At 41.4% G+C, this 124773-nt stretch overlaps 3 protein-coding genes across 3 annotated transcripts; all 3 read left to right on the forward strand.

The window, feature by feature from the left end:
- Positions 1–4663: 4663 nt before the first annotated feature.
- Positions 4664–64123, forward strand: LOC139159197 (vomeronasal type-2 receptor 26-like). The gene is made up of 5 exons (XM_070736549.1): positions 4664–5438; positions 7309–7328; positions 8039–8251; positions 61911–62037; positions 63219–64123. The coding sequence occupies exons 1-5, from the start codon at positions 4664–4666 to the stop codon at positions 64121–64123; spliced, it is 2040 nt and encodes a 679-aa protein (XP_070592650.1).
- An 8575-nt stretch (positions 64124–72698) lies between these two features.
- On the forward strand, positions 72699–82122 carry LOC139159198 (vomeronasal type-2 receptor 26-like). The gene is made up of 8 exons (XM_070736550.1): positions 72699–72796; positions 73438–73729; positions 74183–74971; positions 75682–75894; positions 77797–77923; positions 79025–79917; positions 80731–80750; positions 81975–82122. Exons 1-8 carry the CDS (start codon positions 72699–72701, stop codon positions 82120–82122), a joined length of 2580 nt encoding a protein of 859 aa, XP_070592651.1.
- Positions 82123–84813: 2691 nt separating this feature from the next.
- Positions 84814–96524, forward strand: LOC139159200 (vomeronasal type-2 receptor 26-like). Its single transcript, XM_070736551.1, has 7 exons — positions 84814–84888; positions 85879–86195; positions 86994–87285; positions 87769–88557; positions 89265–89477; positions 93351–93477; positions 95620–96524. The coding sequence occupies exons 1-7, from the start codon at positions 84814–84816 to the stop codon at positions 96522–96524; spliced, it is 2718 nt and encodes a 905-aa protein (XP_070592652.1).
- Positions 96525–124773: the final 28249 nt, after the last annotated feature.

Here is a 124773-nt window from a genome sequence, read left to right on the forward strand (position 1 = left end):
ACGCCCCTTTTTGCTTCCTGTCCAAGCAGCCCCTCCCCTTTCTTCCTTCATAGGACCCTTTCGCTGCTTGTCCAAGAACCCCCTCCCCTTTCTTCCTTCATACATCCCCTTTTGCTGCCTGTCCAAGCACCCCACTAGCCTTACTTTATCCACCTACCCCTTTTGTTGCCTGTCCAAGCACCCCATTCGCCTTGCTTCCTCTGTATATCCCCTTTGCTGCATCTCCAAGCACTGCACTAGCCTTGCTTTATCCACCTGACACCCTGGGGCGGCTGCGGAGAGCTCCTTGGATGTGCCGTTTTCTAGCAGAAGGGATGGGAGGTGGGGACCCCATACGGCAAAGCCTGGCTCCAGTTCCCTTACAATCATCAGAGCCTGCAAACTCAAAAGCACTTGTTTTGGCCACTGCTCGCAGCAGCAGCAGCCGAGAGAGAAGCCATGGTTCGTAAGTTGAAAATGGTTCATGAGTAGAAGCAAAAAACCCTTGAACACACTGTTCATATCTCAAAAAGTTCATACGTAGAGGCGTTCGTAAGTAGAGGTACCACTGTACAGAAAAGAGAAAAAAAGAAGAAAAAAACATATATACATATTTATTTATTTATTTATTTATTATTTGTTTTGTCAAGTATGTATTGGTGGTATACAAAGATATAATAATATTTATATACATGATACTAGTAAAGGAGAAACGTTAGGACAGGGGACGAAAGGCACTCTCGTGCACTTATGCATGCCCCTTACTGTAAAAGCAAATAATGTGTGCAATTGGGGAAACCACAGGGAGGGTGGAGGCCCTGTTTCCTCCCAGGAGATTCCTAGAGAGGCCCCACAGAGGCTTCTTTCTGCCTTTTCCAGCCCTGTTTCCTCCCAGGAGATTCCTAGAGAGGGCCCATGGAGGCTTCGCCTTGCCTTTTCCGGTTACAGTTTTGGAGGCTCGGGTTTGTAAGTGGAAAATGGTTCTTGAGAAGAGGCAAAAAAATCTTGAACACCCGGTTCTTATCTAGAAAAATTCGTAAGTAGAGGCGTTCTTAGGTAGAGGTACCATTGTATATGGAGATCTACTGAAAAAGTAAATCATAAACAAGTCCTATTCTTAACATTAGGCAGGGTTCAAGGTTACAGATTTCTTTCTTAGCAAGAGAAGACAGGCAGCACTAGAATTAATCGCCATCAACTTAAGGTGGCACCAAACTGTTTAGTTTTGGGTGACCTTCCCCAGGTGTTTCTGGAGACAAGAGAGTGCATTGAAAGACAACACTCAATTTCTTTCTTCAGCATCACTGCCTAGACATGTCCAGAAAGCAAGGATCACAAGCCCTCTAAGAGTATAACTATGATTTTTCATGATGGTTTTCTCCAGCTTCTCCTTCACACATGGAGGCCCAGAAGTAGTTCAGGATCCCCAAAGGAGATGTTGCTTCTTACAGTAATTACTAAAATCCTGGTCTGTGAGGTATCTCCTGATATTTCTCCAGTGATTACCTTTGGTGCAAACATCAGGCTGAAGCAACTTGAAAGGGATCTCATCTTGCATCAGAAAAAGATAAATGTCTCAGGTCACACTCCGTGTTGCACAAATTTTTGGGACATTCAGGGACTGTGATTCTTGAATGTACCTTTCCTTTCTCCCCTTTCCAGGTAAAGTTCTGTTTATCTCCCTCTCAGTCAAGAAGATCACTCTCATTTCCATCTTGTGAGATTGCTTTGATTTCTTCAAACTCACTTGTTCTTCTTTAGAATTAGGAAGAGAATTGATTCAATCCCATGAATTATGGACCTCCTCCTTCTGTTTCTGCTTCTGCTGATGTCCCAGCCAGTCTCTGGGAAGCTGAGAACGAAGTGCCTGCAGAGTTTTCAGAAACATGAGGGAAGAAAACTATGGAGCTATTACAGGCCAGGAGACCACCTCATTAGTATATTCTCTTTTGCCACAGTAATATCTGATACAATGTTGTCTTTCAACACATCTCCTGATACTCAATCTCCCTCGTAAGTCATTCAGTGGAATTGAGTTGCATTCTCTCCATTGCCAGTCATAACACTCTTCTTTTCTTTCACTTACTGCTATATTGTAGGACCCGTTTTAATTTGTTGAATCATTTGGATTACCATGGCTTCTCTCTTAAATCTTATTTTTTGAGACCCAAATCTAAATCTAACCTCCCCCCCCAGGTCTTGTAGAACCCTGAATTAATCACAACTAGCTTATTGAAAAAAATGTATTTACCTCTATCTAATCCATCTCCCTATTTTTATAACCATTCATTGATATTCAATGCCTGATTTTAGTAAGAATACATTATGGTTTTGTTTTTAGAATTGCTTTTCTGGGTCACTTATGGTAAGTCCTCTTTGCTGATGATTCTATTTTAATGGTTGAATTATTTTGAATCTTGATCATCGCACAAATTAAGTTGAGCACTATTACAAAGAATGATATATTTGTAAATATTAAATCTTCCCAACCTTCATAATAATTAAACAGTGGTATTTTTTACAGTATTACATTTACTAATCCAGAAAGAATCCTATGCTTCCTTTTTGCCATTGAAGAAGTCAACAAGAATTTTCAACTTTTGTACAATCTCACACTTGGCTACAACATCCATGACAATTATTTGAACACCTGTGCCACTTCAGATGCCTTGCTGGACATACTCTCAACCGGAGAAGCCAATGTTCCCAGCTACAGCTGTGGCAAGAAGGACAACCTGATGGCTGTTCTTGATGGATCTCTTGATGACATTTCCATTCAGGTGTCAACATTAGTAGGCACCTACAAAGTCCCACAGGTTTGATTGTGTGTTTCTCTATCTGGTAAAGTGAGCAGGTTGTTGGTGGGTAGGTAATAGATTCAATCATATCTTTTCTTTGGAATTCAAGAACTGCTTTTCACCATGGCCATTGTTGACTCAAGTAAGACATGGATAAACTGGACACAATGTTAAATATGGAACATTTAAGCAAATGTTCAAAATGAACTGATTTGCAATTGCAGTGCTCTAGAGATAGAAGACACAACACGTTAATTTTATTAGAAAAGAGAAAGACCAGTATCTTAGGTCCCAGATGAGACAAATGCTTATAATAAAACATCCTAATATTCTGGATATTTTATTCTCTATTTTGATACATCTTAAGGCAGTGTTTCCCAACCTTTTTTGAGCCGCGGCACATTATTCATATTTTCAAAATCCTGGGGAACACTGAAGGGGGGGGGGGGTAAAGAAAAGTTTGGACAAAAAACCCCCTCTACTTCCATTTTGCTCTATTTCTCCCTCCCTCTTTCTCTCTCTTCCTTCCTTCCCTTCTTTCTCTCTCTCCATCCCTCGCTCTTTCTTTCTTCCTCTCTTTTTTGTTCTCTTTCTCTCTCCCTCCTTCCCTCCCTCTATGTCTTTCTCTCTCCCTTGCTCTCTCTGCCTCTCTTGCTATCTCTCTTTCATTCTTTCTCTTTTTCTCCCTCTCTTTCTCTGTCTCTCTTGCTATCTCTTTCTCTCTCTCTCTCTCTGTCTCTTTCTCTCTCTCTTGCTATCTCTCTTTCTCTTTCTCTGTCTCTCTTTCTCTCTCTCTCTGTCTCTCTTGCTATGTCTCTCTTTCTTTCTCTCTCTCTCTCTGCCTCTCTTGCTATGTCTCTCTCTCTCTCTTTCTCTGTCTCTCTTGCTATGTCTCTCTTTCTCTCTCTCTCTCTCTCTGTCTCTTGCTATGTCTCTCTCTGTCTCTTACTATCTCTTTCTCTCTCTTACTATCTCTTTCTTTCTTTCTTTCTTTCTTTCTTTCTCTCTCTCTCTCTCTCTTTCTCTCTCTCTCTTTCTTGCTATGTCTCTCTTTCTTTCTCTCTCTCTCTCTGTCTCTCTCTCTCTTTCTACCACGCTGACAACAGCAGCATCAGGCAGGAGCCAAGGCAAGGGTGGCGGCAAAGCGGCTGACTGCGAGCGGGAGTCCTGACGGTGGCAGCTGGATGTGCTGCTGGATGCCGTATATGCTGGCGCTGCGCTGGGCATGGGCGTGGGGCTGGCACCTCCGGCCCAGCCAGTGAGCCAGTGCCAGCCCCGCAGCACCAGCATGTACGTCTCCAGCAGCACGTCCAACTGCCACCGTCGGTGCCTCCACCCTGGAGCTTCCACTCACAGCCGCCATCTCCCCGCGACTGCCTGGGGCTGCTGCAGCCGGCACCCTCCCGCTCCCACCGCCAGTGCCCTCCCGCCGGGCCCCAAAGGACACTTGCCGCCGACATCAGGGAAGCTCCAGCTGGGCGAGGCGCTGCTGGTGCCGGTGCCTCCGACCTGGAGCTCCCACTCGCAGCTGTCCCCTGGCTACTGCCCGATGCCGCGGCGCGAAGAATGAAGCTCTCCTTTTTCCCGCCTTCCTTCTTTGGGGCCCAGCAGGAGAGCGCCGAAAACAGCGGCATCAGGCAGTAGCTGGGGGACAGCTGCGAGTGGGAGCTCCAGGTCTGAAGCACCGTTACCGGCATCGCCCCGCCCAGCTGGAGCTTCCCTAGGAGCTTCGCGGCACACCTGACGGTTGGGAAACGCTGTCTTAAGGGTTAAGAACCATAAACTATTTTAACATATTTGTCAGAACCACACTGGATGTGTTAAAACCTTACATTTGGACCTCATCTGATCTAAATATAACACACTGTTCTTTATTGTTTCTTCAGATGAGTTATAGAATTGTTTCAGAGGCTCTGAGTGATAAAAGTCAAATTCCCTTTTTCCATCAGTTGCTTCCTCAAAATGGGTTCCAATATTCAGGAATTGTTTACATCCTTCTCCATTTCAGATGGACTTTGATTGGTCTCTTTTCAACAGACACAGAGGAGGGAGCAAATTTCATGAGAACTTTCACTCCTATGCTTGTCCGAAATGGAATTTGTGTTGTTATCTCCCAACAATTCTCAATGGCTAGAGCTACAGAACCTCTCAGAAATGCCATCTCTAGGTGGAAACAAGTCAATGTCTTTGTTCACTTCATAGAATTCTTTTCCCTTATGGATAGTGTTCGCCACGTCCATTTAACCATTGAAGGTTTGCCAGGACCCATTGAAGGGAAAGTCTGGATCACCACAACAGTTGAGAAAGTGACAATGGAAAGGCATACACTCCACAAATATATGCATAGTATTTGGGTCTTTTCTTTTCAGGAAAGAAAATGGACAGATGATGATGCCTTTCAACGCAAACTTTATAGGGATTCCAAATTTGAAGACCAGCCTTTTCGCTGTTCTTTTTCAAAGCATTTCCTTTCTGTCAAGGGCCGGAGACGATGCACCCAGATAGCACCACTGGACATGCAAGAGAAAAAGAACAGAATTCTGATAAAGAATGACTACCCTGTTTATAGTGTTGTTAAGACTCTGGCCCATGCCTTGAATATTGCATATTCCTCAATATCTAGGCGGAGAGTAACAGAGAAGAAAGAGAGATTGGGGGCTCTAGAGCAGAGGTCCCCAACCTTTTTAGCACCAGGGACCGGCTTTAAGTTAGACGAGTTTTCTACGGCCCGGTGGGGGGGGGGGGCTTTGGTCATATGGGGGTGGGGTTATGGAGGGGTGGAGCTTAGTGACGCAGCCCTCCACACTTCTCCACAGGGCGGGGAGAATGAGGAGGCTCCTTTGGCGGCTGGGGGCTGCCTGGCTTTGTGATTTTGACTGGGGGGGGGACTTAGGAAGGTCCTACTTCTCCCCCCCCCAGCCAAAAACTCAAAGCCTATCTGCTGGATACGGGCGATGAGCGGGACGAGCGGCGCCGAAGCCGGTGGCTGTGGCAGCTGCTGCAAGAGGCTCTCCGCTCTCGGGAGAGTTTAACAACAGAGGCTCTTTGGCTGCCCGGAGCGCGCGCGGGCGCACACACGCACACACAAAAACATAACCCCGTAGATGGGAAAAGGCTGGATTCTTTCTCCCCATCTCTTCCATTCAAGGGAGGCTTCAATAGACTCAGCCACCAAACAATAATAATAATAAAATCAGCGAGCTCCAACCATAACCCCCCTTCTTTATTTTTCAAGCTCGAGCGGTTCTTTTCTGCTCGCTCCAGAAACTTGGCGATCGCGCCCCACCGCCGCCGCCTCCTCCGTTTCCCCCAACGGCAAGCAATCTAAACGCGGGAAGGGCATTCCGGCGCTTCCCTTCAGCCTCAGAAGCCCCCTCGATGCTGGAGGGATGGTTATGAGGGGAGCGAGCGAGGAGAAGAAGACGTCCCACTCATCGCTCCTGAGGGAACGGGCGAGGGCGTCGGAGACCCAAAGCCCATCCTGTGTGGAGGGAGACGGAGCCAAGCGGGGCCACCCGGAGACCTTTTCCCGTCTTCTTCTCCTCGCTCTCTCCCCTCATAACCAGCCGCCCCGCTCGCGGGGGGATGCCCGTTCGTAGCTACCAGCCCGCCAAGCGTCGAGGGGGCTTCTGAGGCTGAAGGGAAGAGCCGGAATGCCCTTCCCGCGTTTAGATTGGGGGAAACGGAGGAGGCGGCGGTTGTTTTCTCCTCGCTCCAGAAACTAGGCGATCGCGCCCCACCGCCGCCGCCGCCTCCTCCGTTTCCCCCAACGGCAAGCAATCTAAATGCGGGAAGGGCATTCCGGCTCTTCCCTTCAGCCTCAGAAGCCCCCTCGACGCTTGGCGGGCTGGTAGCTACCCACGGGCATCCCCCCGCGAGCGGGGCGGCTGGTTATGAGGGGAGCGAGCGAGCGAGGAGAAGAAGACGGGAAAAGGTCTCCGGGTGGCCCCGCTTGGCTCCGTCTCCCTCCACACAGGATGGGCTTTGGGTCTCCGACGCCCTCGCCCGTTCCCTCAGGAGCGATGAGTGGGACGTCTTCTTCTCCTCGCTCGCTCCCCTCATAACCATCCCTCCAGTGTCGAGGGGGCTTCTGAGGCTGAAGGGAAGCGCCGGAATGCCCTTCCCGGGTTTAGATTGCTTGCCGTTGGGGGAAACGGAGGAGGCGGCGGTTCTTTTCTCCTCGCTCCAGAAACTAGGCGATCGCGCCCCACCGCCGCCGCCGCCTCCTCCGTTTCCCCCAACGGCAAGCAATCTAAACGCGGGAAGGGCATTCCGGTTCTTCCCTTCAGCCTCAGAAGCCCCCTCGACGCTTGGCGGGCTGGCGTAGCTACGAACGGGCATCCCCCCGCGAGCGGGGCTGCTGGTTATGAGGGGAGCGAGCGAGGAGAAGAAGACGGGAAAAGGTCTCCGGGTGGCCCCGCTTGGCTCCGTCTCCCTCCACGCAGGATGGGCTTTGGGTCTCCGACGCCGCGGACCGGCTGGAAAACCCCAACGGCCCGGTCCCGGTCCGCGGACCGGCGGTTGGGGACCTCTGCTCTAGAGCCATGGCAGGTATGGGTTCCTGACATCGATCCATCAAAACCAGTTCTTCTTTAGAAAAAAATCCAATGCCCATGTAGGGGAACCATTTCAACTTACTTGTTCTGTGAAACATTAACAGGTTTGGCCAATCTGAGGCCAGAGTTAGTTCACCAGATTATGTTCCAAAGAGCAGGGATTATCACAATTATATTTTGACGTTACACACTTCTATTATAATTTTTAAAAATGTATACATTGTCAATAAATTCCTGTACTTATGGGTTTGTAATTAGGATGATAGAATTTTATATTCCTACATATCAGCTAAATCTGGGAGCATTTAATACAACCCCTCCTCACTGCAGGAGTCCAATTAAAGCTTTTCAGATTGATGGCTGCTCAGTCTTTGCATTTAGCTATGGTGGCACAGTGGTTACAATATAAGTATTGCTGCCAGGAGTTTGATCCTGACCAGCTCAAGGTTGACTCAGCCTTCGATCCTTCCAAGGCTGATAAAATGGGGAGACAGATTGTTGGGGGCAATATGCTGATTCTTTAAACCATTTAGAGAGGTCTGTAAAAGCACTGTGAAGTAGTATAAAGTCTAAGTGCTAATAGTATTTAGGCAAATAGTGAAGGGAGGACTGAACATCTTTGTTTCACTGGCTGAGCTTTAAAATTGCTCCCTCTTTTAGGATGTTTCAAATTGCTTTCAAAATTCCTGGATGTTTCAATTCTAGTTCCATCCCTTTCTGGAGAAGAATGAGTTTTACAATTTTTCCTGGGAAAAACTATACTTGGACCAAAGTGGAAATGTAGCAGCAGATCTGAATATCATAAGCTGGTTGCTTTTCCCCAACAAAGATCCCATCAAAGAGCAAATAGGGAGTCTTGAAAGACAAAAGCTTATTATCAACCAAGATGTTCTTTCACAGCTAAAACTGCTCAACAAGGTGATTGAAAATATTGAAAACTTTTCTATCTGTATTGTTGGTGTTAGTGTGCCCTGAAAGAGCAGGATCAGATATTTTTAAAGAGCCCATATCTGACCAGGGTTATTTTTGCCTCCTTTTCAACTGCCTGGGATAGGCCTCCCACTCAGACATGGGTTCCTACCCATTCAGTCCAGTTCTATAGAACCAGTAGTAACTGGGCAGCTTGGATCTCTGGAATCGGCAGCAACCCAGGCCTGCCACGTGCCTGAGCCTGTTCTCCCAACAGCGTCATAAATGCTGTAATTTTGTTTTTCATTTCTGCTCATTCACAGAAGCTTTTTTAAAGTACTTATTTTATTCATTTATTTTATTTATTTGACAAAACATGTACAAGATAGTAGGCATTGGTATAAACAAAAACAGAAGCAAAGTAGGTGCAGGTAAATTTGGACAATAGGACAGTAAGCCCCGGATGGTAGGCACAATGATGCACTTATGCATGCCCCTTACAGACCTCTTAGCAATGGGGTGAGGTTGACTGTAAACAGTCTAAGGTTAAAGTTTTTGTAGTGCATTCCAGGCATTGGTCACTCTGCTGCTGAAGTCAAATTTTCAGCAGTCGAGTTTGGAGCGGTTTACATTGAGTTTATTTTATTTTATTTTATTTTATTATTTTATTTTATTTTATTTTATTATTTTATTTTATTTTATTTTATTTTATTTTATTTTATTTAATTTAATTTAATTTTAATTTTAATTTTAATTTTAATTTTAATTTTAATTTTAATTTTAATTTTAATTTTAATTTTAATTTTTATTTTTATTTTTATTTTTATTTTTATTTTTATTTTTATTTATTTATTTATTTATTTATTTTGTCCAATACATAATACACATTGAAGAGAATAGATATGTAATAATATAAATAAAGAAAAGAATAGAAGATATAAAAGTATAGGTGAACATATTTGAAAGGAAGAAAAGATAAGGAGAGACAATTGGACAGGAGACGGAAGGCACAATGGTGCACTTGTGCACGCCCCTTACTGACCTCTAAGGAACCTGCAGAGGTCAATCGTGGATAGTCTAAGGGAAAAATGTTGGGGGTTAGGGGTTGACACTACTGAGTCAGGTAATGAGTTCCACGCTTCGACAACTGGGTTGCTGAAGTCATATTTTTTACAGTCAAGTTTGGAACGGTTAATATTAAGTTTGAATCTGTTGCGTGCTCTTGTGTTGTTGCGATTGAAGCTGAAGTAGTCATTGACAGGTAGAACATTGCAGCATATGATCTTGTAGGCAATACTTAGATCATGTTTTAGGCGACATAGTTCTAAACTTTCTAGACCTAGTTTGAATCTATTGTATATTTGTGTATTGTTGCAGTTGAAGCTGAAGTAATCTTTGACTGGTAGGACATTGTGGCAGATGATTTTATGAACTACATTTAGATCAGTTTGAAGGCAATGAAGTTCTAGTCGATCTAAATCCAAAATTCCAGGTTCGATGGAATAAGGTATTGTGTTGCGAGAAGAGAAGTAGAGGCCCCTTATTTTGAAATATTTCTGGACTTTCTCAATTGTATTAATGTCCAATATGCAGTGTAGGTTCCAGACAGGTGAGCTGTATTCGAGAATTGGTCTAGCAAATGCTTTGTATGCTCAGGTTAGCAGTGTAATTTTGCCATTGAAGCAGCTACACAGGATTAGAGTAACTTGAACGAATTTGCAGTAATACAATCCGGAACACTACCACCCCTGCTCCTACTGCTAAGAATGTGTTCAATCAAAATGGCACCAAAATGACTGGTCATATATGACATAATGCCTTAAAGTAGAAAATTGAAGCAGTGCAAATGACTTTGATCCCCCCCAAAAACACTTTCTATAATGAGATGAAGAGTGTCAATTTGTAATGAAATGCTATTTCGGCTTGTCTTTGGCTTGTAAGCCCCTTGAATTCAATTGCTTATCTTGATTGTCAACTGCCAAGTCTTCCACTCAAACAGAGAATTCTCTAAATTTAAGTCATAAATATATGTGGGTCTGTCCTTCCATGTCATCTAATTGTAGTTCTAATTTTGGGAGGTAGTGGATGGCAGGTTTTTTTAAAAAAATCTATGGTTCTTGGGGGCTCAAAGAGTTGGATAAAAGTAATGAATAACAACAAAACTGTAATTCTTCAATAGAAAGGATTGTGTCTTGAATACCTAACTGGCAGTGAAGGGCTACCAATTGTTTTACTACCACACTGTGGGTGTGGCTTATACAGGACGCCCTGCATTTTCTTTCAACATCTAAAAAAATGTACTCTCCAAAAAGACCTTGATACTCTCCAAAAAGACCTTGACGCTGTTTCTGAGTGGTCTAACACATGGCAACTCCAAATCTCAACTAGCAAATGCTCTGTCCTACACATTGGGAAGAAGAATCTGAACTCCAAATACGAACTGAATAATCAAATTATCACAGATAAACCCCATTCGGTTAAAGACCTTGGTATACTAATAACAAAAGATTTAAGTGCCAAAGCACACTGCAACAATATAGCCAAGAAGGCTTCAAGAGTTGTAAACCTAATCCTACGTAGCTTCTGCTCTGGCAATCTCACACTATTTACCAGAGCTTACAAAACTTTTGCCAGACCCATCCTCGAATACAGCTCATCTGTTTGGAACCCATATCGCATCTCAGAGATTAACACCCTTGAAAATGTCCAAAGACATTCCAAAGTGAAGAGCCCTTCACTCCTCCACTCGAAATAGAATACCCTATGAGACTAGACTTTCAATCCTGGGCCTAGAAAATTTAGAACTAAGACGACTTAAACAAGATCTAAGTATTGCCCACAAGATCATATGCTGCAACGTCCTGCCTGTCGGTGACTACTTCAGCTTCAACCACAACAACACAAGAGCACACAACAGATTTAAACTTAATATTAACCGCTCCAAACTTGACTGTAAAAAATATGACTTCAGTAACCGAGTTATCGAAGTGTGGAACTCATTACCGGACTCCATAGTGTCATCCCCAAACCCCCAACACTTTACCCTTAGATTATCTACGGTTGACCTATCCAGATTCCTAAGAGGTCAGTAAGGGGGGAGTACAAGAGCACTAGAGTGCCTTCTGTCCCCTGTCCTATTGCTCTCCTATATCTCCTATACCTTTCTTCTATTCCTATATCTCTTCTTCTATTCTTTCATTGATATGTTCTATTACTATATCTTCTTTTCTATTATTTCTTAGATATATTTTACTATGAGTATCTCCTCTATAACCTTCATCATGCATTTTACTATGTGTATATAGATATATACCCACTAAAACCCTCATTGTGTATTGGATTAAATAAAATAAATAAATAAATAAATAAATAAATAAATCTTTCAGTGCAAATTGGGTGCTTTGGGGTGGAGCTCCATTTTTGCTATCCCACTGCATTCCACCCTGTCCGGGCAGCAGTCCACCGCTGCTAACTGGGCTTTAGAAAGATCTCTTTGTCACACAGGGCTCAACTTCATGTACCAGCAAAAGATGCCTCGTTAAGTGACATATTCTCATGGTTTCATCTCTCTATAATTCTAGAAACAAGACAGTAATCTTTAGTCTTATTTCACCTTTATGGCAGCTGTATGAATTGAAAATATAAATGTACAGATATAACTAAATAATACCTCATTTAAGATTGTCAGTCATAGTTTGCGAGGAATTTTTTCTTTATATCTTAACTGGAACAAGGATTTGGTTTGTTTTCAAAGGGGAGTGGCTTTACAATATTTTTGGTTTTCCTGATCTGTAATTCAGAAGTTTGTTTCTTAAGCACAGTTTCATTTTATTTTAATCAATCTAATAAACAAAAACTTGGCAGATAATTTGGAATTAATTTTGTTTTTCTCCTTAGTCTCTGCTTCAGTCCAAATGTGTGAACAATTGTCACCCTGGATTTGTAAAACGGGCACGGAAAGAAGAACCAATCTGCTGCTATGATTGTATTCCTTGTCCAGAGGGGACCATCTCCACACAGGGAGGTGAGTGACATCAGAGGAAAAGGCATTGGATTCAACCAGAACATTTGATCAAAGTGGAAGTTAAAAGACATATCTGAACTTGACTATTTTATTCTTTATTGCTATTTTAAACATATCCAATTTATTCTATATTAGGAGGAATAAAATCTTGAAGAATAAGGCAGGAAGAGATGGAAGAGAGTAGTGGATTGGGCAAGATGAATTCTGCTAAAGGAAGTATCTTTTCTACTTGTCAGCTTGAAAATTTCCTTCCTTGTTTACCATCTAAATTCATTGAAACTTGAGGATTGGTTTTAGATGAAAGGGTTTTGCTCATCCAAACCAATTTTATCTTACAGGCCAAAAGTTATACTAGTCAGTCAGTCAGTCAGTCAGTCAGTCAGTCAGTCAGTCAGTCAGTCAGAAAGAGTAGTAGATGCTTGGAACAAACTTCCAGCAGATGTGGGTGGTAAATCCACAGTAACTGAATTTAAACATGCCTGGGATAAACATGTATCCATCCTAAGATAAAATACAGGAAATCGTATAAGGGCAGACTAGATGGCCATGAAGTCTTTTTCTGCCATCAATCTTCTATGTTTCTATGCAGAAATGTGAATAATGTGACGTACAAAGACAAAAAATGGTTGTGGGGTGGGAGCCAGTGGGTGGGTGAGTCTTCGGAGAGGGGCGGCATACAAATCTAATAAATAAATAAAAATAAAATAAAAATAAGACACATCAAAATGTTCAGTCGCTTTTAGGGGGGAAAAGTGTGTCTTATACTCTGAAAAATATGGTATATCTTTTCATGTGAAAAAACCAAAGAAATGAACATTTGGTTACAATTTAAAGTAGTGAATATACAACTTGAATAACAGTGTATTTGTGCTGTTATCAGAAAATAATGTAACACAAACCCATTAAAGTCAAAAGTGCTAATATTAAACTGGATTGTAAGCTGCCTACATTTGGTTTAAGATGGGCAACCAGAAAAAAACCCTGTCTATGTCCATATCTACATTTCAGTTTACCAATTATTATGGCTTTCTTGTCCCTCAGCATCAGTTGTCATCCAAAGAAGGTCTTTGTTCAAATGTGAAAGGAGAGAATATAAAAATAATATTACTTACTGTTTTTTTCAGATACTGAAAAATGCACCAAATGCCCAGATGACAAATATCCAACTGATGACAGAATCAATGTACAGTGGAACCCCGACATAAGAGCTGCTCTACTTAAGAGCAACTCGAGATAAGAGCTGGGAGGGGAGAGATATTTTTTTTCTACTTACAAGCCCAAATTCGAGATACAAGCGCCAAGGAGCTGTCTCCTGAAGCCAAACGCTAACTTCCGCGTTCGGCTTCAGGAGACAGCTGCGAAGCGGCGCACATGTTTTAAAAGGTTGCAGCCGGCCTGGGGGGCTCGGGGGGGGGCTTGCAGCTTTCTTTCTTGCTCTTTTTCTTTCTCTCTTTTACCTTCCCTTCCTCTATTTCTTCTTTTCTTTCTCCTTCCCACCTTCTTCCCTCCCTCCCTCCCTTCACTCATTCCTCTCTTACTCTCCCCTTTCATAAGTTTCCTTGCTTCCTTCCTCTGTTCCTGTCCCTTCCCCCTTTCTTTCTTTCTTTCTTTCTTTCTTTCTTGCTCTTTTTCTTTCTCTCTTTTACCTTCCCTTCCTCTATTTCTTCTTTTCTTTCTCCTTCCCACCTTCTTCCCTCCCTCCCTCCCTTCACTCATTCCTCTCTTACTCTCCCCTTTCATAAGTTTCCTTGCTTCCTTCCTCTGTTCCTGTCCCTTCCCTCTTTCCTTCCTTCCTTCCCACCCTCCGTCCATTCATTCACCCATTCCTCTCTTGATCGCTTAAAGCCGGTCCCTGATGCAAAAAGGGTTGGGGACCTCTGTCCTACAGGATTGGGTGGCAGAGAAGTTGAACATATGTAAATTTAAAAGTTTAAGAAAGTTTACAAGTTAAGTGAAAGAAACTTCATTATTCATTTATATGTACATGTACATTTCTTCATTAAAAACATGTCTTTCTGCATAATTTAGACTAACTTTGTGAGTTTTTTGAGGGCTGGAACCAATTAAAATTATTTACATTAATTACTATGGGGAAAAGTCGTTCGAGATAAGAGCTGCTCGACTTAAGAGCCCAGGTCCGGAACGAATTAAACTCGTATCTCGAGGTACCACTGTATTCTCAAAAGACTAACCTTCCTGTCCTATGAAGAACATCTGGGTATCATCCTGGTCTCCTTTGCTGTACTCTTGTTTCTAACCACAGGCTTGGTTTTAGCCATATTCCTTAAATACCTAGAAACCCCCATTGTCAAAGCTAACAACCGTGACCTATCTTACATCCTCCTGGTTTCCCTCTTGCACTGCTTCTTGTCCTCCTTTTTCTTCATTGGCCAACCAAGGAAAGCCACCTGCCTTCTCCGACAAACAATGTTCAGCATAATCTTCTCAGTAGCTGTGTCTTGTGTGTTAGCCAAAACAGTCATGGTGGTGCTGGCCTTCCTGGCCACGAAACCAGGGAACAGGGTGAGGAGATTGTTGGGGAAGCGCTTGGCCAACTCTATCATCCTTTCTGGTTCTGCTGGAAAAATTGTAATTTGTGCAATGTGGCTTGGAGTTTCTCCTCAATTTCCTGACTCTGATGTGCATTCTCAGCCTGGAGAGATCATCCTTCAATGCAATGAAGGCTCTGTCACCATGTTTTATGTTGTTCTCAGCTACATGGGTTTCCTTGCTGCCAGTTGCTTCACAGTGGCTTTCCTAGCCAGGAACCTGCCTGGGGCTTTCAATGAAGCCAAGCTGATCACCTTCAGCATGCTGGTCTTCTGCAGTGTCTGGATCTCTTTCCTGCCCACCTACTTGAGCACCAAGGGGAAATATATGGTGGCCGTGCAGATTTTCTCCATCTTGGCTTCTGGTGCTGGCCTTCTGGGCTGCATCTTCTTCTCCAAATGCTACATTATCATCTTGAGACCAGATTTAAATACTAAGGAACATTTAAAGATAAAAGTTGGTATTTGATCATGACGTGGTTTCTCGAGCTCATAATGCTTAATTATTTATTACAGTTATTATTGAGTTTGTCTGCTTGTTTTTGTCATGCTGGAAATTGCCAGCCACAGAGACATTCAGTAATTAAAGAGTTAACATGTGTGCCTTTGTTTTTAATCACTCCCATGTTTACGTCACATCCCATATATCACTTCCGCCTGCTTACGAAAGCACTTCTCTCTTTACTGTTCTTCTCTCGACGCCATGACCTAGCTTCTTAGATTTTATGTCTCTTTCATGGCACTGTTTATTTTCTGTTTTAAAATAAAGAAATGCTTGTTTTGACTTACACTGCTTGAGTCTCATAACTCTGTCGGCCTCCACCTTTATAGAAACATAGAAACATAGAAACATAGAAGTCTGACGGCAGAAAAAGACCTCATGGTCCATCTAGTCTGCCCTTATACTATTTTCTGTATTTTATCTTAGGATGGATATATGTTTATCCCAGGCATGTTTAAATTCAGTTACTGTGGATTTATCTACCACATCTGCTGGAAGTTTGTTCCAAGGATCTACTACTCTTTCAGTAAAATAATATTTTCTCATGTTCCTTTTGATCTTTCCCCCAACTAACTTCAGATTGTGTCCCCTTGTTCTTGTGTTCACTTTCCTATTAAAAACACTTCCCTCCTGGACCTTATTTAACCCTTTAATATATTTAAATGTTTCGATCATGTCCCCCCTTTTCCTTCTGTCCTCCAGACTATACAAATTGAGTTCATTAAGTCTTTCCTGATACGTTTTATGCTTAAGACCTTCCACCATTCTTGTAGCCCGTCTTTGGACCCGTTCAATTTTGTCAATATCTTTTTGTAGGTGAGGTCTCCAGAACTGAACACAGTATTCCAAATGTGGTCTCACCAGCATTCTATATAGTGGGATCATAATCTCCCTCTTCCTGCTTGTTATACCTCTAGCTATGCAGCCAAGCATCCTACTTGCTTTCCCTACCGCCTGACTGCACTGTTCACCCATTTTGAGACTGCCTTTATCAGTAAAGGCAACATGGTAGCAGAGGATGGTTTTATTTTAATTAATCAGGGTGTGGAATGCCAGCAAAAAAAGCGGAGATCTTTCCCTCTGAATCTATCTCCCTGCTTCTGAAGTAAGCAAGCATGCCGACACCTGCAGAAGGACTTCCTGACCCCCCCCATGGGCAACATTCCTGCTGAGGGAATTCCAACACTCACCCACATTCCACAAGAAGAGATAAGCGGTGAGTCAAATCTAATTATTTTAACGGAGCTACAGAAAGAAGCAATAAATTACTCTGAATCAGGAAGGCTCCCCGAAAGTCTAGGCGCAAAGCCAAAAGTGATACCTCTTAATGAGGACCAGATGTTTTCAAAACGCTCTGAGCCAATTAAACAGCAAAGCCAGCTTTTGTTAGAAAATATTGATGTGCCGACAGCAGAATCTTTAGCCAGAGATTTACAGAGAGACATTAAAATAACGCAAGAATATCTCTCCTGCTTTTATGCAAACAGAAAGTCAATTCCTCTTACAAAGGGTGAAAATAACCTGATAGATTTCTACTGTGCTCAAATAACTAAGAAAGAACAGAAACTAGATGAAATAAGAAGTATGCAATTGATGTATTGTCAAGGAGAGATGCATAAGCTAACAGAGTCAAGAAAAATGGAGTCTGTGCCGAAACAAGTTAACTTTTTGAAAAGTGTTGATGTCATGCATTCCTTGCCATCCAAAGAACAAGGTGCAGCCCCACCCAGTGGCCAAATTGAGAATTTACCTAAGACAATTTCTTCATATTTACCAAGTTAGTCATCTCCAAGCCAGATGAAAAATGCGCCACCTGGTGGCCATATTAAGCAACTGCACCAAAGTGTCTTTTCAATGCCAGAAGGCATGCCTTTGAAACCAAAGCAGAGCAACATGTGTGTGTGTGTGTGTGTCTCACTTCATTGGAAGAAGAAGGGGTGTGAAGTTTCTTCACCGCTGCTAGCTAAGCACTTAATGACTGCTTAAGGGAACTTGTACAGACTACCCAGTTGTTTTGGGACGAGTGCTCTTTGCAATACAAAAAGAGTGCTTTAGTTTATTTTGAATTTTGTGATAAAGAACATTGTTTTGAATTTTCAAACGTGTGTGTGTCTGAAATTTATACCCTTGAATTTTCGGAAGGCTCCTATCAGAGAGCCCGGCAGAACAGATTATGGAACATTTGGCCACTCTATTTGGTCACAAATGGATTTGTTGCTCGCCTATTTGGGTGACATTTCGCTGATTTTTCAGGAACATTTTCTTGACATTTCCCGTCATAGATTATTTCCCGCACCATTGGATGTGATAAAGACAGTTCTCTAGGCAGATTCTGGAGATGGTGGGCTCTCCCTGCAACTCCGTAGTGAAGTCTGGATAAGTGACATTTCAGGAACATTCTCCTGACATTTACCATCATAGATTATTTTCCCTCTCATATGGCACAACCCTAAAAGCTTTCCATTCTGGGAACCAGAATATTGTGTGGTTTCTTTAGATAAGAGATGTATCTTTATATCATTTCTATGTATATAACTCCTTAGTCTGGATATATGTTGCCAGTCTAATGCTGGTTCTTTAGTTTTGTCTCCTGGCCCTACCGCCAGTTCATTCAATTTTTATTACAAATTAATTGCTATGGCTTAACTTTACAGCGTAGTTATTATCTCTCACGCCTCTTTATTTAGGAAAGGCACCATTAATTTAAGAGTTTGGAATATATCTTCAGTCTGTTAAATATGAGATGAGCCAGGATAAGAATCACTTAGGGAAAGACTAAGAGAGAGGAAGAGGAAGTAGAAATGTGAAGGGAGAGGAGAAGGAGTGGAAAGAGGTAGAAGGGAGAGAGAAGGAGTAAGAAAGTAGAAGGAGGAGATGGAGATAGAAGGAGGGGAGTGTAATGGAATGAAGGAAAACAGACTCATGAAATAGGTGTGAAACATGATATTGGCTTTTGATTGATCAAATAAAAACATATAAATATGTATGTTATTGACATTTTAATGTATGTGTTGATATAAAAATGGAAATGGAGTGTAACAGAAAGAAGACAAACAGACTGATGAATAGGAGTAGAAAGTAGGTGCAAAATAAAATATTGATTTTTGACTGAATTAAAATGTATAAATATGTGTGTTATTGAGATGTATCATATGCGTGTATTGATATACAAATATAATTGGGGAGAAAAATTTTAAAAATTGCAAAAAAGAAGAAGATAAAGGCCATCTGTTTTAATCTCTTTTTTTATTCCCTGGATCAGGTCTTTATGGAGATTGCTGAACCTTTGCAAGTTCATTTTTGCATTGGGTCATTCCTTTGATCCTTTGAAAGGGTGTTAAGACACCAAAGGTCCCATAAAATCCATATCTGCAGAAATAACTAGTGTAGGTCATACAGAGTGTTGCCACTGAGGTTCATCTGCATGTTCTTAACATCCAGCTCTACTGCTCTCATTTACATTAAATAATAAGTCATAAAGAGACAATGGTAGCATGTTCAAAGATATTAAAATTTGATATATATCCCACTTTAGGCAATGTACTCTTTCTCTCTTTTGTTTGGGAATCTTTTCTCCTCCGCATTTGCTTCATGTTGATATAGGTGTCTTATTGCTTAACCTATCCATTCTAGCTGTATGAAAATTTTAATTATTAATTAATATATTTTGCTGTTTGATGATTATGTTGGATTATAACTTGATTAGTCTTAAACTCTTCATATTTCTATTTCGTTTTTAAAATAACCTTAATTGTCAAATTGAGGCAAAGGAAGCACAGAAGTACAATAATAACTGCAATGAAAAATGAAATATTATGAGCCTTAAACAGTTTTACTGTTATTTCCCTACTTTTATCGCTAGATGTTCTTTTGTATTTAGATTTGGCCTCAGGATGATAATGTAGCATTTGGGGAAGAAGATGCAGCCCAAAAGCCCAGCACTGGAGCCCAAGATAGAGAAGATCTGCACAACTGCCATGGACTTTCCCTTGGTGCTCAGGTAGGTGGGCAGAAAGGAGACCCAGATGCTGCAGAAGACCAGCATGCTGAAGGTGATCAGTTTGGCTTCATTGAAGGCCCCAGGCAGATTCCTAGCTAAGAAGGCTACAATAAAGCAAATGACAGCTAGGAAACACATATAGCCAAGGACAACATAAAACATGGTGACAGAGCCTTCGTTGCATTGAAGGATGATCTCTCCAGGCTGGGACTGATGGTCAGAATCAGGGAATGGGGGAGAAATTCCCAGCCACATGGCACAGATGACAAATTGTCCAGCAGAACCAGAAAGGATGATGGAGTTAGCCAAGCTCTTCCCCAACCATCTTCTCATCTTGTTTCCTGGTTTTGAGGCCAGGAATGCCAATACCACTGTGATTGTTTTGGCCAATACAGAAGACACAGCTATTGAGAAGACAATGCTGAACACTGTTTGTCGGAGAAGGCAAGTGGCTTTCCTTGGTTGACCAATGAAGAATAAAACAGATAAAAAGCAAAACAGGAGGGAGACCAGGAGGATGTAGGAGAGGTCCCGGTTGTTGGCTTTGACAATGGGAGTTTCTCGGTATTTAAGGAAAATGGCTAAAACAAAGCCTGTAATTAGGAACAAGAGAAGAGCAAAGGAGACAAGGATAATGCTCAGATGTTCTTCATAGGAAAGGAAGGATATTCTTTTGGGGATACACTGGACTCTGTTCTCATTTGGATATTGATCATCTGGGCACTTGATGCACTTTTCAGTATCTGAAAAAATAGAATTTATTTTATATTCTCTCCTTTCACATTGCAAGAAAGAATGATAGCTTATATCGAGAGATAGGAAAGCCCTAATAAATAGTTTAAAAATACCTCTACACACACACACATACACACATGCAAAAACCAGTCACACATTAATCATGAAATCTTGAAATTTGCTATGTACTGTATGTTCCTCTTGGCTTCTAAGTGCTCACTAAGGAAGGATTTTTCAAAATGACCATCGCAGCATGAATGTTTCTTATATTAATATTAAGAAGCTCTGATGCTAAGGAGTTCTACTCCCCCCTCCCCACCTGAATATAAAGGATATATTTTGTATGGACAAGGAAAAGCCATTTGCCTGAAACCATGTTTCAACATACAACATACTTGTGGACTTCAACTCCTAGAATTCATGAGCCAATCATGCTAGCTCAGGAATTTTGGGAGTTGAAGTCCACATGTCATAGAAGAGCCAACTTTGCCTACCCCTGCTCTAGATTAATCTAGTACTCTTTCCTATGGCATCACTTACCTTCTTGACTGGAGATAGTCCCATCTGGACAAGGAACACAGTCATAGCAGCAAATTGGCTCTTCTTCCCGAGCCTGCTTGAAAAATCCAGGATGACAGTTTTGTACACATTTGGACTGAGGCAGAGGCTAAGCAGAAAAGCAACAAACACAGAGGAAATATGTTAGAATCTCCAAAAAATGGTGCTTAAAAGTAACACTAGCTAGGTAGGCTACTGGATTCCCTGAGAAATATGAAATCTCTAGCAAGTTCTGAAAGGTTTCAGGAGGTACAATTACCAAGAGATTTCTCACCATTTGATGATGATTGCTCTGTCCATTAAGTATATTCAATTCATATTCAATTTTAGAATATTTTTTCTAAGATACAGTGGTACCTCGTGATACGAACCCCTCATGATACGAACACTTCGAGATACGAACCCGGGGTTCAGAAAATTTTTGCCTCTTCTTACGAAGTTTTTTCACCTTACGAACCCACCACAGATCACAAAATGGCGCTCTGCTGGGCGCCGCCGCCCGGCTGTCACCTTTTAAAACAGCCGGGGGGCTTCTCGGCGTTCTCCCGAACCCGAACCTGGAAGTTCGGGTTCAAGTTCCGGAGGCTGCCGAGAAGTGCCCGGCTGTTTCAGAAGGTTACAGCTGGGCGCTGCCGCTCGGCGGAGCGCCATTTTTGCGATCGGCAGCGGCGTTTTCGGCCGATCTGGAGGCTGGAAAGGAGGTGGGGAATCCCAATAGGGAATTCCATGGGCGGAGCTTTGACATCACAAAAAGTTCGGGTTTGGGTTTGGGAGAATGCCGAGAAGCCTCCCGGCTGTTTTAAAAGGTGACAGTCGGGCGCCGCCGCCCAGTGGAGCGCCATTTTGGGATTCCCCACCCCCTTGCATGCATTAATCGCTTTTACATTGTTTCCAATGGGAAACATTGTTTCGTGTTACGAACTTTTCGCCTTACGAACCTCCTTCCGGAACCAATTAGGTTTGTAAGACGAGGCATTACTGTATATATTAATGTTTTATTCAATTAAATTTATTAAACTTGAATAAATTATGATGAAGAAAGAAATTTCTGACCAGTAGCATATAGATTAATGGAAATGTTTCTTCATGACTACCGTATTTTTCAGAGTATAAGACACAAGTTTTTCCTCCTTAAAAGAGGCAGATAATTTAAGTGCATCTTATACTCTGAATGTAGCTTTTTTTCAGCCCTAACTAGCTGCTAACAATCTTCCCAATTCTTACCTTGCAGGCTGTTTCATTGTTTCTCTCTGTGAAGAATGTTTTCCAATCCCTAAGTCTTTGCAGAGTTTTTTTATTGCTCTAACTTGCTCTGAGTAAGTTTCTTTCCAGCCCTAACCAGATGCTAACGTTCCCAGCTCTTACCCGCTTGCAAGCTCTTTCATTGTTACTCTCTATGAAGAATGTTTTTCAAACCATAAGACTTTCCAGGGGTTTTTTCATTGCTGTAACTTGCTCTGAGTAAGTTTCTTTCCAGCCCTAACCAGGTGCTAATGATGTTCCCAGCTCTTACTGGCTTACAAGCTCTTTCCTTGTTACTCTCTGTGAATAATGTTTTCCCAGCCCTAAGTCTTTGCATTTTTTTCCCATTGGTCTAACTTGCTCCAAATGTTTCTTTCCAGGTGCTAATAATGTTCCCAACTCTTACTGGCTTGCAAACTCTTTCATTATTACTCTCTCTGAATAAATATTTTTTTTAAAAAAGTCCTAACTAAGGGATAAAATAATGTGCTGGCTAAGGACGCTTGCCAGATGAATACCTGATAAGCAGATTCTTTTCCCTATTTTCTTCCCCCAAAACTAAGGTGCGTCTTAGACTCCTGTGAGTCTTATACTCTGAAAAATATGGTACATAGCATATAGAAATGTTTCTTCATGACTACATAAAATATTGGACAACTGCTCCCTTTTTAAAGTAGTCCAAAACTGTCTTAACAATGGAGATAAAAATGACAATGTCCTTACAACTAAGCACTGTCAACCTTAAAGGATGTGATCTTTATTATTATATTTATTTATTCGATTTATATGGTTGCCATACTGGTGCAGAATTGGTAGCAGCCATGATTCTGCACCCACTTCACTACACACACCCCTCCCCCTACACACAGTGGACCCACAGCAAGTTTTCATCTTCAGCTGGCCTAAAACTGGCACTTCTCCCCCAGCAATGGTCCATTCCTCCCCTGCCACAATTTCCTGGGTGATTGCTGTGTGTGGTCATCAGTTATGGAGCACTTCCAGTCAAGGGCCCTTTGAAGTAGCAAAGAGGGAAAAGAGAGACAGGAAGTGGGATGATTCCTTTTCTCAGCCTGGTCCTCTGGGGCAAGAGAGCAGGTTGGGTAGAGCAGTGATTTTCAACCTTTTTTGAGCCGCGGCACATTTTTTACATTTACAAAATCCTGGGGCACACCACCAACCAAAATGACACAAATATAATAAATAAATAAATAAATAAATAAATAAATACATACATACATACATACATACATACATACATACATACATAAATAACCCCCTCATATATACAATCCCATGTAACATCCCCTTATAAATACAGTCAATCATCAATCATCCCTCCTGAAATTTATACCACTGTCTCATTTCTGGGTACTTCTCCTGTCTTTCCCCCTTTTCTCTCTCATGTTTCTCATTTCTCTCTCTTCCTCCCTTTTCCCCTCATTCCTTCTCCCTCTCACTTCTCCTCTTTTTCCATCCCTGTCTCTCTCCCCGCCTTATGTGTGTGTGTGTATACACACTCGAACCATTTCCAAAACCAGTTGAGGGCTGGTTTTTTTTTCTCTTTTATTCTTTTCAAAAACAGGTGTGGGCTGGGGGGGGTTTCTCATTATTTGGATGCTTTTTACCATATGCTTCAAGAATCACCTCTCTCTCTCTTTTGTTTCTCTCTCCTCTCATTCTCTGCCTCAATCATTTTCTCATTTCTCCTTTTTTCTCCCCTTTTTGTTCTCATTTCTCTCGCTCTCCTTTCCTCTCCCTATCTGTCTTGCTTTCTCGCTCTCTTGCTATCTCTTTTTCTCTCTTGCTTTCCTTCTCTCTCTCTCTCATTCTCTCTCTTATTTTCTTTCTCTCTCTATTGCTCTCTCTCTCGTTCTCTCTCTTATTTTCACTCTCTCTCTCTCAAGCTTTCTCTCTCTTGTTCTTTTAAAATTTTTTAAAAAGTGTGGGTGCACACTATTACGCATGCGCGAGTTCTGACATCCATAATTCGCTACCCCTCCTCTCTCTCTTTCTCTCTCCTCCTTCCTCTCTCATCTCTCTTTCCTTTCTCTCCCTCCCTCTTTCTATCCTTTCTATCACTCACTTTCTTTCCCACCCTCCTTCATTTCATCTTTCTCTCATTCCCTCTTTCTATCCTTTCTATCTCTCACTCTTTCTCTCCCTCCCTTTCTGTCTCTTTCCTTTCTCTCATTCCCTCTTTCTCTCTATCCTTTCTATCTCTCACTCTTTCCTTCTCTCCCTCCCTTTCTCTCTCTTTCCTTTCTCTCATTCCCTCTTTCTCTCTATTCTTTCTACCTCTCACTCCTTCCTTCTCTCCCTCTCTTTCTCTCTCTTTCCTTTCTCTCATTCCCTCTTTCTCTCTATCCTTTCTATCTCTCACTCTTTCCTTCTCTCCCTCCCTTTCTCTCTCTTTCCTTTCTCCCATTCCCTTTCTCTCTATCCTTTCTATCTCTCACTTTTTCTTTCTCTCCCTCCCTTTCTGTCTCTTTCCTTTCTCTCATTCCCTCTTTGTCTCCTGGGGCTGACTGCGCCTGCCCTGCACCCCCCACCGCGGAGGGAAAGCATTTGGCATCGGCACCGCCAACCCCACCTCCAGAAGCAGCAAAAGCCTAAGCGGCGGGGCGCGCCGTTTGCCTTTTGGCATCGGCGCCTTCCCCTCCATGAGCAGCAAAAGCCTCAACGACGGAGCCGAAAGGCAAACGGCGTGCCCCGTCGCTGAGGCTTTTGCTGCTCATAGAGGGGTGGCGCTGATGCCACTCCCCCCCCAAGGAAAGAGGTGCAGGAAAGCAGCGTGTTTAAAAGGCGCGCTGCTTTCACGGAAAGCAAACCCGGCTTTACTGGCCGGCACAGGGCTTTCCCGCCGCTCCCCCCCAAAAACACAATGGAGGATGACAAGCAGGACGAAGCGGGGTGGAGCAACGCGAGGCTCAAGCAGGCAGCTTCCGCGTGTTTCTTTCGGCAGAAGAGGAGGAGAGGGAGCGGATCAGGTGGGCGGGGGCAGCGCCTTCTACTGCTGGCACCTCCCCGCCCCCCCGCGGGCTGGCAGGGGGATGGGGACTGCGCGCCCATGGAAAAGGGCACGCGGGGGGGTATTTTGGGGTGCGCGGGCGCTCACGCGCGCAGCCTACAGGGAACGGTGGTGCCAATAGTGGCGGCGGCGGGCAATAGCCGGGGGGGGCGGCTTCTGCAAGTGGGAGCTCCAGGGCTGAAGCCTCAGCCCTGGAGCTCCCACTTGCAGGAGCCGCCTCGCGGCACACCTGACCATATCTCGCAGCACACTAGTGTGCCGCGGCACACCGGTTGAAAAACACTGGGGTAGAGGAAGGCATGCATCAATGCCTTCTCTGATTGCTAGGAATGCCCCTACTGGGTGAGAATTCCTTCTTGCTATCCCAACCAACACTTCTCACCTGTCCATTCTTACTGTATGGGACATATGTATAAAAATAAAAGAAAGAAAAAGAATAAATTAAGAGAAGGGGAAGAAAGGGAAAACTCACAAGGAATGGAGTTTTTGAGAGATTAAAAGAGGATCACTACAGAATAATTACTCAAAATCTCATTTTAAATGTAAGTGAAAGACGCCTTGGACAATAGTACTCCAAATCTCCCAAGCAGTCTAAGAAAACTCTACAGGTTTTACTTCCCTCATTCAAATCTCAGTGAAATTACCCTTCTTGGTGATTAGGTTAAGCTGACTTGAAACGGGTCCTAAAGCTTTGGAAAACACAGAAAAGGCATCAGTATTTTGCCCACCTTATTGTGCAATTTTAATTGTGAAATTACATCTTGGTTGATAAAAAGTCTCTGCCTTTCAAAACTTCCCAGTTGCCTTATGATGTACTTGTTCCTCTGGAGAAACGTCAAGCTATGGATATTCACATCTGCTACTATCTCTCCATTTCGGTTGAAATATATTTTCATCTCAGAAAGATTGCAAAATTTATTTTTCTGCAGAAAAGGATGAAGCTAGAATGGAAAAATCCAGGAATTTAAATGCCGAAACTTCCACTTCTCCTATATGGTCTTTTCTATTTATAAATAAATAAATAAATAAATAAATGAATGAATGAATGAATGAATGAATGAATAAATAAATAAATAAATAAATAAATAGTCTTTTCACATTTGAATCTGTCTAACTCGGCTGTTGAACTTGAATCTGTCTAAAATATTTTTTGTTGAAGAACAAGTGTTACCACTATATTCCAAAGGGAAAAGGAAAGGTTCAAAAATTTGTCAATCATTTCGTCACAAATTTGAATAAACATACTGTATATTGGAAAATAGAATATAATTAAATGGAACATTCTACCACAGTATACAAATAAATTGGGAAAAAAAACCAACATTGTTGTGGTTAGCTCTGGCCCAGCTCCTGCCCCAAGGACTGTGGATGTGGGGGAGACATCCACATGCTGCAGGCCTGTTTTGCCACCGGTGGAATCTGATGATGAAGGCTCCTCTGACCAAGAAGACATGAGTGACAGGGAGGAGGAGAGTGGCAGACAGCTCAGAAGGAGATCAATTATCTAGCTCCTCCTTGGATTCAGAACAAGAGTTAATGATACAGCCACGCATGCGGAGAGTGATGCATAGGCAACAACAACTGAGAGATTATTATAAAAGAAAATGAGGCCACCTGTGGTTGGGTGGGGCTGTGGTAATTAGTGAGGCTGCTATAAATAGCAGCCTGTGGGTTTGGCCATTGTGGAGGATTATCTGATCCTTGTGTTTCGTGCCTGCTTTGCTGACTTTGACCTTTTGTGTGCTGATTTTCCCCCGCTTTGAAACTAAACCAGAGCAAAGTGTGTTTCACTTTGTGGAAGAAGAAGGACTGTGAATTGCCTCACAGCTGCAAGCTAAGTATCATAGAACTGATAAAGGACTTGTACAAATTACCAGTTTGTTTGGAGACCAGTGCTCTTTGCTATACCAAGAAAGGGCTTAGTTTAAGTGAATTTTCATTATAAAGAACATTGTTTTGAATTTTCAAATGTGTGTGTGTCTGAAATTTATACCTGTGGATTTTTGGGAGGAGTCTACCAGAGAGCCCGACAGAACAAACACTTCTTAAATTCTTTGAAAATAACTATGTAAATACCAGAACGCAAATCAAAGACTCCATACCTGCCATGGCTGAAGCCTTGGAGCCCCCAAATTCTCTTCATTCTCCTTCCGTCTCCTCCTGGATATGGAGGAATATGCCTCATTCAAGACATAGGCCATAGTCTTAATAACACTGTAAGCACGGGGGTCAACTCCAAATCTATGACTGTTCTTTTTGTCTTTACTCTCCAGTGGTGCTTTCTGTGTGCATCTTTTTCGGCCTTTGATCGAAAAGACATGCTTTGAAAAAGAACAGTGAAAACACTTAGGTAGGGGTTTCATTAAAATTGATGATTGAAAAGTATTGTCATGCCCTCTTTCCTGAATATTAAAGTTCCAAATACTATGGACGTATTGGTAAACTCTATGACTTTTCATTGGTATTTCTCCAAAGAGTGTGATGATCCAGACTTTCCCTTCAATGGCTCCTGGCAAAAGGTCAAGTGCAAAATGGACAGCTTGAAATCCATCCAACATGGTACTATAGTCTGTGAAGAAAACGAAGACATTGACTTGTCTCCACTTAGAGATGGCATCCTTGAAGGGTGTTGTAGGTGTAGTCATTGAGAATTGTTGTGATATAACAACACAAATTCCATTTCTCACAAGCACAGGAGTAAAATTTCTCATGAACTCCTCTCCCTTCTCTGTGTCTGAAGCAAACAGACAAATAAAGGTCCATCTGAAATGGAGGAGCAGTTGGACAATTGCTGGGTATTGGACCCCATTTTGGGGTGCCATCCGGTAGAAAAAGGGAAATTTTCTTTTATCATTCAGAGCCTCTGAAACAAAACTACAAGTGATCTGAAAAAGCAGTGAAGAATGATGTGTTATAACTGGGGTCAGGTTAAGTCCAAAATATTAGTTTTCGATAAATGCAATATTGCCCAGATGAACATAATAGAATACTTCATTGTGGATTAGTTGTGAGACCATATCTGTTGTGTTTGGGCCTGGGCCAGCCGTTTCTCCCACAGATGGGAGAGATGCGGCACAAAGTGAATGCGAAAGCCTGGCTGATAGCCAGGAAGATGTGGCAGACAGCCAGAAAGATGTGGCAGACAGCCAGGAAGACGTGGCAGACAGCCAGGAGGACGAGGCCACTGGGACGCAGAATTCAGCAGACAGCCCAGGGGATTTGGCATGCAGTCCCTCAGACAGTCTTTCGTCCCTGGGTTCTTCTGCAGATCAATATATTGATCTGCGTAGCCGAAGAGCTATGCAAAGAAGGGATCGCTTTAAGGAGCATTACAAGTCATTATAGGAGCACCTGGGCTGGGTGTGGTTCCTTAATGAGGGCTAAAGGGATAAAAGGGAACAAAGGCCAAGGCAAACTGTGGCTATTTATCTGTGTTATTTTGTGGTTCCTGCTCTGAAGTTTCTGTTCCGTGCCGTTGGAGTTTTCAACCCAGCTTTTTCAGACAAGTGGGAGGTGAAAACTCTGGGACTTGCTGTTTGCTCCAAAGATTCAAAAGGACCCTTGAAACGTCTTTGCTCATTCCAGGTTGTCTTTGTTTGCTTTTTCCTGTGTTTTTGTATGCGGCTGAAGTAAGCCTTGCACTCTCATTGTTTTTGGACACTAAGAACTGTTTTTGAGTAACCTTTTTTTGTTTATCTAATACAAGTTTGCTGATTAGCAGAGCACATGTGTGTTTGATTTCTTTTCCTTGGATTGTTACGCATTGCCTGAGCCCAGTCAGGCAGAACAATATCAAGATACAGAATATAAAATACACAATATTAATATTATACAAAATTGGAGTATATGAAACATTAACTAAACAAGAATAATGAAAAATGCAATTATATTTCTGTATCACCCCTACAATTTACTACCATCAGATCTACATGTGCAGATCTCAAAAGACATATTCTGCATAATCTATTGCAACAGAATGACATAGATTTCATACACACACACATTAATTATGACTGCACAGGAAAAATGTTTTAATATAAAGATTCTAAAAGATTATTCATCTAATGCTTAATCCAAGATCTGGATCTCTCTCTTTCTTATACACTCGACATTCACACAATAGGATTCTATCTCTAGGAGTTCTACAAGTGCAAACATGTTCTTTATAAGGGACTTCCTTAAATCTTTCACATTTAACCACTGTGCCCAGTTGTTCGAATCTTGCTCCAGAAAATACTGTCCTATGGTTTTTAGTCATTTCCACATTGAAATATTTGGCAATTTGGAAGTATATTTGTAGCAACTCAACTATTTCAATGTGCCAAAACTTACTGATGATACTTGATCTTTTTCTCCTTTGGTATCCCTTGTTTTGTGGAGCAGCCCTTTCCAATAATCATCCATGGCTGTTTGATTATTTTCCAAACAGACTTTTTAAAATTCCTTATTTTGGATATACTATGGGAACTACTATTGCCATATTCCAAACAAATGGGTTATGACAAGTATTATTTATTTGTGTAAACGAAGTTGTCTTTACAGAGCTTTACATGTGATGTTATTTTTGAATAGTTCAGCCAGTACAGTGTACTTTCTAGAGCAGTGATGGTGAACCGTTTTTCCCTCGGGTGCCAAAAGAGCATGGGTGCGCACTATTGCACATGTGCGAGTGCGAGTGCCCATACCCATAATTCAATGCCTGGAGAGGGTGAAAACAGATCCTCTCCCCACCAGAGGTCCTCTGGAGACTGGAAATGGCCTGTTTCCCAACTTCTGGTGTGCCCAGTAGGCTTGTGTTTCACCGTCCCCAGGCTCCAAAGGCTTTCCTGCAGCGGTGGGAGGGTAAAAATGCCCTCCCCCATCCCCCGGAGACTCCCTGGAAGCCAAAACTGCCCTCCCAGAGCTTCTGTATGAACCAAAAATCAGTTGACTAGCAGACACATGCATATTGGAGCTTAGCTAGGGCAACAGTTCACGTGCCAGCAGATATAGCTCCGCATGCCACCTGTGGCACCCATGCCAGGGGATGGGACTTTTTGCCTCCACCAGTTGGATGAAGCTCTTTCCTCCGAAGCAGCTGATAGGCCGCTGCATTCTCTCCCTTGCCCAAAGGCCCCTAGCTCTTTGCCCCAGCCCTTTCGTCACAAAAATCCACATTCAGCCACAGCCTTTTGGCCACCTGGGACACTTCGCCACCATCCAATCAGAATGTTCCTACAAAATGCTACTTTTGGAAGGAAAGAATGGGACAATTTGCTCTTTCATACACACACACACACACCAGTTGAATGATAGAGATGGAAGGGGTCTCAGTGGCTATCTAATCTGACCCCCATTCCCACCCCAGAGAGAAATGCAAAGGGAGTTTGAGAGAGGACCATATAGCAGTGTGTTCCCCCGGCCAATTTAGCAGGTCAGAATTTGTCAAATGTGTATGGGTGGAAGGATGGGGTGGAACTGGATGACCACCAAGGTCCCTTCCAACTCTTGTTAAATGAGGGTGGGGGTGGCTCCCTACCCCCACTTCTGGGGCAAAGGGGGTTGGACTAGATGGTCACTGAGGTCTCTTCCCTCTCTATCATTCTGTTTCATTCTCCTGCTTGAGCTGGGGGTCAGACTAGATGGCCTCTGAGGTCCCTTCCCTCTCTATCATTCTGTAAGTCTCCGGAATGAGAAGGGGGATCGGACTAGATGGCCTCTGAGGTCCCTTCCCTTTCTATCATTCTGTAAGTCTCCCGAATGAGAAGGGGGGTCAGACTAGATAGCCACTGAGGCCCCTTCCATCTCTATCATTCAACTGGTGTGTGTGTGTGTGTATGAAAGAGCAAACTGTCCCATTCTTTCCTTCCAAAAGTAGCATTTGGTAAGAACCATTCTGATTGGATGGTGGCGAAGTGTCCCATGTGGCCAAAAGGCTGTGGCTGAATGTGGATTTTTGTGATGAAAGGGCTGGGGCAAAGAGCTAGGGGCCTTTGGGCGAGGGAGAGAAGGCAGCGGCCGATCAGCTGCTGCGGAAGAAAGAGCTTCATCCAACTGGCAGAGGCAAATGTCCTAAACCCCCATTGTCATAGGTTCGCCATCACTGTTCTAAGGTCTTATTTCTCTTCAAGTCTTGATGAGTTTTTTTCATGAACAGATTACAGTTAAAATAATTAACATGTTGGCTAATATAAAAATAATTTTTATGATAAAGTGGTTAATTAATGCTAATGAGCCCTCTCTTACCAAATATAGGTAAGATAATCCATTGAGATACTTTTCACAAATCTGGGATTTGTTCACCATTGAAAACATCATTACTTTAGCTAGGATAATATATAAACTATATTAGAATCTCATCTCTTTTGTACAAGACCCTTGGATTAGGTATAGATTCTTTCCTTACCTTCACAACTATGCAGCAAAACAATGGAGATGGTGTCATGAGATGATAGGGCTGCTTCAATCCTTACCCCTTCACTACTGTGGATCCCTATCCTAGTTCTGACACTTGCATGGCCTTGGTGAAATGCAGTTTTTGAATTTCATTGAAAAGATAACAGTTGGATGTACTGCTCAACCCCTGCCATCCCACTCCTTTTACTTATAGAACCCCCCCCCCCCACACACATACACATATACACATACAAACCTGGGGGATTTTGTAGGTGCCTACTAAAGTTGACATCTGCATGATGGAATCTCTTTTGGTTCCATCAAGAATACCAAATAGATTGTCCTTCCTTCCACAGCTGTAGTTGGGAACATTGGCTTCTCCAACAGAGAGCATGTCCAGCAAAGCATTTGAGGTGCAAAGGGTGCTCAAATAGTTGTCATGGATGCTGTAACCAAGTGTGAAATTGTGGAGCAACCAGGAACTCTTGTTGATGATTTGAATGACGAAAATGTACGGTAGCATTCCTAGCAGATTAGTATATCTAGTACTGTACAAATATGTTTATGTTATCCTTATCAACAACAGAAACAACAAAATAAGCCAATATTGATAAAAAAGATATAAGCTGTAGCTGGGAATATTGGCTTCTCCTACAGAGAGCATGTCCAGCTTATACATTAACAATATACATTGTTAATGTATAAGCAAAGTAATCCTTGTTTACCAAGGTTATGTACACACAGAAACATTTAGATTGAGATTAGTTGTGAATAACTCCTCAGCCACCCACTGATATACTAACTTGAATTAAATTTTGCTTTGAGAAATAACATATTCAGATAAACAGTCTAAAGTCATACAGATAATAAATCAGAATAGCAATCCAAATATTATCTACAAAGTCTTTCTTACCAGTTGTCTTTGTCATAATCAGTGAACAAAGAGGTACCTTTGAAGAATATTTGGAGACTATAAATAGTGCAAAATGCAGCTGCGCGAGTTATTGTGGGTCTTCCAAGATCTGCCCACATCTCACAATCACTCAGCGAACTGCATTGGTTGCCAATTTAGAATAGAATAGAATTTTATTGGCCAAGTGTGATTGGACACACAAGGAATTTGTCTTGGTGCATATGCTCTCAGCGTACATAAAATAAAATATACATTTGTCAAGAATCATGTGGTACGACACTTAATGATTGTCATAGGGGTCAAATAAGCAATGAAGAAGCAATATTAATAAAAATCTTAGGATATAAGCAACAAGTTACAGTCATACAGTCAACATGGGAGGAAATGGGTGAAAGGAATGATGAGAAAAACTAGTAGAATAGAAGTGCAGATTTAGTAGAAAGTCTGACAGTGTTGAGGGAATTATTTGTTTAGTAGAGTGATGGCATTTGGAAAAAAACTGATCTCCAGACGCAATTCAAAGTGTTGATTATGACTTACAAATATTATGATCCACATGGCTTAGGACCAGATTACCTACAGGACCATCTTCTGCCTCATTTATCCCAGCGACCAGTCAGGTCCCACAGTCGGTCGTCTCCGGGTCCTGTCAGCCAGGCAATGTTGTCTGGCAAGGACTAGGGGAAGAGCCTTCCCTGTGGTGGCTCTGGCCCTTTTGAACTCCAGAGATTTGTAGAGGACAGGGGTCACACTGTTAGAAGAGGAGATAGAGGAGGGAGTCACATGTTTTCCAGGGTAACAGACGGCCAGACCAGAAGCAACGGATGGAAGCTGACCAAGGAGAGATTTAACCTGGAAATATGGAAGAGCATTCTGACAGTGAGAGTGATCAACTAGTGGAATGACCTGCCTGTGGAGGTTGTGAACGCCCAACACTGGAGACCTTCAAGAAGAGATTGGGCTGCTATATGTCTGGGATGGTGTAGGGTCTCCTGCACCAGCAGGAGGTGCCTGTGCATTTTGTTTTTGTTGCCTAAATATAGAACCTTACGTTTTTCACCATTGGTGAAAGTTTGGTGTCATCTGCAAATTTGATGAGTTCCCCATTTATCCCCTCATCCAAGTCATTGATGAAGATGTGGAAGAGTACTGGGCCTAAAACAGAGCCTTGGGGTACTCCACTGCATGCATCCCTCCATGTAGATGCGATTCCATTGAGCACTACACGTCAAGTGCAGTTGTTTAGACAGTTTTGGATCCATCTGCTGGTGTTTCTGTGCATCCCACATTTTTCTACTTTATCTAGTAGTAGGCTATGGTCTACTTTTTCAAATGTCATGGAAGTTCAAGTAAACCACATTGACAGCATTCCTCTGGTCCACTAATTTTGTCACTTTGTCAAAGAATGCAATAAGATTAGTCTGTCATGATCTGTTTTTGACAAACCCATGTTGGCTTTTGGTTATATCTTGTTTGCTACTAGGTGTTCATTGATTCATTGCTTGATTATCTTTTCCAAAATCTTCCCTAGTATTGAGGTCAGGCTGATAGGTGTGTAGTTTCCTGGATCTTTCCCCCCTTTTTTGAAGATGGGAACTACATCAGCACTTTTCCAGTACTCTAGCAGTTCCCAGGTGGTCCAAGATCTTTAAAAGATATAGTTAAGTGGTTCTGAGATCTTGTCTGCCAGTTGCTTCAGAACCTTAGGATGTAATCCAGCTGTTTCTGGTGATTTGAATTCGTCTAGGATAGAAAGGTGTTCCCTTATCATTTTCTTCTCTATTTTAATTTGTATTCCTAATATGTTTTTTTGTGAGGGTGTTTTTGATAGGTTTCCCTTTGTGTAAAGACAGATACAAAAATCTTGTTAAGTACCTCTGCTTTCTCCCTGTTGCTTGTCACCTTCTTGCCACTTTCTCTCTGCAATGGAATAATTGTTACCCTGACTTTTTCTTGTTTTCAATATGTTGGAAAAAGCTTTTTTTGTTACTTTTTATTTTTGTCACAAGTCTTTGTTCATTGTGAGCCTTAACTTTCTGCCCTTCATCTTTATGGGCTCGAGCTATTTGCTGGTATTGTACCTTAATTATTTCCCCTTCTTTCCCCTTTTTATACTTGTCTTTTAATTTGTCAGAGAGTTCTTTATGCAGACATGCTGGCTTCCTTGGTGACCTATTATTTTCCTTCTTCATTGGTATTATGCTAGTCTGGACTTTCGTGATCTCACTTTTAAAAATTTCCCATACTTCTTAAGTTCTTTTCCCCTAGAGGATTCTCATCCATGGAATGTTGTCATATCTTCCCTCAATTATTAGAATTTCTAATTCATTCTGTTTTGTTCCTCATACTCTGTGCATTGGTGTATAGACATTTAAATCCATTTTGGTTGACTCTGTGTTTACTGTCTACATAACCTGTTTTGTGCCTGACTGCCACTACTGCCACCTGTTTGATTAGTGCACATGGTATGACAGGAAGGATCACAAACTCTGGCAGACCAAATGCAAGGCGATAGTCAGGAAAGCCAAGAGAGATTTTGAGGAGCATATAGCAAAGAATATTAAAAATAATAACAAAACCTTTTTAAATACATCAGAAGCAGGAACCCAACCAGAAAAACAGTTGGGCCATTTGATTACAATGGTCAGAGAAGACAAGAAGATTGCTGAGAGGCTAAATGACTTCTTTGCCTCCATTTTCACTGAGGAGGATAGAGAGCATTTGCCTGCCACTGAATTAGTTTTCCCAGGGAGGGAATTAGAAGAATTAAACCAGATAGAGATAAACAAGGAAGATGTTCTTGCATGCCTCTCTAAACTAAATGTCAACAAATCACCGGGTCCAGATGGCATCCACCCTAGAGTTCTGAAGGAACTCAAGTGTGAAATTGCTGAACTTTTAGCTAAAATATATAATCTTTCTCTAAGATCAGGCACTGTACCTGAGGATTGGAGGGAGGCAAATGTAACCCTGATCTTCAAGAAAGGATCCAGAGGTGATCCAGGAAACTATAGACCAGTCAGTTTAACCTCAGTTCCAGGTAAAGTGATAGAAACCATTATTAAAGATAAAATTACTGGGCACATTGAAAAACAGGTATTGCTGAAAGAAAATCAACATGGTTTCTGCAAAGGCAAATCATGTCTTACTAACTTGTTAGAATTCTTTGAGGGTGTAAATAAACACGTAGATAAAGGGGACCCAGTTGATATTGTATATCTTGACTTTCAAAAGGCTTTTGACAAAGTCCCTCACCAAAGGCTCATAAAAAAGCTCTTCAGCCATGGAATTAGAGGACAGGTCTTGTCCTGGATTGGTAACTGACTAAACTGTAGGAAGCAAAGGGTGGCAATAAATGGACAATTCTCTGGATGGAAAGAAGTGAGAAGTGGTTGAAATGAATCCAGACGCTAGTGATCTTAGAACGGTACTTTAATTCAGCTCAGAGAAAGAGAAGTGACAGCTCAGCAAGGCAAGTGACTTTAGCGAGTACCGATCTGCTTTGCCTGGGAGAAACCGCTTCTTTTATACATTTGCGGTTCCCGCCAAAGCAAGGAGCAGCCGCGTCTGAGCCAATCAGGAGCGACTTCCTGACTCCGGCTCAGACAGCGCTTTAAACAGGAAGAAACTATTTACAGTTGAAACAAGGTAGCCATTACGGACACAACACCCCTCCCTCCTTAGTTTGGATGCATCCATTAGGAAAGCCATGTGACAAAATCGTCCAATCTGCTTGGTCTTCGCGAGGATCGCTCGGACCTGCGCAGTTCAGTTATGTCCTCAGCCTTGACGGTGGAAGTTGGCTCGCTGCTGCTCTCCCGGTGCGGCTGTGGCCTTACTTGTGCGTCGGCCTGCTGGTTGCTGATTTCGGAGGAGGATGATGGCTCGGCGTCGCTGGAGGCCTCCCCTCGTCCCGATAAGTCCAATTGCGTATTAATTAGTTCGGGTAGCGTGTTGTCGTCTGTAGAGTTGGGAGAGGCCGTGTTAGCGGTTTGCTGTAAAGTATTTTCCGCACGTTTACGTATGTGGTCAATGTGCCGCTTCCACATTCGACCATCTTCCATTTTTACAACATATGTTTTTGGAGCAGTTTGCTTAACAATAATTCCTTTTTTCCATTTCACACCCCCATCAAAATTCTTAACAAATACATTTTGTCCCAAATACATTTCTCTTTCAGGTTTTACAAACATTTGGTTATTTTCACAGAACCTGGGGTGTAATCTATCTAGTGGTGACCTTAATTTCCTACCCATTAGCAACTCAGCAGGGCTTATGTGCGTGTGCGAGTTTGGGGTGATGTGTTGGGTTAACAGGAATTGGTCCAGATTTTGTTGTACATCCCCAGGGCCTGACCTACGTAAGGCTTCCTTAGCCACCCGTACGTAACGTTCTGCCAATCCATTAGCCCAGGGTGAGTAAACTGAAATGAGTGCATGTCTGACTCCTAGGCTGTCTAAAAACAATTCAAACTGTCTGGCTGTTAGTTGTGGGCCATTGTCAGATACTAGGATATCCGGGCAACCATGGGTAGCAAACAGTCTGCTCAATACCTTGATGGTGGCACACGTGGTTATGTTGCTCATTGCAATGATTTCTACCCACTTAGAAAATGCATCAACTACTATTAAGAAGTATTGTGACCCCACTGGCCCTGCAAAATCGATATGAATTCTGGACCATGGTCCTGCAGGTTGCTCCCACTCTGCTGGAGTTGTCTTGGGGGGGTTAGGCCGTGACTCTTGGCACGGGTCACATTTGGCTACCCAGTTCTCAATGTCTGCATCTAAACCTGGCCACCATAAATGTCCCCTGGCTAGGCCTTTCATCCTGACAATCCCAGGATGGCCTACATGTAACATTTTGAGTACTTTTACCCTTAGGGTTTTAGGGATGATCACTCTATCCCCCCACAACAAACAACCCTTTACATATGACAATTCTAAACGTTTAGTCTTAAAATCACACAATTCAGGTTTCAACGAGTCATTTTGCCAACCTTTAAGTACACAATTTACTACTTGTTTTAGGAGGGGGTCTTGCTGTGTGTGTGTAGCCACCTCCTTTGCCGTGACTAGCGGTTTGTCATCTAGTTCTATCATTAATACATCTGCAGATGGGGCAGGGTCTACTACTAATTCTGCCATAGGGCACCTACTGAGACCATCCGCGTGGTTGATGGTTTTACCCCCTTTATGGATGAGTTCGTATTGGTATCCTGAGAGGAAAAGGGCCCACCTTATTAGTCTTGGGGACATAAATGGGGGAGTAGGCTTGTCAGGGGCTAAAAGTCCCAGTAAGGGTTTGTGGTCTGTGACCAGTTCAAAACTCCTCCCAAAAAGGTAGTTATGAAATTTCTTTACCCCTGCCACTAAAGCTAGAGCCTCCTTATCTAGCTGGCTATAGTTCCTTTTGGTATCTGTCATTGTTTTGGAGAAGAAAGCAATTGGAGCCTCTGTATTGTTTGGCAAGATATGAGCCAACACCCGTCCCACGCCGTACGGGGAGGCGTCGCACGTAAGCCTGATGGGTAATGAGGTGCTATACTGGACTACCACACTCTTAGAAGTCAACAGCTGATTTATTTGAGTAAAGGCTTCGTGTTCAGTTTTCCCCCATGTCCAAAGGGCTTCTTTCTGGAGCAAACGGTGTAGAGGCTCTGCTACTGTTGCCTTCTGTTTTAAGAAAACGGAATAGAAGTTAAGAAGGCCTAGGAAAGCTTGCAATTCTGTCTTATTTTGTGGCTCTGGGGCTTCTCTGATGGCTCTCAGTTTCTCGGTTGTGGGGTGGATACCTTCTCCATCAATCTTATACCCTAGGAATTCAACACTGTTTGTCCCCCACACACATTTGTCTGGTTTAATTCTTAGTCCTTTGTCCTGCAACCTCTTAAGTACTTCCCTTATTCTTTTGTTTAGCTGTTCCTGGTTTTCCCCTGCAATTAAGATATCATCAAAATAGGGAATGGCCCCTTTAATGCCTGCTAATAGGCGTTCCATTATACTTTGAAATATGCCTGGGGCTATGCTCACTCCAAACTGCAGTCTGGTACATTTAAAGGCACCCCTGTGGGTTACAATTGTTTGCGCTTTTGCTGTTTGTTCATCGACTGTTAGCTGCTGGTAAGCCTGGGCGAGGTCAATCTTTGCAAACCTTTTTCCTTCCCCCAGGGAGTGCAGGAGTTGTTGTACAACTGGAATGGGGTAAGGGTGATGTTGGAGAGCCTTATTTAAAGTAGATTTGTAGTCAGCGCAGACTCTTAATGAGCCATCTGGCTTTAAAGGCGTGACTATGGGTGTCTCCCAGGGACCCTGCTCCACTGGAACCAAAATGCCCTGACTTATGAGCTTGTCTAGCTGCAGATCCAGTTTGGGAAGGAGCGGAAGGGGCACCCTGCGGGGTTTGAGTCGAATAGGCGGAATCTTTGGGTCAATAGAGAATGAGATGGGGGGCCCTTTGTAAGTCCCTAGAGTGGGGCTAAACACTTCGGGGAACTCTTGTAGGAAATCAGGCATGCTATTCGAGTTAATAGTACAGACTCCAGAAATTTCAATTCCTAAAGGTTCCATCCATGCCAAACCCAGGAGAGAATGCTTAGCCCCTGTAACCACAATCATAGGGAGGGTACATTTAACATCCTTAAACACAATGGGTACATTCAATTTGCCCAACACAGAGATTACCCCCCCTTGAAAATCTCTAATCACCAATGAGGTTTGCAATAAGTCATCTTTAGATAGATTAGGCATGTATAATTTGAGCTTTTCCCATGGCATGAGGGTGTATTTAGACCCCGTGTCCAGTTCCATGGAGCATGGTTTGTTGTTAAGCAGTAATGAAATTACAATTTTGCCCCCATTTCTTGTTGCCGTGTTATTCACGGAAAATTTAGTGTTACCTTTTGAGTAGTCGCGGTTAGCGGCTGAGTAGTTCCTTCGGTTTGAAAAGCGGGCAGGTCGGTTTTCTCGCGGTTGGGGCGCCTGGTGTTGGCCTCGTTGATTGCACGGTGTGGAGAAGGTTTCTTCTGGCGTCGATGCTCTGCAGGCTTCGGCGATGTGGCCTCGTCGGTTGCAGCGGCGGCAAATGGCATCCCGGAAAGGGCATAGTTGGCGCTGGTGGTTTCCCCGGCAGCCGGCGCAAGGGGCTGTGTGGTGAGGAGCTCTGTGCTGTCTCGGCTGGTCTTGCAGCAGGAGGCAGTTGTCCTCGTTCTGGGCTGACGGGCTGAGGTCGTCTGATCCCTCGACGCGGTGAAAAGCGGAGTCGATCTTGGCGATGACTTCTCGCCGTTCGTTTTCCTTCAGCTCTTTGGCCGCGGCGTCGGCGACCTCTGCGGTTTGAGCTAATTTGATCACGGTTTGTAGCGTTGGTTCGTCTTCGGTGAGGAGTTTGTTCCTCACTGAGGCGTTTTTCATGCCGAAAACTAGGGCATCGGTGAGGCGAGCTTCCGGGTTGTCAAACTTGCATTTGGCAAGCACCGTTCGAAGCCGCGTTGCGAATTGGTTGATCGATTCCGTCTCTGTCTGGGCCATCCTCGAGAATTGGTGCCGGAAAACCATAGCTGGCTTCGTGGGCTTGAAATGGCCCGCAAGCTTGGTTTGTAGGGCGTCCCAAGCGACGGTTCTTGCTGGCTGTGGTTCGGTGAGCGTCTGGGCGAGGTTTCGGATTTCTGGGCCACAGTAGTTTAGAAAAATGGCCCTTCTTCGGTCGGCGTCGGCATCCTCTATGCCCGCAGCTTCGAGGAAGATTTCGAAGCTGGCCATGTAGTCGTCCCATGATGTCTTTTCGGGATCGAAGAATTCGGGAGCCCGGCCGATTTGTATGTTGCTCATGGTGCAAGCGTGGTTTCTTTCTTCCGTCGTCGCCAGTGAAATGAATCCAGACGCTAGTGATCTTAGAACGGTACTTTAATTCAGCTCAGAGAAAGAGAAGTGACAGCTCAGCAAGGCAAGTGACTTTAGCGAGTACCGATCTGCTTTGCCTGGGAGAAACCACTTCTTTTATACATTTGCGGTTCCCGCCAAAGCAAGGAGCAGCCGCGTCTGAGCCAATCAGGAGCGACTTCCTGACTCCGGCTCAGACAGCGCTTTAAACAGGAAGAAACTATTTACAGTTGAAACAAGGTAGCCATTACGGACACAACAATGGTGTACCCCAAGGTTCAGTTTTGGGACCTTTACTTTTTAATTTATTCATTAATGATCTGAATGTAGAAGTAAATAGTGAGGTAGCAAAGTTTGAGGATGACACAAAATTGTTCCAGGTAGTGAAAAGCAAAACTGATTGTCGGGAGCTCCAGAAAGATCTCTCAAAATTGGGTGAATGGGCAAATGCATTTTAACCTAAACAAGTGCAAAGTTATGCACATCGGGGCAAAGTACCCCAATTATACCTACCAACTGATGGGGACCAAACTTTCTGAGACAACCCAAGAAAGGGATCTTGGGGTTTTGGTGGACAGCTCAATGAAGATGTCAATCCAGTGTGCAGCAGCAGTAAAAAAAGCAAATTTCATGCTTGGCATGATTAGGAAGGGAATCGAAAATAAGTTGGTAAGTATTGTATTGCCTCTTTACAAATCGATGGTGAGACCACACTTGGAGTACTGTGTACAGTTCTGGTCACCGCACCTCAAGAAGGATATAATGGAACTGGAAAAGATGCAAAAAAGGGCAACAAGAATGATCAAGGGAATGGAGCATCTCCCTTATGAAACCAGGTTGCAATGCCTTGATCTCTTCAGCCTTGAAAGACGGCATTTAAGGGGTGACTTGATTGAAGTGTATAAAATCATGTATGGGATAGAAAAGGTGGATAGAGAAAAATTATTTGTCTCTATCACACAATATTAGGACAAGGGGGCACTCCCTAAAGCTCATAGCTAAGAAAGTGAGGACAAATCAAGGGAAATATTTCCTCATCCAGAGGATTATTGGTTTATGGAATTCACTTCCAGAAGAGGCCGTGACAGCTGTCAGCCTTGATATCTTTAAGGCAGGATTAGACAGATTAATGGATGCCAAGTGTATCGGTGGTTATTGAAATGGATGTCCATGTGCCGCCTCTGTTGCTTGAGGCAGGCAGGATTCCCTTGAGTACCATTTGGTATCCTCCCTTTCAGGGGAAAGGGAGGGTCTTGCCTTCTCTTTCTGCTCAAAATCCCCATGGACAATTGGTGGGCCACTGTGATGCAGAATTCTGGACTTGATGGGCTTTGGCCTGATTCAGCATGGCTCTTCTTATGTTCTTATGACACTCTGTATTAAATGCTTGGCTTTGCTTGACAACTGAGCTGATAAACTTACTCACACAATGTCTATGTTGTGTGCACTGTGAAATCTATTAATTTTAGATTGCTGGGGACAAAGGATTTATATCAATTAATTCTCTATGCCCACTGTTCAGTTTAAATATTTATTTACTTATTTATTAATTAGATTTGTATGCCGCCTCTCTCCGAAGACTCGGAGTGGCTCACAACAAGAAACAGTACAAATTCAATACTTAAAAACAATTTTAAACTCTTAATATAAAAACAATCATACATCTCATACAGACCATACATAAAGCGGAAACGGCCCAGGGGAATCAATTTCCCCTTGCCTGATGATATAGTTGGGTTTTGAGGAGTTTGCGAAAGGCAAGGAGGGTGGGGGCAGTCCTAATCTCTGGAGGGAGTTGATTCCAGAGGGTCAGGGCCGCCACAGAGAAGGCTCTTCCCCTGGGTCCCGCCAGATGACATTGTTTCGTTGACAGGACCTGGAGAGGGCCGACTCTGTGGGACCTAACCAGTCACTGGGATTCGTGCGGCCGAAGGCGGTCCCGGAGATATTCTGGTCTGATGCCATGAAGGGCTTTATAGGTCAGATCATTTATCCAGGAAATCTGAGAATTTAATACCAAGCAGCTCAGTCCCTTTCTTTCATGGATGCAAACCATCTCTTTTGTATAGTTTTTCATTGGAACAGCTGCAGACATCTTGACTAATAAATCCAAAGCCTTCCCTTTTACACCACTCTTTTAGCCACACATTAAACTCTGATATACATTGGCCTTCCCCTTTTTGTTCCTTATATACTGGTAATACCTCTGAGAAGATAAGCCTACAACCTATACTACTAAGTTCATTCCCTAAGCTCTGGAAGTCATTCTGCACAGAAAGCACATCTTTTTGGGACAGATCATTTGTGTCAAGATGTATAATAGCATCAGCATCACAGTCCTTACTGACATTCTTGATTTTTTTAAGAATACACATCTTGTCACTGCTGGCAGTAGCACCTGGCAGACACCTGACCTCTTTCAAAACCTCATTATCCTTTCCTAAATTTACATCCTTCACAATTGAATCACTGATCAGAAGGTGGCTTCTCTTATTTATTTATTTATTTATTTATTTATTTATTTATTTATTTATTATTTATTTTGTTAAATACATAATACACATTGAAGAGAATAGATATGTAATAATATAAGTAAAGAAAAGAATAGAAGAAAAGATATAAAAGTATAGGTGAACATATTTGAAAGGAAGAAAAGATAAATGAGATAAGGAGAGGCAATTGGACAGGAACGGAAGGCACACTGGTGCACTTATGCACGCCCCTTACTGACCTCTAAGGAACCTGGAGAGGTCAATCATGGATAGTCTAAGGGAAAATGTTGGGGGTTTGGGGTTTGACACTACTGAGTCAGGTAATGAGTTCCACGCTTTGACAACTCCCCTGCTTATTTGAGTTATCATTACCACAATTACCTTGACCTGCCACTTTAATGTCCTTATTAAGATCAGCAAGGGCACTATATCTGTTATGATGGGACACAGCAAAAGCTTTGTGGTTGTGGTTCACAGATCTCACCCTGCCAGATCCAACAGTTGTCCATAGTAGCTGTCGCCTGCAGGATCTTTGTGGTAAAGGGGGCTGTTAATGCAGCATCTCTAATGAGTGGAATGGCTAAATATTTCCCCTGACTTCTGCTTGCAGAGTACAGATTAGAGATTCTAGATAGGTAATATGTTCATGTAGACTAGTAATTTGTTTGCAAAGAGGACAGTATTCAAATTTGAAAAGAGGACTTCGAAACACAGCTGTAAAACAAGTATTACACTGAACTAAGCCAGTCATTTTGAAATAAAATAGAATCACAGTCTCAAACCCTGAATGTATTATTACTATTTTTGGTTTATAGGTATATGATATGAAAGGGCTGCTACCTTTCTGGTCCTTCTCTCATTCAGATTCACAATCCAAGCCAGCAGCTCCTCCCCCAGAATCTGTGAAATTCAAACTGCAATGAAAATGGCTTTTCCCCATCTTTCTGGTCCTTCTCTCTCAGATTCACAGTCCAAGCCAGTAGTCCTCCCCCAGCCTCTGATCTGCAACCAGGCTTAGTCACCCATGCATCATTATTTGTACTAAAGATGATTTTCCTATTTCCTATGTCCGGATTCATGGTCATTCAATAAACTATTGATTACTTTATTAGTACCATAAAAGCAAGAACATGGATGTATGTGAGCCAGCAAACCCATTTAAAACATGTCATCATTCCTACAAGAAGCATGCAATTAATATGAGCAGGGAGAGGCAACTACAATCTTTTCAATAACTACACAAAATGAAAACCAATAGTTAAAGGATGAACTCAATACAGGAAGACAATGAGAATATCATCTGAATTCAGTGTCTCTCTCTCTCAAATTCTTTTTGAGAATTCTGACCCAACCTTATATTTGAGACTTGTTCAAAATCTGACCCAACCTTGCCTTTGAGTCTTGCACAAAATCAGGCAAAAGAGGAGAGCCCTATAAATCAAAACAGCCCAAGAACTTACATATATTCTACAATTTAGAAATAAGTGGACATTATTAGTGGACAGTAAATAAGACAAAAATGGGAAGCAAAGCATTATAAATGCAAATGAAGGAAATGCATCTTCAACACACTGAATAACTTACGGAGAAGACATATACTGTACCCCATTAAACTGTAACAGCTCAAGAGAAGGTTTTGTTGCAGTTTCAACTATAGTGATGATATGGTCTCCTGGACCGTAATAGTTCCATGGATTTCCTTTGTCCGGCTTCTTCAAAATTGGGGGGCATTTGGTTCTTGGAATCCCAAAATTTCTCTGGGTCAGCATAACCATCAGAAGCAGAAACTGGAAATCCATTCCCCCTTGGGCTGAATTAGCCACTTCTCTATTTCTAAACAAGAAGAGTTTAGAAGAATGCAAAGCACTTTCAGAAGATGGAAACGCAACTGACTTTTCTGTATCCAGACAGAGACAAACTGAGTTTCACATGGAAAGGGGAGTAAGGCACATTCAACAGCACAGTCTTTGCCGGACCTATATCTTGTGCACAACATTCAGCATTATGTCAGGATGAAGTAAGATCCATCCTATGTTGCTTCAGTCTGGGATTCCCCCCCCCCCCATAAAAGGTTAAGAATTAGGAGAAGAGGTCCCAAAGACTGGTGATAATTACAATGAGAAGCAACATCTCCTCTGGGTATCTTTGAGTTCATCTGAGTTTTCATGTTCAGAGGAAGAGATGGAGAATAGCATGTTAGTGAAACAACAACAACAACAACACAGCTATGCCCCTGGAGGGACTGGCAGTTTCTACTAGTACATGTTAGGAAATGGATGTTGGATGGAGGATGAGAGTTCAACGCAAACTTGGGAAACTTTTTTGATCAAGATTATAATGATCAAGATACGTGCATTGAAATGACTGAATGAAAGAGAATAAGTGAATGGTAAAAATATATACCTGTCCATATCTCAGGGCAGGCATGACAAGAAACCACAGATAGGACATTATAGGCTTGCTACATTCGCTTCTTTCTAAATGCACTTGGTGAAAAAACATTAGAGCAACTTCTGATTTTTTAAAAAGTATTTTAAAATATTATCACATATAAAATACAGTGGTACCTCTACTTAAAAACTTAATTCATTCTGTGACCAGGTTCATAAAAAGAAGCAATTTTTCCCATAGGGATCAATGTAAAAGTGAATAATGCATGCAAACCCATTAGGAAAATCCAAAAATTTAGAAGCGAGGTGAATAGAGGGCGGGGAGGAGCAGCAAAAGGGAACGTATGGAGGAAGAAAGGGGAGAGGGTGCTTGGACAAGCAGCTAAAGGGGACATATGAAGGAAGAATGGGGAGGAGGTGCTTGGACAAGCAACAAAAGGGGATGTATGAAGGAGGAAAGAGGAGGGGGTGCTTGGACAAGCAGTGAAAGGTGACGTATGGAAGAAGCAAGGCATCCACTTGCCCCCTTTCGCTGCCTGTCCAAGCACCCACTAGCCTTTCTTCCTTCATATGTCCCTTTTCGCTGACTGTCTAAGCACCCCTCTCGCCTTTCTTCCTTCAGAGCAGCTTCTGCTCTGGCAATCTCACGCTACTCACCAGAGCCTACAAAACTTTTGCTAGACCCATCCTTGAATACAGTTCATCTGTCTGGAACCCATACCACATCTCGGACATCAACACCCTTGAAAATGTCCAAAGATACTTCACCAGAAGAGCCCTTCACTCCTCCACTCGAAATAGAATACCCTATGAGACTAGACTTTCAATCCTGGGCCTAGAAAGTTTAGAACTAAGACGCCTTAAACAAGATCTAAGTATTGCCCACAAGATCATATGCTGCAACATCCTGCCTGTCGGTGACTACTTCAGCTTCAACCACAACAACACAAGAGCACACAACAGATTTAAACTTAATATTAACCGCTCCAAACTTGACTGTAAAAAATATGACTTCAGTAACCGAGTTGTCGAAATGTGGAACTCATTACCGGACTCCATAGTGTCATCCCCAAACCCCCAACACTTTACCCTTAGATTATCTACGGTTGACCTATCCAGATTCCTAAGAGGTCAGTAAGGGGCGAGTACAAGAGCACTAGAGTTCCTTCCGTCCCTTGTCCTATTGCTGTCCTATATCTCCTATACCTTTCTTCTATTCCTATATCTCTTCTTCTATTCTTTCATTGATATGTTCTATTACTATATCTTCTTTTCTATTATTTCACTCCTCCACTCGAAACAGAATACCCTACGAAAGCAGACTATCAATCCTAGGTCTAGAAAGCTTAGAACTACGTTGCCTAAAACACGATCTAAGTATTGCCCACAAGATCATATGCTGCAACGTTCTACCTGTCAATGACTACTTCAGCTTCAATCGCAACAACACAAGAGCATGCAACAGATTCAAACTTAATATTAACCGCTCCAAACTTGACTGTAAAAAATATGACTTCAGCAACCGAGTTGTCGAAGCGTGGAACTCATTACCGGACTCCATAGTGTCAACACCTAACCCCCAACATTTTTCCCTTAAGACTATCCACGATTGACCTCTCCAGGTTCCTTAGAGGTCAGTAAGGGGCGTGCATAAGTGCACCAGTGTGCCTTCGGTCCCCTGTCCAATTGTCTCTCCCTATCTCATTTATTTTTTCTTCCTTTCGAATATGTTCACCTATAGTTTTATATCTTTTCTTCTATTCTTTTCTTTACTTATATCATTACATATCTTTCTTTTCAATGTGTATTATGTATTGGACAAAATAAATAAATACATACATACATACATACATACATACATACATACATACACACACACACCCCTTTTTGCTTCCTGTCCAAGCAGCCCCTCCCCTTTCTTCCTTCATAGGACCATTTTGCTGCTTGTCCAAGAACCCCTCCCCTTTCTTCCTTCATAGGACCATTTTGCTGCTTGTCCAAGAACCTCTCCCCTTTCTTCCTTAGAAACATAGAAACATAGAAGTCTGACGGCAGAAAAAGACCTCATGGTCCATCTAGTCTGCCCTTATACTATTTTCTGTATTTTATCTTAGGATGGATATATGTTTATCCCAGGCATGTTTAAATTCAGTTACTGTGGATTTATCTACCACGTCTGCTGGAAGTTTGTTCCAAGGATCTACTACTCTTTTAGTAAAATAATATTTTCTCATGTTGCTTTTGATCTTTCCCCCAGCTAACTTCAGATTGTGTCCCCTTGTTCTTGTGTTCACTTTCCTATTAAAAACACTTCCCTCCTGAACCTTATTTAACCCTTTAATATATTTAAATGTTTCGATCATGTCCCCCCTTTTCCTTCTGTCCTCCAGACTATACAGATTGAGTTCATTAAGTCTTTCCTGATACGTTTTATGCTTAAGACCTTCCACCATTCTTGTAGCCCGTCTTTGGACCCGTTCAATTTTGTCAATATCTTTTTGTAGGTGAGGTCTCCAGAACTGAACACAGTATTCCAAATGTGGTCTCACCAGCATTCTATATAGCGGGATCATAATCTCCCTCTTCCTGCTTGTTATACCTCTAGCTATGCAGCCAAGCATCCTACTTGCTTTCCCTACCGCCTGACTGCACTGTTCACCCATTTTGAGACTGTCAGAAATCATTACCCCTAAATCCTTTTCTTTTGAAGTATTTGCTAACACAGAACTGCCAATACAATACTCAGACTGAGGATTCCTTTTCCCCAAGTGCATTATTTTACATTTGGAAACATTAAACTGCAGTTTCCATTGCTTTGACCATTTATCTAGTAAAGCTAAATCATTTACCATATTACAGACCCCTCCAGGAATATCAACCCTATTGCACACTTTAGAGTCATCGGCAAATAGGCAAACTTTCCCTACCAAACCTTCCCCTATATCACTCACAAACATATTAAAAAGAATAGGACCCAGAACAGACCCTTGGGGCACACCGCTTGTAACCTGACTCTGCTCAGAATACTCGCCATTAACAATAACTCTCTGATGTCTATGCTTCAGCCAGCTGCAAATCCATTGAACTATCCAGGGATTAAGTCCAATCTTCACTAATTTATCTATCAGCTCTTTATGTGGAACCATATCAAAGGCTTTGCTGAAGTCCAGGTAGGCAATATCCACGGCACCACCTTCATCCAACACCTTTGTGACATAGTCAAAGAAATCAATGAGATTAGTCTGACATGATTTGCCTTCAGTAAAGCCATGCTGATTTGGGTCCAATAAGTTATTGTTTTTTAGGTGCTGATTTATCCTCTTTTTGAGTAGAGTCTCCATCATTTTAACTACAACTGATGTCAAGCTAACTGGCCTGTAGTTACCAGCTTCTTCTCTACTGCCCTTCTTGTGAATAGGCACAACACTGGCCATTCTCCAATCCTCAGGAACTTCTCCTGTTAACAAGGATTTGTTAAACAAATCAGTCAGGGGGGTAGTAATGACAGATCTGAGTTCTTTAAGAACTCTGGGGTGGATGCCATCTGGACCCATTGCCTTATTTATCTTTAATCGTTCAAGTTCTTCTAAGACATCGGCTTCTAAGATCACTGGAGCTGAATCCGTACAGCTGGAAGCAATGCTATATCCCTCTATAGTATTATTTTGTACGGTGTCTTTTGAGAAAACTGAACAGAAGTAGCTATTGAAATGGTCAGCGATCTCCTTATTCCCATTAATGCATGTATTATTCCCGGTACTAAGTTTCGTGATGCCGCTGTTTTTCTTCTTCTTATCACTAATATATCTGAAGAAGGTTTTATCCCCCCTTCTTTACAGATTTGGCAATTTCTTCCTCTTTTGAGGCTTTAGCAGCATATATTATCTGTTTCGCCTCCTTCTGTCTCATTTTATACACCTCCCTATCAGCTATACTTCCAGACTCTTTATACCTCCTATAGGCAGCCTTTTTTTCATTGACTATAGCCCTTACATCGTTGCTAAACCATAGCGGTTTCTTCTTCCTTTTACCTTTAGTTATTTGTCTTACATACAGTCCAGTGGCTTTTAAGATGGGCTTTTTTAATACAGTCCACTGGGTGCTCGCTCCTGCCATTTTATCCCTCCCCTTTAATTCATTTTCTAAATATTCCCCCATTGCATTAAAATTTGTTTTTCTGAAATCCAATACTTTGGTTGCATTATAGGATTGCTCACAATTAGTTTTTACATCAAACCACAAACATAGATGGTCACTGCATCCTAAATTTTCTCCCACCTTGACATCTGAAACCCAATTCCCATTCGTAAAAACTAAATCTAGAATATTCTCCCCTCTAGTTGGTGTCTTAACCAGCTGTGCCAGAGCTGCTCCTGTAAAGGCCTCTACTATATTCTTACTTTTGCATGTAAGGGCACTGAGGATATTCCAGTCAACATCAGGCATGTTGAAATCACCCATAACCACAATATCTCCCTTTACTGCCATTTGGGTAATTTCATCCACCATCTTGTTGTCATATTCCTCGGATTGCCCTGGAGGTCTATAGATCACCCCAATTCTAATGACAGAACCTTCTTTATTTTGCATGCAAATCCAGAGAGTCTCTAGATCTTGACATGTATTGTGAATTAGTGTTGTTTTTAGACTTTCTTTAATATAAATGGCTACTCCACCTCCCCTTCTCTCTATTCTATCCTTCCTATACAGTGTATATCCTGGTATGGATATTTCCCATTCATTAGAATCCTTAAACCATGTCTCAGTTATGGCAACCAGGTCCAAATTATCTCTATATATTATGGCCATTAATTCACAGAGCTTGTTGCTCAAGCTTCGAGCATTCGTGCACATTACCCGAAGAACATTATTTTCATTATTAGTTTGCCCCTTATTATCAACAACTACATCTATTTCATTTGCAGCTCCCTTTTCATAAGCTTCCAAAAACTGCTTTATCCTCATTGGTCGGGGACAGAAATCACCCACATCAGTTACATCTCTGTCCCCTTTACCTCTGTCCCCTTTCCTTCATAGGACCATTTTGCTGCTTGTCCAAGGACCCCTCCCCTTTCTTCCTTCATAGGACCATTTTGCTGCTTGTCTAAGAACCCCTCCCCTTTCTTCCTTCATAGGACCATTTCGCTGCTTTTCCAAGAACCCCTCCCCTTTCTTCCTTCATAGGACCATTTCGCTGCTTGTCCAAGAACCCCTCCCCTTTCTTCCTTCATAGGACCATTTCGCTGCTTGTCCAAGAACCCCTCCCCTTTCTTCCTTCATAGGACCATTTCGCTGCTTGTCCAAGAACCCCTCCCCTTTCTTCCTTCATAGGACCATTTCACTGCTTGTCCAAGAACCCCTCCCCTTTCTTCCTTCATACATACCCTTTTGCTGCCTGTCCAACCACCCCACTAGCCTTGCTTTATCCACCTGCCCCATTTTTCTTCACAAATCTAATATTAAAAGAAAACTAAAAACCCTATCATAATTAAAAAACCAAACAGCACATACATACCAAACATAAATTATAATAAGCCTGGGGGAAAGGTGTCTCAAATCCCCCATGCCTGGCGGTATAGGTGGGTCTTAAGTAGTTTACGGAAGACAAGGAGGGTGGGAGCAGTTCTAATCTCTGGGGGGAGTTGATTCCAGAGAGCCGGGACCGCCACAGAGAAGGCTCATCCCCTGGGGCCCGCCAGATGACATTGTTTAGTCGACAGGACCTGGAGAAGGCCAACTCTGTGGGACCTTATCGGTCGCTGGGGTTCATGCGGTAGCAGGCGGTTCCGGAGGTATTCTGGTCCAATGCCATGTAGGGCTTTAAAGGTCATGACCAACACTTTGAATTGTGACCGGAAACTGATCAGCAGCCAATGCAGGCCACGGAGTGTTGTTGATACGTGGGCGAATCTGGGAAGCCCCACGATGGCTCTCGCGGCTGCGTTCTGCACGTTCTGGAGTTTCCGAACACTTTTCAAAGGTAGCCCCATGTAGAGAGCATTGCAGTAATTGAACCTTGAGGTGATAAGGGCATGAGTGACTGTGAGCAATGACTCCCTGTCCAAATAGGGCCGCACCTGGGCAAAAGCCCTCCTCGCCACAGCCGAAAGATGATGTTCCAATGTCAGCTGTGGATCAAGGAGGACGCCCAAGTTGCGCACCCTCTCTGAGGTGGTCAATAGTTCCCCCCCCAGGGTAATGGACGGACAGATGGAATTGTCCTTCGGAGGCAATACCCACAGCCACTCCGTCTTGTCTGGATTGAGTTTGAGTTTGTTGACACCCATCCAGTCCCCAACAGCCTCCAGGCACCGGCACATCACTTCCACTGCATCGTTGACTGGACATGGGGTGGAGATGTACAACTGGGTATCATCGGCATATTGATGATACCTCACCGCATGCCCTTGGATCAGGGCCGCCGATAGACGGGTATTACTGGGAGGGGCGTACCGGGCCCGGGAAAATTGAATAATGGCGGGGGCCCGGCGCTTCTCCTGCTGAGCCCAGTCCTCTCCCGGTGGCTTTCGGCTCCTCCCGTCCTCCAGTCCCAGAGTAAAGCGTGCGGCAAAGGTAGGAGCCCCTTCAAGGTGGCGGTTGCAACTTGCGCTTGTGTTAAATTTTGTTTCTTTCCTAAGCAGCCTTCTGTGTAAAAAAATCCATTTGGGAACAAGTCGTTCCCAAATGGATTTTTTTACACAGAAGGCTGCTTAGGAAAGAAACAAAATTTAACACAAGCGCAAGTTGTAGGCTTCGCACGCGTGCGCCAGCGTCCCACAAAAGGCCCCCCGCGCACCCTTTTCCAAGGGCGCGCCCGAAGCCGCGCCCGCGCCCCCCCGCGCCTCTAGCCCCCTCGCGCCGCCGTGGCTACTCGCCGCTGCCCTCGCCCGCCCGTCTGCTCCGCCTCTCTTCCCTGCAGGCATTCTCACAGCGGGGGCTACCGCGCTCTCTCCATCTCCCTGCTAGCCTGCCGGAGCATTCAAAGTAAGAGCAAAGGTTTTTCTTACTTTGAGTTTTCCGGGTTGGGCTGGCAGCAGGGGATGGGGAGAGCGCGCGTCAGCCCGCGCGCCCGACATTCCAGGCGCCGTCCCGGTGCGACGCCCCAGAGACCCCTGACCCCGGTTTCCTGGATTCCTGGTGACGGCGACCGAGCCCTGACCAGCGGGCTCCCGACCGAGCCCTGCCGCGGGAAAGGGAAGGGAGGGGACAGCATCGAGAGCATTTTGAACGCGGCACCCGCCCTGGTGCAGCTGAACGCTTGGATCCCTCCTTCTTCTTCTGCCGTCGCCGCCGCGGCCTTCAGCCCGGCTCTGCTTTCCCGCCCGAGCACCTCGTGGCTTCATGGATGACCTTGCTGGCCCCCACAGCAGTCAGGGTCCCTCAGCGCTGTTGGCGGGTCACTCAGAGTTGACCCACGGCCGGTCTCCTGCCTTTTAAGATCCGCGCTCTGTTTCTTCTCTCAGCAGACTTGCAGACGGCGGTTTCATGGACACGTTGGATCTTTAATTTTACCTCAGATTGTTTGGTTTTAGCACGTCCCCCGCCCCCCCAAAAAAACCCCACCTGAAGAAGTGGCACCTTAATAAATTATGACAGTCACTTCCCCGGTTTCCCTCTTTATATCTGTACAGTATTTGTATCTGAGTGCCCTCCTGGGGTGAAGCACAGCATCATACATGAGGAAAATTGCATCCCTTTTTCAGGCCAGGATTGAGCGAAGTTTACACGATGTGAGGGAAGAGAGGGCCGGGAGGACACAGAAGGGAAGGAAGGAAGGAAAAATAGGGAGGGAAGGGAGGGAAGGGAAGGAAAGATGGAGGGGAAGGAAGGGGAAGAGGGAGGAGAAGGAAACAGGAAGAAGAGATAGGTTGGTTGGAATGAAGGAAGAAGGGAAAGAAGGAGAAAGGGGAAGGGAAGGAAGGAAAGGAAAAGAGGGAGGGGGAAAGGAAGGAAGGAGAGGTAGGTTGATTGTAATTGAAAATTACAATTGAAAGTAATTGAAAATTACAATTGAAAGTAATTGAAAATTACTTTCGCCAGCCTCCGGAGAACGAGAGAGAGTGAGAGCAATGACAGAACAAGATAGAGATAGAGAGAGAGAGAAATAGGGGGGAGAAAGAGATAGCAAGAGAAAGAGAACGAGAGAGAGAAAGAGTGTGAGAGAGAAAGCAAGAGAGAGAGAGAAAGAAAACAAGAGGGAAAGTGAGAAAAAGAGTGAGAGAAAGAGGGGGAGAGATAGAGAAAGAGAGAAAGAAAAGAGAGAGATGAGAGAGGAAGGAAAGCAAGATAGAGAAAGAGAGAGAGAAGGAGAGAGAGAAAGAGAGAGAGAGGAAGAAAGCAAGATAGAGAGAGAGAGAGAGAGATGAGAGAGGAAGGAAGAGAGTCAGAGAGAGGAAGAAAGCAAGATAGAGAAAGAAAGAAAGAGATGAGAGAGGAAGGGAGTGAGAAAGAGAAAGAAAGAAAGAGATGAGAGAGGAAGAAAGAGAGAGAGAGAAGAGTGGAAGGAAGAGAGAGAGAAATGATAGAAAAAAGGGGAGAAAAAAAGAGAAATGAGAAAATGATTGAGGCAGAGAATGACAGAAAAGAGAGAGAAACAGAGAGAGAAGTGATTCTTGATTTAAAGCATATGGTAAAAGCACTTAAATAATAACAGAGAAAAAAACCCAGCCCTCACCTGTTTTTATTAATAGTTTTGCTGGTTGTTTTAGTTTTAATAGTAATGGATTTTGGTTTTTTAAAATTATTATTGACAAAATTGAACGGGTCCAAAGACGGGCTACAAGAATGGTGGAAGGTCTTAAGCCTAAAATGTATCAGGAAAGACTTCATGAACTCAATCTGTATAGTCTGGAGGACAGAAGGAAAAGGGGGGACATGATCTAAACATTTAAATATGTTAAAGGGTTAAATAAGGTCCAGGAGAGAAGTGTTTTTAATAGGAAAGTGAACACAAGAACAAGGGGACACAATCTGAAGTTAGTTGGGGGAAAGATCAAAAGCAACCTGAGAAAACATTATTTCACTGAAAGAGTAGTAGATGCTTGGAACAAACTTCCAGCAGACGTGGTTGGTAAATCCACAGTAACTGAATTTAAACATGCCTGGGATAAACATATATCCATCCTAAGATAAAATACAGGAAATAGTATAAGGGCAGACTAGATGGACCATGAGGTCTTTTTCTGCCATCAGTCTTCTATGTTTCTATGTTTCTATTAATTTCTTTTAATAAAAAAGAAGGGATTTATTTATTTATTTATTTATTATTTATTTCTATGCCGCCCAGTCCCAAGTTTTTCCTTATTTCCAGATTGCATTTCTTCTTGGTGAGGTTCCGCCCATTGCTTCTTGTACTACCTTCAGATGGCATGGAGAATAAATAGATGCCATCTGCTCTGTGGCAGCCCTTTAAGGATTGGGAAACTACTATTATATTCCTCCTCAGTGTTCTATTTGTTGAGCTAAACATACTCGTTCTCTTAGCCCTTGTTCATAGGATTTAGCCTCTAGGCCAGGGGTGTCAAACTCAATTTCATTGAGGGCCACATCAGGGCTGTGTTTGACCTCAGAGGGCCGGGGGAGGGCTTGCCCAGGGTGTGTAGCCATGGTGGGCATGGCACGGGATTTGGGGGGCAGTAGTTTTAAAATGGCCAGGGGGGGGCCCCAGACACTTAGGCTGTATGGGGCCCCAAAATTCCTGATGGCGGCTCTGCCTTGGATGATCTCACCCAAGCCTGGCTCCAGTTCCTTGGCAATCATCAGAGCCTGCAAACTTAAAAGCGCTTGTTTTGGCCACTGCTCACAGCCGAGAGAAAAGCCATGGTTCGTAAGTTGAAAATGGTTCATGAGTAGAAGCAAAAAAACCCTTGAACACACTGTTCGTATCTTGAAAAGTTCATACGTAGAGGTACCACTGTACAGAAAAGAGAAAAAGTAAGTAGAGGTACCACTGTACAGAAAAGAGAAAAAGTAAGTAGAGGTACCACTGTACAGAAAAAAGAAAAAGAAAAAAAGAAGAAAAAACATATATACATATTTGTTTATTTATTATTTATTTGTTTTGTCAAGTACGTATTGGTGGTATACAAAGATATAATAATATTTATATACATGATACTAGAAAAAGAGAAACGTTAGGACAGGGGACGAAAGGCACTCTCGTGCACTTATGCATGCCCCTTACTGTAAAAGCAAATAATGTGTGCAATTGGGGAAACCACAGTGAGGGTGGAGGCCCTGTTTCCTCCCAGGAGATTCCTAGAGAGGGCCCATGGATGCTTCTCCTTGCCTTTTCCGGTTACAGTTTCGGAGGCTCGGGTATGTAAGTGGAAAATGGTTCTTGAGAAAAGGCAAAAAAATCTTGAACACCTGGTTCTTATCTAGAAAAGTTCGTAAGTAGAGGCGTTCTTTGATAGAGGTACCATTGTATATGGAGATCTACTGAAAAAGTAAATCATAAACAAGTCCTATTTTTAACATTAGGCAGGGTTCAAGGTTACAGATTTCTTTCTTAGCAAGAGAAGACAGGCAGAACTACAATTAATCGCCATCAACTTAAGGTGGCACCAAACTGTTTAGTTTTGGGTGACCTTCCCTAGGTGTTTCAGGAGACAAGAGAGTGCATTGAAAGAGAACACTCAATTTCTTTCTTCAGTATCACTGCCTAGACACGTCCAGAAAGCAAGGATCACAAGCCCTCTAAGAGTATACCTATAATTTTTCACGATGGTTTTCTCCAGCTTCTCCTTCACACATGGAGGCCCAGAAGTAGTTCAGGATCCCCAGAGGAGATGTTGCTTCTTAGAGTAATTATTAAAATCCTGGTCTGTGAGGTATCTCCTGATATTTCTCCAGTGATTACCTGTGATGTAAACATCAGACTGAAGCAACTTGAAAGGGATCTCATCTTGCATCAGAAAAGGATAAATGTCTCAGGTCGCACTCTGCATTGCACAAATTTTTGGGACATTCAGGGAATGGGCTTCTTGAATCTATCTTTCCTTTCTCCCCTTTCCAGGTGAAGTTCTGTTTATCTCCCTCTCAGTCAAGAAAGTCATTCTCATTTCCATCTTGTGAGAGTGCTTTGATTTCTTCAAACTCACTTGTTCTTCCTTAGAATTAGGAAGAGAATTGATTCAGTCCCATGCATTATGGACCTCCTCCTTCTCTTTCTGCTTCTGCTGATGTCCCAGCCAGTCTCTGGGAAGCTGAGAACGAAGTGCCTGCAGAGTTTTCAGAAACATGAGGGAAGAAAACGATGGAGCTATTACAAGCCAGGAGGCCACCTCATTAGTATATTCGCTTTTGCCACAGTAATATCTGATGCAATGTTGTCTTTCAACACATCTCCTGATACTCAATCTCCCTTGTAAGTCATTCAGTGTGATGGAATTGCATTCTCTCCATTTCCAATCATAACACTCTTCTTTTCTTTCACTTACTGCTATATTGTAGGACCTGTTTTAATTTGTTGAATTATTTGGATTACCATGGCCACTCTCTTAAATCTTATTTTTTGAGACCCAAATCTAAATCTAACCCCAGCCCCCAAGTCTTGTAGAACCATGAATTAATCACAACTAGTTTATTGAAAAAAATTGTATTTACCTCTATCCAATCCATCTCCCTATTTTTATAACCATTCATTGATATTCAATGCCTGATTTTAGTAAGAATATATTATGGTTTTGTTTTTAGAATTGCTTTTCTGGGTCACTTAAGGTAAATCCTCTTTGCTGATGATTCTATTTTAATGGTTGAATTATTTTGAATCTTGATCATCGCACAAATTAAGTTGAGCACTATTACAAAGAATGATATATTTGTGAATATTAAATCTTCCCAACTTTCATAATAATTAAACAGTGGTATTTTTTACAGTATTGCGTTTACTAATCCAGAAAGAATTCTATGCTTCATTTTTGCCATTCAAGAAGTCAACAAGAATTTTCAACTTTTGTGCAATCTCACACTTGGCTACAACATCCATGACAATTATTTGAACACCTGTGCCACTTCAGATGCCTTGCTAGACATGCTCTCAACTGGAGAAGCCAATGTTCCCAACTACAGCTGTGGCAAGAAGGACAACCTGATGGCTGTTCTTGATGGATCTCTTGATGACATTTCCATTCAGGTGTCAACATTAGTAGGCACCTACAAAGTCCCACAGGTTTGATTGTGTGTTTCTCTGTATGGTAAAGTGAGCAGGTTGTTGGTAGGTGGGTAATAGATTCAATCATATCTTTTCTTTGGAATTCAAGAACTGCTTTTCACCATGGCCATTGTTGACTCAAGTAAGACATGAATAAATTGGACACAATGTTAGATATGGAACATTTAAGCAAATCTTCAAAACGAACTGATTTGCAATTGCAGTGCTCTAGAGATAGAAGACACAATACGTTAATTTTATTAAAAAAGAGAAAGACACCTGTCCCATATTAGACAAATGCTTATAATAAAACATCCTAATATTCTGGATATCATATTCTTTATCTTGATAAAGCTTAAGGGTTAAGAACCATAAACTATTCTAATATATTTGTGAGAACCACACTGGATGTGTTAAAACCTTACATTTGGACTTCATCTGATCTAAATATAATACACTGTTCTTTATTGTTTCTTCAGATGAGTTATAGAATTGTTTCAGAGGCTCTGAGTGAGCCAGCAAAGGCTTTTCTTATTTTGAATACGTATTCCGAGTGGGCTAGCAGGGAGATAGGGAGCGCGCGCAAAACCGCCCGTGCGCCCCCGACATTGAATATCACCTTCCGCCGGCCCCGCCTCTCATGCAAACCCCCTTGCTGAGAGCCCGGGGCGAAAGTCCTCTCGGCAAATGTGAGGCGGGCAGGGCGTGCGCGCGTCACCGCTGAGAAGAACGGAGAGAGAACGAGAGTGAGTGAAAGCAACAGACAGCAAGATAGAGAGAAAGTGAGAAAGAGAGAGTGAGAGAAAGGGGGGGAGAGAAAGAGATAGCAAGAGAGAGAGAACAAGAGAGAGAAAGAGCGTGAGAAACAAAACAAGAGAGAAAGAGTGAGAGAGAGAGAAAGCAAAAGAGACAGAAAGAAAACAAGAGAGAGAAAGTGAGAAGAAGAGAGAGAAAGAGGGGGAGAGAGAGAGAAAGAGAGAGGGGGAGAGAGAGAAAGAGAGGGAGAAAGAGAGGGAAAGGGGGGAGAGATAGCAAGAGAGGGAGAGAGAAAGCGAGAGGGAAAGGGGGAGAGAGGGGGGAGAGAAAGAGGAGATAAAGGAAGAGGAGAGAGAGAAAGGAAGAGAAAGAAAGAAAGAGGGATAGAAAGAGAGAGAGAGTGAGAGATGCTCAGTGAGCCTTTCTTTGAAGTTGCCTTTCTTTCTTTCTTTCTTTCTCTTTCTTTCTTTCTTTCTTGCTCTTTTTCTTTCTCTCTTTTACCTTTCCTTCCTCTATTTCTTTCCTTTCTCCTTCCTACCTTCTTCCCTCCCTCCCTCCAGTCCTTCCTCTCTTACTCTCCCCTTTCATAAGTTTCCTTGCTTCCTTCCTCTGTTCCTGTCCCTTCCCTCTTTCCTTCTTTCTTCCTTCCTTCCTTCCTTTCCTCCCTTCCTTTCCTCCCTCCATTTCTTGCTTTCCTTTTCCTTCCTCCCTTCTTTCCTCCCTCATTCCCTTCTTTCACTCCTTCCTCTCTTACTCTCCCCTTTCACACCTTTCTTTGCTTCTTTGCACCCTTCTTCTGTTCCTGTACCTTCCCTCTTTCCTTCCTTCCTTCCCACCCTCCGTCCATTCATTCACCCATTCCTCTCTTGATCGCCCCTTTTACGGCGCCGCTACAGCTAGCTCCCCCCCCCCCACCGGGCCATGGAAAACTGGTCTAGCTGAAAGCCGGTCCCTGGTGCAAAAAAGGTTGGGGACCTCTGGTCTAAGGTTAAAGTTTTTGTAGTGCATTCCAGGCATTGGTCACTCTGCTGCTGAAGTCAAATTTTCAGCAGTCGAGTTTGGAGCAGTTTACATTGAGTTTGAATCTATTGCATATTTGTGTATTGTTGCAGTTGAAGCTGAAGTAATCATTGACCGGTAGGACATTGTGGCAGATGATTTTATGAACTACATTTAGATCAGATTGAAGGCAATGAAGTTCTAGGCGATCTAAACCCAAAATTCCAAGTTCGATGGAATAAGGTATTGTGTTGCGAGTAGAGAAGTAGAGGACCCTTATTTTGAAACATTTCTGGACTTTCTCAATTGTATTAATGTCCAATATGCAGTGCAGGTTCCAGACAGATGAGCTGTGTTTGAGAATTGGTCTAGCAAATTTATTTTATTTATTTGTTCTTTGTCCAATACACAATACATATGGAAGAGAATAGAAATTGAGTAATATATATAAAGATAGTATGTAAAATAGAAGAGAAAATATATGAGAGGAAGAAAATATATATGATATATGAAATAAAGGAAAGACAATTGGACAGGGGACGTTAGGCACACCGGTGCACTTATGTACGTCCCTTACTGGCCTCTTAGGAAGTTGGAGAGGTCAATCGTGGATAGTCTAAGGGAGAAATGTTGGGGATTGGGGGTTGACACTATTGAGTCCGGTAATGAGTTCCACGCTTCAACAACTCGATTGCTAAAGTCATATTTGTTACAGTCAAGTTTGGAGCGGTTAATATTAAGTTTGAATCTCTTGCATGCTCTTGTGTTGTTGCGGTTGAAGCTGAAGTAGTCGTTGACTGGAAGGACGTATTTTTTGTATGCTCAATTTAGCAGTGTAATTTTGCCATTGAAGCAGCTATGCAAGATTAGAGTAACTTGAACGAATTTGCAGTAATACAATCTGGAACACTACCACCCCTGCTCCTACTGCTAAGAAGGTGTTCAATTAAAATGGCACCAAAATGACTGGTCATACATGACATAATGCCTCAAACTAGAAAATTGAAGTAGTGCAAATGACTTTGATCCCCCCCAAAAACACTTTCTATAATGAGATGAAGTGTGTCAATTTGTAATGAAATGCTACTTAGGCTTGTCTTTGGTTGTAAACCCCTTGAATTCAATTGCTTATCTTGATTGTCAACTGCCAGGTCTTCCACTAAAACAGAGAATTCTCCAAATTTAAGTCACAAATATATGTGGGTTTGTCTTTCCATGTCATCTAATGATAGTTCTAATTTTGGGAGGTAGTGGAGGGGAGTGGATTTTTTGGGGGGGAAATCTATGGTTCTTGGGGGCTCAAAGAGTTGGACAAAAGTAATGATTAACAACAAAACTGTATTTCTTCAATAGAAAGGACTTTGTCTTGAATACCTAACTGGCAGTGAAGGGCTACCAATTTTTTTTACTACCACACTGTGGGGGTGGCTTATATAGGACGCCCTGCATTTTCTTTCAACATCTAAAAAAATGTACTATCCAAAAACACCTTGATACTCTCCAAAAAGACCTTGACGCTGTTTCTGAGTGGTCTAACACATGGCAACTCCAAATCTCAACTAGCAAATGCTCTGTCCTACACATTGGGAAGAAGAATCTGAACTCCAAATACGAACTGAATAATCAAATTATCACAGATAATCCCCACTCGGTTAAAGACCTTGGTATACTAATAACAAAAGATTTAAGTGCCAAAGCACACTGCAACAATATAGCCAAGAAGGCTTCAAGAGTTGTAAACCTAATCCTACGTAGCTTCTGCTCTGGCAATCTCACACTACTTACCAGAGCTTACAAAACTTTTGCCAGACCCATCCTCGAATACAGCTCATCTGTTTGGAACCCATATCACATCTCAGACATTAACACCCTTGAAAATATCCAAAGATAGTTCACCAGAAGAGCCCTTCACTCCTCCACTCGAAATAGAATACCCTATGAGACTAGACTTTCAATCCTGGGCCTAGAAAGTTTAGAACTAAGACGCCTTAAACAAGATCTAAGTATTGCCCACAAGATCATATGCTGCAACATCCTGCCTGTCGGTGACTACTTCAGCTTCAACCACAACAACACAAGAGCACACAACAGATTTAAACTTAATATTAACCACTCCAAACTTGACTGTAAAAAAATATGACTTCAGTAACCGAGTTGTCGAAATGTGGAACTCATTACCGGACTCCATAGTGTCATCCCCAAACCCCCAACACTTTACCCTTAGATTATCTACGGTTGACCTATCCAGATTCCTAAGAGGTCAGTAAGGGGCGAGTACAAGAGCACTAGAGTTCCTTCCGTCCCTTGTCCTATTGCTGTCCTATATCTCCTATACCTTTCTTCTATTCCTATATCTCTTCTTCTATTCTTTCATTGATATGTTCTATTACTATATCTTCTTTTCTATTATTTCTTAGATATATTTTACTATAACTATCTCCTCTATAAACTTCATGATGTATTTTACTATGTGTATATAGATATATACCCACTAAAACCCTCATTGTGTATTGGACAAAATAAATAAATAAATAAATAAATAAATAAATAAATCTTTCAGTACAAATTGGGTGCTTTGGAGTGGAGCTCCATTTTTGCTATTCCACTGCATTCCACCCTGTCCGGGCAGCAGCCCACCGCTGCTAACTGGGCTTTACAAATATCTATTTCTCACAGAGGGCTCAACTTCATGTACCATCTAAAGATGCCTTGTTAAGTGACATATTCTCATGGTTTCATCTCTCTATAATTCTAGAAACAAGACAGTAATCTTTAGTCTTATTTCACCTTTATGGCAGCTGTATGAATTGAAAATATAAATGTACAGTTATAACTAAATAATACTTCATTTAAGATTGTCAATCATAGTTTGTGAGGAATTTTTTCTTTATATCTTAACTGTAACAAGGGTTTGGTTTGTTTTCAAAGGGGAGTGGCTTTACAATATTTTTGGTTTTCCTGATCTGTAATTCAGAAGTTTGTTTCTTAAGCACACTTTCATTTTATTTTAATCAATCTAATAAACAAAAACTTGGCAGATAATTTGGAATGAATTTTGTTTTTCTCCTTAGTCTCTGCCTCAGTCCAAATGTGTGAACAATTGTCACCCTGGATTTGTAAAACGGGCATGGAAAGAAGAACCAATCTGCTGCTATGATTGCATTCCTTGTCCAGAGGGGACCATCTCCACACAGGAAGGTGAGTGACATCAAGGGAAAAGGCATTGGATTCAACCAGAACATTTGATCAAAGTGGAAGTTAAAAGACATATCTGAACTTGACTATTTTATTCTTTATTGCTATTTTAAACATATCCAATTTATTCTATATTAGGAGGAATAAAATCTTGAAGAATAAGGCAGGAAGAGATGGAAGAAAGTAGTGGATTGGGCAAGATGAATTCTGCTAAAGGAAGTATCTTTTCTACTTGTCAGCTTGAAAATTTCCTTCCTTGTTTACCATCTAAATTCATTGAAATTTGAGAATTGGTTTCAGATGAAAGGGTTTTGCTCATCCAAACCAATTTTATCTTACAGGCCAAAAGTTACACTACTCAGTTAGTCAGTCAGTCAATCAGTCAGTCAGAAAGAGTAGTAGATGCTTGGAACAAACTTCCAGCAGATGTGGATTGTAAATCCACAGTAACTGAATTTAAACATGCCTGGAATAAACATGTATCCCTCCTAAGATAAAATACAGGAAATCGTATAAGGGCAGTCTAGATGGACCATGAGGTCTTTTTCTGCCATCAATCTTCTATGTTTCTATGCAGAGGCCAATAATGTGACGTACAAAGGCAAAAAATGGTTGAGGGGTGAGAGCCAGTGGGTGGGTGAGTCTTCGAAGAGGGGCGGCATACAAATCTAATAAATAAATAAATAAATAAATAAAATAAATAAATAAATAAATAAAATAAAATAAATAAATAAATAAATAAAAATAAAATAAATAAATAAATAAATAAAAATAAGACACATCAAAATGTTCAGTCTCTTTTAGGTGGAAAAAGTGTCTCTTATAGTCTGGAAAATTTGGTATATCTTTTCATGTGACAATACCAAAGAAATGAACATTTGTTTACAATTTAAAGCAGTGAATATACAACTTGAATAACAGTGTATTTGTGCTGTTATCAGAAAATAATGCAACACACACCCATTAAAGTCAAAAGTGCTAATATTAAACTGGATTGTAAGCTGCCTACATTTGGTTTAAGATGGGCAACCAGAAAAAAACCCTGTCTATGTCCATATCTATATTTCAGTTTACCAATTATTATGGCTTTCTTGTCCCTCAGCATCAGCTGTCATCCAAAGAAGGTCTTTGTTTGAATGTGAAAGGAGAGAATATAAAAATAATATTACTTACTGTTTTTTCAGATACTGAAAAATGCACCAAATGCCCAGATGATAAATATCCAACTGATGACAGAATCCAATGTATTCCCAAAAGACTAACCTTCCTGTCCTATGAAGAAAATCTGGGTATCATCCTGGTCTCCTTTGCTGTACTCTTGTTTCTAACCACAGGCTTGGTTTTAGCCATATTCCTTAAATACCTAGAAACTCCCATTGTCAAAGCTAACAACCGTGACCTATCTTACATCCTCCTGGTTTCCCTCTTGCACTGCTTCTTGTCCTCCTTTTTCTTCATTGGTCAACCAAGGAAAGCCACCTGCCTTCTCCGACAAACAATGTTCAGCACAATCTTCTCAGTAGCTGTGTCTTGTGTGTTAGCCAAAACAATCATGGTAGTGCTGGCCTTCCTGGCCACAAAACCAGGGAACAGGGTGAGGAGATTGTTGGGGAAGCGCTTGGCCAACTCCATCATCCTTTCTGGTTCTGCTGGAAAAATTGTAATTTGTGCAATCTGGCTTGGAGTTTCTCCTCCATTTCCTGACTCTGATTTGCATTCTCAGCCAGGAGAGATCATCCTTCAATGCAATGAAGGCTCTGTCACCATGTTTTATGTTGTTCTCAGCTACATGGGTTTCCTTGCTGCCATTTGCTTCACAGTGGCTTTCCTAGCCAGGAACCTGCCTGGGGCTTTCAATGAAGCCAAGCTGATCACCTTCAGCATGCTGGTCTTCTGCAGTGTCTGGATATCTTTCCTGCCCACCTACTTGAGCACCAAGGGGAAATATATGGTGGCCGTGCAGATTTTCTCCATCTTGGCTTCTGGTGCTGGCCTTCTGGGCTGCATCTTCTTCCCCAAATGCTACATTATCATCCTGAGACCAGATTTAAATACTAAGGAACATTTAAAGACAAAAGTTGGTATTTGATCATGACGTGGTTTCTTGAGCTCATAATGCTTAATTATTTATTACAGTTATTAGTCAGCTTGCCTGCTTGTTTTGACAATTATGTTTATTTTAAATTCAAAGAAATAAACATTCAAAGAATGTAAGACTAACTTATGATAAACAACAAAATATAAAATAAATTAATTAATAATTGAAATCGTCATAAAACTGGGGAAGGACAAGATAAGAAATAAGATTATATTATAATAGAGGTCTGACTGACTGACTTTCTGAGTAAGTAAATAAAGAAACACATGTTTGAAAAAAGTTTACCAATCAGTTGGTGGGATTCTGTTCAGTGTACTTAAAAAAAAGCAAAACAACATCCAATTTTGTAAAATCTTTATTTTTGAGATTTTTTATAATATATAGCAAAGAGATGAGTTTAGAGGGGGTTTTTTTTTTTGGAAAACACTATAAATGTTTTGTGAAACTGATTTAAAGACTATAAAGTTAATTCCAAAGAATCTCTACTGTGGGAAAAATCTGTCTTGTTTTTTTTATAATCAGTTGAAAAACAAAACCTTGAAGGTTGATTGCCAGAGTACAAGATGACCACTTCAAAGGAATCATGTGATTTATGGGCCGTTAAAGTGGTTGAACTTTTAAAAACTTTCTTATCGAGAAATTATTAGTGAAGGCAGACAAATCCTTTAGGAGAAATGCAAGATAAAAGTAATTTAACATATATGCAATATCTACATATCTACAATGGTGTGTTGCTTCCGGTTTGGCCTGGTTCTGCAAATCGGTAACAGTGTCGGCAAGAGGCACCACCCACCTGCCTGGGACACTTCTGCATATGTGCAAAATGTTGCATGAGCACGAACCAGTAGCAATGGGTTTTAGAAACTACTACTGATACAGGTAATAATGAAAATAATGTTATTCGGGTAATGTGCACGAATGCTCGAAGCTTGAGCAACAAGCTCTGTGAGTTAATGGCCATAATATCTAGAGATAATTTGGATCTGGTTGCCATAACTGAGACATGGTTTAAGGATTCCAATGAATGGGAAATATCCATACCAGGATATACACTGTATAGGAAGGATAGAATAGAGAGAAGGGGAGGTGGAGTAGCCATTTATGTTAAAGAAAGTCTAAAAACAATACTAATTCAAAATACATGTAAAGATCTGGAGACCCTCTGGATTTGCATGCAAAATAAAGACGGTTCTGTCATTAGAATTGGGGTGATCTATAGGCCTCCAGGGCAATCTGAGGAACATGACAACAAGATGGTGGATGAGATTACCCTAATGGCAGTAAAGGGAGATATTGTGGTTATGGGTGATTTCAACATGCCTGATGTTGACTGGAATATCCCCAGTGCCCTTACATGCAAAAGTAAGAATATAGTAGAGGCCTTTACAGGAGCAGCTATGGCACAGCTAGTTAAGACACCAACTAGAGGGGAGAATATTCTAGATTTAGTTTTTACAAATGGGAATCGGGTTTCAGAGGTCAAGGTGGGAGAAAATTTAGGTTGCAGCGACCATCTATGTTTGTGGTTTGATGTAAAAACTGATTGTGAGCAATCCTATACTGCAACGAAAGTATTGGATTTCAGAAAAACAAATTTTAATGCAATGGGGGAATATTTAAATAATGAATTAAAGGGGAGGGATAAAATGGCAGGAGCGAGCACCCAGTGGACTGTATTAAAAAAGGCCATCTTAAAAGCCACAAGACTTTATGTAAAGCAAGTAACTAAAGGTAAAAGGAAGAAGAAACCGCTATGGTTTAGCAATGATGTAAGGGCTATAGTCAATGAAAAAAAGGCTGCCTATAGGAGGTATAAAGAGTCTGGAAGTATAGCTGATAGAGAGGTGTATAAAATGAGACAGAAGGAGGCGAAACAGATAATATATGCTGCTAAAGCCTCAAAAGAGGAAGAAATAGCAAAATCTGTAAAGAAGGGGGATAAAACCTTCTTCAGATATATTAGTGATAGGAAGAAGAAAAACTGCAGCATCACAAAGCTTAGTACCGGGAATAATACATGCATTGATGGGAATAAGGAGATCACTGACCATTTCAATAGCTACTTCTGTTCAGTTTTCTCAAAAGACACCTTACAAAATAATACTATAGAGGGATATAGCATTGCTTCCAGCTGTACGGATTCAGCTCCAGTGATATTAGAAGCCGATGTCTTAGAAGAACTTGAACGATTAAAGATAAATAAGGCAATGGGTCCAGATGGCATCCATCCCAGAGTTCTTAAAGAACTCAGATCTGTCATTGCTACCCCCCTGACTGATTTGTTTAACCAATCCCTGTTAACAGGAGATGTTCCTGAGGATTGGAGAATGGCCAGTGTTGTGCCTATCCACAAGAAGGGCAGTAGAGAAGAAGCTGGAAACTACAGGCCAGTTAGCTTGACATCAGTTGTAGTTAAAATGATGGAGACTCTACTCAAAAAGAGGATAAATCAGCATCTAAAAAACAATAACTTATTGGACCCAAATCAGCATGGCTTTACTGAAGGCAAATCGTGTCAGACTAATCTCATTGAGTTCTTTGACTATGTCACAAAGGTGTTGGATCAAGGTGGTGCCGTGGATATTGCCTATCTGGACTTCAGCAAAGCCTTTGATACGGTTCCACATAAAGAGCTGATAGATAAATTAGTGAAGATTGGACTTAGTCCCTGGATAGTTCAGTGGATTTCAAGCTGGCTGAAGCATAGACATCAGAGAGTTATTGTTAATGGCGAGTATTCTGAGCAGAGTCAGGTTACAAGCGGTGTGCCACAAGGGTCTGTTCTGGGTCCTATTCTTTTTAATATGTTTGTGAGTGACATAGGGGAAGGTTTGGTAGGGAAGGTTTGCCTATTTGCCGATGACTCTAAAGTGTGCAATAGGGTTGATATTCCTGGAGGGGTCTGTAATATGGTAAATGATTTAGCGTTACTAGATAAATGGTCAAAACAATGGAAACTGCAGTTTAATGTTTCCAAATGTAAAATAATGCACTTGGGGAAAAGGAATAGTAAATCTGAGTATTGCATTGGCAGTTCTGTGTTAGCAAAAACTTCAGAAGAGAAGGATTTAGGGGTAGTGATTTCTGACAGTCTCAAAATGGGTGAGCAGTGTGGTCGGGCGGTAGGAAAGGCAAGTAGGATGCTTGGCTGCATAGCTAGAGGTATAACAAGCAGGAAGAGGGAGATTGTGATCCCCTTATATAGAGCGCTGGTGAGACCACATTTGGAGTACTGTGTTCAGTTCTGGAGACCTCACCTACAAAAAGATATTGACAAAATTGAACGGGTCCAAAGACGGGCTACAAGAATGGTGGAAGGTCTTAAGTATAAAACGTATCAGGAAAGACTTAATGAACTCAATCTGTATAGTCTGGAAGACAGAAGGAAAAGGGGGGACATGATCGAAACATTTAAATATGTTAAAGGGTTAAATAGGGTTCAGGAGGGAAGTGTTTTTAACAGGAAAGTGAACACAAGAACAAGGGGACACAATCTGAAGTTAGTTGGGGGAAAGATCAAAGGCAACATGAGAAAGTATTATTTTACTGAAAGAGTAGTAGATCCTTGGAACAAACTTCCAGCAGACGTGGTTGGTAAATCCACAGTAACCGAATTTAAACATGCCTGGGATAAACATATATCCATTGTAAGATAAAATACAGGAAATAGTAAAAGGGCAGACTAGATGGACCATGGGGTCTTTTTCTGCCGTCAGTCTTCTATGTTTCTATGTTTCTATGTTTCTATATCTGTAGCTGCAGAAGTGACCACAAAGACTATCTAGGCCTCTTTGCCCAATAGATGGAAAAGAAAATAAATTCAAAGAATGAGAAGGTCATTAAAGGAAGATAATAATGAGTTTCTCTTTTATAAAAGTATTTAATGTACTAACGAGCTTTATAAACAATAGACATAAGCTATAGTACTCTTTACTTTTATGAACTAAGCCGGGATGTATTCAGTAAAACAAAATAGGATTACTTTTTATTTTACTTATTTTTAGAGTGGAAATCGACCTTGCAGGTCATTTCATCCAATCCCCTCCTCAATCCTACTCCACCCCAGCCAAATGGCAGTCCAATTTCTTTTTGAATGTGTCAAGTGATGGGGCATTCACAACCTCCACTGGCAGGCGGTTCCACTGGTTGATCTCTCTCACTATCAGAAAGTTCTTCCTTATTTCCAGTTTGAATTTCTCCTTGATCAGTTTCCATCTGTTGCTCCTGGTCTGGCCCTCTGCTCTGGCCCTGGAAAATAATGTGACCCCTGTTCTCTGTGGCAACCCCTCAAATGTCAGGATTAGGCCTGACCAGATATAAAATCCCAATGCAGGAGGAAGGACTGTAATCAATGTGATGGCTATTCTACATAGAGAATGCTGAATCATTATGAGTAAACTAAATATGCTGCAAATATATAAACATATATGTAAATATATAAACATGTAAGAAATGTTTGCATTGGTCTCTGTTGGTTGCTGTGGTTGAAGTGGTTGTAATTTAGTGGTTGACAAGTTGTAGTGTGACTTATCTATAGTAAGATAGAGTATAAGTACTAGTGTAAATAGAAAAGTAATCTTTGCTACGAAGAAGTAAATATTTTTTTTTCAAGAACTCCTGCTACAGTGTATTCCTTTGAAGACTTCAGCTTCTTATACATGTATATTGTTCTGTGGCTGGCTGGCTGGGTTGGGTTAGCTTCCAAAAGTGCAGCTCTGTCATCAAATACCAGTATACTGCTATCATGTCCACCCTGGTCCTCTTTTTTTCTAGACTATCCATGCCCAGTTCCAACAACCTCTCTCTTTCTTGGTTTCCAGTTCCCTTATCAATCTGGTTGCTCTTTTCTGTGCTTTTTCTAGAGTTTCAATGTCCTTTTTGTAGTGATATGACCAGAATTAAATGCAGTACTCTAGGTGTGGTCTGACTAGGGCATTGGTATTAGTACATCCTTAGTATTGGTGTGAATCTTCCTGTTGATGCAGCTGAAGATTGTGTTGGCTTTTTTAGCCACCACTGCACATTGCTGGCTCATATTTACAGTAGTCGGTTAAACACCAAGACTCTGAGATCTCTGCAAGCAAGACCTCATTTGGCAAGAGAATTTCAGAGTCTCCAAGGCACAATTCCAGACACAGTCAAGCAGGAAGCACGAAAATCAAACAAACAGCTAGGAAATCAACGCATTGTTCTCAGCAACGCTTCTCCCTGCCTGCTGCGATAAATAGCTTTCTGGTGCAGCCCATCAAGATGGGCAGGGCCATCTCCCAAGTAATCTGGCAGATCTCCGTTTCTCTTTTTTTTCTTCTCCCATCTGTGCTCTTGGATTCAGAAAAGAAGGCAGTTCCTTCTCCTCTTTGTTGGCCATCAGTCCTTGCAAACTTCCATTAGACCCTGGGGAGTTGTCGAAGGAAGACATCACACAAACTGCTGTTTATTTAATAAACAAAGACACTTCAAAGTATAAAGGTCCTAGGGTCTTACAAGAATAGAACAGAACAGAACAAAATAGAATAGAATAGAATAGAAATCTTTATTGGCCAAGTGTGATTGCACATACAAGGAATTTGTCTTTGGTGCATATGCTCTCAGTGTACATAAAAGAAAAAGATACATTTGTCAAGAATCATGAGGTACAACACTTAATGATTGTCATAGGGATCAAATAAGCAATCACGAAACACTCAATATTAATACAAATCTCAAGGATACACGCAACAAGTTACAACAAGTTACTGAAGTTGAGTGTAAAGGGGAAAAATTATCCCCATGACTATTCCATATTTACCCTATGCTACAGTTGGCCAATTATCACTTTCCAGACCCTTTGTCTCAAATATCACAGTAAAATTGATATTTCTAGGGGAAGTGAAATTTTATTTTCACATGAGAAATTTTATAATCACATCAGATTTGGGATTTGGGATTAGTATAGATTTAGATTTAATTAGATTTGTATGCCTCCCCTCTCCGAGGGAGATCTAATAGAAAAGTAAATCATAAAGAGGTCCTATTCTTAACAATAGAACAACATTAACGTTGTACTCAGAGCAACTTACCAAATATTTGATGGGCGATGGCAGGCAAGTGCTGATGAGCGGGAGAAGCTGTGCCTGGGAGGGGTGGGATGGGCAGGGTGAGCCAGGAACTTGATCAGCCAGTTTGCCTATTGGAAAAAAATAGGAAATTTTTGGGGAAAATTAATACAGTGATCCCCCGGTTATTGCATCCCCGACCATTGCGAACAGGGTAATTTGCGATTTTTGAACCCGGAAGTCAAAACACCATCTGCGCATGCGTGCCCTTTTTTTCTATGGGCACGCATGCGTAGATGGCGCCCGGCAGATCAGCTGCTGGGCAGCTTCCCTGGGTCTTCCCCCTCTTGCTGGCGGGAGGGCGAGTGGCGGGCATCAGCAAAGAGTTTCCCCACCGCCCACGCAAACTCCTTGCTGCCGCCCGCCCTTCGCCCGCCCACGCCGTTCATTCTCGCCGCTTTCCACCTGAGTCCTGAAGCGAATTCGCTTCAGGATTCAGGTGGAAAGCGGCGAGAGCGAGCGCTAGCGAACGGCTTGTCCGCTGCTCGCTCGCGCGTCCCGCGCCCACGCCGTTTATTCTCGCCGCTTTCCACCTGAGCCCTGAAGCGAATTCGCTTCAGGATTCAGGTGGAAAGCGGCGAGAGCGAGCGCTAGCGAACGGCTTGTCCGCTGCTCGCTCGCGCGTCCCGCGCCCACGCCGTTCATTCTCGCCGCTTTCCACCTGAGCCCTGAAGCGAATTCGCTTCAGGATTCAGGTGGAAAGCGGCGAGAGCGAGCGCTAGCGAACGGCTTGTCCGCTGCTCGCTCGCGCGTCCCGCGCCCACGCCGTTCATTCTCGTCGCTTTCCACCTGAGCCCTGAAGCGAATTCGCTTCAGGATTCAGGTGGAAAGTGGCGAGAGCGAGTGCTAGCGAACGGCTTGTCCGCTGCTCGCTCGCGCGTCCCGCGCCCATGCCGTTCATTCTCGCCGCTTTCCACCTGAGTCCTGAAGCGAATTCGCTTCAGGACTCAGGTGGAAAGCGGAGAGAGCGAACCGCCTGCCTGCCCGCTAGCGAGGAGCCGAAGATTGGGGGCGGCGCGGCTGTTTTAAAACGTCACCGCCGGCATGGGGGGCTTCCTAGCAGCCCCCCAAACCCGGGTTGGGGGTCCCGGGGGTGCTGGCAAGCCCCCCATGCCGGCGGCGACGTTTAAAACAGCCACGCCGCCCCCAATCTTCGGCTCCTCGATATCGCTGCGGAAGTAAAAACACCATCTGCACATGCGCAGATGGTGTTTTTACTTCCGCAGCGCTACTTCGCGAAAACCCGCTCGTTGCGGGGGGTCCTGGAACGGAACCCTCGCAACGAGCGGGGGATCACTGTAAACAGTTTGGCCAAACTGGTGTTTACCAGATGAATTCCACCTCTGATTAATACAGTGGTACCTCTGCTTATGAACTTAATTCATTCCATGACCAGGTTCTTAACTAGAAAAGTTTGTAAAAAGAAGCAATTTTCCCCATAGGAATCAATGTAAAAGCAAATAATGTGTGCAATTGGGGAAACCACAGGGAGGGTGGAGGCCCTGTTTCCTCCCAGGAGATTCCTAGAGAGGCCCCACAGAGACTTCTTTCTACCTTTTCCAGCCCTGTTTCCTCCCAGGAGATTCCTAGAGAGGGCCCATGGAAGCTTCTCCTTGCCTTTTCTGGTTACAGTTTCAGAGGCACGGGTTTGTAAGTGGAAAATGGTTCTTGAGAAGAGGCAAAAAATCTTGAACACCTGGTTCTTATCAAGAAAAGTTCATAAGTAGAGGCGTTCTTAGGTAGAGGTCCCATTGTATATGGAGATCTACTGAAAAAGTAAATCATAAACAAGTCCTATTTTTAACATTAGGCAGGGTTCAAGGTTACAGATTTCTTTCTTAGCAAGAGAAGACAGGCAGCACTAGAATTAATCTCCATTAACTTAAGGTGGCACCAAAATGTTTAGTTTTGGGTGACCTTCCCCAGGTGTTTCTGGAGACAAGAGAGTGCATTGAAAGAGAACACTCAATTTCTTTCTTCAGTATCACTGCCTAGATATGTCCAGAAAGCAAGGATCACAAGCCCTCTAAGAGTATACCTATGATTTTTCACAATGGTTTTCTCCAGCTTCTCCTTCACACATGGAGGCCCAGAGGTAGTTCAGGATTCCCAGAGGAGATGTTGCTTCTTACAGTAATTATTAAAATCCTGGTCTGTGAGGTATCTCCTGATATTTCTCCAGTGACTACCTTTGATGTAAACATCAGACTGAAGCAACTTGAAAGGGATCTCATCTTGCATCAGAAAAGGATAAATGTCTCACATCACACTCCGTGTTGCACAAATTTTTGGGACATTCAGGGAATGGGCTTCTTGAATGCACCTTTCCTTTCTCCCCTTTCCAGGTGAAGTTCTGTTTATCTCCCTCTCGGTCTAGAAAGTCACTCTCATTTCCATCTTGTAAGAGTGCTTTGATTTCTTCAAACTCACTTGTTCTTCCTTAGAATTAGGAAGAGAATTGATTCAGTCCCATGAATTATGGACCTCCTCCTTCTGTTTCTGCTTCTGCTGATGTCCCAGCCAGTCTCTGGGAAGCTGAGAACGAAGTGCCTGCAGAGTTTTCAGAAATGTGAGGGAAGAAAACTATGGAGCTATTACAAGCCAGGAGACCACCTCATTAGTATATTCTCTGTGGCCACAGTAATATCTGATGCAATGTTGTCTTTCAACACATCTCCTGATACTCAATCTCCCTCGTAAGTCATTCAGTGGGATGGAGTTGCATTCTCTCAATTTCCAGTCTTCTTTTCTTTCACTTACTGCTATATTGTAGGACCTGTTTTAATTTGTTGAATCATTTGGATTACCCTGGCTTCTCTCTTAAATCTTATTTTTTGAGACCCAAATCTAAATCTAACCCCCCACCTTCCAAGTCTTGTAGAACCCTGAATTAATCACAACTAGTTTATTGAAAAAATGTATTTACCTCTATCCAATCCATTTCCCTATTTTTATAACCATTCATTGATATTAAATGTCTGATTCTAGTAAGAATAGATTATGGTTTTGTTTTTAGAATTGCTTTTCTGGGTCACTTATGGTAAGTCCTCTTTGCTGATGATTCTATTTTAATCGTTGAATTATTTTGAATCTTGATCATTGCACAAATTAAATTGAGCACTATTACAAAGAATGATATATTTCTGAATATTAAATATTCACCCCACCTTCCCAACCTTCATAATAATTAAACAGTGGTATTTTTTACAGTATTACAGTTACTAATCCAGAAAGAATACTATGCTTTGTTTTTGCCATTGAAGAAGTCAACAAGAATTTTCAACTTTTGTACAATCTCACACTTGGCTACAACATCCATGACAATTATTTGAACACCTGTGCCACTTCAGATGCCTTGCTGGACATGCTCTCAACTGGAGAAGCCAATGTTCCCAACTACAGCTGTGGCAAGAAGGACAACCTGATGGCTGTTCTTGATGGATCTTTTGATGACATTTCCATTCAGGTGTCAACATTAGTAGGCACCTACAAAGTCCCACAGGTTTGATTATGTGTTTCTCTATCTCGTAAAGTGAGCAGATTGTTGGTGGGTGGGTAATAAATTCAGTCATATATTCTCTTTGGAATTCAAGAACAGCTTTTGGCCATGGCCATTGTTGACTCAAGTAAGACATGAATAAACTGGACACAAAGTAAATATGGAACATTTAAGCAAATCTTCAAAATGAACTGATTTGCAATTGCAGTGCTCTAGAGATAGAAGACACAATACGTTAATTTTATTAGAAAAGAGAAAGACACCTGTCCCATATTAGACAAATGCTTATAATAAAACATCCTAATATTCTGGATATCGTATTCTTTATCTTAATACAGCTTAAGAACCATAAACTATTCTAATATACTTGTGAGAACCACGCTGGATGTGTTAAAACCTTACATTTGGACTTCATCTGATCTAAATATAATACACTGTTCTTTATTGTTTCTTCAGATGAGTTATAAAATTGTTTCAGAGGCTCTGAGTGATAAAAGTCAAATTCCCTTTTTCCATCAGATGCTTCCTCAAAATGGGTTCCAATACTCAGGAATTGTTTATATCCTTCTCCATTTCAGATGGACTTTGATTGGTCTCTTTTCAACAGACACAGAGGAGGGAGAGAATTTCATGAGAACTTTCACTCCTATGCTTGTCCGAAATGGAATTTGTGTTGTTATCTCACAACAATTCTCAATGGCTAGAGCTACAGAACCTCTCAGAAATGCCATTTCTAAGTGGAAACAAGTCAATGTCTTTGTTCACTTCATAGAATTTTTTGCCCTTATGGATAGTGTTCGCCACGTCCATTTAACAATTGAAGGTTTGCCAGGACCCATTGAAGGGAAAGTCTGGATCACCACAACAGTTGAGAAACTGATAATGGAAAGGCATACACTTCACAAATATATGCATAGTTTTTGGGTCTTTTCTTTTCAGGAAAGGAAATGGACAGATGATGATGCCTTTCAATCCAAACTTTTTAGAGATTTCAAATTTGAAGACCAGTCTTTTTGCTGTTCTTTTTCAAAGCATTTCCTTTCTGTCAAGGGCCGGAGACGATGCACCCAGATAGCACAACTGGACATGCAAGAGAAAAAGAACAGAATTCTGATAAAGAATGACCACCGTGTTTATAGTGTTGTTAAGACTCTGGCCCATGCCTTGAATGTTGCATATTCCTCAATATCTAGGAGGAGAAAAGCAGAGAAGAAAGAGAGATTGGGGGCTCTAGAGCCATGGCAGGTATGGGTTCCTGACATTGATCCATCAAAACCAGTTCTTCTTTAAAAAAAAATCCAATGCCCATGTAGGGGATCCATTTCAACTTACTTGTTCTGTGAAACATTAACAGATTTGGCCAAGCTGAGGCCAGAGTTATTTCACAAGATTATGTTCCAAAGATCAGGGATTATTACAATTATATTTTGACGTTAAACACTTCTATTATAATTTTTAAAAATGTATACATTGTAAATAAATTCCTGTACTTATGGGTTTGTAATTAGGATGATAGAATTTTCTATTCCTACATCTCAGCTAAATCTGGGAGCATTTAGTATAACCTTTCCTCACTGCAGGAGTCCAATTAAAGCTTTTCAGATTGATGGCTGCTCAGTGTTGGCATTTAGCTGTGGTGGCACAGTGGTTATAATGTAAGTATTGCTGCCAGGAGTTCTATCCTGACGAGCTCAAGGTAGACTCAGCCTTCCATCCTACCAAGGCTGATAAAATGGGGAGACAGATTGTTGGGGGCAGTATGCTCACTCTATAAACCATTTAGACAGGGCTGTAAAAGCACTGTGAAGTAGTATAAAGTCTCAGTGCTAATAGTATTTAGGCAAATAGTGAAGGGAGGGCTGAACATCTTTGTTTCACTGGCTGAGCTTTAAAATTGCTCCCTCTTTTAGGATGTTTCAAATTGCTTTCAAAATTCCTGGATGTTTCAATTCTAGTTCCATCCCTTTCTGGAGAAGAATGAGTTTTACAATTTTTCCTGGGAAAAACTATACTTGGACCAAAGTGGAAATGTAGCAGCAGATCTGAATATCATAAGCTGGTTGCTTTTCCTCAAGAAGGATCCCATCAAAGAACAACTAGGGAGTCTCGAAAGACAAAAGCTTATTATCAGTCAAGATGCTCTTTCACGGCTAAAATTGCTCAACAAGGTGCTTGAAAATATTGAAAACTTTTCTATCTGTATTGTTGGTGTTAGTGTCCCTGGAAAGAGCAGGATCAGATATTTTTAAAGAGCCCATATCTGACCAGGGTTATTTTTGCCTCCTTTTCAACTGCCTGGGATAGGCCTCCCACTCAGACATGGGTTCCTACCTATTCAGTCCAGTTCTATAGAACCAGTAGTAACTAGGCGATCTAAACCCAAAATTCCAAGTCCGATGGAATAAGATATTGTGTTGCGAGTAGAGAAGTAGAGGATCCTTATTTTGAAATATTTCTGGACTTTCTCAATTGTATTAATGTCCAATATGCAGTGTAGGTTCCAGACAGGTGTATTCGAGAATTGGTCTAGCAAATGCTTTATATGCTCAGGTTAGCAGTGTAATTTTGCCATTGAAGCAGCTACGCAAGATTAAAGTAACTTGAACGAATTTGCAGTAATACAATCTGGAACACCAGCACCCCTGCTCCTACTGCTAAGAAAGTGTTCAATCAAAATGGCACCACAATGACTGGTCATATATGGCATAATGCCTTAAACTAGAAAATTGAAGCCATGCAAATGACTTTGACCCCCCCAAAAAACACTTTCTATAATGAGATGAAGAGTGTCAATTTATAATGAAATGCTACTTAGGCTTGTTTTTGGCTTGTAAACCCCTTGAATTCAATTGCTTATCTTGATTGTCAACTGCCAAGTCTTCCACTAAAACAGAGAATTCCTCTAATTTAAGTCATAAATATATGTGGGTCTGTCTTTCCATGTCATCTAATTGTAGTTCTAATTTTGGGAGGTAGTGGAGGGGAGTGGTTTTTTTGGGGGGAAATCTATGGTTCTTGGGGGCTCAAATAGTTGGACAAAAGTAATGATTAACAACAAAACCCCACCCTCCTTGCCTTTCGTAAGCTTCTTAAAACCCACCTCTGTCGTCAGGCATGGGGGAATTGAGATCTTCCCTTCCTCCTAGGCTTATAAAATGTATGCATGGTATGTCTGTATGTATGATTGGTTCTTTAAACTGGGTTTTTTAAAATTACTTTTAATGTTAGATTTGGTTATATTGTCTTTTCACTGTTGTTAGCCGCCCCGAGTCTGCGGAGAGGGGCAGCATACAAAACTAATAAATAAGTAAGTAATTAAGTAAGTAAGTAAGTAAGTAAGTAAGTAAGTAAGTAAGTAAGTAAGTCAGTCAGTCAGTCAGTCAGTCAGTCAATCAATCAATCAATCAATCAATCAATCAATCAATCAATCTGTAATTCTTCAATAGAAAGGACTTTGTCTTGAATACCTAACTGGCAGTGAAGGGCTACCAATTTTTTTACTACCACACTTTGGGTGCAGCTTATATAGGACGCCCTGCATTTTCTTTCAACATCTTTCAGTGCAAATTGGGTGCTCTGGGTGGAGCTCCATTTTTGCTATCCCACTGCATTCCACCCACCCAGGCAGCAGCCCACCCCTGCTAACTGGGCTTTAGAAATATCCCTTTCTCACACAGAGCTCAACTTCATGTACCAGCAAAAGACGCCTTGTTAAGTGACATATTCTCATGATTTAGTCTCTCTATAATTCTAGAAACAAGACAGTAATCTTTGGTCTTATTTCACCTTTATGGCAGCTTTATGAATTGAAAATATAAATGTACAGATATAACTAAATAATACTTCATTTAAGATTGTCAGTCATAGTTTGTGAGGAATTTTTTCTTTATATCTTACCTGGAACAAGGATTTGGTTTGTTTTCAAAGGGGAATAGCTTTGCAATATTTTATGTTTTCCTGATCCGTAATTCAAAAGTTTCTTTCTTAAGCACAGTTTCATTTTATTTTAATCAATCTAATAAACAAAAACTTGGCAGATAATTTGGAATTAATTTTGTTTTTCTCCTTAGACTCTGCCTCAGTCCAAATGTGTGAGCAATTGTCACCCTGGATTTGTAAAACGGGCACGGAAAGAAGAACCAATCTGCTGCTATGATTGCATTCCTTGTCCAGAGGGGACCATCTCCACACAGGAAGGTGAGTGACATCAGAGGAAAAGGCATTGGATTCAACAAGAACATTTGATCAAAGTGGAAGTTAAAAGACATATCTGAACTTGACTATTTTATTCTTTATTGCTATTTTAAACATATCCAATTTATTCTATATTAGGAAGAATAAAATCTTGAAGAATAAGGCAGGAAGAGATGGAAGAAAGTAGTGGATTGGGTAAGATGAATTCTGCTAAAGGAAGTATCTTTTCTACTTGTCAGCTTGAAAATTTCCTTCCTTGTTTATCATCTAAATTCATTGAAACTTGAGGTTTGGTTTCAGATGAAAGGGTTTTGCTCATCCAAACCAATTTTATCTTACAGGCCAAAAGTTATACTAGTCAGTCAGTCAGTCAGTCAGTCAGTCAGTCAGTCAGAAAGAATAGTAGATGCTTGGAACAAACTTCCAGCAGATGTGGATGGTAAATCCACAGTAACTGAATTTAAACATGCCTGGGATAAACATGTATCCATCCTAAGATAAAATACAGGAAATCGTATAAGGGCAGACTAGATGGACCACGAGGTCTTCAATGTTTCTATGCAGAGGCCAATAATGTGACGTACAAAGGCAAAAAATGGTTGAGGGGTGGGAGCCAGTGGGTGGGTGAGTCTTCGGAGAGGGGCGGCATACAAATCTAATAAATAAATAAATAAATAAATAAATAAATAAATAAATACACATAAAAATGTTCAGTCTCTTTTTTGGGGGAAAAGTTTGTCTCATACTCTGAAAAATATGGTATATCTTTTCATGTGACAGTACCAAAGAAATTAACATTTGTTTACAATTTAAAGTAGTGAATATACAACTTGAATAACAGTGTATTTGTGCTGTTATCAGAAAATAATGTAACACACACCCATTAAAGTCAAAAGTGCTAATATTAAACTGGATTGTAAGCTGCCTACATTTGGTTTAAGATGGGCAACCAGAAAAACCCCCTGTCTATGTCCATATCTATATTTCAGTTTACCAATTAATATGGCTTTCTTGTCCCTCAGCATCAGCTGTCATCCAAAGAAGGTCTGCGTTGGAATGTGAAAGGAGAGAATATAAAAATAATATTACTTACTGTTTTTTCAGATACTGAAAAATGCACCAAATGCCCAGATGATAAATATCCAACTGATGACAGAATCCAATGCATTCCCAAAAGACTAACCTTCCTGTCCTATGAAGAACATCTGGGTGTCATCCTGGTCTCCTTTGCTGTACTCTTGTTTCTAACCACAGGCTTGGTTTTAGCCATATTCCTTAAATACCTAGAAACTCCCATTGTCAAAGCTAATAACCGTGACCTGTCCTACATCCTCCTGGTTTCCCTCTTGCACTGCTTCTTGTCCTCCTTTTTCTTCATTGGTCAACCAAGGAAAGCCAGCTGCCTTCTCCGACAAACAATATTCAGCATAATCTTCTCAGTTGCTGTGTCTTGTGTGTTAGCCAAAACAATCATGGTAGTGCTGGCCTTCCTGGCCACGAAACCAGGGAACAGGGTGAGGAGATTGTTGGGGAAGCGCTTGGCCAACTCCATCATCCTTTCTGGTTCTGCTGGAAAAATTGTAATTTGTGCAATCTGGCTTGGAGTTTCTCCTCCATTTCCTGACTCTGATTTGCATTCTCAGCCTGGAGACATCATCCTTCAATGCAATGAAGGCTCTGTCACCATGTTTTATGTTGTTCTCAGCTACATGGGTTTCCTTGCTGCCATTTGCTTCACAGTGGCTTTCCTAGCCAGGAACCTGCCTGGGGCTTTCAATGAAGCCAAGCTGATCACCTTCAGCATGCTGGTCTTCTGCAGTGTCTGGATCTCTTTCCTGCCCACCTACTTGAGCACCAAGGGGAAATATATGGTGGCCGTGCAGATTTTCTCCATCTTGGCTTCTGGTGCTGGCCTTCTGGGCTGCATCTTCTTCCCCAAATGCTACATTATCATCCTGAGACCAGATTTAAATACTAAGGAGCATTTAAAGATAAAAGTTGGTATTTGATCATGATGTGGTTTCTCGAGCTCATAATGCTTAATTATTTATTACAGTTATTAGTGAGGTTGCCTGCTTGTTTTGACAATTAAGCTTGTTTTAAATTCAAAGAAATAAACATACAAAGAATGTAAGACTAACTTATGATAAACAACAAAATATAAAATAAATAAATTAATAATTGAAATCGTCATAAAACTGGGGAAGGACAAGATAAGAAATAAGATTATATTATAATAGACTGACTGACTTTCTGAATAAGTAAATAAAGAAACACATGTTTGAAAAAAGTTTACCAATCAGTTGGTGGGATTCTCTTCAGTGTACTTTAAAAAAAGCAAAACTGTCACGCTGAGAATTGCCAGCGAACAGAGACATTCTGTAGTTAAAGAGTTAATGTGTGTTTCTCCGTCTGATCACCCCCCCTCATACCTCACTCCCACAATTCATATCTTTTCCTACATGTCACATCTGCCTGCTTACGTAAGCAGGCACATTCCAATGTATCTTCCATTCTGTGTTCAGCCATGTTACGGCTGCTAGATAAAAGTGCCAGCTGGCACCAATTTACTTTACTTTCTGTTTGCTAAATAAAGTTTGTTTTTACTTACATTCCTGCCTGCCGAGTCTACCTAATTTAAAAATCCGTCCCTCAACATGGTAGCAGAGGATGGTTTTGTTTATCCTAATTAACCGGCTGAAAAGCCTGCAAATAACGCACAGACAATTTCTCTGCCTTTGAAGCAAAAATGCAGAACTCAGCAGATGCACAAGAATTTCCTTTTCAAAGAATCTTATCTCTGATTCCAGATAAACAAGAGCTCCAAAATGTGAGTAACAATGACTCTTCTACAAAAATTTATTGCTTGCCAGAATTAAAATACAGTCAGACTGATGTTCCTAACTTCTCTGCAAAGCAAAAAGTATTTCTCTGTGCAAAACAATGTTCTCTAAAGAATCATGCAAGCAATATTAGTCCAGTAGTAATGCAGAAAGAAAAATGTTATAATAAACAATATGTGTCCCTGGACAACTCTGAAATGAAAGTAAATGTTTTGAATCCTTATCACCAAGAAAATATGCCAAATATCTTTGGAGCTCTGCCAAAGCTCAAAAATAATGAGAATCAGGTGTTGATAAAGCTTTCCGAGTCAACTTCACAAGAATGTCAGTCCTTCTTACAATGTATTGATATGCAAACTCTAAACTCCCTAGCTGGTGATTTAAGACTTGAAATTAACGCTACGCAAAAATGTTTATTAAAAATGAAGCTAGACAAGAATGCATGTGATCTAATACAGCATAAGAAGGATCTTATAGGATTTCATTGTACCGTATTAATGAGAAAAGAGATCATACTTGACCAGATAACAAGCATGCAGTTAAAGTATTGCCAAGGAAAAATATGTAGTTTACCAGAACAAAAGAATAAAATGGCATTTGTACGAAGACAGTCTGATGATGTAACGCATTCCTTAGCACTCAAGGAACTAGGTGCAGCACCACCCAGTGGCCAAACTGGAAAAATACCTAGCTCAACTTGTCTTCAGAAATTTGGCTCAGTTCCAAGCCAGATCCAAAATGCGCCACCTGGTGGTCAAATTAAGCAACTGCACCAAAATGTTGTTTTATTGCCAGAAAGCTCAGAAACGCCATCCAGTGACCATTTTAAGCAATGCAGGTCACCAGAAAATTTAGATGGCCAGAAAAATGTTGATTTGCGCGAGAAGGATTTCTTTTTAGATTTCCAAATGAACAAAGAAGCTTCAGCAGAACAATTCTATTCTTCAGCCAAAGAAAGGTTTGTACCTCAACAGACATTTTCACAACAAGTACCCCAACCAAGTCAAGGGGTGCAATTCTCACAGGTACAACCACTTCAAGTTCAGAAAAAAAATGTTGATTTACGCCAAGAGGATTTCTTTTTAGATTTCCAAATGAACAAAGAAGCTTCAGCAGAACAATTCTATTCTGCAGCCAAAGAAAGGTTTTTACCTCAACAGACATTTTCGCAACAAGTACCCCAACCAAGACAAGGGGTGCAATTCTCACAGGTACAACCGCCACAAGTTCCTGCTACGCCCGTGCAACCGGTGCAAATTCTACTTCAGTCGGCTCAGCCATTATTGGCACCACGTCCTCAACTACAGCAACAGATGCCGACTGCAACTAAAGAGCAATTTTCCACCTTACCGCCATTAAAAGAAGAAGAAGGCATTAATTTGGAACGCAGGGGTTCCAGTAACTCCAAATCAGCTCAACGAGATTCCGAAGGCAAATCACACTCTACAATCAATACCGTGCTTCTAAAAAATGTTCCTGATTCAAATTGTGAGTACAGCACAAAACATTTATGGACTGTAGATAGCGGAGCTGCTTTTCACATTACTCACCAAAGAGAACTTTTGAATTACATGAGTCTGACATAAAGGAGGTGTATGGATTCTCGAAATACCAATGCCGAGTCGAAGGAGAAGGAACTATCTACATAGATGAACTGGACCAGATGATTCCATGCGTTCTCTACATTCCAGAATCCGAAAGCAACATACTCAGCCTTCACCGCCTAAACCAAGACTTAGGCTACAAAGCTATGCTCCTGAACTATGATATCCATATTATTAGAAATGGAACTGTTGTTGCACATGCCACTCCGATTGGTGGTGTCTTCTATCTGAAGCCAAATTTTCATTCACTGGTAGATGTAGGTATGAGCGTTCCAAATCATAAAAGCGCAGGCCCAGAGAGAAAACCTGCTGCTATTATAAAATCAGAGGCTCATAAAGCCAATGAATCTCAAGGTGTTCCGCATAATGTTGCAAATGCTAAACCTGTACTAACAAATAAACCTTTTCATTCCAGGTGCATCCACCGTTGGCATCGTCGCTTGGGCCATGCTTCATATGATGTTTTATCCAAGATGCCCGAATGCGTGAATGGTTTCAAAGTCGATAGTAATTGTCCTATTTATCTCGACTGTTTTGTTTGCAACAAATCTAAATCAAAGGCTTCCCCCATTGCTAAGCATGCCCTGCGTTTGTCTTCACGCATTTTCGATTTGGTTCATACCGACATTGTCGGTCCATTTCGGCCTACTAGGGGTAATAATAAGTATTTCTTAACAATTGTTGATAGTTTTTCTAGATATGGTTTTGTGTATCTAATGAAACAGAAATCAGAAACGTTTCAGATCTTTACAGACTTTGCTGCACAGGTCTTCAATCAATTCAGTGTCCGTATCAGAAGAATCCAAAGTGATCATGGCGGTGAGTTCATGTCTCAGCGATTCCAGAACTGGATGAGACGCAAAGGAATACGGCACCAAGCTTCAGCCCCTTACACTCCAGCTCACAACGGGATTGTTGAAAGACGCCAAGGTGTTCTACAGACTACGTATCGCTGTCTCCTAGAAGACGCTGATCTCGACAATGCTTACTGGGGCGAAGCACTAAGGTCTGCAAACTACCTTGTTAATCGTACTTGGAGCAGTGTTTTAAAACAAACTCCATACTACATGTTTTATGGGAAGAAGCCTGACATTCAAAACCTCCACATTTTTGGCTCGTATGCCATGGTTAACATTCCACTGGCCCAGAGAAAGAAGGGCAGTCCAGTGGCAGAAAGACTGAGATTTATAGGTTTTGATGAAAGTTCCAAGTACTACAAATTTACTGACTCTAACTACAGAGGTGTTATTTCCAATTCAGCTAAATTTGAGGAAGATACAAATTGGTACAGAATACACAGTAATGATACTTCAGTTTATTTTCCTAAAGATGTTCAAGGTACAGCACAACCTGATTCTCAGATAGCTGTTCCAGTTGTTCCAGTTGTTCCAGATGTTCCAGTTGTTCCAGATGTTCCAGATGTACAGTCTTCACCAGTCACAGATGATGTTACTAGCGATGCAAATGAAGACGGAGATGACCAAAATGAATGGACCACGGTTCTAAGCGGTTCCAAGAGAACCACAAAAGGAGTTCCTCCTCAGAGATATCAAGCGCAAGTAGCTCAAAAACTGTTTCCTGTTATTTGCAATAATGTTTTACTTCCTCCTGATAATTTTCATCAAATAAGACATTTACCTGAACCTGAACAAGAAAAATGGTATGATGCCATGCAAGCTGAACTTGACAGTTTAAAGAAACTTAAGGTGTACAAACACGTTGACCCTCCAGAAGACAAGAGAGTTATTGGTACACGATGGGTCTACAGAATTAAACGAAAGCCAAACGGTGAGGAACTATACAAAGCAATATTAGTAGCACAAGGCTACGCTCAGACTTTTCCTGATGATTACACTGATACTTATTCACCGGATTGAAACAATATGGTTTAATGTGGCACAGATGTCTCATTGACAAGCTAAATTCAATGGGCTTTATTAAGTCCGACTCTGATCAATGCGTGTTTACAAAAGGGCAAGGTAATGTTTATGAAATTGTTCTTCTTTATGTTGATGATATTGTTTACTTTGGTCCAAATCAATGTATGAGTGAGATTTTTGCAAAAGGTTTAGAAAAATATTTCAAACTGAAAAGCTTAGGACACATTCATGATTACTTAGGAGTTCAGATTCAGAAAACTCAGAAGGGGTTTAGCCTCTCACAAGCAAACAAGATTGATCAACTTTTGCAACAATGCAACATGGCTGATGCATGCCCATGTCGGTCTCCAATGCAGACAGACTTTTACAAGTTGACATACCAAAACAGTCCCTTGTTTAAGGACCAAACACTTTATCGCTTAGTCATTGGGTCACTGTTATACATGAGCAGTTGGACAAGACCCGACATTTCACTTAGTGTGAATTTGTTGTCACGACACGTAGGCAACGCAACTACATTTCATTGGACATGCATAAAGAGATTGCTCAGATACATGAAGCACACGATGAACATGAAGTTGTTCTTGGAACCAGAACACAACAAGTATCCTGAATTGATTTGCTATGCAGATTCTGATTGGGCGAGTGATATTGAAACTTGTCAAAGTACTTCTGGTTTTATAATCTTTTTGAATGGTTGTCCAATTTATTGGAAAGTTAGAAAGCAAAAATTTATTTCTTGTTCTTCCACTGAGTCCGAATATGCTTGTGTTTCTGACTGTTGTAATGATTTAACCAATTTTTCTGCTCTCATTAATAGTATCTGGGCTGATCCAATGAAACCAATTGTTATTATGGAGGATAATACTTCAGTTAAATTCATTGCTGAAGCTGAATATGTGGGAGCCCATTCACGGCACATCGACTTAAGATATAAGAATGCAAGAGAATATGTGCAACAAGGATTTGTGAAACTACAATATGTGCCTACAAATGAACAGCTCGCTGATGTGCTGAATAAACCACTGCCAGTCGCCCAACACGAATACCTCTCAGAGAAAATGTGCCTTATGTGAACCAATGTCCCTGATGACTACCAAAGAAGGGGTGTCACGCTGAAAATTGCCAGCCACAGAGACATTCAGTAGTTAAAGAGTTAATGTGTGCCTTCTCTCTGATCACTCCCACAAATGCACATCATATCCTATTTAATCATATCCGCCTGCTTATGTAGCATGCACATTCCTTTCTAATTTGCCATGTTTCTAAGCTTTTTATAGAGTGTCTGCCACGGCACAGTTACTTTCTCTTTTAAATAAAGTATGATTTTTTTTTATTCACTCTGCCTGAGTCTCTTTTGTAAATCCATCCCTAACAGGGTTCAAGGTTACAGATTTCTTTCTTAGCAAGAGAAGACAGGCAGCACTAGAATTAATCGCCATCAACTTAAGGTGGCACCAAACTAATTTTGGGTGATCTTCCCCAGGTGTTTCTGGAGACAAGAGAGTGCATTGAAAGACAACACTCAATTTCTTTCTTTCTTCAGTATCACTGCCTAGACATGTCCAGAAAGCAAGGATCACAAGCCCTCTAAGAGTATAACTATGATTTTTCATGATGGTTTTCTCCAGCTTCTCCTTCACACATGGAGGCCCAGAAGTAGTTCAGGATCCCCAGAGGAGATGTTGCTTCTTATAGTAATTACTAAAATCCTGGTCTGTGAGATATCTCCTGATATTTCTCCAGTGATTACCTTTGGTGTAAACATCAGAGTGAAGCAACTTGAAAGGGATCTCATCTTGCATCACGAAAGGATAAATGTCTCAGGTCATACTCCGTGTTGCACAAATTTTGGGGGCATTCAGGGACTGTGCTTCTTCCTCTCCTTTTCAGGTGAAGTTCAGTTTATCTCCCTCTCAATCAAGAAAGTCACTCTCATTTCCATCTTGTGAGAGTGGTTTGATTTCTTCAAACTCAATTGTTCTTCCTTAGAATTAGGAAGATAATTGATTCAGTCCCATGAATTATGGACCTCCTCCTTCTGTTTCTGCTTCTGCTGATGTCCCAGCCAGTCTCTGGGAAGCTGAGAACGAAGTGCCTGCAGAGTTTTCAGAAACATGAGGGAAGAAAACTATGGAGCTATTACAGGCCAGGAGACTACCTCATTAGTATATTCTCTTTTGCCACAGTAATATCTGATACAATGTTGTCTTTCAACACAGCTCCTTATACTCAATCTCCCTCGTAAGTCATTCAGTGTGATGGAATTGCATTCTCTCCATTTCCAGTCTTCTTTTCTTTCACTTACTGCTATATTGTATGACCTGTTTTAATTTGTTGAATCATTTGGATTACCATGGCTTCTCTCACATCTTATTTTTTCAGACCCAAATCTAAATCTAACCCCCCACCTTCCAAGTCTTGTAGAACCCTGAATTAATTACAACTAGTTTACTGAAAAAAATGTATTTACCTCTATCCAATCCATTTCCCTATTTTTATAGCCATTCATTGATATTCAATGCCTGATTTCAGTAAGAATGCATTATGGTTTTGTTTTTAGAATTGCTTTTCTGGGTAACTTATGGTAAGTCCTCTTTGCTGATGATTCTATTTTAATGGTTGAATTATTTTGAATCTTGATCATTGCACAAATTAAATTGAGCACTATTACAAAGAATGATATGTTTGTGAATATTAAATCTTCCCAACCTTCGTAATAATTAAACGGTGGTATTTTTTACAGTATTACATTTACTAATCCAGAAAGAATCCTATGTTTCGTTTTTGCCATTGAAGAAGTCAACAAGAATTTTCAACTTTTGTACAATCTCACACTTGGCTACAACATCCATGACAATTATTTGAACACCTGTGCCACTTCAGATGCCTTGCTGGACATGCTCTCAACTGGAGAAGCCAATGTTCCCAACTACAGCTGTGGCAAGAAGGACAACCTGATGGCTGTTCTTGATGGATCTCTTGATGACATTTCCATTCAGGTGTCAACTTTAGTAGGCACCTACAAAGTTCCACAGGTTTGTTCGTGTGTTTGTCTATCTGGTAAAGTGAGCAGGTTGTTGTTGGGTAGGTAATAGATTCAATCATATCTTTTCTTTGGAATTCAAGAACTGCTTTTCATCATGGCTATTGTGGACTCGAGTAAGACATGAATAAACTGGACACAATGTTAAGTATGGAACATTTAAGCAAATCTTCAAAATGAACTGATTTGCAATTGCAGTGCTCTAGATATAGAAGATACATCACATCTATTTTGTGAATGTTAATTTTATTAGAAAAGAGAAATACCAGTATCCTAGGTCCCACATTAGACAAATGCTTATAATAAAACATCCTAAAATTCTGGATATCGTATTGTTTATCTTGATACAGCTTAAGGGTTAAGAACCATAAACTATTATAATATATTTGTGAGAACCACACTGGATGTGTTAAAACCTTACATTTGGACTTCATCTGATCTAAATATAATACATTGTCCTTTATTGTTTCTTCAGATGAGTTATAGAATTGTTTCAGAGGCTCTGAGTGATAAAAGTCAAATTCCCTTTTTCCATCAGATGCTTCCTCAAAATGGGTTCCAATACTCAGGAATTGTTTATATCCTTCTCCATTTCAGATGGACTTTGATTGGTCTCTTTTCAACAGACACAGAGGAGGGAGAGAATTTCATGAGAACTTTCACTCCTATGCTTGTCAAAAATGGAATTTGTGTTGTTATCTCACAACAATTCTCAATGGCTAGAGCTACAGAACCTCTCAGAAATGCCATTTCTAAGTGGAAACAAGTCAATGTCTTTGTTCACTTCATAGAATTTTTTTCCCTTATGGATAGTGTTCGCCACATCCATTTAACAATTGAAGGTTTGCCAGGACCCATTAAAGGGAAAGTCTGGATCACCACAACAGTTGAGAAACTGACAATGGAAAGGCATACACTTCAAAAATATATGCATAGTTTTTGGGCATTTTCTTTTCAGGAAAGAAAATTGACAAATGATGATGCCTTTCAACGCAATCTTTATAGGGATTCCAAATTTGAAGACCAGTCTTTTCGCTGTTCTTTTTCAAAGCATTTCCTTTCTGTCCAGGGCCGGAGACGATGCACTCAGATAGCACCACTGCACATGCAAGAGAAAAAGAACAGGATTCTGATAAAGAATGACCACCGTGTTTTTAGTGTTGTTAAGACTCTGGCCCATGCCTTGAATGTTGCATATTCCTCAATATCTAGGAGGAGAAAAGCAGAGAAGAAACAGAGATTGGGGGCTCTAGAGCCATGGCAGGTATAGGTTCCTGACATGGATCCATCAAAACCAGTTCTTTAGAAAAAAGTCCAATGCCCACATAGGGGAACCATTTCAACTTACTTGTTCTGTGAAACACTAACAGGTTTGGCCAAGCTGAGGCCAGAGTTAGTTCACCAGATTATGTTCCAAAGAGCAGGGATTATCACAATTATATTTTGACATTACACACTTCTATTATAATTTTTAAAAATGTATACATTGTAAATAAATTCCTGTACTTATGGGTTTGTAATTAGAATGATAGAATTTTATATTCCTACATATTAGCTAAATCTGGGAGCATTTAGTATAACCCTTCCTCACTGCAGGAGTCCAATTAAAGCTTTTCAGATTGATGGCTTCTCAGTCTTTGCATTTAGCTGTGGTGGTACAGTGATTACAATATAAGTATTGCTGCCAGGAGTTCGATCCTGACCAGCTCAAGGTTGACTCATCCTTCCATCCTTCCAAGGTTGGTTAAATGAAGAGCCAGATTGTTGGGGGCAATATGCTGATTCTATAAACCATTTAGAGAGGGCTGTAAAAGATCTGTGAAGTAGTATAAAGTCTAAGTGCTAATAGTATTTAGGCAAATAGTGAAGGGAGGACTGAACATCTTTGTTTCACTGGCTGAGCTTTAAAATTGCTCCCTCTTTTAGGATGTTTCAAATTGCTTTCAAAATTCCTGGATGTTTCAATTCTAGTTCCATCCCTTTCTGGAGAAGAATGAGTTTTACAATTTTTCCTGGGAAAAACTATACTTGGACCAAAGTGGAAATGTAGCAGCAGATCTGAATATCATAAGCTGGTTGCTTTTCCTGAAGAAGGATCCCATCAAAGAGCAACTAGGGAGTCTTGAAAGACAAAAGCTTATTATCAACCAAGATGTTCTTTCACAGCTAATATTGCTCAACAAGGTGCTTGAAAATATTGAAAACTTTTCTATCTGTATTGTTGGTGTTAGTGTCCCCTGAAAGAGCAGGATCAGATATTTTTAAATAGCCCATATCTGACCAGGGTTATTTTTGCCTCCTTTTCAACTGCCTGGGATAGGCCTCCCACTCAGACATGGGTTCCTACCCATTCAGTCCAGTTCTATAGAACCAGTAGTAACTGGGCAGCTTGGGTCTCTGGAATCGGCAGCGACCCACCCCTGCCACGTGTCTCAGCCTGTTCTCTCAACAGCGTCACAAATGCTGCAATTTTGGTTTTCATTTTTGCGCATACACAGAAGCTTTTTTAAAGTACTTATTTTATTCATTTATTTTATTTATTTAACAAAATATGTACAAGATAGTAGGCATCGGTATAAACAAAAACAGAAGCAAAGTAGGTGCAGGTAAATTTTGACAATAGGACAGTAAGACAGGGATGGTAGGCAAAATGATGCACTTATGCATGCCCCTTACAGACCTCTTAGCAATGGGGTGAGGTTGACTGTAAACAGTCTAAGGTTAAAATGTTTGTAGTGCATTCCAGGCTGAAGTCAAAATTTTCAGCAGTCGACTTTGGAGCGGTTTACATTGAGTTTATTTTATTTTATTTTGTTTTGTTTTGTTTTGTTTTATTTTTTTATTTTTATTTTATTTTATTTTATTTATTTATTTATTTATTTATTTATTTTGTTTTGTTTTATTTTATTTTATTTTATTATTTTATTTTATTTTATTTTATTTTATTTTATTTTATTTTATTTTATTTACTTACTTACTTACTTATGTACTTACTTACTTACTTACTTATTTACTTACTTACTTATTTTGTCCAATACATAATACACATTGAAGAGAAATGTAATAATATAAAAAAAGAAAAGAATAGAAGATATAAAAGTATAGGTGAACATATTTGAAAGGAAGAAAAGATAAATGAGATAAGGCGAGACAATTGGACAGGGGACGGAAGGCACACTGGTGCACTTGTGCATGCCCCTTACTGACCTCTAAGGAACCTGGAGAGGTCAATCGTGGATAGTCTAAGGGAAAAATGTTGGGGGTTAGGGGTTGACACTACTGAGTCAGGTAATGAGTTCCACGCTTCAACAACTTGGTTGCTGAAGTCATATTTTTTACAGTCAAGTTTGGAGCGGTTAATATTAAGTTTCAATCTGTTGCGTGCTCTTGTGTTGTTGCGGTTGAAGCTGAAGTAGTCATTGACAGGTAGAATGTTGCAGCATACGATCTTGTGGGCAATACTTAGATTGTGTTTTAGGCAACGTAGTTCTAAGCTTTCTAGACCTACTTTGAATCTATTGTATATTAGTGAATTGTTGCGGTTGAAGCTGAAGTAATCATTGAGTGGTAGGACATTGTGGCAGATAATTTTATGAACTACATTTAGATCAGATTGAAGGCAATGAAGTTCTAGGCGATCTAAGCCCAAAATTCCAAATCCAATGGAATAAGGTATTGTGTTGCGAGTAGGGAAGTAGAGGACCCTTATTTTGAAATATTTCTGGACGTTCTCAATTGTATTAATGTCCAATATGCAGTGCAGGTTCCAGACAGGTGAGCTGTATTCGAGAACTGGTCTAGCAAATGTGTTGTATGCTCAGGTTAGCAGTGTAATTTTGCCATTGAAGTAGCTATGCAAGATTAGAGTAACTTGATCGAATTTGTAGTAATACAATTTGGAACACCACTACACCTGCTCCTACTGCTAAGAAGATGTTCAATCAAAATGGCACCAAAATGACTGGTCATATATAACATAATGCCTTAAACTAGAAAATTGAAGCAGTGCAAATGACTTTGACCCCCCCCCCCAAAAAAACACCACTTTCTATAATGAGATGAAGAGGGTCAATTTGTAATGAAATGCTACTTAGGCTTGTCTTTGAATTCAATTGCTTATCTTGATTGTCAACTGCCAAGTCTTCCACTAAAACAGAGAATTCTCCAAATTTAAGTCATAAATATATGTGGGTCTGTCTTTCCATGTCATCTAATTGTAGTTCTAATTTTGGGAGGTAGTGGAGGGGAGTGGATTTTTTTTGGGGGAAATCTATGGTTCTTGGGGGCTCAAATATTTGGACAAAAGTAATGATTAACAACAAAACTGTAATTCTTCAATAGAAAGGACTTTGTCTTGAATACCTAACTGGCAGTGAAGAGCTACCAATTTTTTTTACTACCACACTGTGGGTGTGGGTTATATAGGATGCCCTGCATTTTCTTTCAACATCTAAAAAAATGTACTCTCCAAAAAGACCTTGATACTCTCCAAAAAGACCTTGACGCTGTTTCTGAGTGGTCTAACACATGACAACTCCAAATCTCAACTAGCAAATGCTCTGTCCTATACATTGGGATGAAGAATCTGAACTCCAAATACGAACTGAATAATCAAGTTATCACAGATAATCCCCACTCGGTTAAAGACCTTGGTATACTAATAACAAAAGATTTAAGTGCCAAAGCACACTGCAACAATATAGCCAAGAAGGCTTCAAGAGTTGTAAACCTAATCCTACGTAGCTTCTGCTCTGGCAATCTCACACTACTTACCAGAGGTTACAAAACTTTTGACAGACCCATCCTCGAATACAGCTCATCTGTTTGGAACCCATATTGCATCTCAGACATTAACACCCTTGAAAATGTCCAAAGATAGTTCACCAGAAGAGCCCTTCACTCCTCCACTCGAAATAGAATACCCTATGAGACTAGACTTTCAATCCTGGGCCTAGAAAGTTTAGAACTAAGACGCCTTAAACAAGATCTAAGTATTGACCACAAGATCATATGCTGCATCGTCCTGCCTGTCGGTGACTACTTCAGCTTCAGCTTCAACCACAACAACACAAGAGCACACAACAGATTTAAACTTAATATTAACCACTCCAAACTTGACTATAAAAAATATGACTTCAATAACCGAGTTGTTGAAGTGTGGAACTCATTACTGGACTCCATAGTGTCATCCCCAAAACCCCAACACTATACCATTAGATTATCTACGGTTGACCTATCCAGATTCCTAAGAGGTCAGTAAGGGGCGAGTACAAGAGCACTAGAGTGCCTTCCGTCCCCTGTCCTATTGCTCTCCTATATCTCCTATACCTTTTTTCTATTCCTATATCTCTTCTTCTATTCTTTCATTGATATGTTCTATTACTATATCTTCTTTTCTATTATTTCTTAGATATATTTTACTATAACTATCTCCTCTATAACCTTCATCATGTATTTTACTATGTGTATATAGATATATACCCACTAAAACCCTCATTGTGTATTGGACAAAATAAATAAATAAAATAAATAAATAAATCTTTCAGTGCAAATTGGGTGCTTTGGGGTGGAGCTCCATTTTTGCTATCCCACTGCATTCCACCCTGTTTGGGTAGCAGCCCACCGCTGCTAACTGGGCTTTAGAAATATCACTTTCTCACACAGGGCTCAACTTCATGTACCAGCAAAAGATGCCTTGATAAGTGACATATTCTCATGGTTTCATCTCTCTATAATTCTAGAAACAAGACAGTACTCTTTAGTCTTATTTCACCTTTATGGCAGCTGTATGAATTGAAAATATAAATGTACAGATATAACTAAATAATACCTCATTTAAGATTGTCAATCATAGTTTGTGAGGAATTTTTTCTTTATATCTTAACTGGAACAAGGATTTGTTTTGTTTTCAAAGGGGAATAGCTTTGCAATATTTTATATTTTCCTGATCCGTAATTCAAAAGTTTCTTTCTGAAGCACAGTTTCGTTTTATTTTAATCAATCTAATAAACAAAAACTTGGGAGATAATTTGGAATTAATTTTGTTTTTCTCCTTAGTCTCTGCCTCAGTCCAAATGTGTGAACAATTGTCACCCTGGATTTGCAAAACGGGCACGGAAAGAAGAACCAATCTGCTGCTATGATTGCATTCCTTGTCCAAAGGGGACAATCTCCACACAGGAAGGTGAGTGACATCAGAGGAAAAGGCATTGGATTCAATAAGAACATTTGATCAAAGTGGAAGTTAAAAGACATATCTGAACTCGACTATTTTATTCTTTATTGCTATTTTAAACATATCCAATTTATTCTATATTAGCAGGAATAAAATCTTGAAGAATAAGGCAGGAAGAGATGGAAGAAAGTAGTGCATTGGCAAGATGAATTCTGCTAAAGGAAGTATCTTTTCTACTTGTCAGCTTGAAAATTTCCTTCCTTGTTTACCATCTAAATTCATTGAAACTTGAGGATTGGTTTCAGGCAGAATGATCTACTTAGGAGGACTAGAGTGTTTAGTTTCAAGGGGAAAAAGACTTGTTCTACTTGGGCTGACTGGGGTTGGAACAAAGAAGCACCCACTTGCATAAAATTCAAACCAAAAATGAAACTGTATTTAAGAATGATTTGTACAAAACAAGGTCAGTATTTCTGTCCATGGTGGCAGAGTTCCTGGTCAAATACACACCAGAAGGTTTACTCTTAGGAATTTGGAAAAGATCTTATACCAAACAAACGCTATTCCTCATAACACATATAAGCACTGCAGTCAGAATCTCATTGGCACAAACATGGAAAAATGAACAAACTCCACCAGAGAGCTTAATTATTGATAAAATATATAAATGTATTGAGATGGATGAAATGACAAATTCAATTAAGGGGATTGAAAGTAAAAAATCTAAACGAATTTGGGAAAAATGGCACGAATGGATTCAAAACAAAGGCTGAAAATGTAACAATACAAAGTATCAGTATACAAAAGAAGGATAATAATTACCTTAGGAAGTATGACTTTTATTACTCTTTTTCTTCTCAATGTATCTCTCTATATTAATTAGTAAAATTTACTTATAATAATTATATGTAAATATACAAAATATAAAGAAATGTATCAGAAAGGTAATAGAAATGGATTAAGATCTGTTAAACTAGAACAAAACATGTGAGAAATACTGCTTTTACTCCTTATTCTTTTACCTTTTTTTCTTTTTTCTTTTCTTCTTCTTTATTTCTGGAAAACAATAAAGATACTTTATATATATAAAAAAAGAGTGGCTTGGCTGGGAGCAAAATCCAATTTAGACATTCTTCAGTGCTGTAATATCTTTTTAATCACAGACTCACAAATCTTCAGGTGTTCCTCAGACAGATGCATTTCTGCACAATGAACTTAAAGGGATAACAGCAGTTTGTTAGCAAAGCATTTCTGGAACCCCTGATCTAGGACCTCCACCATTAAAAATGTTGAAACACCACACCTCTTTACCCATAAATCCTTACTTATATACTCCGAGTTCACGGAGAGGGGTGGCATACAAGTCCAAATAAATAAATAAATAAATAAATAAATAAATAAATAAATAATAAATAAATAAATAAATAAATAAATAAATAAATAAATAAATACATACATACATACATACATACATACATACATACATACATCCTGTCTGGGTGTGGTCAACTGTTTTCTAGAGATATTCACCGTCTAAACTTTCTTCCATAGACTCACCTTCTAGAAATTTTCCTATAAAGATATTCTTGTCTGTCCAGAGTAGATGGACCACGAGGTCTTTTTCTGCTGTCAATCTTCTATGTTTCTATGCAGAGGCCAATAATGTGATGTACAAAGGCAAAAAATGGTTGAGGGGTGGGGGCCAGTGGGTGGGTAAGGCTTTGGCAACTTTCAGTGTATTAGACACACCAAAATGTTCAGTCTCTTTTAGGGGGAAAAAGTGTGTATTATACTCAGAAAAATACGGTATATCTTTTCATGTGACAATCTCAAAGTAATGAACATTTGGTGATAATTTAAAGTAGTGAATATACAACTTGAATAACAGTGTATTTGTGCTGTTATCAGAAAATAATGCAACACACACCCATTAAAGTCTAAAGTGCTAATATTAAACTGGATTGTAAGCTGCCTACATTTGGTTTAAGGTGGGCAACCAGAAATAAACCCTGTCTATGTCCATATCTATATTTCAGTTTACCAATTATTATGGCTTTCTTGTCTCTCAGCATCAGCTGTCATCCAAAGAAGGTCTTCGTTGGAATGTGAAAGTAGAGAATATAAAAATAATATTACTTACTGTTTTTTCAGATACTGAAAAATGCACCAAATGCCCAGATGATAAATATCCAACTGATGACAGAATCAAATGTATTCCCAAAAGACTAACCTTCCTGTCCTATGAAGAACATCTGGGTATCATCCTGGTCTCCTTTGCTGTACTCTTGTTTCTAACCACAGGCTTGGTTTTAGCCATATTCCTTAAATACCTAGAAACTCCCATTGTCAAAGCTAACAACCGTGACCTATCTTACATCCTCCTGGTTTCCCTCTTGCACTGCTTCTTATCCTCCTTTTTCTTCATTGGCCAACCAAGGAAAGCCACCTGCCTTCTCCGACAAACAATATTCAGCATAATCTTCTCAGTTGCTGTGTCTTGTGTGTTAGCCAAAACAATCATGGTAGTGCTGGCCTTCCTGGCCACGAAACCAGGGAACAGGGTGAGGAGATGGTTGGGGAAGCGCTTGGCCAACTCTATCATCCTTTCTGGTTCTGCTGGAAAAATTGTAATTTGTGCAATCTGGCTTGGAGTTTCTCCTCCATTTCCTGACTCTGACTTGCATTCTCAGCCTGGAGAGATCATCCTTCAATGCAATGAAGGCTCTGTCACCATGTTTTATGTTGTTCTCAGCTACATGGGTTTCCTTGCTGCCATTTGCTTCACAGTGGCTTTCCTAGCCAGGAACCTGCCTGGGGCTTTCAATGAAGCCAAGCTGATCACCTTCAGCATGCTGGTCTTCTGCAGTGTCTGGATCTCTTTCCTGCCCACCTACTTGAGCACCAAGGGGAAATATATGGTGGCCGTGCAGATTTTCTCCATCTTGGCTTCTGGTGCTGGCCTTCTGGGCTGCATCTTCTTCCCCAAATGCTACATCATCATCTTGAGACCAGATTTAAATACTAAGGAACATTTAAAGATAAAAGTTGGTATTTGATCATGACGTGGTTTCTCGAGCTCATAATGCTTAATTATTTATTACAGTTATTATTGAGTTTGCCTGCTTGTTTTGACAATTAAGTTTATTTTAAATCCAAAGAAATAAACATACAAAGAATGTAAGACTAATTTGTGATAAACAACAAAGTGTAAAATAAATAAATTAATAATTGAAATCGTCATGAAACTGGGGAAGGACAAGATAAGAAATAAGATTATATTATCTTATAGGTCTGACTGACTAAAGAAACACATGTTTGAAAAAAGTTTACCAGTCCGTTGGTGGGATTCTCTTCAGTGTACTTAAAAAGCAAAACAACATCTTTCCAATTTTGTAAAATTTTTATATTTGTGATTTTTTTATACAGCAAAGAGATGAGTTTAGAGGGGGGGGTTTGGAAATATAAATATTTTAAATATAAATATAAATGTTTTGTGAAACTGATTTAAAGACTATAAGTTAATTCCAAACTATTGTGGGAAAAATCTGTCTTGTTTTTTTTTAATCAATTGAAAAACAAAACCTTGAAGGTTGATTACCAGAATACAAGATGACCACTTCAAAGGAATCATGTGATTTGTGGGCCGTTAAAATGGTTGAACTTTTTAAAACTTTCTTATCGAGAAATTATTAGTGAAGGCAGACAAATCCTTTAGGAGAAATGCAAGAAAAAAGGAATTTAACATATATACAATATCTACATATCTACAGTGGTGTGTTGCTTCCGATTTGGCCTGGGTCTGCAAAGTGTCGGCAAGAGGCACTATACCCACTTGCATGGGACACTTCTGTGTACAGTAGAACCCCGACTTACGAGACTAATTGGTTCTGGAAGGAGGCTCGTAAGTCAGAACGCTCGTATGACGAAACATTGTTTCCCATAGGAAACAATGTAAAGTCAATTAATCCGTGCAACAACAAAAAAACCCGCTGCCGCCGAACACGGAAGTTAGCGTTCAGAGACAGCTGCGAAGCGGCGCGCGTGTTTTAAAACGTGGCAGCCGGCCTGGGGGGCTCGGGGGCTTCCCCCCAGCCCCCCAGGCCGGCTGTGACGTTTTAAAACACGCGCGCCACTTTGCACCTGTCTCCTGAAGCCGAACGCAGTAAAAAAGCCGTTTGGCTACGGGGTGGATTCTCCCTTCTTAAACGGGCAGTTGCAGCTTCTTTCTGTTTAGCGCTCGAACGCTGCGCTAAACAGAAAGAAGCTGCAACTGCCCGGTTAAGAAGGGAGAATCCACCCCGTAGCCAAATGGCTTTTTTTACTGTTTAGCGCTGGAACGCTGCGCTAAACAGTAAAAAAAGCCGTTTGGCTACGGGGTGGATTCTCCCTTCTTAACCGGGCAGTTGCAGCTTCTTTCTGTTTAGCGCTCGAACGCTGCGCTAAACAGAAAGAAGCTGCAACTGCCCGGTTAAGAAGGGAGAATCCACCCCGTAGCCAAACGGCTTTTTTACTGTTTAGCGCAGCGAACGCGGAAGTTAGCATTCCGGCTTCAGAAGACAGCTGCGAAGTGGCGCGCATGTTTTAAAACGTCAGAGCCGACATACGAGCAGCTCTACTTACGAGCTACTCGAGATAAGAGCTGGGAGGGGAGCGACATTTTTGTTCGCCTCCCGAGCTCACATTCGGGATACGAGCGCCAAGGAGCTGTCTCGGCTTCAGGAGACAGCTCCTTGGCGCTCGTATCCCGCGTGTTTTAAAAGGTTGCAGCCAGCCTGGGGTGCTGGGGGGGGGTGCTGGCAAGCCCCCCAGGCCGGCTGCAACCTTTTAAAACACGCGTGCCACTTCGCAGCTGTCTCCTGAAGCCGGAACGCTAACTTCCGTGTTCGGTTTCAGAAGACAGCTGCAAAGCGGCGCGCGTGTTTTAAAACGTGGCAGCCAGCCTGGGGGGCTCGGGGGCTTCCCCCCGAGCCCCCCAGGCCGGCTCTGACGTTTTAAAACATGCGCGCCACTTCGCAGCTGTCTTCTGAAGCCGGAACGCTAACTTCCACGTTCGGTTTCAGAAGACAGCTGCAAAGCGGCGCGCGTGTTTTAAAACGTCAGAGCCGGCCTGGGGGGCTCGGGGGGAAACAGGCTGGCTGCCATGTTTTAAAACACGCGCGCCGCTTTGCAGCTGTCTTCTGAAACCGAACGCGGAAGTTAGCGTTCCGGCTTCAGGAGACAGCTGCGAAGTGGCGCGCGTGTTTTAAAAGGTTGCAGCCGGCCTGGGGGGCTTGCCAGCACCCCCCCAGCACCCCAGGCTGGCTGCAACCTTTTAAAACACGCGGGATACGAGCGCCAAGGAGCTGTCTCCTGAAGCCGAGACAGCTCCTTGGCGCTTGTATCCCGAATGTGAGCTCGGGAGGCGAACAAAAATGTCGCTTCCCTCCCAGCTCTTATCTCGAGTAGCTCGTAAGTAGAGCTGCTCGTATGTCGAGGTTCCACTGTATGTGAAAAATGTTGCGTGAGCACAAACCAGTAGCAATGGGTTTTAGAACCTACTACTGATACAGGTATATCTGTAGCTGCAGAAGTGACCACAAAGACTATCTAGGCCTCTTTGCCCAATAGATGGAAAAGAAAATAAATTCAAAGAATGAGAAGGTCATTGAAGGAAGATAATAATGATTTTCTCTTTTATAAAAGTATTTAATGTACTAACAAGCTTTATAAACAATAGACATAAGCTATAGTACTCTTTTCTTTTATGAACTAAGCCAGGATGTATTCAGTAAAACAAAATAGGATGACTTTTTATTTTATTTATTTTTAGAGTTGAAAGCGACCTTGCAGGTCATTTCATCCAACCCCCTCCTCAAGCAGGAAATCCTACTCCACCCCAGCCAAATGGAAGTCCAATTTCTTTTTGAATGTGTCAAGTGATGGGGCATTCACAACCTCCACTGACAGGCTGTTCCACTGGTTGATCGTTCTCACTATCAGAAAGTTCTTCCTTATTTCCAGCTTGAATTTCTCCTTGATCAGTTTCCATCCATTGCTCCTGGTCTGATCCTCTGGAAAATAATGTGACCCCTGCTGTCTATGGCAAATGGCTGGGTTTTTTTCTCTCTGTTATTATTTGGGTTCTTTTTACCATATGCTTTAAGTCAAGAGTCATTTCTCTCTCTTTCTCTCTCCCCGTCTTGCTCTCTCTCTTTTTCTCACTTTCTCTCTCCCTCTCTTTCTATCTCTCTCCCCCTCTGGCTCTCTCTCTCTCTCTCGTTTTCTTTCTTTCTATTGCTTTCTTTCTTTCTCTCTCACTCTTTCTTTCTATCTCTTGGTTTCTTTCTCTTCTCTCTCTTGCTATCTCTCTCCCCCCTTTCTCTCTCTCTCTCTTTCTCACTTACTTTCTCTCTCCCTCTCTCTCTGTCAGCGAGGGGGCTGCGAGAGCGCTTTCTCCGAGCTCTTCGGGAATGCCTGCCCTGCCTCTACTGCAGCCCCCTTGCTGAAAGGTCCAGGACGAAAGCGCTCCCAGCAAAGGGGCTGCGAGAGGGGTGGGGCGGGCATTCCCCAAGCACACGGAGAAAGCCCTCTCTCGCAGCCCCCTGGCTGGGAGCGCTTTCGTCCCGAGGAGAAGCCGCAGCCGCCACCGCCGCGGTAGAAGTCGCACCCCAAGGCAGGAGGCGGCGGAGGAGGAGAGGGGGCGGATCGGGTGGGTGGGGGACAGGGCCGAGAGGCCAGGGGCGCGAGGGGGCCGGAGGCACCGTGGGGAGGCAGGGGCGGCCGCGGCTTCCTTTCCTTCTACTGCCGGCACCTCCCTGCCCCCGCACCCCCTGCCCCCGCACCCCCCCTGCGGGCTGGCAGGGGGATGGGGAGCGTGTGCCCATGGAAAAGGGGTATATTGGGGTGCGCACTGCGCACGTGCGCAGCTTATGGGGAATGCTGGTTGAAGTGGTTGTAATGTAGTGGTTGACTAGTTGTAGTGTGACTTATCTATAGTAAGATAGAGTATAAGTACTAGTGTAAATAGAGAAGTAATCTTTGCTACGAAGAAGTAAATATATTTTTTTCAAGAACTCCTGCTACAGTGTATTCCTTTGAAGACTTCAGCTTCTTATACATGTATATTGTTCTGTGGCTGGCTGGCTGGGTTGGGTTAGCTTCCAAAAGTGCAGCTCTGTCATCAAATACCAGTATACTGCTATCATGTCCCCCCTGGTCCTCTTTTTTTCTAGGCTATCCATGCCCAGTTCCAACAACCTCTCTATGTCTTGGTTTCCAGTTCCTTTATCAATCTGGTTGCTCTTTTCTGTGCTTTTTCTAGAGTTTCAATGTCCTTTTTGTAGTGATATGACCAGAATTAAATGTGGTACTCTAGGTGTGGTCTGACAAGGGCATTAGTATTAGTACCTCCTTAGTCTTGGTGTGTATCTCCCTGTTGATGCAGCTGAAGATTGTGTTGGCTTTTTTAGCCACCACTGCACATTGCTGGCTCATATTTACAGTAGTTGGTTACACACCAAGACTCTGAGATCTCTCTCATAGTCACTACTCTTAAATGTGGTTTCTCCCATTTTTATGCGTGGTGTAAGATTTTGCTTTTTTTGAACTTCATTTTGTTAGTTTGAGCCCACAGTACTACTCCATCTAGACCTTTCCATCTACATGTGTTGTAGTCTATCCCACCTTTTTCCAATTTGTAGAGTAGTAAGTTGTAGTCTACTTTATCAAAAGCTTTACTAAAGTCCAAGTATATTAGGTCAATTGCATTACGCTGGTCTACTGATTTGGTTATAGTGTTGAAAAATGATGACATTGATTTGGCATGATTTATTCCTGACAAATCCATGTTGGCTGTTGGTTGTTATCTTGTTTGTTTCTAGTGGCAGAGCTGTTTTTTGATTATTTTTTTCTAGTATTTTTTCTAGATATAGATGTCAGATTGATTGTTCTGTAGTTTGTGGGGTCTGTTCCTGCCCCCCTTTTTGTAGATGGTGATGACATCGGCTCATTTCCAATCTTCCGGTAGTTCTGTGTTCCATGATTTTTGGAAGATAAGGAGCATTGGTTTTGCTATGATATTTGACAGTTCTTTTAGGACTCTGTGGTGTAGTCCATCTGGTCCTGGTGATTTGTACTCATTGAGTTCTCTCAGGTGATCTATTACTATGAATTTAGTTATGTTGAGTTCTGTTCCAAAACTGGTTATTGCGACTGTGATGCTGGTTTGTTGGTTGGTGGTTTATTTTGGTGTGAAGACTGATGCAAAGTAGGTATTGAGCAGCTCTGCTTGGTCGCTGTTGTCCATGATTTCTTTGCCATCTTTTCTTTTTAGTGTACCGACTGTTTCTTTTAATCTTTTTCTTATTTATGTGTTGGAAGAATTTTTTTTATTGTCATTGACTTTTGTTTCAACGTTTTGTTCATAGTTGGCCTTTGCTGTCCTTATTTTTTGTTTGCAGATTCTTGCTTGTAACAATTCCCCCTGGGAAACAGAAACACACCCAAGGCTAGACCACAGGAATACAACTACAGTCAGGTGACAATTCAGTTAGATATGAACATTTTCCCAGGGTGAAGCTACTGCTGGGCAAGATATCTGTCACTATGGAGGAATTGTCATGCTGACCCTTTGGAGCAGTGGTTCTCAGCCTGTGGGATGTGACCCATTTGGGGGTCAAATGACACATTCAGGGGTCACATAAGACCATTGGATAACACATATTTCTGATTGTCGTAAGAGCCAAGACCAGTGTTCCTTGTAAGCTGTGCGCGTGCACATGCATTTGCCCCAAAATACCCCCCGCGCACCCTTTTCCATGGGCGCGCACTCCCCATCCCCCTGCCAGCCTGTGGGGGTAGGGGTGCGGGGGAAGGGAGGTGCCGGCAGTAGAAGGAAAGGGAGACGCGGCTGCCCCTGCCTCCCCACAGGGCCTCCAGCCCCCTCGCACCCCTGGCCTCTCAGCACTGCCCCCCACCCGCCCGATCCACCCCCTCTCCTCCTCCTCCACCTCCTACCTTGTGGCGCGACTTCTCCCATGGTGGCTGCGGCTTCTCCTTCTCATCCGTGCTCCCAGCCAGGGGGCTGCGAGAGAGGGTTTTCTCTGTGTGCTTCAGGAATGCCCGCCCCACCCCTCTTGCAGCCTCCTCGCTGGGAGCGCTTTTGTCCCGGACTTTCAGCAAGGGGGCTGCAGTAGAGGCAGGGCAGGTGTTCCCGAAACGCTCGGAGAAAGTGCTCTCGCAGCCCCCTCGCTGACAGAGAGAGAGAGAGGGAGAGAGAAAGTAAGTGAGAAAGAGAGAGAGAGAGAAAGGGGGGAGAGAGATAGCAAGAGAGAGAACAAGAGAAAAAAAGCAAGAGAGATAGAAAGAAAGAGTGAAAGAGAAAGCAATAGAGAGAGAGAATGAAAAGAGAGAAAGAGAGAGAGAGAGAGCAAGAGGGGGAGAGATAGAAAGAGAGGGAGAGAGAAAGTGAGAAAAAGAGAGAGAGAGCAAGAGGGGGAGAGAGAAAGAGAGAGAAATGACTCTTGATTTAAAGCATATGGTAAAAAGCACCCAAATAATAACAGATAAAAAATCCCCCCGCCATTTGTGTGTGTGTGAACTCTTGAACCATTTCCAATAGCTCACCTGTTATTGGAAATGGTTCAAGAATTCACACACATACACACACACACACACAAGGGGGGAGGCAACAGGGATGGAAAAAGAGGAGAAGATAGTAATAATAGTAATAGATTTTGGTTTTGTTTTATTAATAATTTCTTTTAATAAAAAAGAAGGGAATATTTATTTATTTATTTATTTATTTATTTATTTATTTATTTATACTTCTATGCCGCCCAGTCCCAAAGGGACTGCCGCTCAGACACTATACTCAGGCACCGAAAAAAAAATTAGAGGGAACATTGGCCAAGACACTGCTCCTCTATCCGTCTCCAGGTCGGTCCACCCACATGCAAATAGACAAATATATCAGAGGTGGGATTCCTCTGGTATGCACTGGTTTGGCTGAAGTATTTGTTATTTTTCCCCCCAGTTAAGTGAACTGGCTGATCACACCACTGTGATAAATAAATAAATAAATAAATAAATAAATAAATAAATAAATAAATATACACTCGGAGAATTGAGGCTGTATTTGCCGCAAAAGGTGGGCCAACACCATATTAAAAGATACCAAGCAGACTTCCAGGGGTGGAGCCAGGCTGAAGCGACGTGCAAATCAGTAACTCCTGGTTTGTACTCGAGATTTCCCGTTAAAAGACCACTTAATGGTGTTAATTCTTCTTGGTGAGAAGAGTTATAGTTAGGGGAAGCACCCGGCTATCGGGGGGTCGCAACCCCCCCCTCAGCGGGTGGGAAAACCCCGTATTTTGGTGGGGGGGAAAGCCGGGGTTTGTCCTCAGCCCGAAGGCCTGGCTTACTAAGTTGTCATCGAGGAAGTTAAAAAAATAGAGTGGCGGCAGCAGCGGTTTGGGAAAAAATAAATAAATATAATAATACACTACTTACCCCGAAAGATCTAGAGGTGGAAAACAACGGTTTTGTATGAATTTATATAGTCTCCTGTGACTAATGAGCGGCGATTGAAGAGAGCAGAGCGTTTCATTGTTTTGAGGGAAAAGTAAGTTGCTGATGGTGGGCGGAAGTGGTTGCAGCTGGCTGGAGAGTTTAAAAGAGGAAGTTCTGTGCGAAGGAAGATAGTTTGATGGAGGACGGAGGACCTGGAGCTGTATGGTCGGCGTGGTTGGTGATAAAGAGAGAGGAGAAAGACCAGAGGTGAGAGCAGTCATAGAAACCAGCAGACCGTGAATGTGTACAAGTGTTGCAACGAGCGGAGAGCGGAGAGCGGAGACCGGGGAATGGTTAGTGTGACGGGAGGCCTAGATTGGTTGGAACGCAGTGAAGCCGAGTTGTGAAGAGCCCTCTACAGCCGAACACCAGCCCAAAGGAGACAAGTAAGATCAACGACAGGAGATTTGAGAGTTGAGACAACTGCCGCTTGTTCTGCGTTATTTGTCCCTCCTCCCCTCCATCGACCCCAGATACCCAGCTACCATTAGTAATCGTAAGACAGAGAGGAAAGAAACCCGGCTGGGAGACGACAGAGAGGAAGTGAAGGAGGGTGAAGGAGGGTTAAAAGCTTGTTGCTTCGGAATGGTCTGTGGGGGTTGTACAATTTAAGGTGATTGAAGGAAAGAGAAGGACAGAGAAGGAGAGAAGGACAGAGAAGGACAGAGAAGGAGAGAAGACGTCCTTTTCTTTTGTGTGCCTAATGGGAGACTTGGAAAACCGTTGCCGACATTCAAGATACCTCGAGTGTTGGTGAAAATTATTGACTGAACTGCTGACCCTTACTTGAAGTCAACGCTGCGAATTTTGAGCCGACTGAAACGTGTTGTATTTACTTACTTAATTACTTAATTACTTACGTTACTTACGTTAATTGTTTATTTCTTAGTCTACTTTATTATTACTATTATTACTACTATTATTTTCGCTTCTTTCTCTTCCCTTTCTTTTTTTTCTTTTCTTTTACTTATTCTCCCTATTATATTGATCTCTTTTTTCCCCTCTCTGTTTTCTCCCTCCCTCTTCTAATTAAGATTAAGAAATCCCATTTCTTTTCCCATTTGTCTCTACTTAAGAATTAAAAGTGATTAATTGATTATTTGCCTAGTGGTTACAGCAAGAACCTTAAATTAATTGACAATTGAGAATTGATATTAATTAATACTATTAAGGATTAACTATTAATTATTAAGTATAGTGTTTATAATAGTGCTTATAGAACGTTGTAAGGATTTTTAAGACCAGCTTAGAAGTAACTTAAGTCAGATTTATACTATTTATACTATTTATACTATTTATTACTATCCATTAATTGTTAACTATGAATTAATTAATTCACTTACACAACTCTGACTATTATTAATATTAGAGTATATTTTAAGAACGATTAATTATTTATCTCAATTGTCTATTTAAATTTTATTCCTATCCATATCTTATTTACATTTCCATTGAACATTGCTATATACTACTTATTTAATTGATCAATTGGTAACAAGTGAATAGTCAAGTGACAGATATAGACATAACTAATTAGAAAGTAGAAATCAGAAATTTTATATTTGACTTTTCTTTTACTAAATATTGGAGAATTTAGTTACATCAGAACGAATTTAACTACTCCAACTTGCCAACCGAGACTAACCTTGAAGTGTGATTCAAATAACATCTCCTCCTTTACTAACTAATTGAATACGTGGAAAGGACATTACTTTGGACAATTTGTTAACCATTTTTGTCTGGAAAGGGAGTATGACAACTAACTTCTCTAAATACCAAAAAAAATCCACACCAGGAACTCCGATGATGCAAAGCACAAAATCAAATATAGAAATGGCAACTACTGACAAAACTTCTCTGCAATCGATCCAGGCCTCGTTAAACCTGATTCAAGAGTTCATGGTCTGCAGCCAAGAGGCAGCCACAGTTACCCAAGAAACCATAAGACAAAACCATGAGGAAACAAAACAAAACTTTGAAAAGATGTCTGGAAAGATTGAAGGTTTGGAAAACCAACTGGAAGGTATACAAGAAATTATAATTAACCATGAGCAGAGGATACAAAAAATTGAAACAGACACAAAAAGAATCGATGAGAGAAGAATTGAAGCAGAAAGAAGATTAATTGCGGTCAACAACGAGCTCGAAAACTCAATCGCAATCCTGGAGATGGAGAAAGCAGCTTACTTTCTCCGCTTTCAAAACATCCCAGAAAATACAGACGAAGATCTATTTAATAAACTAGCCCAGCTGATTACTGATAATACACAAATCGAGTTAGACGAGGTCAAAGACCATATCGACGAAATCTATAGAATACAAACAAACTATGCCAAGAACCACAGATTACCCAGAGAGGTCCATGTAAAATTTACTAAAAAATCCATTAGGGACGAAATATATAAATCAACAAGAAGTGGGAAAATTATGTACCAAGAAAAGGAAATTATAATTCTCAAACAGATCCAGAAAAGAATAAGTGTGAAAAGGAGAGAATTCCACTACTTTACAGCAAAACTATTGAGAAGGGGAATCCCATTCCGATGGCTAATTCCAGACGGTCTCTTGGTAACATGGAATGGGGAAAAAAATCAAAATAGACTCGTTCGAGAAAGCAGATTATTTTATTCAAAAAAAATCTAGAACAAGACACAGAGATTCGTCAAACTATAGAAGATTTATCACAGGAGGAGAGATGGACAGAGGATAGAAGAGAGGAGGAACAAGGCAGGGAAGAACAACAAAAAGAACAAAGGGTTACAACAAGAGCGGCGGCTAAACGTCAATAAAGGAAAGGAAAGTAACCGGAGAAAAAAGGGAAGAAAATGACGCGAAAAACACTTGAGTTGATCTCTGTAAATATCAATGGATTGAACTCTCCGATAAAAAGAAAACAGACAGTGACAAAATTATTAAAACAAAATTCAGATATATTATGCCTTCAAGAAGTACACATTAGAAAGCAGGATTGTAAACTTTTAGAAAACAAAAAACTAGGTAAACTATTTACAGCTTTAACAGACTCAAAAAAGAGAGGGATTGCTTTATACATCAGGGACATATACCAACCGGAAAAAATTTACTCAGATGAAGATGGAAGAATACTAATTGTAAAAATTAAAATAAGATATAGAGAAATAGTGATAGTGGCGATTTACGCTACAAACACAAAACAGAAACAATTCTACAAAAAATTAGCTGAACAGCTAGCACATGTACAAAAAGGGGACAACTGTATCATTGGAGATTATAATGCAGTGAGTGACATTAAAAAAGATTTTAAATCTATGAAGAAAAAACTGAAAGATAGAAAAACATTACCATCAGAATTCCAGGAAATAGCAAGGGAATATAGATTGGTAGATATTTGGAGAGAAAGACACCCATCTGCCCGGGAATACACCTTTTATTCACCACCCCAAAAGTCGTGGTCCCGAATAGATATGATTTGGACAGATTAAAATTTTGGGAAGTTAATCCAAGAGATTGAAATAGGCCCAAATATATGGGCAGACCATCAACCAATATTGATGAAAATTAAAATACCGACCCCAGGACAACACCGGTGGTCCATAAACCAACTGTTATTCCAAGATCAGGACTACATTAAACATATCAAACAAGAACTCAACCTATTCTTAAGAGACAATTGGAACACTGATACCACCATTCAGAACATCTGGGATACAACAAAAGCATTTATGAGAGGCATAACTATAGCTTACCTAGCAAAAAAAGAGAAACATAAAGATAGGAAACTAAACGAACTTAAGAGTAAATTAAAACACTTAGAAATAGAAACTCAAAAAGACCTCCAAAATGGAAAAATAAGAGAAGAGATAGATACAATAAAACACAACGTTAATTTAATAATACAAGACGAAATTGTCATAAAATTAAGGAAGACCAATCAATACCAATTTGAAAACGCGAATAAAATAGGCAGATGGCTTGCTTACAAACTGAAAAAACAGGAAGAAGAGCGATACAGACAAACCTTAGAAGATAAAAATGGGGAATTACAACATATACTGGGGGGGAAAAAGAACATAGCAGTTGAATATTATGCCCATCTATATCAAAAGGAAGAAACAAATCAAACCCAATTAAATAAATACTTAGAGGAAGCGAAAGTACAGAAGATACTAGAATCAGATGAAACCATACTAAATAAAGAAATAACCATATCAGAAGTGGAATATGCAATAGCTAAACAAAAGAATAGCAAAACCCCAGGTACAGATGGGATACCGGCCGAATTTTATAAAGAACTAAAGGAGCCCTTACTAGAAATTCTAGTAATAATATTTAATGAAGTATTAGAAAAAGGTTTGTTACCGACATCTTGGACACAAGCCTTAATAAGTTTACTCCCGAAAGACCTGGAAAAAAAAAGTATATACAAAACTATCGGCCAATATCCCTCCTCAATGTTGACTATAAAATCTTCATGACAATAATAGCTGAAAGACTTAAACCAATTCTAAATAAAATAATAAAGGAAGATCAAAATGGTTTCCTCCCAGGTAGATACATAAGAAACAACACAAGAATAATTCTCAATACTTTAGAATATTATGAGACACACTCAGAAAAACAATTAGCACTAATATTTCTGGATGCCCAAAAGGCCTTCGATAATCTAAGATGGGAATTTATTCTTGAATTAATTAAAAAAATGCAATTCGGCCCAAAAATGATAAAAATGATTCAAACTATATATAATACTCAATCGGCTCAAATTATACTTAATGGTGAATTAACGAGGTCTTTTCAAATTTCAAAAGGAGTCCGACAAGGATGTCCTTTATCCCCGCTTCTATACATCTTAACAGTAGAAACACTTTTAAACCAAATAAGAACCAATGTGAGAATTACAGGTCTCACGATAAAAAAACAGGAATTTAAAGTCCAGGCTTATGCAGATGACCTAGCATTTATCTTGGAGGACCCAACAGAAGCAGGGGAACACCTACTGAGAGAAGTACAACGATATGGAGAGGTAGCTGGTCTAAAAATCAATAAACAAAAAACTAAAATCATAACCAAAAACATGGACATTAAACAAGAACAGAAATTAGAAAAAATCTTAGGAATCCAAACCGTCAAAAAAGTAAAATATTTGGGTATAACACTAACTAAAAGATGTGGTACAATACAAAAGGATAATTATGATCCCCTTATTAAAAAAATAGAACAGCAGCTAATCAGGTGGAATAAAATTCACATCTCATTATCAGGGAGGATAGCCACAATCAAAATGTCTATATTACCTAAATTTTTATATTTATTCCAGACGATCCCAATAAAATTAAACAAAATTTTTTTCACCAAAATAAACACAACTATCTCAAAATTCATCTGGGCGGGGAAAAAACCAAGGGTGAGATTTAAAGCTTTACAAGATAGGGTAACACAAGGCGGATTTGGACTACCAAACTTTCAAGTTTACTACGAAGCATCGGTTCTTTTATGGGCAAAAGAATGGATAACCCTCCAAGACCAGAGACTTTTGGCTTTGGAAGGACATAACATTCTCCAAGGATGGCATAGCTTCCTATGGAGCGAAAAAGAGAAAATTCCAGTATATTTTAGAAGCCACATGATCAGGGACTCCTTAATAAATGTATGGTTAAGAATTAAAAAAGAACACTACTCCAAAATCCCAAGATGGTACTCCAGCCTTGAAGCACTTAGACACCCTAACTTGTTTCAAACACAAAAAGTGCTGAATTACAATCATACACTAGATGAGAAAGGGGATATAAAATCTAGACAACAACTAGGAAACCAAAATATCAATATTGATTGGTGGTCCTACGCTCAAATTTTGACAAAATGGAATAAAGACAAAAAGAAAGAAGGAATCCAAGAAAAAGATAGTATAATTGATAAAATATTATTAGGATATGGGAAAAAATTTATAACTAAAATGTATAATTATTTAATGGGGTACACTATGGAAACTGAAATAGTAAAAGAAAATATGATTACCTGGGCCAAAAATATAGGCCATAACATTTATATTGAACAATGGGAACAAATGTGGAAAAACCTGAAAATTACTAAATCAGTTCCGTATAAAGAAAATCTACAAAAAATGTTTTATAGATGGCACTTATCCCCAATGAGATTGGCTAAGATCTACCCCAACTTAAAACCAAACTGTTGGAGGTGCAACAGCCAAACTGGATCCTTCTTTCATCTATGGTGGACATGCCCTCCCATAAAAAAACTATGGAAAAAAAATTCAAATAAGAATACAACAAATCACAGCAATCTCACTAAAACTCACACCAGAAATATTCCTCCTGAGCATAATGGATTCGAAAAATAAAAAAGAAGACACATACCTAATACAACATATAATTACAGCTACAAGAATCACAATAGCACAAAATTGGAAAAAAGACAATACACCAAATGAAAGAGAAATTATTAAAAAAATCTATGATTGTGCAGAAATGGATAGGCTCACCCAAAAACTTAAAAACAAAGAAGATTCGAGATTCTATAAGAATTGGGAAAATTTTTATGACTGGGTAAAAAATAAAAAACAAATGGAGAAAGGAAAGAAAAACAAGGAAACAATATAAAATGTAGATTAAAAATACATTAATGGAGAGTGTAGAAATGGCTATAATGATAAAACACAAAACTCTGAATGGTTATATCGGATTACTATGAACACTCTGATCAATCCAATACGACTTCTTCTCAAGTGTAACTTAGAAATATATTGACAAAAACAAAACAACAACAAAACCGCGGCAACCATATGCCGCCCAATTAACAATCTAAACTTTTTAGAACTATCACAGTTCAGTGGGGGGAAGGGGATGGGAGGAAGACCCAGAAGATTTAAAGGATAACGAACTATAGAGATATAGTACTTTAGCCATAATAGGGTATGATTTTGATATGTATATTGACTAGACAAAGTGTAACTGAACAGAATAATCATATTATACTTGCGAGTATATGTTATCATAATGATGTCAATTAAGATGCATCTTCCTCCCTTTGTATATAATTCTTTGTAAATTAATAAAAACTATTAAAAAAAAAAAAGATACCAAGCAAACGCTTTTCCTTATAACACACATAGACACCGCAGTCAGAATCTCATTGGCACAAACATGGAAAAATGAACAAACCCCATTGGAGAGTTGAATGAATGAGTTGGGTGAAATGACAAACTCAATTAAGGGAACCAAAAGCAAAAAATCCAAACAATTATGGTATAAATGGCACGAATGGATTCAAAACAAAGATTGAAAATGTAACAAGACAAAGTACCAGTATACATTAGAAAGATAACAATTACCTTACAAAACTAATGGAAATGAAGGAAAAAAACAAAAATAAACAAAAAACAAAAAACATTAAGATGTATGATTTCTCTTTCTATGTATTTCTTTCTACCCTAATAGTAAACTCTACTTACGATATTTATATTTGAATGTACATATATACGAAGAAATGTATCGAAAAGGTAATAGAAATGGATTAGGATCTGTTAAACTAGAACAAAATATGTGAGAAATATTTTCTTTTAGTCCTTATTTTTTTGGGGGGGGAACAATAACGATTTTTTTTAAAAAAAAGATATTTTGATGATTTTTCAAGGTGCTTCCACTTTTTTGTCCACCCCCTGTAAAGTTCAAAAAAGTTAAAGAAAGGAAGTAGGTACTAAAAATGATTATTAACATGAGGGGGCATATTTTAATTATATAAAAATATTGTAGAGGCATTTAGTTATGATACAAGAGGGAAGAAAAGAAAACAAATGAGGGTAAAAAGAGAAAGGGGAGGCAGCAAAGGGCTTAGAAATCAGTAAGAATGAGAAACAACAACAACAAATCCATTGGAAAGTGAAGATGATAGTTATTAAACAGTTTGGGTCAACATTTGGTATTCATCAGATGGAGAATCCAGATGACAAAACAAGGGTTTGTTTTAATTGGAGGAAGTTAGGTGATATATATCTACAACAAAGTTGTATTTTGGTGGGGTAATATGAGTAAAAATGAAAATCTGTGGTGGTTTAGATTTTAAAGTTGAATGTACAGTATCAGTGTGTTAATAATAATAATTTATTGGATTTGTATGCCGCCCCTCTCCGCAGACTCGGGGCGGCTAACAACAATAACAAATACAACATGTACAATCCAATAATAAAAATAACTAAAAACCCCTGCCATGCATAACTTGTAATGGCTTAGGGGGAAGAGCTATCTCAACTCCCCCATGCCTGGCGGTATAAGTGAGTCTTGAGCAGTTTACGAAAGACAGGGAGGGTGGGGGCAGTTCTAATCTCTGGGGGGAGTTGGTTCCAGAGGGCCGGGGCCGCCACAGAGAAGGCTCTTCCCCTGGAGCCTGCCAAATGACATTGTTTAGTCGATGGGACCCGGAGAAGGCCAACTCTGTGGGACCTTATCGGTCGCTGGGATTCGTGCGGTAGCAGGCGGTTCCGGAGGTAATCTGGTCCATTGCCATGTAGGGCTTTAAAGGTCATAACCAACACTTTGAATTGTGACCGAAAATTGATTGGCAGCCAATGCAAGCAACGGACTGTTGAAGAAACGTGGGCGAATCTTGGAAGCCCCACGATGGCTCTCGCAGCTGCGTTCTGCACGATCTGAAGTTTCCGAACACTTTTCAGAGGTAGCCCCATGTAGAGAGCGTTGCAGTAATCAAACCTCGAGGTGATGAGGGCATGAGTGACTGTGAGCAATGACTCCCTGTCCAAATAGGGCCGCAACTGGTTAAGGTAGATATTTATTATTATTGTTATTATTATTTTGGTTGGAAGACACTCTAGGAAAGGTATTAGAAGGTAGAAGGGGAAGTAAAAGGGAGGGAGAGGGGGAGGGAGAGGTTGAAGAAGCTGAGAGGGAAAAAGAGAAGGTGAGAAAGGTGAAGGAGGAATGAAAGGAAAGCAGGTAGGAGGAAGAAAGCGTCAGAAGAAGGAAGAGGAGTGCAAAAAAGAATAATTAAAGGGACAGACTTGTGTTGGTTAAGGAAGGGGAAAATTAATTTAATAAGATATTGCCTATGAAACAATGGATAAAAATTTGGAAATACATGTATGTAATATTGGAAGGTATATACATGTTAAATTTGTATGTGAATGTGGAGAAAAATAATTTTTTTTGGAACAGAATCTAATGTGGCACAAAACTGTATAATTCTGAATGTCCTTCCCCAGGTGTCTTTGGAGACAAGAGAGTACAGTGATCCCCCGTTTATTGCGTCCCCAACCATTGCGAACAGGGTACTTCGCTATTTTTCAACCAGGAAGTCAAAATACCATCTACGCATGCGTGCCCGTGGGCACGCATGCGTAGATGGCAACCGGGAGATCAGCTGCTGGGCGGCTTCCCTGAGTCTTCCCCCTCTTGCTGGCGTCAGCGAGGAGTTTCCCCACCGCCCACGCAAACTCCTCGCTGCCGCCCGCCCTTCGCCCGCCCACGCCGTTCATTCTCGGCGCTTTCCAGCTGAGTCCGGGAGCGAGTTCGCTCCCGGATTCAGCTCGAAAGCGGCGAGAATGAACGGCGTGGAAAAGCCGTTCCACGCCTTTCGTTCTCGGCGCTTTCCAGCTGAGTCCGGGAGCGAGTTCGCTCCTGGATTCAGCTCGAAAGCGGCGAGAATGAACGGCGTGGAAAAGCCGTTCCACGCCTTTCGTTCTCGGCGCTTTCCAGCTGAGTCCGGGAGCGAGTTCGCTCCCGGATTCAGCTCGAAAGCGGCGAGAATGAACGGCGTGGAAAAGCCGTTCCACGCCTTTCGTTCTCGGCGCTTTCCAGCTGAGTCCGGGAGCGAGTTCGCTCCCGGATTCAGCTCGAAAGCAGCGAGAATGAACGGCGTGGAAAAGCCGTTCCACGCCTTTCGTTCTCGGCGCTTTCCAGCTGAGTCCGGGAGCGAGTTCGCTCCCGGATTCAGCTCGAAAGCGGCGAGAATGAACGGCGTGGAAAAGCCGTTCCACGCCTTTCGTTCTCGGCGCTTTCCAGCTGAGTCCGGGAGCGAGTTCGCTCCCGGATTCAGCTCGAAAGCGGCGAGAATGAACGGCGTGGAAAAGCCGTTCCTTGCCTTTCGTTCTCGGCGCTTTCCAGCTGAGTCCGGGAGCGCTCCCGGATTCAGCTCGAAAGCGGCGAGAATGAACGGCGTGGAAAAGCCGTTCCACGCCTTTCGTTCTCGGCGCTTTCCAGCTGAGTCCGGGAGCGAGTTCGCTCCCGGATTCAGCTTGAAAGCGGCGAGAATGAACGGCGTGGAAAAGCCGTTCCACGCCTTTCGTTCTCGGCGCTTTCCAGCTGAGTCCGGGAGCGAGTTCGCTCCCGGATTCAGCTCGAAAGCGGCGAGAATGAACGGCGTGGAAAAGCCGTTCCTTGCCTTTCGTTCTCGGCGCTTTCCAGCTGAGTCCGGGAGCGCTCCCGGATTCAGCTCGAAAGCGGCGAGAGCCAGCGCCCCCCGGACCCCCAACCCGGGTTTGGGGGGCTGCTAGGAAGCCCTCCATGCCGGCGGCAAACAGCCGCGCCCCCCCCAATCTTCGGCTCCTCGCTAGCGCTGTGGGAGTAAAAACACCGTCTGCACATGCGCAGATGGTGTTTTTACTTCCGCAGCGCTACTTCGCGAAAACCCGCTCGTTGGGGGGGTCCTGGAACGGAACCCTCGCAACGAGCGGGGGATCACTGTATATTGAAGGACAACACCCAATTGCCCGAGTGTTGAAATATCTTCCTTCAGCATAATTTTTAAAATCTATCTATCTATCTATCTATCTATCTATCTATCTATCTATCTATCTATCTCTCTCTCTCTCTCTCTCTCTATCTATCTATCTATCTATCTATTCGTTTGTTTTTTTATTTGCTTGTTTGTTTGTTGGTTCATTTGTTTATTAGAGTTGGAAGGGACCTTGTAGGTCATCTAGTCCAACCCCCCGCTCAGGCAGGAGTCCCTATGCCATTTCAGACAAATGGCAGTCCAATCTCCCTTTGAAAGTCTCAAGTGTTGGAGCCCATGCAACCTCTTCACATGTCCAGAAAGCAAGGACCACAGCCACTTCAGACCAGTGCCCCCTAGGGCAGTGTTTCCCAACCTTGGCAACTTGGAGATATTTGGACTTCAACTCCCAGAAAACCCCAGCCAGCGAATGCTAACTGGGGAATTCTGGGAGTTGAAGTCCAAATATCTTCAAGTAGCCAAGGTTGGGAAACACTGCCCTAGGGTATAGCTATGATTTTTCACTATTCTTTTCTCCAGCTTCTCTGCACAGAATCAGAATCCCCAGAGGAGATGTTGCTTCTTACAATAACTATTAAAATCATGGTCTGTGAGATCTCCCTTGAGGTTTCTCCAATGATTGCCTTTGACGTAAACATCAGACTGAAGCAACTTGTAAGGGATATTGCATCAGAAAAGGATAAATGTCTCAGGTCACGCTCTGTGTTGCACAAATTTTGGGGACACTCAAGGGTCTGTGCTTCTTGAATATACCTTTCCTTTCTTTCCTTTCCAGTTGAAGTTCTGTTTATCTCCCTCTCAGTCAAGAAAGTCAGTCTCATTTCCATCTTATGAGAATGCTTTGAATTCTTTGAACTCTCTTGTTCTTCCTTAAAAACAGGAAGAGGATTGATTCAACCCCATGAATTATGGACTTCCTCCTTCTGCTTCTGCTGATGTCCCAGCCAGTCTCTGGGAAGCTGAGAATGAAATGCCTGTTGAGGTTGGAGGAGCAGAAGGGGAAAAAACTACAAAGCTATTACAAGCCCGGAGACCACCTCATTAGTATAGTCTCCATTGCCACAATAATACCTGATATAACACTGTCTTTCAACACAGCTCCTTATTTTCAGTCTTTCTCGTAAGTCATTCAGTGAGATGGAGTTGCATTCCCTCCATTTCCAGTCTTCTTTTCTTAAAGTTACTCCTATATGGTAGGACCTATTTTAATATCTGGAATCATTTGAATTTCCATGGCTTTTCTCTTATGTCTTCTTTTAAGAGACCCAAATCCAAAGACAGGGCAACCCCCCCCTCCAAGTCTTGTACAATCCTGAGTTAATCACAACTAGGTTATTCAAAAGTTTCTGGTTGCCTCTGCTCGATGCATTTCCTTACTTTTATAACCATTCATTGATATTCAATGCTTGACTCAAGTAATAATAGAGGATGGCTTGTTTTTAGAATTTCTTTTCTGGGTCAGTTATGTTAAATCCTCTTCGCTGATTATTCCATTTTAATGATTGAATAATTTTGAATCTTGGCCATTGCACAAATGAAAAAGTAGCACTACTACAAATAATGATAGATTTGTGAATAATAGATATTTATCCCACCTTCCCAACCTTCATAAAAATTAAACAGTGGAGGTTTTTTTTACAGTATTACAGTTACTAATCCAGAAAGAATCCTACGCTTCATTTTTGCCATTCAACAAGTCAACATAATTTCTCAGCTTTTCCACAATCTCACACTTGGCTACAACATCCATGACAACTATTCAAACACCCGTGGCACTTCAGATGCCTTGCTAGACATGCTCTCAACTGGAGAGGCCAATGTTCCCAACTACAGCTGTGGCAAGAAGGACAACCTGATGGCTGTTCTTGATGGAGCTCTTGATGACATCTCAATTCAGATATCAACATTCGTAGGCACCTACAAAGTCCCACAGGTTGTTTGTGTATTTCTCTATCTGGTAAAGTGAGAAGGGTGGTGATGGGTGGATAACAGAGTCAATGGGGAGGAGCATCTTAGACCCCAGATGGGACATATATTTATATTGAAACGTGCTAATATTCTAGGGTTAAGAACCATAAACTATTCTAATATGTTGATAAGAACCACATTGGCTGTCTTAAAAGCTTACATTTTGGATTTTTTTGGAGAGGGGCATACAAATCTAATAAATTATTTATTTTATTATTTATTTATTTATTTATTTATTATTTGGATTTGTATGCCGCCCCTCTCCGAAGACTCGGGGCAGCTCACAGCAAGTAGTACAAATCATAAATAATCCAATCAGTTAAAATATTTAAAGCTTTTAAAAACCCCGTATACTAACAGACACACACACAAGCATACCATGTATAAATTAAACATGCCTAGGGGGAGATGATTCAATTCCCCCATGCCTGACGACAAAGGTGGGTTTTGAGGAGCTTACGGAAGGCAGGAAGAGTAGGGGCAGTTCTAATCTCCAGGGGGAGTTGGTTCCAGAGAGCCGGTGCCGCCACAGAGAAGGCTCTTCCCCTGGGGCCCGCCAACCGACATTGTTTAGTTGACGGGACCCGGAGAAGGCCCACTCTGAGGGACCTAATCAGTCGCTGGGATTCGTGCGGCAGGAGGCGGTCTCGGAGATATTCTGGCCCAATGCCATGAAGGGCTTTAAAGGTCATAACCAACACTTTGAATTGTGACTGGAAATTGATCAGCAGCCAATGCTTACTGCGGAGTGATGGTGAAACATGGGCATACCTAGGTAAGCCCATGACTGCTGTCGCAGCAGCGTTCTGCACGATCTGAAGTTTCCAAACACTTTTCAAAGGTAGCCCCATGTAGAGAGCATTACAGTAGTCGAACCTCGAGGTGATGAGGGCATGAGTGATTGTGAGCAATGAGTCCCGGTCCAGATAGGGCCGCAACTGGTGCACCAGGCGAACCTGGGCAAACGCCCCCCTCGCCACAGCTGAGAGATGGTTTTCTAATGTGAGCTGTGGATCGAGGAGGACGCCCAAGTTGCGAACCCTCTCTGAGGGGGTCAATAATTCCCCCCCCAGGGTAATGGACAGACAGATGGGATTGACCTTGGGAGGCAAAACCCACAGCCACTCCGTCTTATCCGGGTTGAGTTTGAGTCTGTTGACACCCATCCAGGCCCCAACAGCCTCCAGGCACCGGGACATCACTTCCACCGCTTCATTGACTGGGCATGGGGTGGAGATGTAAAGCTGGGTATCATCAGCATATTGATGATACCTCACCCCATGTCCTTGGATGATCTCACCCAGCGGTTTCATGTAGATGTTAAATAGCAGGGGGGAGAGGACCGACCCCTGAGGCAGCCCACAAGGGAGAGACCTCGGAGCCGACCTCTGACCCCCCCACTAACACCGACTGCGACCGGCCAGAGAGGTAGGAGGAGAACCACTGGAGAACAGTGCCTCCCACTCCCAACCCCCCCAGACAGTGCAGAAGGATACCATGGTCGATGGTATCGAAAGCCGCTGAGAGGTCGAGGAGCACCAGCACAGAGGATAAACCCCTGTCCCGGGCCCACCAGAGATCATCCATCAACGCAACCAAAGTGGTTTCCGTGCTGTAACCGGGCCTGAAACCCGACTGCTGGGGACCTAGATAATCGGCTTCTTCCAAGGACCGCTGGAGCTGGAGTGCCACCACCTTCTCAACAACCTTCCCCATAAAGGGAAGGTTGGAGACTGGACAATAGATATTAAGTATGGCTGGTTCCAGGGAGGGCTTCTTGCGGAGGGGGCGCACGAGCGCTTCTTTATAGAGTGTTGGAAAAACTCCCCTCCCCAAGGAAGCATTGGTAATCTCCTGGGCCCAGCGCCGTGTCACCTCCCTGCTGGCCGAAATCCAACCAGGAGGGACACGGATCCAGTAAACAGGTGGCGGAACTCACAGCTCCAATGGCCTTGTCCACTTCATCAGGTGTCACCAGATCAAACTCTTCCCAGACAGGTGGACAAGTACGTGCCCCAGTCACCTCGACTGACTCGTTTTCAGCCAACTCTGTTTTACAATTGGAGTCGAGGTCGGCCCGGATCTGAATGACTTTATCAGCGAAAAACGTGTTAAAGTCCTCGGCACTACTCTGCAAGGGCTCCCCAACTCCCCCCTGGTTAAGAAGGGAGCGGGTCACCCTAAATAGAGCGGCCGGCCGGGATTCCACTGATGCAATCAAGGCGGCATGGTACGCGCATCTTGCCGCCTTGAGCGCCACTTTGTAGGTCTTAATAAAAGCTCTTACAAGTGTTCGATCAGATTCAGACCTACTCTTCCTCCATCGCTTCTCTAGACGTCTCTTTTGGCGTTTCAACTCCCGGAGCTCCTCGTTGAACCATGGGGCTCTACGGGGTCTAGCGCCACGGAGAGGTCGCAAAGGCACAATCCGGTCAAGAGCCTCCGCATCAGCCTTGTTCCAGGCCTCCGCAAGAGACTCCGCCGAACTGTGGATTATTATTATTATTATTATTATTATTATTATTATTATTATTATTATTATTATTATCATTATTTCATCTGATCTAAATATAATACATCATTCTTTATTGCGTCTTCAGATCAGTTATGGAATTGTTTCAGAGGTTCTGAGTGATAAAAATCAAATTCCCTTTTTCCATCACATGTTCCCCAAAAATGGGATCCAGTATCTAGGAATTGTCCAACTTATCCTCCATTTCAGATGGACTTTGATTGGTCTCTTTTCAACAGACACAGAGGAGGGAGAGAATTTCATGAGAACTTTCACTCCTATGCTTCTCAAAAATGGGATTTGTGTTGTTATCTCACATCAATTCTCAATGACTAGAGCTATAGAACCTCTCAGAAACGCCATTTCTAAGTGGAAACAAGTCAATGTCTTTGTACACTCTTTAGAAATTTTCTCCCTTGTGAGTAGAGTTCAGCAGATCCATTTAACAATTGAAGGTTTGCCAGGACCCATTGAAGGGAAAGTCTGGATCACTACAACGGTTGAGAAACTGAAAATGACAAGACAAATATATCCATAGTGTTTGGGCCTTTTCTTTTCAGAAAAGAAAATGGATAAACGATGACGCCCTTCAACCCAATCTTTTTTTGGATTCCAAATTTGAAGACCAGTCTTTTCACTGTTCTTTTTCAAGACGTGTCTTTTCTGTCAAGGGCCGGAGACGATGTACCCAGATAGCACCATTGGACATGCCAGAGAAAAAGAACAGAATTCAGATAAAAAATGAACACCGTTTTTTAAGTTTTGTTAAGACTTTGGCCTATGCCTTGAATGTTGCATATTCCTCAATAGCTAGAAGGAGAAAAATGGAGGAGAAAGTGAAATTGGGAACTCTAAGGCTAGAGCCATGGCAGGTATGGGGTCCTGACTAGGATTCATCAAACCTACCATGTTTTTGGAGTATGAGATGCACTAGAGTATAAGACACAACTTGGTTTGGGGGGAGGAAAATAGGGGGGAAATCTACCAACCAGGTATTCCTCTGGCTAGCATCCTTAGTCTGATCAGCTTCAGCACATTATTTTATTCCCTGGTAGGGGCTGGAAAAAACCTCTTCAGAGTAGCAATGAAAAAATCCTGCAAGACGTGAAGATCATTAGTATGTCAGTAGGGGGAGGGAAACTTTTTTTAAAAACCCTACATTCGGAGTATAAGACACACCCAAATTTTCAGTCTCTTTTCGGGGGAGGAGAAGGTGTGTCTTATACTCCCAAAATATCATCGTTCCTATTTAGAAAATATTTAAAGGCTATGTAGGGGAACCATTTCACCTTACTTGTTCTTCGAATCACCAACCTGGCCAAACTGAGGCCAGATTTAGTTCACAGGATTATATTCCAAAGAGCAATTATATTTTGATATTAAACACTGCTATTATAAAATTATTTTAAATGTATACATTATGGATTTGTAGTTAGCATGATAGAATTTTATATTGCATTGGTTGCCGATCAGTTTCCGGTCACAATTCAAAGTGTTGGTTATGACCTATAAAGCCCTTCATGGCACCGGATCAGATTATCTCTGGGACCGCCTTCTGCTGCACGAATCCCAGCGACCGATTAGGTCCCACAGAGTGGGCCTTCTCCAGTCTCGTCAACTAAACAATGTCGTTTGGCGGGACCCAGGGGAAGAGCCTTCTCTGTGGTGGCCCCGGCCCTCTGGAACCAACTCCCTCCTGAGATCAGAATTGCCCCCACCCTCCTTGCCTTTCGTAAGCTCCTTAAAACCCACCTCTGCTGTCAGGCACGGGGGAACTGAGATATTCTTTCCCCCTGGGCCTCTACAGTTTATGCATGGTATGTCTGTATGTATGTCTGGTTTTTATAATAAGGGTTTTTTAGTTGTTTTATTATTGGATTGCTACATGCTGCTTTTATCACTGTTGTTAGCTGCCCCTAGTCCACGGAGAGGGGCGGCATACAAATCCAATGAATAAATAAAATAAATAAATAAATATTCCTAAATTTCAGCTAAACCTGCAAGCATTTAATCTAACCCCTCCTCATTGCAGGAATAAAATTTAAGCTTTTCAGACTGATGGCTGTTCAGTCTTTGCATTTAGGTGTGGTGGCACAGTGGTTACAATGTATGTATTGCTGGCTCACTGCTCACTACCAGGAGTTTGATTCTGACCAGCTCTAGGTTGACTCAGCCTTCCATCCTTCCAAGGTTGGTTAAGTGAAGAGCCAGATTGTTGGGGGCAATATGCTGACTCTATAAACCATTTAGAGAGGGCTGTAAAAGCACTGTGAAGTATTATAAAGTTTAAGTGCTAATAGTATTTAGGCAAATAGTGAAGGGAGGACTGAACATCTCTTGTTCACTGGCTGAGCTTTAAAATTGTTCCCTCTTTTAGGATGTTTCAAATTGCTTTCAAAATTCCTGGATATTTCAATTCTAGTTCCATCCCTTTCTGGAGAAGAATGAGTTTTGCAATTTTTCCTTGGAGACAATATACTTGGACCGAAGTGGAAATGTAGCAGCAGATCTGAATATCATTAGTTGGTTGCTTTTCTCCAAGAAGGATCCCACCAAAGAGCAACTGGGGAGTTTGGAAAGACAGAGGCTAATGATCAATCAAGATGCTCTTTTACGGCTAAAGTTGCTGAACAAGGTGATTGGAAATATTGAAAACTTTTCTGAGCAGGCTCAGATATTTTTAAAGAGCCCACATCTGACCAGAGTTATTTATACCTCTGTTTCACCACTGGGATAGGCCTCCTACTGGAAGGAAGGTGATCCAAGGTGTTAAGTCAAAATGGAACCATAATGACTTGTCCAATATGAGATAATGCCTTCAACTAGAAAAATGAAGGATTAAATCTTGACTTTGGCCCCCACCCCAAAAGTCCTTTTTGACAATTTAAATTATGAGGATCAGTTTGTAATGAATTGCTACTTAGCCCCTGAGTGCAATTGCTTATCTTGATTGTCATCTACATTAAGTCTTCCATTGAAACAAAGAATTCTCCAAATTTAAGTCATAAATAAATGTGGATGTGTCTTTCCATGTCATCTAATAGTAGTTTTAATTTTGGTAGAAAGTGGAGGTCTGGGGTTTTTGGAGTGCTATGGTTCTTGGGGGCTCAAGGAGTTGGACAAAAGTAGTGACTAACAACAAAAGTGTAATTCTTCAATAGAAAGCACCTTGTCTTGAATACATAATTGGGTCTTAGGAATATCCCTTGCCTATACAGGGCTCAAATTCATGTCCCATGTGCTGGCATACTCTTTTTGAGTAACATGTTCTCATGATTTCACCTCACTAATTTTAATCAACTTAATAAATACAAATTTGGCAGTAATTTTGGAATTGATTTTTTTTTCTGTTTAGTCTCTGCCTCAGTCCAAGTGTGTGGATAATTGTCACCCTGGATTTGTAAAACGGACTCGGAAGGAAGAACCAATCTGCTGCTATGATTGTATTCCTTGTCCAGAGGGGACCATCTCAACACAGGAAGGTGAGTGATACCAGAGGAAAAGGCATTGGATTCAACACAAACTTCAACCAAACCAAAATGCATGTTAAAAGACATATGCAAACTTGACTATTTTATTCTTCATTTCTATTTTGAATATGTTCAATTTATTCCATAAATAAGGAATAAAGAATAAAGAATAAAATCTTGAAGAATAAGGCAGGAAGAGATGGAAGAAAGTTGTGGACTGGGCAAGATGAATTTTGTTAAATGAAGTATTTTTTCTACTTGTTGTTCTGCCTAAGAGGGCTCAGATGGTAATTAAGGGTAATTAAGAAGGTCAGACACACACGGGCAGTGATAAACAGCAAAATTGTATTGAACACAAAAGGAAAAACTAAACAAAATATCCTTATTCTTCAGGAGTAAAACACAGTTCTAGGCGAAAGTTCAGATAGTTACAAAGTGCACGTGGAGCAAAAAGGCAACCAGTTCACGTAGCAGGAAAGTTCCAGGAGTTCTCCAAATTTACGAGGCACGATAGAAGAGTGATTCACAGGTTTCCCAACGCCCACTTGCCTGACAATGCTGGGTTGAATCCAAAAGCACGGAGCATAGATCTCAAAGCAAGGAACAGCCAAGCCACACAAACCACACAGAGAAACGTCCACGTTTTGCCTCTGCCTCCACTCCCTTTTATACCTGTAGCCCTCATTATGGGGACCACACCCAACCCTCAGTCTGTGAACCACACCCAAACACAGGTGACACCATAATCACCGTTGATAATCCCTTAATTGAGCCCTACTTTGCATTGCTCTATGGCTACGCATATTGATTATCTGTTCGACATTCGAATCCAAAGAAAAGAGGCTGCCTGCCAAGTCCCCTGGGCTGTCTGCCAGGTCCTCTGGGCTGTCCGCCAACTCTTCTGAGCTATCTGCCAAGGTTTCCCTACCAGCAAAGAGGGGAGAAAAACCTAAAACACATCAAGGAAACCCTCAGCACATGTAGCTATCTGAGCTGGGCCTTCATCAAATCCAAAAAGAGACCCAGCAGGAGCTCCTCCATAATAGGCAAGAAAGAGAAGAACAAAGAAAGCAACATTGTCAATCCATAAGTTGCAGGAATATCTGAAGAGCTGAAGAGGATTTTCAATCAACTCAATATAGCCGCCCCGAGTCTTCGGAGAGGGGCGGCATACAAATCTAAATAATAAATAATAATAAATAAAATATATCCACACTTTAAACCAGTGGTGCGATCCAATTTTTTTTACTACCGGTTCTGTGGGCATGGCAAGGGAAAAATATTGCAAATTCTCCATTTCCACCCCACTCTGGGACCAGCCGGAGGTGGTATTTGCCAATTTTCCAAACTACTCAAAATTTCCACTACAGTTCTCCAGAACATGTCAGAATCTGCTGGATTTCACCCTGGTTTTAAACCCAAAAATACAGTAAGCCAGAAGAGTCAGTTTTCCAAGTAGTGCACATTAGACCCCTAAGAGGCCATGTTGGAGGCTTCAGGGTTCATATATATTCAATTTATTAGATTAGATTTGTATGCCGCCCCTCTCTGAAGACATATACAGTGGTACCTCTACTTAAGAACTTAATTCGTTCCGTGACCAGGTTCTTAAGTAGAAAAGTTTGTAAGTAGAGGTTAGGTCCCACAGAGTTGGTCTCCTCCGGGTCCTGTCAACTAAACAATGTTGTTTTGCGGGACCCAGGGGAAGAGCCTTCTCTGTGGTGGCTCCAACCCTCTGGATCAGCTCCCTCCAGAGATTAGAACTGCCCCCACCCTCCTTGCCTTTCGTAAACTCCTTAAAACCCACCTTTGTCATCAAGCGTGGGGGAATGAAACATCTCCCACTGCCTATGTAGTTTTTTGTGTATGATATGCTTGTATGTATGTTTTCATATATTGGGGTTTCTTGTTTTTTAGACTTTTTAAATGTTTTATTGTTATTTTAGATTCTAACTATTAGATTTGTCATTATATATATTTTTTATAATTGCTGTAAGCCACCCCAAGTCTACGGAGAGGGGCGGCATACAAATCTAATAAATAATAATAATAATAATAATAATA

The sequence above is a fragment of the Erythrolamprus reginae genome, chromosome 2 (assembly GCF_031021105.1).
Source record: "Erythrolamprus reginae isolate rEryReg1 chromosome 2, rEryReg1.hap1, whole genome shotgun sequence".
Lineage (NCBI taxonomy): Eukaryota > Metazoa > Chordata > Lepidosauria > Squamata > Dipsadidae > Erythrolamprus > Erythrolamprus reginae.

What these genes read in the sequence shown, in the direction of transcription:
- LOC139159197 (XM_070736549.1), top strand. Translation starts at nt 4,664, where the DNA reads ATGAGTTATAGAATTGTTTCAGAGGCTCTGAGTGATAAAAGTCAAATT. An exon ending in GAAAGAGAGATTGGGGGCTC is followed by an intron (nt 5,439 to 7,308) that starts TAGAGCAGAGGT and finishes GGTTGGGGACCT; the next exon opens with CTGCTCTAGAGCCATGGCAG. An exon ending in AGCTAAAACTGCTCAACAAG is followed by an intron (nt 8,252 to 61,910) that starts GTGATTGAAAAT and finishes TTTTCTCCTTAG; the next exon opens with TCTCTGCCTCAGTCCAAATG.
- LOC139159198 (XM_070736550.1), top strand. Translation starts at nt 72,699, where the DNA reads ATGAATTATGGACCTCCTCCTTCTGTTTCTGCTTCTGCTGATGTCCCA. An exon ending in GCACCTACAAAGTCCCACAG is followed by an intron (nt 73,730 to 74,182) that starts GTTTGATTATGT and finishes TTGTTTCTTCAG; the next exon opens with ATGAGTTATAAAATTGTTTC. An exon ending in AGGAGCATTTAAAGATAAAA is followed by an intron (nt 79,918 to 80,730) that starts GTTGGTATTTGA and finishes CTCTGATTCCAG; the next exon opens with ATAAACAAGAGCTCCAAAAT.
- LOC139159200 (XM_070736551.1), top strand. Translation starts at nt 84,814, where the DNA reads ATGAACATGAAGTTGTTCTTGGAACCAGAACACAACAAGTATCCTGAA. An exon ending in GTCACTCTCATTTCCATCTT is followed by an intron (nt 86,196 to 86,993) that starts GTGAGAGTGGTT and finishes TATTTTTTACAG; the next exon opens with TATTACATTTACTAATCCAG. An exon ending in GGGCTCTAGAGCCATGGCAG is followed by an intron (nt 88,558 to 89,264) that starts GTATAGGTTCCT and finishes TTTCAATTCTAG; the next exon opens with TTCCATCCCTTTCTGGAGAA.